This window comes from Castor canadensis, chromosome 12 (assembly GCF_047511655.1).
Source record: "Castor canadensis chromosome 12, mCasCan1.hap1v2, whole genome shotgun sequence".
Taxonomy (NCBI): domain Eukaryota; kingdom Metazoa; phylum Chordata; class Mammalia; order Rodentia; family Castoridae; genus Castor; species Castor canadensis.
This window is the reverse complement of record NC_133397.1, coordinates 22,701,358-22,804,724: the sequence shown is the minus strand read 5'-3', so window position 1 is coordinate 22,804,724 and position 103,367 is coordinate 22,701,358. Positions and strand designations below refer to the sequence as shown.

General features: G+C 44.4%; 1 protein-coding gene across 1 annotated transcript; it reads right to left on the bottom strand.

The window, feature by feature from the left end:
* Window positions 1-12,045: 12,045 nt before the first annotated feature.
* Dpysl5 (dihydropyrimidinase like 5) lies at window positions 12,046-94,933 on the bottom strand. The gene is made up of 13 exons (XM_074049344.1): window positions 94,774-94,933; window positions 62,367-62,631; window positions 35,453-35,611; window positions 33,243-33,422; window positions 32,367-32,435; window positions 30,955-30,999; window positions 29,117-29,192; window positions 27,800-27,956; window positions 22,970-23,111; window positions 20,816-20,958; window positions 20,182-20,389; window positions 16,845-17,013; window positions 12,046-14,943 (listed from the first exon to the last, which is right to left on the bottom strand). Exons 2-13 carry the CDS (start codon window positions 62,625-62,627, stop codon window positions 14,858-14,860), a joined length of 1,695 nt encoding a protein of 564 aa, XP_073905445.1. The 5' UTR covers window positions 62,628-62,631; window positions 94,774-94,933; the 3' UTR covers window positions 12,046-14,857.
* Window positions 94,934-103,367: the final 8,434 nt, after the last annotated feature.

Below are 103,367 nucleotides of genomic sequence, written 5' to 3'. Positions count from 1 at the left end.
CCATGGCAGAAAGGAAGGGAAGCACCAGTGAATAAGCAAAGGAGTCAAATAAGATTGAGGGACTGGGAGGCAGACATTTTGGAGGAAGACGGGTCTAAGACAGTTCATTCCCAAAGCTGTCGCTCCCTCTCTTTCTCAGGAACCTCAACTGACAGTCACCTAATGCCTTGTTCCGGGAATGGAAGAATGTGTCTCAAGGCCAGGGAGGTTTGCAATCTAAAAAATGACAGCAAAGGGCAGCTTGCTACTCAGTGAGGGCCCTAGGCTGGCTGAGATTTTTTAATGTCCTGGATGTAGCCGGAGGCTGTGGAGAGAGGGTGTGACGACTGCTCTGGGGGAGTCCACAAGCTATTCCTATATATACACGCTGAAAAACCTGCTTGGGTGGTTAAGGGTTGGGGGGCTTTATCCTTGCTCCAGTAAAACCCTGTGGTCCCTTCCTCTGCATTAGTGGACACACTCTCTCTGGACATCTTTTGTCAGAGAACTCCATTCTGGAGGCTCAGTGACACACAATTTAAGATGACAATAAGTGGTACAAAAACAATGCCATGAACTGGCCAGTGGGAGTTGTTTGCTTACCACAGTGGTTCTCAAAGTTTCGTTCTCGTTCACTTGGGAACTTGTAAGAGATGTAAATGGTTTAGCCCCACGCCAAACCTATTGAGACAGAAATTCTGGGGGTGCGGCCCAGTAAACAAGTCTTCCAGGTGATTCTGATGCCTGCTCAAGTCTTAGAGAAAACATGAGTGTGGTCACCACATTGAAGCCTGCAATAGTGTACCAACACTGGAAGAGCTGTAATACACATAAGATTTCTGTGTGGCTCCAGAGAGAGGAGTTAGGATGAATGGGCACAATTTGCAGAGAGACAAAATCCCATTTCAATGAAAGAAGTGACGCTGATAAACAGAGCTTTGGGGGATTGGGGCAGTATGCCTGGTCAAATAGTAACAGGGACTGGAGGCTGTTTTGCTAAAAACACTGACTCTTCACTTCAGCCTGCAGATGTCCAATGGGCAACTAAAATCAGGATAAAGGCTTGGCATCTCTTCCTTCAGTTCACATCTGTCTCCTTTGCTACCTTAATCATTTAAGAAGTGTTCCTCTGATCTTCCACCTTCAAGTCTGAAGGCACCAAGCCAGTCATTGCTTTACACCTGAATGAAGGAGGACTCAGCCATTATCTTAACTCACTCTGTCTTTCCTTTCTGACTTGTTCATTCTCTGAGCCATTCCCTTCTGCAGTCACCTTGGATTCTAGAAACATCTTGTGACACAAATCTAAAGTACCTCCAGGCAGCAGCAACTTTCTTATCAAGGACAAGGGTCCTCCATGGCCCATCAGGAAATAATCATCTCCTAGAACAGTTTGACTTTTTACTCATTTTTATCCCTTCCCTAAATAATCCTGAAGCTCTTGTCAGTTTCTCAAAGATAGCCCTAGTTCTTGTCTTCCCAGTGTGGTCACACTGCATTCGCCAAAACTTGTCTCCTGTTTGATTTGGGTGTGTCTGAGCCTGGTCTGTTGGGAGCCCCAGAGTCAGGTCCTCCCACTCCCAGTCTAGGACTCAGATAACAAAGGCACTTCTCTGCCACTGGGTTAAACGTCCTGTATCTTAGGCTAGATGATCTGTCAGGGGTGTGGTAGAAGTTTCTGCAGAGGTTAAATCAGATTTGTGTAATAAATTTCAAACTCAGAAACGCCATAGTCTATTATTTCTTTAGTTCTTTAGGGCAATGCTTTCTGGTTCCTCTGCCATTTCTGAGACAAATGAGCAAATATTAAGACCAAGATGGGTTGCTGTTCTAGCTTCCTAGTCAGGACTTTTTTTGGCATCACTGGGATTTGAACTCAGGGTTTTGTACTTACTAGTCAAGTGCTCTATCCCTTGAACCACATCCTATCACTTTTTCTTTTAGTTTTTTTCATTCGCTAATTTTTCAGATGGGGTCTTGCACTTCTGCCCAGGCTATCCTTAGTCAAAGATCCTCTTACCTCTGCCTCTTGAGTAGCTGAGATTACAGGCATGTACCACCATGCCTGGCCTTTCAGGTCAGGACTTTCTGAGAACCACTCTACTCTGGACTAGTTGTCCTGTAAGCAGCTGCACAGTTTTCTTCCAGAGGTTTCCCTCTGCACCACTCAGAAACTTTGCTTATCCTCTCTCACCTATTATGGCTATGCAAATATCCTCCCATTCTGTAGGTTCTTTTCACTTTCTTCAGGGTCTCTTTGAATTACAAAACATTTTAATTTTTTTCAGATTTTTTTTCTTATGTTGTTTACGCTTTCGGTGTTGTATCTATGAATCTATTGCCAAACCAAGGCCATGAAGATTTACTTCTATGCTTTCTTCTAAGAGTTTTATAATTTTAGCTCTCAGATTTAAATATTTGGTCCATTTTGAGTCATTTCTGCATATGGTGTGAGGCAAAGTACCAATTTCATTCTTTTGCATGTGGATATCCAGTTGATCAAGCATCATTTATTGAAAAATACTACTTTTCCCATTACATTATCTTGGTGTCTGCTATAGTTTAGATGTGATTTGAGTGTGTCCTCTGAAGGATTATGTGCTGGAAGCTTGGTCCCTAGAGTGATGGTGTTGAGGTAGTGAAACCAACAGGTGGGGGCCAAGTGGAAGGTAATTAGGGTCATTGAGGGCTCCAATCTTGTGAATGGATTAGTGATGGTCTCTAGGAATGGGTTGTTCTTGAGGAGTGGGTCTCAAGGAGTGAGTTCCTACAAGGATGGGTTGTTATAAAAAGAGCAAGCCTGCACCAGGTATGGTGGTATACGTCTGTAATCCCAGCACTGAGGATACTGAAGCAGGAGGACTATGAGTTTGAGACCAGCTTGGGTTATATAGCAAGACCCCATTTAGGAAAAAAAAAAAAAAAAGAGCGAACCTGGACCTTTCCCAGTTTCTTGTTTTCTATTTTAAAATATCTTCCTGTCACCTGCACTTCTACCATGATGCCATCCATGTTGTGATGTAGTCAGAAGTCCCAAGTCCCTCACTGAAGCTCAGCAGATACTGGTATCATGCTGCTGGAGTTCCAGAACTGAACTGTGAGATAAATGAACCTCTTTTCTTTAAAAGTACCCAGCTTCAGGTATTTTGGTATAGTAACACAAAATGGACTTAGATAGGATCTTGCTCAAAAATCAGTTGATGGATATTTTTTCCTTGAACTCTGAATTCTATTCAGTTGATTTATGTGGTTTTCCCTATGCCAATACACACTGTCTTGATTACTGTTACTTTGAAGCCACTTTCAAAATTGGATAATGTGAGCCCCACAACTTTATCCTATTTTTTAAAAGATTTTCCTTTTTTAAACTTCTGGGACTCTTGCAATTCCAATTTTAGAATCAGGTTGCCCATTTTTACAGAGAAGCCAGCAGGGATTCTGATAGGATTATATTGAATCTATATGTCAATTTGAGGAGTGTTGCCATATTAATGACATTGTCTGCTTCATGAACATGGGACTTTTTTGTTTATTTAGAGCTTTAACATTTTCAGCAGTTTTGTAGTTTTCAGCATAAGAAGTGTTATATTTGCTTATTGCTAAACACTATTCTTTTTGATGCCATTATAAATGATTTTTTTTCTTAATATCACTTTTGAATTGTTCCTTGCTAGTTGGGTAGAAATACAATTGAATGTTGTATATCATATTGTGTCCTACAACCTTGCTGAATTGTTTATTAATTCAAATAGGTTTTTAGCGGATTTCTTATGATTTTCTAGACATACGATCATGTTACCTACAAATAGTTTTATTTCTTCCTTTCTAGTTTGGTGTCTTTATTTCTTTTTCTTGCCTAATTGCTCTGGCTAGCACCTCTAGTGCAATGTTGAGTAGTAGCAGCAAGAGTGAACATCTTTGTCTTATTCCTGATCTTAGGGCGTAAGCATCTAGCCTTTTACCACCAAGTATGATATTAACTGTGAGTTTTTAATTGGTGCCCTTTATCAGACTCCACTCTATTCCTGGTGTGTTGAGTTTTTTCTTATATACCACTACAGCAAGATTTTTTTTTTAATGGTACTGAGGTTTTGAACTCAGAGGCTCATACTTGCTAGGAAGCGTTCTGCTGCTTGAGCCACTCCACCAACCCAAGTTCTTTATTTTTTTAATCATGGAGTGGTAGTGGATTTTTTTCAAATATTTTTCTATATTTGTTGAGATGCTGCCCTTTTTTATTCTATCAAGGTGGTACATTGTTTGATTTTCAAGTGTTCAACTAACCTTGGATTCCTGGGATAAGTCTCACTTGGTTATGATGTATAATTCTCTTTTTATATTGCTAGATTCAGTTTGCTAGTATCTTGTTCATAGTTTTCTTTCTTAATTCTTTATTTTCATAAGGTTAATCGTAATGTCCCCTATTTCATTTCTTATTCTAGTAATTTTGGTCTTTTTTTTTTCTTGGTCAATCTAGCTAGTTTTGTGAATTCTGTTTACTTTTTAAGGAGCCAGCATTTGGTTTGACTGATATTTTTCTGTTGGGTTTCTATTCTTTATTTCATTAATTTTTTTTGTAATCTTTGTTATTTCCCTTTTGTACTTGCTTTAGGTTTAATTTACTCTTCAGTTTTTCAACTGACTTAGGATAGAAAATTGGTTATTAATTTGAGATCTTTTGTCTTTTTAACATAAATATTTACAACTATAATTTTTTTTCTGAGCATTGCTTTAGCTGCATCCTGTAACTTTTGTTGGGTTGCATCTTAATTTTAATTAACCCACACATATTTCCTAATTTCCATCTTGATTTCATCTTTCACCCTTTGCTCTTTGGGAGCATACTCATTGATTTCCACATATTTGTTAATTTCCCACATTTTATCTGTTATTTCTTTCTAATTGTATTCCATGGTACTTGAGAATATATTTTATATTATTTCTAAATCCCTTTGGATTTATTGATTTTTTTAGTAGCCTAGCATATTTTATACTACATTAAGTTTATTTATTTATTTGATTTTTTTATGGTACTGGGGTTTGAACCCAGGGTCCCAAGTTTACTGGGTAGGTGTTCTATCGCTTGAGCTGTGCTCCTAGTACTCTTTGCTTTAGCTATTTTTTTGAACTTTTTTTTCCCAGGCTGGCTTGGACCATGATTCTCCTGTTTATGCCTTCTGCATAGCTAGAATGATAGGCACACCACCACACCCACATTACTGGTTGAGATGGAGTCTAACTTTTTGCCTGGATTGGCCTTGAACTGCAACCCTCCCAATCTCTGCCTCCTCAGTGACTGGGATTACAGTTGTGAGCCACCATGCCCTGACCATTATTTATTTGATTTTTGGGACAGGGTCTCACTATGTAGCTCAAGCTAGCCTTGACTGGCTTTAACTTCACTATCTTCCTGCCTCTGCCTCCCAAATGCTGGGATTATAGGTGCATGCTACCATTCTGGAAATTTATATTTTTAAAACTAAAATCTGTCTCCTATAGATAGCATATAGCTGGACATTTAAAAAAATTCAGACTAACAAGTTTTTTTTTTCAGTACCAGGTTTTGAACTCAGGGCCTATACCTTGAGTCACTCCACCAGTCCTTTTGTGTGTATGTGTGTGTGTGTGTGTGTGTGTGTGTGTGTGTGTGTGTGTGTGTGTGTGTGTTAGGTATTTTTGAGATAGGATCTCACAAACTATTTGCCCAGGCTGGCCTTGAACCATGATCCTCCTGATCACTGCCTCCTGAGTAACTAGGATTACAGGCATGAGCTACCAGAACCTGGCTGGCCTAACAATTTCTGCCTTTTGATTAGATTGTTTAATCCATTCATACTTAATGTTATCATTCATATAGTTGGTTGTACATTTGCCATTTTTTGTTTATGTGTCTTATGTCTTTTGTTTCTCTATTTGTCCTTTATTATTTTGCAATAATGGGTATTTTAATGTAGTAGTTCAATTACTTTAATGATTTTTTTCACTATATTTTTGAGTTATTTCATCAGTGATTGTTCTAGAATTTATTATATTATATATACCTTAACAGAATAAGTTTCAGGTTTATCCTAACTTATTTGCACTGAAATATAGAATGTTTCTCCTATATACGTCTTTCCTTTTCCTTCCCTTTTGTGCAGTAGTTATACACATTATATCTATAAATGCATCAAACCTTCCGTTGTTATAACAATCATTTTATATTAGCTTATGTCTTTAAGAGAAGAAAGGAGAGCAAGTATATCTGCATAGATTTCGTTATACTCATCAATTCTGGTTCTTTTCCTGTTCCTGGAGTTGAGGTGCCATCTGGAGTCATTTCCTTAGCCCCATGCCACTTTGTTCCCTGAGCACCTTTGTGTTGTTCTTAGCAAATGTGTTCCATTCCTATATATTATTGTCCCAACAATATGTTATGTACATAATGCTTTTATACATTGCCATTTAGGCTCTTTTTTTTTTAGTGGGTACTGGGGTTTGAACTCAGGGCCTTGCACTTGTTAGGCAGGTGCTCTACCACTGGAGCCACATCCCCAGTCCAAACATTGCCATTTAAGTCAGGTAAGAGATGAAATAGACAACTATAGTGTGCGTATGCATGTGTGTGTGTGTGTGTGTGTGTGTGTGTGTCTGTGTGTGGTTGCTTGTTTTAAGTTTCTTGTTTTTTTGTTCTTGTTGTTTGTTTTGTATTTTTGAGACACTATGTAGCTCAGGCTGTCCTTTGACTTGAGATCCTCCACCTCTAAAGTGCTCAGATGTGCAGGTGTGAGCCATCACATCCAGCTCTTCTTCAGTATTTCTCGTAAGGGAAGTCTGTTAGCGAAAGTTCTCTGTTTTTATGTGGGAATGTCTTTATTTTGTCTTTGCTTTTTAATTTACATACTCATTTTAGTACTAACTTATGAATTTTCACAAAAATATTGCTAGAGTTTTGGTTGGGATTGGAGTGAATCTATATATCAATTTTTGCATTTTTGTTAAATTCCTAAATAATCTGTTTATATTTAAAGTATTATATTTAAGGTATAATATTTAGATTTTTCCCTTATCTTCTAATTCACTAATTCTTTTTAATAGGATGTAGAATTTATGGTTTCTATGATGTTAAAAATTTCATTTCTGTGATTTTTAATTGGTTCTTTTCCATATTCATTTCTTCATCCCTCAGTTTTAAAAGATTATAACTATTTAAAAACAGATTTTGTTTACATTATTGAGAATATTACAAACCTATTTTTAAAAAATCTTTTTCTTGATCACTGTTACTTCCTTTTCTTCAAGAATGAATTCTTCAAGAATGTTGTGGTTCCTTGGTCTCCTTCTCAGCATTAATTTTATGACTGAACTCTTACATTGAATTTATCTTGGGAAGCTCATTTTGTTTTGTTTTGTGTTTAACAGTTGTCTCTACTCAGCTTCCAAATGTCCATGGTTCAGGTCTAGTTCTTATATTGATGGTTTGAGTGCTCAACCTTTGGAGATATTTCACATTCTATTTCTGAGCCAGCTTTGCCCCATTTCTTTTTCCCAAGTTGCTTTTATCCATTCTCACTTTTCTAGGTCACAATCAGCCACAACCCAGGCAAGAGCCCAATTTAGCAGTGAGTATGAGTGGAGGAACCCAGACATTGCCACCTTTATTCTGGCTAGAGTCTGGCTTTGGTCCCCTTCCACACATGAAGTGCTGTTGGTCCCTACTGCCCAAGTGTATGATAACTCTCCCCAAAGCTATTTTTGTTGTTGTTCAAAGACCAGAAAACCTGTGGCCTGTGGGACTTCTACTCTGTTTCATTCTTTGTCGACTGCTGCTCCTTGGACTTTGCCTCTTGAATATTTTGCAAACATGCTCTGTATCTGTTGTGTGTCTAGAGTTGGGAAATAGGGAATTTCCATTCGAACACACTCTGCTATCTAGATTGGAAGACTTTCTTTACTCCTATGTAAAGATAATGGTTAAGGTGTTTGAATTGCACACGTCTCCCTCTACATCAATGGGAAAAGTGCTTGCACGTGTCCTTCACACATACATATGTATACATGCCTTTACTTTATACTTAAGTTTAGATGCATGCATATATTGATGACAAAGTCAGCCCTCCATCCTAAACAATGCACATAAGTAGAGAAGAAAAGCTAGACAAGGAGTATGTTCTTTATATTTTACAAACTTTATGTTGAGCAAAAAAGCCAGAACAGAGAGTATGTATTGTATGATTCTTTTTACACAGAGTTCAAAACTAGGCAACACTAATATATGATATCAAAAATCAGAAAAGCAGTTATCCATGTATGGATTATCATGAAAAAGGGGTCACAAAGTGGGCTTCTTGGGTGCCAGTCATGTTTTGTTTCCATCTGAATATTCACTTTATACAAATTTGTCAAGCTGTATACTTAAATCTTGGAACTTTCTTATATACCTGTTATACTTTAAAAAACATTTGAATTGAGAAAAAAGACTCTTCGTATTTTACTAAACACTGTGACCTACTCCAGATGTTACTCCCTCAAACACCTTTTTGACTGCTGCTTTTAGCCTCATGTGCAACTTTCTTTCAACTCAGTATCACCAGTTCTTTCCCTTTCTTCAATTTTCAATTTTCTCCTGGCCACAAGGCAATTCTTGGCAAGGGTCTTAATTTATATCCACATATAAATGAAAGTTTGTCCTTCGGATGGTTACAGAACTGTAATGCAACATCAGCAAGCTACCACTTGTCAGAGTGTTTAGCCTCCTTCCTTGCATGCAGAGTCTCAATGAGATTCTGCATTTGTGGTCTTCTGTCATTTGCAGCATTGCAAAGTGGCAGGCTCAACATGGTCCCTGATCATGGTGGTCTGGGTGTGTGTGGTGGGGGGCAGATTGCCAGATGAGGCCCTGGGGATTTTTTCTTACCTCCCCTCTGCTTCCTGGGATGCTGTGGTTCAGCTCCATCCTTGGGGTGTTTTAGTTCATGGATAACACCATTAGCTTAGCTACCTTTCCCACCTCTTCAATTTTTCCTCTATGATTTTCTAAAATGACTGTGTCATTTCATCCTTTAGCTATCCTGGGGTTCCCCTAGCTCACTGGTGTACATCTTGGGTTGGATAATTCTTTATGGAGGTGGTCCTGTGCACTGTGACCCTTACCCACTCGATTCCAGTACTCCTCCCCTCTAAGTTGGGACACCCCCATGTCTTCTGAACAAAATTACCCCTAGTTGGGAACTACTAAGCTGGATGGGCTTATGGGTAATAACAGCCCAAGGGTCTAGAAGGGACTCCCACCCTGCTCGTGTTAAGCCATTATGATCTCCAATGCCCTGAATTTGTTAAAGAATGGAACTGAGATAGCAGGGATGTCTAAAATTACTTCATCTTGATCGTTCCCCTGACCAGGATGCCAGATGAGTGTGGAATCTGAAGCAGTGAGAATTACAAATGAAAGGCAAAATCCTTTCACTGCTTCCCACACCCATACCCAGAAGTTACAAAGCCATACTGCAGACATCAAGTAGGAATTATAAAGCACTCCCGAGGGTCAAGCTCAAATCCCCACAACTTAGAAAAGATACGGCCACGGGCCACACTGGGAACAATTCACCCAGGAAGACTTGGGCAGTTGGAAAACTGAATGTCCAAACCAACCTCAGCAGCTCCCACGTGTGGCAACTCCTCCAAAGACATGCCTGATGGAGCCCACAGTTCCTCGTCAGTGGACACCAGGAATTGTCAGATAACCGCCAGCAGGAGTGGACCATCGAAGCACGGCTACGGGAGTCTCCTCTCCTGCAGGGTTCAAACGCCATGCTCCTCCCCAATGAAGTTGTTTTTTGTGGCTTCTGCACTCTCAGCAATGAAAATCAAAGACTATCCTGAAAAGCCTACTACTGAAATTAACACCTCCAAGGGCCTTGAAACATAGTCTCATGGTGTTGCTGAGAACTGATCAAAAGGGAGTAAATCCCTTCTAGGTACCCTGCACTGCCAACCTTCAGAGGCCACTTTACAATCAAGAATTCCAATAAAGCAAAAGACAATGAGTAAATGATGAAACTGAACCAGGCAGAGGGGTGTGCAACATTTTCAGTGTGAGGTAATCTTTGAGTTTCTCCAAATACAGATTCCGCTAAACAACTGAGCCTTATTTTAAAGTCTGAACCCTGTGGTCTTTTATTTTTCAACAACATAGAAAGGTATCCATCCAGTCTTCCCGAGTGCCTTTTCTCTGTAGACTGTCAGATACTTTGCTCACGACCTGTCAAGTGTATGGCCATACTATTTTTCACCCAAACACTTAAAACTATGAATTTGGCAGTTAATCAAATTCTAGAGTCCCAAATGTAGTGTGTATATTTTCTCCACTACCTAAAATTTCCTTATTTTTTGTCTCTGGGGGATAAAAAGTATAAGTGACTCCAGAGAACTAGTAGCAACAATTTCACTCAGTCTGCTTGTTTTTTGAGACAAGGTCTTTCTGTATAGCCCAGGCTGGCCTCAAAGTCGTGATCCTCCTGCTTCAGCCTCGCAAGTGCTGGGACTACAGGTGTGCACTTCACTCTCTTTGGCGTGAGTTCAGATAATCCATCCCCACATCCAGCTGGGATCTAAAGACAAGGTAGAGGAGTGTTGATACAACAGAAGGGGTCGGTGGAGGGTACAAAAGTCAACCACAAAGGTGGGTTTCTGGGAAGCTAGAGAGCAGCCAGAGGCCGTTTAAGACACACTGGCTTGGGGATAGCCCTTTGTCATGTGATTTTATGAGGCCATAGGTTCTCTGCCAAGGTTCTGCTCTGTGGGCTTCTAGAATGGTAGGCAAGAGAACTGGTGTCAAAGGGCAAGTGGGAGGACCCTAGTTTTTCCCCCTTTTCCTTTTAATTATTTCCCCTAGTTGTTACTGTTTCAGATAACATATCAACTTTGTCCACGAAATCTGGCACCAAAAACCTTGGTTTTGTTCTCATCTGGAATTCTGTGCTTGCCAGATGCAGTGGAATACTCCTGTAATCCTAACTACACAGGAGACAGAGATCAGGAGGATTGTGGTTTAAGGCCAGCCTGGCAAAAATGTCAATGAGGCCCCATCTGGTAATGGGGGCTTAACAGATGCTTTTGTTGAGGAGCACTGACTCCTTACTTGGGCCCAGGAATTAACTAAAGAAAGAAAATGGTTAGATAGTTACAATGCCTCTTCCATAGAGATGGAAGGAATAAATCGACAGTGGGGAAATGTAACCGGGACCACAAAAGGGAAGAACTTTTTGTATAGCCAGCTTGCCTGCTGGCCAGTTTGCTGTTTGTTGATTAAACTGACATTCTTTTCCTTTCTGTCTACACGCTGGGGAATCCAAGCTTAACTCCCTTTGCTCTGCAAATAAACCATGCAGCTCTCTACCTCTTATCTCCCTCTGACCACCAGAGCAGTAAACCTGCCAGCAGCCATGTTGAACATGCATCTATCTGGTAAGCAGTCAAGCTGAGCCCCTGAATTCACCTTTAAAAGGTGGACATTTTCTCTCAGAAGTGGAATGACAGTGTTTTGAGAGGTTGACTCTCCCTGTCCTTCTCTTCACCTGACGAATTATAAATCGTATTTCCTTTTCCTCAAAACCTGTTCTCATTATTCGTAAATGGTAAGTTGACATTGAGGCCAGGGAACTGGGTTTCCGGTAACAATCTCAACCAATAAAAAGCTGAGTGTGGTGATGAGTGCCTTTCATCCCAGTTATGGGAAGCATAAATAGGATTTCGGTACAGGTTGGCCTGGCCATAAACATGAGGCCCTATTTGAAAAATAACAAAAGCAAAAATGGCTGGGGACATGGCTCAAGTGGTAGAGTTTGCCCAGCAAGTGCAAGGCCCTGAGTTTTTGCCAAAAAAAAAAAAAAAAAAAAAGAAGAAGAAAGAAAGAAAAAAGAAATCTAGTCTCTCAAAAATACTTTTGTTATCTTTAATCTTCAGATGCTGCTCAGGCCACCGGAAGGAGTGACAGATCAAAGCTGTTTGCAACTGAAGCCTCACCAGCCACTGTAGAAGAGGCCCTCTGCCAGACTCCCTCTTGGAATAAACACACTGGAGACCACGTGAGAAGTAGCTACAGTTTAATACAAACCTGCACCAGAACACAATGTGTCGGGCTGTTTTGTTTTTGCCTCAAATGGTGGCCAGAGCACAGGACCATGTGTCACCTTGGGGTTGACACAATCTTAGCACCATGACATTTACAGAGGAGTAAGGAAGTCACTTGGGTGCTGGGGTGCTGGAGGCTCCATCCTGACCCCAGGCTGTGCCTGCCGCCTCAGCAGCTGGATGGGGTTTGGCTTCCGCGTGGTTCTGTGGTTTCTGGGTCAGTATGGGAAAAGCCCTCATCACGGCATTGGCTTGACAGAGACCTACTGTGGACTCCTAGCACTACACACACGCACACACACGCACACACAGTAGCACAATTTTCTGGTAACTTAACCCCACAAACCTAGAGAGCAGCTAAGGCAAGAACAACAGTATTTATTCAGCAAGTACAAGACCAGTTTGAGAGCTGCATTCGGGGCAACCAGAGACCTCTTTTGTTCCAGCCAGGAGCCGTCGGGGCTTGTGATGGAGCTGGCTGGAGCTCTGCACGGGGCAAGAAGTGGGTGGTGGGTGGCTCCTTGGCAAGCACAGGGTGTATGTAAGGGTGGGGGTGGATGAAGTGGAAGCCCTACAGTATGACTCCCAACACCCTGGGTCATGCATCTCTGGGGTGGAGGCACTCAGAAAGGTAAAGCTTTCCTAGACCAAGCAGGGTGCCCTGCCCAGCTGACCCACCACCACCTGGCTCTTTGGCATCTGCCTAAGGCCCATGACCCAGCAAGGGCTGAAAGGGAAAAAGGTGATGTGCATGGTATGGGGGTCAGTGTCACCGTTTCTGTTACTCATGGAGACTTTTCTCAGGGTCTCTACCTATCATCCCCACAGCTGCCTCTGCTCCTGGGTTACCATCACTGTCCTCTCAGCCCCTATGCGGGGACAGTGGGGGCAGAGGAAGGCTATGGATGCAGCTCAAATCACATAGTGAGCCCTCAACATTTTTCTAGTTGTGGCTCAAACTGAGAATATGCATTAGTTTGTTTACAACAAAGATGAGGAAAATCCATCTACTTGTGCAAAACAAAGCAGGATGCCTACTGGGGAGTAAGTGTTCTAGATGGTTAAATACCTGATGGGATTGACAACAGACATCACCCCACACCTCTTCTCCACAGCTAGGCTAGACAGCCAAGGTCATAAGGGCAGTCAGGGACACTTCTGGGGCTAGAGGACCTAATTTTTCTGGGCTTCAGTTCCCTCATCTGTAAAGTGGGGAGAGTAAAAGGTGCTCCGTGGTAGAGAGGCCTTGTATATGGAAGTATTTTGATACACAAAAAGCACTACAGAAATGTACAGTGTCTGACCATTAACCAAGATTCCAGGGGCCTCCTGCAAGCTTGGGATGCTCAAAGCAAAGGAAGGATATGAGATCACTTCCCCGAGGGGAGGCAGGTGACTGGGTCACTCCCCAGATCACACAGCCACCCAGGGGATCTTCTGCAGAGCATCTGAGGCAGGGAGGGCCCACCTGGACATGGGAGATGAGGCTGTCAACCAGTAGTGCTGACCACAGGACACCATAGCACCTGTGCAGTGAGGCGGGCTCCACCGCCAGGCCCTGTGGGCGGGAGTCTTTCTCCCTAGCATCTGGCCAGCCCCTCTCCCACTCTCCCTCTCTCAGCAGCATGTGGCCTCTTGCCAGTCACACAGGAGGAGTGGCCAGGCCTCTGTCCAGCAGGAAGAAATGACAGGGAGCTGTGTGGGAGTGGGGGGTGTGAGTGTGGATGTGAGGTTAGTGCTGAGAGTGACCGGGGCAAAGACAGGATGGGCCACTCTGCTCTCTGAAGGTCTCAGGGCCAGCATCCAAGTTCCCTCTCAGGATGAAGGAAATCAGACTAGGAGGGGAAGAAGGCCTGGCCAAGGGCCTGTGGCAGCTGGAGAACCCCATGTGGAGGAAGACAGGTCCACGAGGCCAGCCCCTACCTCTGCCCTGTGCTGTCTGGTTGGTGGTGAGTGCAGCGTCTCCTAAGGACCATATCTACTCCTGTTTCTATGCTATGCTAGTGACACGAAGCACCGTTATTTTCCACAGGATGCACAAACAAGTCAAACCAAACCACTGCGCAAACCAAACGTGCAAAACAAAACCATTTACACGTGCCTGGCACCAGCCCTGCACTGGCCCAGCTACCCTTCTGGGTGTGGGAATTCCAGAAGGTGTGAGTGGGAAGTGCAAAAAGAGGCTGGCAAAGGGCATAGGGTGTCCCAACCACACCCACGCCCAGGGTGTCCTGACTGCACCCACACAGGGCCAGAGGTGAGTCAGGACAGCTGGGATGTCCTGGGAATGGTTGGGAAGCTGACACCTGTCTAACTTGGGAAATGTCACCATGGGGCCAAAGGGGTGTGGAGGGAGGCCTTTACTTATAAAATACATATGCTAAAGTGCTCTAGACACCTGGGCAGGCAGCCAGGGCAGGGCACTAAAGCCTGGGCCTTCCCAGAGCCAACACAGGAGGCAGCAGTGGGAGGAGGGGCTGGACCAGGCACTATGCATGAGCTGTGTGCATAGTGTGGGCTTCTGGGGCCAGAGAAGCCCCAGCCGAGGGAGGAAGGAGAACAGCAGGAGGGACAGCTCAAAGTGCCTGTTAGGGGTGGCTCAAAGCCCAGGAAATCAGGTTCTGATGTGGGGAGGGTCCCCTGGGTCCTGGGGCCCCTGCAGGTGGTGTGCTGCCCAACCCAGCCTCTCCCACCCCCTGCAGCTGCGGCCGGAAGGTATGTGGGCAGGTGGTGGTGGTGCATCCTCACTGGGGGCTGGTCAGTGCCTTTACCAGATGCCACTCGATCTGCCTCCAGGGGGTGCGAGGATCCGAGCCGAGGCCCGCTTTGGAACATGGTCATCAATCTGAGAACCTGAAGGAAGGAAGCACAGAGGGTCAACCAGGCTGCCCCGGCATAGGTAGCAGGTCACAGCCACCACCGATGAGAGGCTCATGACCCACAGGGGCTGAGTGAAGCCCTCCATGGGTATTATCTCACTTAATTGCCATGACTCCATTCCATTTTATGGGTGAGGAAACTGAGGCTCAAGGATATAACCTAACTTGCCCAGGTTGTAAGTGCGTAATGGGTACGGCCTGGATTTGAACTCGGGTTTTCCTGACTCACAGCCTACTTTATTAGCCGACTCTCCTCAGTCTGCCAGTCTTGCTGCTCCCAAACTGAGGCACGTGGTGTGTGCAGCCCACTGGTCAACTTGTTAACATGCTGACCTTTGTATACACACCTCAGTGAGCAAGTAACAGAAAGAAATGGGAGAGCACACCACCATTTTGGAAAATGAAAGAACTATACCCCAAAGACCACACATCTTGAAATCCCAAGACTTATTCAGAAAGAGAGAGACTAGTGTCCTGGAGAGCACAATGGGTGGGGCATTCTTCTGCCTGTTTCTAGAACTTGGCCTGGAGAGGAGGTTGCAGGCTGTGTTTGATGGGAGCTCTGCAGTCATGGCTATTGGTTAGGGGCCCCACCTGCCCTGGTGTCTTGTCACTTCTCATGGGGTCAGCTGTGGTGGCCTTGGGAATCCATATCTTCAGGACTGACTGGCAAGGCATGAGTGTGCATGACAAATACTCCAGACACACCTCTGTCTCTGACTCCTGGCGTTTGTGTCTCATCATTGGGGAAAATGATAGTGGCTCTAAAGGTGTGTGTGTGGAAGGTCCGTTCCCCATAGGCTACCGGCCCTCCAGTGGGAACCATATCTTAGCCATAGCTGCGTTCAGAACAAAGTTGGCATGAGGGGCCTCAGCAAGTAGGTTCCCTAACAGCCCTCTGGCCTGGCCTTGGCCTGCCTCTCCTAACCAGATGGTTTGTCTACAGTGCTCACTCCCCTGACCCCCAGTGAACTCCATGCTCTGGGTGCAAGGACCTGGGCCTTGCTCCTCTCACTATCCCTGCCCCAGCACAGCCCTTCCAGAGCAGATTCTCTGGCTAGTCCTGAGGGCTGATCAGCTGTGGTCAGGGAGATTTGGACCCCTACCCTTTCAAGCTGTGGTGACAGTTTCCGCCTAAGCCACCTGAGGGATCCAAGCATCTTACAGCTTGTTTGTTCCCCATGGAGGGTACAATTGAAGCAATGACCCTGCCCAAGTACCATGGAGCACCTGAGATATGTGATTATAGTAAGTCCCTGTGCACAGACGGCCATAGCCTGGAGATTCTGGCATTAAGAAGGAGAGAGGATATATTCAACAAACCCAGAGATTCTACAGACAGACTGGGGCCTGGAAAGAAGGAAAGAAACTGGGAGCTGGAGGCCAAAGGAGAGAAATATTTTATTTAAAGTTACTGAAATGTATTTAATAAGATTGCTGGTTAAGGAAAAAAGGGGAAAGAGGCAAAAGTGAGAATGGCATGACAAGGCTGGAGCAAGGAAAGAGAATAGCAGGAGTTGGGTAGCAGCCTTTCCAGATGCTGCTGGAGGGGACAAGGGCTGCAGTTCCATGAATTACAGAGAGAGCTGATTCTTCCAAGCCCAGGTCATCTCTGGGTACCCCGTATGCAGGGCTCTCAAATATTTCAAGGGACAAAAAGATCTGAACTTGGAAACCACAGGGATGGCCCCAGGTAGGTCATGGTCTTTTGGAGCAGCTGATGAGCTCTTCTATTCTTCCTACATACCCTAATATTTGTGTGTTTTTAATAGTAGACTCCACAATTGTCACCCCACATGGGTGGGGAGGGAGCAGGATGATCTGAGGAAATGCAGGCCAAAGCCTTGATCCAGTTTGCCCTACCCTTGCTCTTACCAGAGAGGCTGAAACTGGATTCATGAAGGTCCCGCATGCCCCCGTGTCTGGTGACCGGCCTCGTGGGAGTGTCTGCCAGCGGGGTTCCCATCTCTTTTTTCCCAGGATGCACCACAACAGCGACATCCCCCAGGTAGGGAGTGCGGTCCACTCCTCTCACCTTCAAGGTCTGGTGATGAAGGGAAAAGACAGCAACATCAGCACCAAAGGAACTGCTGTAGCCTCTTCCACGGCTGTTGGGACGTGAGACACTGCCACTCTGTTTGGGCCCCAAGTCACACAGTTGACAGGCTTCTTGAGCCCAGGGGCTGAGAATTCTCTTCTTGTTGCTTCCAAATAGTGCATGCGTGCACGCACATGCATATGTAAGCAGGTGCACATGTGCAGAGACAGCCTCACTGCCTGCGCTCAACATGGTGGATGAAACACTCCGCCTTGGAGCACCCTAGACTCCCAAGAGGCCAGCCTTTTACTGTGGTCTGATACTTTGTAGTAACTGAGGCTAAACATAGCTGATGTGGACATGAGAGGCCTCGGGTAGCAAGAGCAGTTAACTCTGTACCCATGAAGCCACAGGGTTAAGAGCCATATTCAGTAACCAGGCAGAGAGAGAGAGAAGGAAAGAAACTGGAAGTCAGAGGTCAAAGGAGAGAAATATTTTACTTAAAGTGAATGAAATATATTTAATATGAGTTTCATTTTGAACTGCTACTTCTAAGCTGTGTGACCCTGTACAAATTACTTAATCTCTCTCTGCCTGTTTCTTTATTTGTGAAATTAGGATGATAACTGTTCCTACATCAGAGTTGTTTTGAGATCCAATGAATTAACACATGTAAAGCTCTTAGAACCACTCTGGCCCAGGTCAATTACAGCACTTACTTCACTATATTAAAAAGCACTCCTGTAGAGGCTGATGGAGTGGCTCAAGTGATAGAGCACCTGCCTAGCAAGTGTGAGGCCCTGAGATCAAACCCCAGTACTGCCAAACAAAAAAAAGAAGAAAAAGAAGAAAAGAAAAAGGGACAGATTCTACTGTCCTGCGGAAAGTTAAAAAGCGCTTCTGTGAGGAGGAAGAAGTGTGTTGGAGTGTGCACGTCTGGTCTGAGGGAGCAGCAGAGACATCTATGCCTGGCACCACTCAGAGGGATGTGACCCCATTAACATGGTAGCTTGATACTTGCTGGCAATCTTACTGAGAGAAAGAACAGACACAGGGAATTTCCTGAAGGCCCCTCCTTCATTGTCTATGCTTTCCTTCATGTTCTCTGACAACAGATCTGTGGTTTGGCTCCGCCTTCAAAATGCCAAACCTGGTCTGAACTGTGTGGGCCTCTAGTTGGCTGCCCTTTGACCTCCCAGCATCTCAGGCTGTTGTCCTGGTCCATGGCAGGAGACAGCTTCTGACTTTAGACCCTGAGGTCCTGAGCCAGGCTGTTCTCTTCCCCAGGTCCTCACTTCAGGAGTTGCTGAGCTATACCTTTTGGCAAGTGTTGGCTTTTTTATTTTGTTTTGTTTTTTTTTTTTAGGTGTTACTGGGGTTTGAACTTAGGGTCTTGTGCTTGCTAGGCAGGTGCTCTACCACTTGAGCTGTGGTGTGTCCAGCCTTTTTGCTTAGCTTGTTTTTGATGCAGTCTGTGTGCCACCACACCAAACCAGCAAAAATGAGGTTTTCTTCTTTTCTTTTTTTTTTTGGTGTTTCTTTTTGGTGGAACTGGGGTTTGAACTTAGGACCCTGCACTTGCTAGGAGCTGCTCTATGACTTGAATCACACCCAAAGCTCTTTTTGTTTTGGTTATTTTTGAGATACAATCTTGCATTTATGCCTAGGATGACCTGGACCACGATCCTCTTTATTTATACTTCCCCGTCCATTTTGCTGTGGTTATTTTGGAGATGGAGCCTTGTGAACTATTTGCCTGGGTTGGCCTTGCACTGTGATCCTCCTGCTCTCAGCCTCCCAAGTAGCCAAGTAGCTAGGATTATATGCATGAGCCATGGGAGCCTGGCAAAATTCACTATTTTGAAGTATATGATCCACTGGGTTTTAGTATATTCAAGGGCTGTGCCATCATTGCCACTGTCTGATCCCCAAATTTTCACTACCCACAAAGGGAACCTCACATCCATTAGCAATCATTCCTTTCTCCCTTCACCCCCTCCCTAATAACCACTAATCTACTTTCTGTCTATGGATTTTCTTCTTCCAGACATTTTGTTTAATTGAAATCATACAATAGGTCATCTTTTGTGTCTTGCTTCTTTCATTTAGAGTAACAGTTTCAAGATCTGTTCACATTACATATAGTTATATATAGTGTTTATCAGAATTACTTTTTTATGGCTGAATGATATTTCACCAAATGGATATACCATAAGGAATTTATCCATTCCACAGCTGCTGAACGTTTGGGTTGTTTCTACCTCTTAGTCTTTATGAGTGGGTTTGTTTCCAGTTCTCTTGGGTATATACCTGGCAGTGGAATTACCAGGTCAAATACTAATTCTGCATTTAAATTTTGGGGAAACTGCCCAACCGTCTTCCATAGTAGTTGCAACATTTTACATTCCTTCCAGCAGGGAGTAAGGGCTCCAGCCTCTCACATCTTTACCCACACTGGTCATTTTCTATGTGTTTTGATTACAGCCTCCCTTTGTCAGATAATCTTGTGTGTGAATGAATTGGTCTCCCAGCATTTTCTAGCACCTTCTCCTGAGGGATGGCTGAGGCCTCTTGGCCACTGTCCACGTCTGAGGAGCCTGTTGGAGACGGGGGGGGGGGGGGGGGGGTCATTCACCTGCTTCCCCATAGCAGGCCTGGCTGTGGGTTCCCTGGCTTGGTGGTCTCTGGAGAGAAGGGCCTCAGTGACTCTGAAAGTGTGGGGTCCTCACAGGTGGCGAGCTTCCTGCAGTTTGATCTTTGGTGTTAACAGTTTGCTTGCTCGCAGGCTTGATGATGGCTTCCAATACTAGTTCTTTGCCACCTGAGTTCTAGCAAGAGTGGGAAGGAACCAAGCAATGGCAGCCACTAAAGGGCCCCTGAGCTTGCCTATCAGGAGGAACTCATGGGTCACAGACACACTCAAGTTTCCTTCTAGGGCCTCTAGGAACTCAGGTCTCCCCATTTAAAATTCTATCTGGTAATCAAAGATGGGGAATGGAAACCAATTCCCTTCACTGTCACACTCTGATCTCAGTGCTGTATGGATGGCAGTAGGATTCAGGGGGGAGAACAGAGTGGGAATAGCTTTGAGATTTAAAGGGGAAAGGGAAGAAATCCCACCAACAGGGGCTTCAACTTCTTCCCACACACCTCCCTCTCCTCCCCACCACTCACCTTCTCTCTCTGCACCAGCTTCTTGTAGACAGTGTCCGGGAAGGACCGCAGGGGACAGAACTTTCCGGTGCCCTCGGCGCACATGAAGACGCCATTCTCATACACAACGCGCCCCCGGCTGATGGTGACCAGTGGCACCCCGTGACAGCGCATGTTCTCATAGAGGTTGAAGTCTCCTCCCTGCACCTGAGTGCTGGCTGAGATGGTCCTGGTGAGGAGGGAGGGCGGGAGAGAAAGCTGAGCAGAGGAAAAGACAGCTCAGTGGAAAGGGTTGATGTCCAGTGGGGAGATGACCCCCAAAGGCTGAGTTCCATCCCCTCAAAATTCCTACATTGAAGTCCTAATCCCAGTACCTCAGATCATGTCCACACTTGGACAAAGGGTCTAATAGGGTAAAATAAGGTCATATGGGTACCCTATCCCAATCAGACAGGTGTCCTTATAAGAAAAGGGAACTGAGACACCAGAGGAGAGACCATGTGAGGACAGGGAGAGAAGACAGCCATCAGCAATCTAGGCCACAGTTCTCTATGTTCAAAATGGTACAAAGATTATATGCTGTTACAGTTCTGTGACGCGAGTTCTTAAGAATCCCAAGTCCCTCTAAGCCCTGGAGACGTGCAGCAAATTTTACTTTGTGGCTTCTGGGTCCCACACCACGACGTCAGCATCAGCCCCAGGGACGATACGGCCTTTGCGGGGATATAGGTTGAGAATCTTGGCAGCATTGGAACTGGTAACGGCCACAAAACGGTTCTCATCCATCTTTCCTCCAACCTGAAACATTGCAAGTGTCAAGTCAACGAGGCTGGGTATGTACCTCTCACCTCTGGTACCTCTGACTCTGGCCTGTGTCCTGTTAGCTCAGTTAGTCAGAACTATGATCCTGAAGAGGGCAAGGCTGTGGGCACTGTCTCAGATGAGCCAAACTGCTGGGCTTGGCCTCATGACTCCACTTGCTCCTTTCTCCTTCATCCAGCCACATGGGTGAAGGGCTCTTGTTTCAAGAGGCTTCCTACCTGGTATAAATGCACCTCCCGCTTATAAAACCAGCTCAGCTCTACTTATGAGTCAGGCCTCCCTTCATCTGCAAAAGGTTATATCCCCCCCACTTATCTTTGCGGGATACATTCTAAGACCCCCAGTAGATCCCTGAAACCTTAGATGGTACTGAATCCTATATATACTATCTTTTGTTTTTCCTTACACATGGATAACTATGGTGATGTTTAATTTCTAAATTAGGCACAATAGAAGATTAACCATAACTAATAAAATAGAACAATTTTAACAATATACCATAATAAGAGTTACTTAAAACTTATGACTTGCTTATTTCTGGAATTTTCCACTTCATATTTTTGTTCTCATTATTTATTTATTTGGTGGCACTGGTGTTTGAACTCAGGACCTCATGCCTGCTAACCAGGAGCTCTTACTGCTTAAGCCACACAGCTAGCCCTTTTTTATGACAAGTTTTTGAGATAGGGTCTCATGAGCTATTTGCCTGGGGCGTCTATGAACCGTAATCCTCTGGATCTGTGTCTCCTGAGTAGCTAGGATTACAGGCGTGAGCCACTGGTGCTGGCACCACTTAATATTTTTGGACTGTGGATTGAAATCACATTAAGTAAAACTGGGGTGTGGGGCTGCTGTAGGCTCTTTATGCTGGAAAATCATTGTACCACCCCACCCACCCTCCGAGAGCTGAGTGGCCTCTCTTTGAGGGTCATTTCCTGAGCTATCTTGTGGTCCTTTCCTGAACAGGTGGCTTAGCCTTAAGGACTTCAAATCTTTTTGGGCTCATACTCTGTGTGAATCTAATCCGTGATAGATCAAGACCAAAAATACTTATTTTTCATGGGCAGAACAGGTGGTATTCAAATGAAGTCCCAGTCCCTATCTTTCTGGAAATGCAATTAGACAAAATATACCAAGAGCCTTAAAAATGTTCATATTTCTTAGCCCAGAAATCTGCTTCTAGGAATCTGTCCTAAGGAACTAGTAAGAAATGCTGACATATACACACAAACAGATTCTGTACAACATTATCTGTAAGTAAAAGCCTGAAATAGTTAAAAGTTTCAAAGGAAGGATTAAATAAAGTACAGTACTTGGAGGGAATATTACCCAGCCATCAAAAAGATGTTTTGGGGGCTGGTGGAGTGGCTTAAGTGGTAGAGTGTCTGCCTAGCAAGAGTGAGGCCATGAGTTCAAACCCCAGTACTGCCAATAATAATAAAAAAAGATGTTTTGGAGTTGGGAATGTAGCTCAGTAGTAGAGTGGTTGCTTAGCATGTGTGAGGATAGACTCCAACTCTAGTACCAAAAACAAAACATATGTTCTAAAGACTTTTCAATGATCAAAAAACACTCAAGATGTACCATACTATGAAGAAAAAAAGATGAATCCAGTTATTAAAACAATGTATGGTACATGCACCAAACTTGAGATATACCAAAATATTAATAGCTTAATTTGTAGGCATAGAGTTAAGGAATTTTTTAAAATACTTTTCTGTATTTTCCAAATTTCTATAATAGGTCTTATCACCTTTCTAAGGGGTGGGGGTCTTGTCTTTTCTTCTTGGTGCTAGGGATGCAGTCCAGGGTCTTGTGCCTGCTAAGCACAATCTCTCCCAATGAGCCACACCCCAGTGTTTGTCTTGTTTTTGAGTGACACAGGAGCTGTGGTTGAGCCACCCCTCCTAGGAAGGATTCTCGGCAAAATCCTCAGCATGAAAACTCGTCCTGGGACCCAAGCAGAAAGGGCCCCGAGGACACCTACCACTCCTCTCTCCCAAACGACACTCATGCGGTCCTGCACACCGCTCACTCCATGTGGGATCTTCGTGAAGTCTTCCTTGCCCATAGCTTTCTGCTTCGTGGTGAACGGCCGGTGATCTGATGCCACAATGTTCAGAGTGTCACTGAGGAAAGAGAAGGAAGTGAGCAGAGAAGGGAGGGGGTCAGAGGGTGGGGACAGGTTAAGGAAGAAAGCCAGGGCTTGGGAAACTGGAAAAGCTCATTCCAATCTTGGCTCTGCCAAGCCCATGTGGCTGCAGTCTCACAAGTTACTTCATCTAAGTGGACCTCAGTTTATTCATCCACAAAACAGGAATATGCACAGGGTATGGCAGAGACACCACTGAGAGCATTTGGGATGGCAGTTTTTAAGAGAGTGAAGTCCTAGGCACCAGTGGTTATGCCTGTAATCCTAGCTATTCAGGAGGCTGAGATCAGGAGCATAGGGCTTCTTCAGAAGCAGCCTGGGCACATAGTTTGCAAGATCTTATCTCGAAAAACCCCATCATAAAAAAGAGGGCTGGTGGAATGGGTCAAGGTTTAGACCCCGAGTTCAAGATCCAGTACCTCGGGTGTGGGGTGGGGTAGGAGACAGCACACAGAGAGCAAGTAAACTTAGGGTTTAGCTGAAGTGAGATGGGGAGGTGGTCTTACTGTCATAGACACACACACTGACTCCTTCTCTTCACCTTCCCAACCCCCACTGTCTCTGCTGGCCATCAGCAGGTACTTAGTAAAGCCTTCTCAAGTTCAATGCTAAGCCTTGCTAATATAATTTGGAGCCAAAGCTGCAGAAGGGATGGAGACAAGTCTGACTTAATAAAAAAACATGGGCTGTAAGTGGACAGATTCATCACCAATGGCACCTTTGACCAAGTCCTCAGATAGTTGCTAAGGCTGTGGGTGGCTGAAGACACTGCTGGGCCTTCAAGGCAGGTCCAGGGAGAGAGACCATGGTGGCCTACCCTATTCCAAAGAGGGGTGCAGGCAACCTGCCTACATTCGGAGATCTCTGTGGGTCAAGAGCTCACAAGGAGGGCTAGAGGAGAGAACACTCATGTCACCAGATCAGGGCAACCTCAGGAAGGAATGCCCTGGGAGGGCAGGGAGAGACCCGGCTGGAGCAGGAGGATCATGGGGAGCCAGGGACAACTTCAGGGGGCACCCAGTGGGGACCCTGAGGGTCAGCTGCAGGAGTCTCATTTTGCCTTATAGGTGAGCACATGAGGGCCACTACGCTGCCTACTCAGAAGGGGATCAGGAGCAGAAGGAGCTCTCTGTCGTGATCACAGGCACCTTCTCGAGGCTCTCAGATTCCCAGACAGACTATAGCGAGGGCCATCTTCACTGAGACCTGGCAGGCTCATCAGTCACAGCTCTTGCCAAAGGACTAATGTTCTGGTCAAGTCCACAGTAAGATGACTTAGCTCTCCCTGTGGCAAGGGCTGACACTGCCCTGGGCTGCAGAGGCTGCAAAGGTGGAGACTCTCCCACAGGGCGGGTGTGTTCTAGAACCCCTGTGGCTCCCCATGCTCTCCCCACCTGTCCAATCCACCACAGACAATGGGATCTCTAACAGTCTCTGCTGGGAACTCCGGACACCTGAACAGTGCTTAGAGCAGGAGCAGTTCCCATCACAGGGTCATGGGACTGCAGGTCACGGGCCCCGCAGCTTGGCTCAACTCCCATCTTTAATTTCCTCAGAAGGCCCTCATACAAGCAGGTGCTGCTAAGCAGGTGTAAAGGACTATGATCCCTTTCTAGAGAGTTCTGAGGTCTCTCAGTGCTGCCCTGCATCAGAGGACTGATACAACTCATATTCACTGCTGATGGAAATGTAAATTAGTGCAGTCACTATGAAAGTCAGTATAGAGGTTCCCCAAAACTCTAAAAATAGAACTCCCATACGATTCACCCATTCCTCTTCTGAGTATTTATCCCAAAGAATCAAAGCAATACCTGCACACCCATGTTTGTCGCAGCACCATTCACAATAGCCAGGTTATGGAATCAGCCTAGGTACCCATCAATGGACAAACAGATGAAGAAAATGTGTGGCTGGCAGAGTGGCTCAAGTGGTAGAGCTCCTGCCTATTTAGTGTGAGGCCCAGAGTTCAAACCCCAGTACCACATACACACACACACACACAAAAGAAAAACAGAAAAAGAAAAGAAAATGTGGTATATGTATGTATATGTTTTACTCAGCCATTAAGAAGAATGAAATTATGTTGCTTGCTAGAAAGTGGCTGGAAATGGAGATTATGTTAAATGAAATAAGCTGACTGCCAAAAACAAGTATCTCATGTTTTCTCTCATTTGTGGAAGTTAGGGGAAAATAAAAACAGGGTCATGAAAACAGAGAGGGGACTACTAGGGAGGTGAAAGGGAAAAGGGGAGAGGAGAAAAGGGAGTAAGAGAGAGCAGTGGAAGGGTGAATATAGTCAAATTACATCATATGTATGTATGTAATCATCATAATGACACTTCTTAGTATGTACACTTAATACACACCAATAAAAAGATGAATCACCCATTCAAATGCTTTATAATTTAAAAAATGGCTTTGTCAAGTATGAGACATTTTATACATTCAAAGGAAAAGATTTCCAGTCACTTTAAAAGTCAGATTTTTAACAGAAAGGACAAGTGTATAGATTGTATTTTTTATTCCTGTTTAACTTAAGAAATCACATCCTAGAGTAGATAATGATGGAGCAGCTCATACTTTCTTACAGGAGTGATCACCTGGTGTCTGGGTTTTCTACTCAGGATTTTGAATCATAAAAAATATCTCAACAATACGTTATAAAAGCAAAATTATAGTATTATAGATTTCTCTTAAGTATTAAAATGTTAAAGTTATATTCTAAATCCTATAAAAGAGCACATATTTATAATATATACTGATTAAAAGGAGATCCAAACTATTCTTCTAACAAATGAAATCACAGTTCTACTTAAATGAATAAAATTTATTTAAATAACTAAAGTGGGACAAAATAAGCTAGATTAAAAACTTAAAGCTATTCAATTAATAACACTTTCTTTCCCTGTCTATTTGAATTTGTGTGGGTTTCACCCTATAATTTGAGTGGATTGGGGTATTTATTTATTTTTGTCCTTTCAGTAAATTTGCTGGTAGCAAATGGCAGTGTTTTGAAAGACTCTCTGACCTTTGAACCCAGACTAAACTATTATAGCCAGTTCTTGGTAATTGTTTGGTTTTATTTGGTGCTGATAATGATGAAAAAGAGGTTAATTTTTCTCAGAGAAAAACATTTTTACAAAGAGTGGACCTAGCATTTTCTCCCTTTGTCTTTACCCTCTGAATTTGTCTAAATCTATAAAAGCTTAGTATCACACTCAAACTATGGGATAGAATATAGGTTCTGCCACTTGACCATGGCATACACTGTGCCTCCACTGAGACAATGTCACTGCATTCCACCCACATGGAAAGTCCTTTCCCACCCCTCTCTTGAGGGTGCTGACATAATAGCAACCCTATTGACTTGGAATATTTCAGTTGTTGGTAATCAGGACTGGAAACCAAGGATAAGGATGAAATAAGTGTCCTGTTTTCTAAAGAGAGCCACCTTTGGTTGGGGCCATTCATTGCCCTCAACTCGCCCCACATGACACTACAAGAGGCACGTCTCTGCCCCCAGATGACAGTGCTGGAGACTCAGTGTCAGTAGAACACAGAGTACTAACACCCTGCCTCACCTCCTTTTCCAGAGGCTGAGTGGCGTTTCTGTACCCTATCCCCACCAGTCCACCCAAAGTTAAGGAGGGGCATTTCAGGAGAACAGAGGTGACAGCAGTGGGCATCTGGTAGGCAGTGGACTGAAAGTCCTGCCTTCGAGTTCTAGGAAAGGCAGTGGCAGGGGAGGAGAAGGGATAGACTGCTCTCCCACCTCAGGGACAGCTAAATCCTGTGAACTTCCTCTGGGACAGGGCACTGTAGAAGGTGGCCATGGCCAGGTCCTTGTTAGTGCTGAAAGCTGGCGAAGATACATGCCTGCCTATGGAGAAGCACCAGTGTTTTTCCTCCTCTGCCTACGCCAAGCAGAGCAGAGCTGGGATGGAGGGGAAGAGACTGACTTTTAAGCTGAATAGGACTTTAATAGTCAATGTCTTCTCTCCAAAATATCCCGGGTGGGGGGTGTGTGGCTGCAGGGAGGTCGGGGATGGGAAGGTGGGGAAGGAAGCTGCAAGCAGCTACTGGAACAAAACCAAGCCTTTTACTGATTGTGCCCTACTGAATTTGGACTATTCCTCAAATCATTTTCTTTTGGTTGGGGTTGAATGAGGAAAAGCAGTGTTAGCCAGAGAGCAACAGGAGAAAAGGAGGTCTGGAGGGAGGGTGTGAAGGGAAAGGGGGAAGAGGGAAAATGGGAAGGGCAAGAAAGAGGGGAGGAAGTCATATTAGGCAATGAGAAGAGGGACAGGTGAAGGAGAGAGAAAAATGATCACATAAGACTGGAGAATGCCAGGCCATATCTGTCTAACTCCCAACTGGGCATCAGAGTGAGGTGCCAGTATCCTCTGAAATGCTGATTTAACCACTGCTCACAGCTTGGAGTGCTCTTTCTCTTACACACCAGAGGCTCTCAACTCCAGAGAAGCCCAATAAGATGGTGATGCTGTGATGGGCTCTGGAGGAGGCAAACTCATCCTATGGGTACAACCATGCCAAACCTCAGTCAGAGTAGATCCCTAGGTCTCCAGGACATCATCTGAAAGACCTACAAAGGCCCTGCATAGTGTGTACCATGCGCCAATGGCTGTGCAGAAACACCCGCCTTACTTGGCCAGCAGGCTCATGAGGTAGGTGGAGGTGTTGGTGTCCAGTCTCAGGGGAGGCACTGTGACGTAAGCAGCTGCATGGGACCAATCCTGGTGGTAGTAGTGTAAGCCTGTCAGCGTGGCATGTGCAGTGGTGGTCTCGGCCAACACTACCTTCCCTGGAAGAAGAAGAAGGGTCAAAACTATAACTAGGAAGCCACAGGCCCCAGGAGATCGTTGGCCTGAGCCTCTCACAGCACAGGTGAAGAAGAGGAAGGTGAGATAGGAAGGGACCCACCTAAGTTCTCTCAGACATTTGAAGGCATGGTTGGGTTCAAGTCCAAGGACAGCCTTGTTCTCCTGCAGACTCTAGGCAGGAGAACAGTGGGCATGGGCTCTGAGGCTGGCAGCACTGAGTGGTGCTGTGGGGAATTTATGTTGGCTGGGCCTGGGTGTGCAGTGTGCTGTGGGGAGCAAAGGTTGGTGGTGGGTGGGTAGGCATGCAGAGTGCAAGTGCCAGGCTCTGGAGCTGTCTGACTGTTTTCTGAGCAGGCAGGTCCTGTGAGCAGCTCCAAGGGAACGGCTGGGGTGAGATCTGGAGCAAGGCTAGAGGGAAGGGAGCCAGGAGGGGGTTCATCCAGCAGACTGGGACAGCAGTCTAGCTGGGTCCCTATAAGGGGCTTCAGTTAGAGGAGAAGCAGTGGGTAGTTCAGGGGGCAATATGGGGTGGAGGCTGGGGTGCCTTTGCTTCTGACTTAGACTCCCTGGATAGTGACTGTGACTTTGTTTCTCCTGTTACCAGGCCCTCACCAGCACCCCATGCTGGGCTGGGGAACCACAAAGCCTTTAGGTATTGTCATATAAGTGCCCCTCAGGGCTCAGATACAGTATTCCAAGAAGACTGAAAGGGAAGTTGACCCCACACACTGTTACTCTCCAGGGACTTGCACATCCCCTGTAAATGCCCACTGGAACTGGCCCATAGTTTTATGTGAGTTGCCAAGGCAACCATTAGTGAAACCTAAACAGACCAAAAAGACACCAATTAATAAATCAATTTAAAGCTTAGATAATTTTACCAGACCCAGACAAGGTGACAGACATCTCTGTAAAGCTGTTAGACATCCAAATACATGGAGGAAAACCTTCCAATTATAAGGGACTAAGACCAGCCTAGGACCAGGGTGCTTAAGGCAGACAGAAAGCAGAGAAAAGAGACAGGTAGGCTCAGGTCTTGGCCTCAGGAACCAGGCTTACAGAGTGTGCTGAGCTGGTGGACCCCATCCTTCTCTGATCCCACCACACAACGTGCGCCATCCATCTGAGCCTAAGGACTCACCTTGCATCTTAGCAGCTGCAATGACATCACCAGCCGAGATGCTGGACACATTGACCAGGTAGATGGGACAGTGAGTCTAAACATGAGAGAGAGCAGGAAGAGCATCAACCCATAAACCTAACAGCTACCCAAAGAGACCTGCACCAGCACCTCCCCCATATTGTTCGACCCCACCCCCCAGGTGACAGTCTTATGCTGTGAATGCAGAGCTGGTGACCCAAGCATAGTTAGGGTGAGGAACCACATGGAGCAAGGAGGTGGCAGACAGCAGCCAGCACCAGAGCCTGCCAACCTGGGAGGCAAACTTGGGTCAAGACCATCAACTCTGAACCTCATGTTTTTTTCCCACTGATGACCACGACTGCAATTAGAAGGGAGAGACTACTTTTCCTATTTTAATTTCCTGTTCATAAACATGATGACCTAGAAACTTTGTGTATTATATCCTATACCTAAAGTTCTGATGCCTGAGGTCTAAAGATTGCCTTATCAGTAGACAGAATGTATTGTGGAGAAGAGCGGAGTTCAGAGTCTAGGCTAGACACCTGGTTTGTCTCATGGGTTAGCTTTTCCTCTACTAAGCTGTGCAAACGTGGTCCGTGGCTTAACCTCTCTGGCCACATGTTTGAGCTAAAAGCCAAGGAGCTGCCTTCTGGTTGTTTACATTTTTTTCTTATCATAGGGTAAGTTTCCTTTAGGAAGTAATTGGTAAAATAACTATTGCTGTGACAACGGAACAAAGTCCTTATCCGGCTACCAGACCAGTAAAAAGCTCATGGCAAATTGTTTCTCCAGATGTTATTCTGATGTCTTCTCTGTTTGTCAGTTAGGAGGACCTTAACTGGCCTAAGGCTTGATGCACCTGGCACAAGTTGACCAATTAATTCTGGGGCTGGCTAATCTGTGAGTTCTCTGACCCACTGTCATTCCTAAGACTACTTTTCTACATCCTCTGGGGTAGCCGAGACCACTGCAGAGGGTCCCAAGTATAAGCCCCCATCAGAATCACTGGGCAGGGGGAGGCCTGTTAGTATAGACTGCTGGGCATCACCCCCAGTTTCTGACTTGGTTGGTCTCCCTGGGGCCTGAGAATTTGCACTTGTTAAGTCCCCGGTTCGTAGTGCTAATACTGCCAGTCCAGGGACCACACTTTGAAAATCACTGTTCTAAAGCTGGTAGTTCCGATTATCTGGGCAAATCAAACGCTTCAGTGATGGTTTAGGAGAAATGATCTCCCCACTGTGTATAAGTGTTTTTCCTTCTTTAGTGCCTTTGATCCTTAACCATTCTGTGAAAAGTAAGTGATGCTAAATTTGTAATGTCCTAACTTCAAAACAAGATAGCAGATCAGAGTGGTGGAGTGACGAGCATATGGTTGAAAGCTTGTATTAAATAAAAGGCCAAAGCTATAACTTCTGGTGTCACCTCTTGCCTGCTTTCATCACTACACTCTACCAGGGCTTGTTGGGGGTTTTACCCTGAGCCACACCAACAGAAAAAGCTTGAAAACAAAGGCCAAGCAATACAGGTTTAAATTATGGTCCTCTAAGCCACGCTTCTACCTATACTTCCAAAAAATGGATTCCAGTTGCAAAGAGGCCCAGTTCCCGAGCCTCTTGGGAGGCATTTATACTTGAGCGATGGATCTGAGCTTTGGCAGCTTCAGCTAGCTCAAAGGAGTTGGACAGAGGGCTGGGGGCCAGCAGGCTGCATGCCAGAACTCTAGGACATGTCCACTCAGCACACAGGGCTGGGGTCCTGAGAGCCACACATGGCACGCCCCCTCCCCCAGCAGAATGAGACCACAAAATGATCTCAGTGTGGATCCAGCTACTTACCCTGTTTGCAATGGTGATAACACGGTGAGTGGCTTCAGCTTCCAGCTGTTAGAAACAAAGGACAGGAAGGAGCCAAGCTTCATCATCTCCTTCAAGCCAGCTGCACCTGCCTGAGAGCCCTCCACATAAAAAGTGCTGGAGGACCTGACACAGAGCAGGAGGGGCTGGCTGCACCCACAGGGGATGGCAGGGGTGGAGGGAGGGGGCAAAGCCTGGGCAGGGTACAAGGCTCCAACCACCTTGGCTCTTTCATAGGGAGAGTCCTAGGACTCAGGACACTGGACACATCTTTGCTGAGCACAACTCCGGGCTTATTAAAAGGCAACAAAACAAAGTTAAACAAAGACCCAGAGTCTCATCTTCCCCTGTGTCTTCTGGTGCATTCTTTCCACAGTCACCTCAGAAATGCAGTAAAAGACCAACAGGGACGGATGTCAAGCTGGAGATGAGCCCAGATGGGTTTCTGTGTCTTGGCATTCCTGACATTTAGAATGGGATAAGTCTCTGTGGTTGGTGTGGTCTGCACATTGTAGGACATTTGGCAGCCTCTGTCCCCTCTATCCCCTGGATGAATTCCACCCCCTCCCAGTTGGGACAACCAAGAATCTCTCTAGCCTCAGGCCCTTCCTTAAAGCAGAAGATGCTGATGGTGACTTATCATTATTATTATTGTCACCAACCCTCAGTCAATGTCTTGCTCTTTCCTCCTGTTGCCTGACAAAGAAAACCAAGTTTCTCAAGTGCTGGGATTATAGGTGTGACCCACCATACCCTGCATTGGAGGCTTTGGAAAAAGCAAAGATATGTTTCTTCCACAAATGGTAGAGAATGTCTCAGCGGGTCGTAGGGTGAGAAGACATTCTGTATCTAATATAGTTCCTCCAGAGCAGAATTACTTAGAGGAGACCAGGGATATTTGTGTCAATGCCCTGCAAAACTTCATGGGATGATAAAAGCAAAGGACGGTAGGTGTTTTAGTCCATCTCAGTGAGTAATCGGGGGTAAAGAGCATGGACAGGTGTATGCCTCTTGTTTCTGGTGGGAAGAGTCCAAGGTATTCCTCAGATGGGGATCTCATCCCCAAAATGCTGCATTTATAGTCTGAAATTTCTTCTGACATCTGAAGGCTCTTTCAGTCTCTTTAGTCTTCTGATTCAATTTTGGGCAAAGTAAGCCCTGGAGTGCTGACATTGTCTCTCTCAGAGCCTCAACTCAGAATCAAACTGAGTTGGGGGTATGGTTCTCCCCAACTGTCTCTTCCAAGGAAGCTCAAAGGTCAAGTTGGTCTTAGCATGATGGAAGCTTCCATATGGGAATTTCGCCCACAGAGAAAATGATATAACTTCTATCCTAAAAGACACTATGAGTCTACGAGGAAGAAGCTGACAACAAACACAGGACATTTTCCTCACCTCCTCTGGACGGCTGATCTCGATTCCTTCTGGGCCCGTGATACCCAAATCTAGCGCCTCCTTAGCACCCTGAATAATGGCAAGAGAAAGAAAACTGATTCATAGAGATATAAGAAAATGCTAAACCCAAGAGGCATCTGCTGGACCTAGCCCATCCCAATAGGCCTGCCATGTGTCTTCCTTCTGTGATATTTATCTTTTAAAGGATAAACCTAAGACCCTACACAGAAAGACTGTCTTGATTCTTACTTCTTAATGACTAGACATATTTTTTTCCCTTGAAAATACAGTTCAATAATTAGCCAACAGGCCTATTAAGACAAGCACTTGTTAATTGCTTTGAAAGTCAGAGTTTCCTCAGTGGAAATCCAGACAAATCTCTAGCTTCAGCAATTCCTAGACTACCCCTTACCCCAAGACCTAGGAGAACCAAGAGGTCTGTCCTTCTTGGTACCAGAGAATAGATCTCTATAATATACCAACTCCTCTGAAGAAGTACAGGAAGGTGGACAGCGGTTTCTTGCTTACTCTGTAGATTGTATCTCATTAAAAGTATTTCTAAGAGATGCTCCAAATTATTTTGCTATAATGGAATTTTGCTATCATGACATTTGAACTAAAACATCGTCATCTAAGACTTGGAAACCTTTTTGGACTATAAAGAGAGATTTGTTTTTTATGTATGGTAGAAAAGTTTGGACTTGTGACCAAGATTTGGCATGAGAGGTACTACCACCTCACGCCTGTTTGCACAACTTGTTTTGCCTGAAACTTATAGGATCAGTGACTGACAGGGGGGCGGGGGGTGGTCAGATTCCCTTGCAAACTGTCTCCATTGGTGCCACCCTCATCCAACAACCTCTACTGCAGACTTGCCTCGGCCACGAGTTCCCCATTTTCAGCATGGACCCGAGCGATCGCCCCAATGTCTTTGCAAGCATACAACACTTGATATAGTTCACTGTCTCGAAGCATATACAAGTCCTTGTAGGTCATGAACATCTGGAATGAGTTGACACCCTTTTCCCTCACCAGTGTCTCCATTTCTGCTTTCACCTAGAAAGTAAAATGCAAAGGCAATGCCAGGTGAGTACTGATACCCCAGAGGCTAACTGGCAGGTGCCAGCCCAGCAAGGAGGACAAGTGGGACTCATCTTAACTCAGTGGGTTGAGGCACTGTATCGCCCCTGCAACCTCCAGCATCTCACTCTCCCACCCCTTCCAGGCTGCTGTGAGGTCACCTAAGCGAATGGATACAGAGTAGTCTGAAGACTGTCAAACACAACATGACCACAGGAATGATATTCTTAGATCACAGGCACAGTTTTCCTATCACATTGACTTGTCCTGAGTTTTTGCCTCCACACCAGCTTAATTGGTAAACACAGGAATAACAACTGTTGTTGCTGTGGCCTGCTCCTCCAGCCCTCACAGCGGGAGTGGTGTTACAAAGAAGGCATACTTATGCTAGAAATACAGAACCCGGGAAAATCAAATTAAGAGCAAAGCAACACATGAACAAAGTTGTGCAACTAAGGATATTCACGACATTATTTATTTAGGGAAAAAATGGAAGCAACATTGGTCTAACAGTAGGAAAACAACTTGAGGTTGATCTACTTATCAGAGCCTTAGGTGGCCATTATATTAAATGTTGTGAAGATTGTGCAGCCAAACAGAGGTTGCTCACACTCGGGCCAAAGGTTACAATGTACAAAGCATGCAGAAAAGCCTGGAGAGATGAATGAAACAACAGGGATGGAGTATGTGCTTCCTGTTTTTAAATTCTGTAATTAGAAAACCATATTTGTTATGGAAAGGAATTGTAAATTCTAGATGCATCAAAGTTTTCACAACTTCTGGTGCTTAGAGATGGCTGGCCTGGCCTCAGAGGTGCTGGGAAGCTGGGTGGATTATTTATTCCAGGCCAACTCCAGGGAGGATACAGAGAGGTCAGGGTAAGGGTCCCCACCTAGAAGGGTGTCTGGAAAGGAGACGCTCATCTAAGACAAGGGATGGATGGCATTCAGCATGGCCTGCACTGTTAGCCTGGTGCCAGGAGGAGGGACCTCCAGGCTGTGAGGGTTTCAGGGTTCCAAAGCCTTCCATAAGTACCAGATTGGAAATGGAAGAGCCTGGGTAAGCCCTCAGTTCCAGGCTAAGACCAGAGGGCTGAAGGAGAGTGAGGCTCTGAGTTATCATCTCAGAAGGGAGTCAGGCCCTTTAAGACCAGGGTCCACATCTGCACAACTCTGTAAGACTTTTTAATGTGTGCTATTTTTATGATTCTGCGGCAGACACCAAATTACTAGCATATGAACTTAATAAATAATTGATGAAAAATGAATGTCAGGGTGCTTCCTTGGATAATAAGCAGGAAAACTCCACCAATGAAGCCAAATCGAAATGCCTGTACTGTACACCTGTTTTCAGGAAGACCAAGGAAGTAGAAATCTGGGAGAGGAGACTGGGCTTCTGGACCTGGGGCCAGGCGGAGGGGGCAGTGGGGAGAGCAGGAGAGCCAGAGGCCAAGGGCACGGACACAGTGTGGGCTCAGTAGACGCCAGCCTCAGCCATAGCCCAGGACAGCTTCAGGGCGTCTCCCAGTGGGAGCTCTGCTTCAGTGGAAAAGAAACATCTGCAGGTACCAGGTGGTGTTGAGTCAGAACATGACAGGCCCTCAGTTCAGAGAAGTCAGCTCAGTGCTGTCAGCTCCCAGTACAAACAAGACATACCACGGTGCCTCAGCCCTCTCAGCCCACCACTCAGCAATGTTTCCCACATGTGCACATCAGCATTTGCTAAGAGCCTGAGGTCAGAGCAAGGAGTCAGTGCTCCTGAGGCCTGTCCTCTGGCTTTGGACTCTTGCAGCTTGGGGCTCTCTGTGTCTGCTGAAGGTCAAGCAGGGCAGGCCCAACCACTGCCCTTATGGAATTGTAAGTGCTTTTCTTCTCGACACGTGGGGGAGTTGGGCTGGTGGTGGGAGGGTACCCACATGTGCAGGAGAGCACCAGGCTCCAGCTGGCTCAACCCACAGAGCCTCTGTCCACATGTGCCTTCTTTGGAGAATCCTCTAGTACTGTTACCTTGGGTGCCCACCAGGTGATTCCCACATGGAGAGCATAGTCACAGCAGACCTTGGGGTCGGCCAGACTCCGGCATTTCTCATAGGCATCCACAAGCGAGGTCTCCTTGTCAGGCAGGACATGGCCAATGATCATGGTGGTGCCTCCAACAAGTGCCGCCTGAAGGAGAGGGAAAAGGCAGTTTTGTTTCAGCTCTATCAGCACCCAAGTCACTGAGGTGGTGAGACACTCAGGGTGTACTCAGGACAACCACAGAGCCTCACGAGAGGCTGTGAGGACCGAATGCAGTGAGGTTTGTAAAACTATGAGGGGTGGTACAGAGGCACAGGGGTTCGTGTGGGATTCTTTATTACTGTGGGTCCAGAACCCAAACCTGCCTCATCCTCATCTGGGGCTTTAGCTTTGAACTTTGGAAAAACCACTTAGCGCATTACCAAGCTTAAGGCTACCCCTTACGTTCCCAAGATAGCCCCCAAAGTGATTTTTCACCAACTTGGATGTATAGATGACATAATCAAATGCCCAAGTATAATTTAGTGATGTGAAGCAAAGTGAAAGGTCCACTAATGTTAACTTAGTTACACACATATATTTAAACCACAATGGATAAAATGTTACTTTGGATATATTGTTTTTATTCTCACATTTCATGAAGTCACTTTTTCCTTCCTTAATGGATTTCATTATGACATCTACATACATGTACTTAATGTACTTCGATAATATTCACACACACACCTCACTGCTGGATCTTTTTTTTTTTTTGGATAGGTTCTTGCAAACTATTTGCCTGGGATGGCTTCAAACAGTGATTCCCCTGATCTCTGCTTCCTGAGTAGCTAGGATTACAGGCGTGGTGTCTTGTCTTCCATTTCCCCAAGCACATGAGCTTCACTTCTATCTTCTCTGAGATAGAGCACTTTTTTTTAGATGCGTGTCAGATTTATAAGTGAAAAATGATCCAATTTGCAATCTCTACATGAGCCTACTATAAAAAGAAATCTTTGTGAAGTCTTACTCGAAGTCACAAAGCACACCCCCAGGATAATCACTAAACCTGTATTAAATTCCAACTTGAAAAAAAAAAAAAACAGGCTGGCAGAGTGACTCAAGTCATAGAAGACCTCTAACATGCATGAGGCCCTGAGTTCAAACCCCAGTACCACCAAAGAAAAACCCAAAACTAATTTGGCCAGGTGCTTTTTCATGAATTTCTAAAACTAGTATTACCCAAAGGCTGCCTCAGGTTCATGTGTTGTTCCCAAACAAAACTTTGTTAGTAAAACTAAAATCACAGAGAGGGCGAGCCCTGTAATATGACAATCTTTGTAGAGTCTAAAGAATGGTGACTCTTTTTATTTTTTTAATGAATAAAAGTTTGGTGAAACCTGTCCTTCGAAATTTGGAATCGGGGTTCTGGGTTCAAGTTCCTGCTCTGCTGCTTCCTATGTTCTTTACCCGTACACTGGGATAACTTCCTGGTCAGACAGTTAGTTGTATGTCAAGTAAACATCACTTATGGAATGGATTTGGTAAAGTGTTGTCCTGATGTGTGTTTATTCAAATTAGGTTCTGTTTTCCATAGAGGTGTAAAAGCACAATGAAATTGTTTTCATGCTTCTCTATTTTATTAAATTATTTGTCATAATTCAGAAATATTGCTGGGAAATAAGGCACTGAAATGGCCTGGTTCAGTGGCCATACAACAAGTAAGATGAAAAATCTCAGAGCCTTGGTTTCCCATGTTGACGAGGCTGGGGCAGTGAGACTATTGCATACTTTAAAGCAGCCAACAGAGGGCAGTAGTTCTGTGACATGTGTAGGAACAGGATGGGAGCCTCAGAGACAGAGATTGTAGCTTACTAGCTGCCTTCTATTTTGGATCCTGCTGGATCCTGCCAGGCTGATTCATCCTCATAGCAGGTGGTTGTACTCTGTTTTGTCCTGCAATGCATTTCTCGCTTTTACACGTGCATATGGGGGTGTTTGATATGCTGGGATTTTACACACTAAATTGTTTTATTTTTCTGTGGTGCTAGATTGCTTTCACTATAACTGCAGTCTTGAATAGGAAAAAGGGAACCTGCAAACAGCACATTCCCCTAAGAACCAGGCCTGTCCTTAATATCTGAGGATCCCAAGGCAAGAGTGGAAAAGGAGGTTCATGTACCAAATCTCTAAATATTTAAAAGTACAGAGCAAGCGAATGAACTGTTACACTGAATATATTCTGTCCTGCTACTGACAAATATATCCTCTTATGGTGACCAAAAGGGCCAAGCTTGAATTTAGAATTCGGGGGTCTTTGAAATTCTGAGCTACATTACAGAGAAAGTTGGCCTCAGCCTCTGTGCCTGCCCCAGCTCACACCTCCCACCCTGGATTCATGCTGCAGCCATACATCTAAGCTCTGCTTACTCCTTGCAAAATGCAGCCCTGGGGTCTACTGTGCACAGGAGGACAGAATCAAAGGAGGGCTCAGGGCCTTTTGTCAGGGAATTCCAGGGACCCAGAGTAGTCTAAGAGTGTGCTGGGGGTTCCAGGAAGATACAGCCTCTGTGCCCCATGGGGGAAGGGGGATAAGTTGTCAGAAGGCCATGGGGGAAGGGGGATAAGTTGTCAGAAGGTTCAGGAAATGTCCTCTACATTCCAGCACCCAGGGCAGAGGTCCCTCTTGCCTAGGTCTAAGGATAGGAACTGAAAAGTGTTCTGGAAGGAGTCTGGAGAATTGGGCTGTGATCCTGACTTCCCCACTGGCTGTAATCCAAGAGCTCCATGTGCTCCCTTTGCACCTCAGTTTCCAGGGACGTGAGAGAGGTCAGGGGGCAATGACTGTGAGATCATCTGGAAGGGGCACACAGGCATCTGGAAGAATTACTACTGTTATTACTGCTGTTACCTCAGACCTCTAAACAAGAGTTCACAGGCTTAGCAAACTCCCCCGGTGCAGGCTTGGGAGCCCACCGGGCACTGGATGTGCAAGCACTCGCTTCCTCTCAGGCAAGACACAAATGGAGGTGGTTCTGACCCCAGGGTGAATGCTGCAGCAGCTCAGCATTCAGAGGAACATGATATCATAGATGTGACAGACCCTGCTGGCCTCATCACACAGAACAGCCTCCTGAAGCTCACTGACAGCATGGCCCAGGCCTGTTCCTGTCACATTCAGGATTGCACTTAAGAATATATGACTGTGAAAATGTACAAGAGGCACTCAAGAAATTTCAAGACACCAAAAATAAAGAATACGAGAAGACACAGAAACAAATAAATGAACTCAGAGGAGCCCTAAAAAAACACCAAAGTGAAACAGAAAACACTATAGAGAGATAAATGAATTAAAGACAAAAACTGACAATATTAAAGAGGAAGTGACCCATGATATGGAAAACCTCAGAAAAAAGAATGAAACAGAAATACAAAACACAATGGAAAGCCACTCCAGCAAACTAGAGCAAGCAGAAGACAGAAACTCAGAACTTGAAGATAAGATGGAAATTAAAAGAAAAACTGAAGAACTATTAGTCAAACAACTCAAGTCCTGCGAAAGGAATATGCAAGAACTCACTGATTCCATCAAAAAACCAAACCTGAGAATCAAGGGCAATGAAGAAGAGGTGCAAACAAAAGGGATTCGTAATATAGTCAACAAAATAATAACAGAAAATTTCCCAAATCTAGAGAAAGCTATGCCCATTCAGATACAAGAAGCCTCCAGGACACCAAACAGACTTGACCAAAATAGAACTACCCCATGACATATTATCATTAAAACAAAAAGCACAGAGAATAGAGAAAGAATATTGAAGACTGTAAGAGAGAAAAAACAAATAACGTACAAAGGTAAATCCATCAAAATCACAGCAGAAACCTTAAAAGCAAGAAGGGCATAGAGTGAGGTATTCCAGGCACTGAATGAAAATAACTTCAACCCTAGGATACTCTGCCCAGCAAAACTATCATTCAAAGTAGATGGAGCAATAAGTCTTCCACGATAAGCAGAAACTAAAACAATATGTGACCACCAAGCCACCACTACAAAAGATTCTTCAAGGAATTCTGCCCACAGATAATGAAAGCAAACAAAATCACGAGAGAACAGGCAGCACCAAACCACAGGAGAAGAAAAGACAAGGAATCAGAGAGTAACATTGATTCAGCTGCACACAATCAAACCCTTAAAAACAAAAACAACTAAATGACAGGAATCACCACATACCTATCAATACTAACACTGGATGTTAACGGACTTAACGTCCCCATCAAAAGACACCATTTGGCAAACTGCATTAAAAAGGAAGATCCAACAATCTGTTGTCTATAGGAGAACCATCTCAGTGACAGAAACAAGCACTGGCTTACGGTGAAAGGCTGGAAAAAGATTTACCAAGCCAATGGCCCCAGAAAACAGGCAGGAGTAGCAATACTTATCTTGGACAAAGTAGACCTCAAACTTACATTGATCAAACGAGATAAAGAAGGACATTCCATACTTATAAAAGGAGAAATACACCAAAAGGAAATAACAATTATCAACCTATATGCACCAAACGTCAATGCATCCAATTTCATCAAACATACTCTGAAGGACCTACAAGCATATATTAACTCCAACGCAGTGGTAGTGGGAGACTTTAATACCCTCCTATCACCAGTAGATAGTTCATCCAAACAAAAAATCAATAAAGAAATCTAGAACTAAATCATACCATAAATCAAATGGACCTAGCTGATGTCTACAGAATATTTTATCCAACTTCCACACAATATACATTCTTCTCTGCAGCCCATGGAACCTTCTCCAAAACTGATCATATCTTAGGGCACAAAGCAAGCCTCAGCAAATATAAGAAAACAGAAATAATCCCATCCATTCTATCTGATCACAATGCATTAAAACTAGAACAACAAAAACAACAGCAAAAAATATGCAAACAATTGTAAGTTGAATAACACATTGTTCAATGATCAGTGAGTCACTGATGAAATAAAAGCAGAAATTAAAAGGTTCCTGGAAGTTAATGAAAATGAAAACACGACTACCGGAACCTATGGGACACAGCAAAGGCAGTCCTAAGAGGAAAGTTTATAGCCATGAGTACATACATTATAAGGACAGAAAGATCTCAAATCAATGATCTAATGCTACATCTCAAACTCCTAGAAAAACAAAGAACAAGCAAAACCCAAAACAAGCAGAAAGAGAGAAATAATAAAAATAAGGGCTGAAATTAATGAAATAAAAACAAACAAACAAAAAGTACAAAAAAAAATCAATGAAACAAAAAGCTGGTTCTTGGAAAAAATAAACAAGATTGACAGACCCCTGGCAAACCTGACTAAAATGAGGAGAGAAAAAACCCAAATCAGTATAATCAGAAATGCAAAAGGGGAGATAACAACAAACACCACAGAAATTCAGGGAATCACCAGAGACTACTTTGAGAGCCTAAATTCCAATAAATTTGAAAATCTTGAAGAAATGGACAAACTTCTAGATACCTATGACCATCCAAAATTGAACCAAAAGGATATTAATCACCTGAATAGATCTATAACACAACATGAAATTGAAGCAGGAATAAACAGTCTCCCAAAAAAGAGAAGTCCAAGATCTGATGGATTCTCAGCTGAATTCTATCAGACCTTTGAAGAAGAACTAATACCAACCTTCCTTAAACTGTTCCATGAAATAGAAAGGGAAGGAACACTGCCTAACTCATTTTATGAAGCCAGTATTATACTCATTCCAAAACCAGGCAAAGACAGCTCCAAAAAGGAGAACTATAAGCCACTCTCCTTAAAGAACATTGATGCAAAAATCCTCAACCAAATAATGGCAAACCAAATCCAACAACATATCAGAAAGATCATTCACCATGACCAAGTAGGCTTCATCCCAGGAATGCAGGGGTGGTTCAACATACACAAATCTATAAATGTAATACAGCACATTAATAGAAGCACAGACAAAAAACACTTGATCATTTCAATAGATGCAGAAAAAGCCTTTGATAAGATCCAACATCACTTCATGATAAAAGCTCTAAGAAAACTAGGAATAGAAGGAATGTACCTCAACATTGTAAAGGCTATATATGACAAACCTATAGCCAACATCATACTTTATGGAGAAAAACTGAAACCATTTCCCCTAAAATCAGGAGTGAGACAAGAGTGCCAACTATCCCCACTCCTATTCAACATAGTCCTGGAATTCCTAGCTAGAGGAATTAGGTAAGAAGAATAAATAAAAGGAATAAAAATAAGTAAAGAAACTGTCAAAATATCCCTATTTGCAGACGACATGATCTTACATCTTAAAGACCCAAAAACTCTACCCAAAAACTCCTAGACACCATGAACAGCTACAGCAAGGTGGCAGGATACAAAATCAACTTACAAAAATCATTAGCTTTTCTATATACGAATAATGAACAAATTGAGAAAGAATATATGGAAACAATTCCATTTACTATAGCCTAAAAAAAAAGTCAAATACCTAGAAGTAAACTTAACAAAGGACGTGAACGACCTCTACAAGGAGAACTACAAACCCCTGAAGAGATCAAGGAAGACTACAGAAGGTGGAAAGATCTCCTGTGCTCATGGACTGGTAGAATCAACATAGTGAAAACGGTATACTACCAAAAGTAATCTACATGTTTAATGCAATTCCCATGAAAATCCCAATGACATTCATCACAGAGATTGAAAAATCTACCCTAAAGTTCATTTGGAAACACAAGAGACTGTGAATAGCCAAGGCAATACTCAGCAAAAAGAGCAATGCTGGAGGTATCACAATACCTGACTTCAAACTATACTACAGAGCCATAGCAATAAAACCAGCATGGTACTGGCACAAAAACAGACATGACAACCAGTGGAACAGAATAGAGGACTCAGATATGAATCCACACAGCTATGCCCACCTTATTTTTGACAAAGGCACCAAAAACATACGATGGAGAAAAGACAGCCTCTTCAACAAATGCTGCTGGGAAAATTGGTTATCTGCCTGCAGAAAACTGAAACTAGATCCATGTTTACCACCCTGTACTAGTGTCAACTCAAAATGGATCAAGGACCTTAAAATCAGACTCGAAATTCTGAAGTGAGTTAGGAAAGAGCAGAAACACTCTGGAAGAAATAGGTATAGGCAAGGACTTTTTCAATAGAACTTCAACAGCTCAGCAACTAAGAGAAAGGATGGACAAACGGGACTTCATAAAATTAAAATCTTCTGCACAACAAAAGAAATGGTCTCTAAACTGGAGAGACCACCCACAAAGTAGGAGAAAATATTTGCCAGCTATACATCAGACAAAGGACTGATAACCAGAATATACAGGGAGCTCAAAAACTAAACTCTCCCCAAATCAATGAACCAATAAGAAAATGGGCAACTGAACTAAACAGAACTTTCTCAAAAGAAGAAATTCAAATGGCCAAAAAACACATGAAAAAATGTTCACCATCTCTGGCCATAAAGGAAATGCAAATCAAAACCACACTAAGATTCCACCTCACCCCTATACGAATAGCTATCATCGAAAACACCACCACCAACAGGTGTTGGCGAGGATGTGGGGAAAAAGGAACCCTCTTACACTGTTGGTGGGAATGCAAGCTAGTGCACCCACTCTGGAAAAAAATACGGAGGCTTCTTAAAAATCTAAACATAGATCTGCCTTATGATCCAGCAATCCCGCTCCTGGGGATATACCCAAAGGAATGTGACACAGGTTACTCCAGAGGCAACCTGCGCACCCATGTTTATTGCAGTGCTATTCACAATAGCCAAGTTATGGAAACAGCCAAGATGCCCCACTACTGACAAATGGATCAAGAAAATGTGGTACTTATACACAACAGAGTTTTACTCAGCCATGAAGAAGAATAAAATCTTATTATTTGCAAGTAAATTGATGGAACTGGAGAACATCATCCTGAGCAAGATTAGCCAGGCTCAGAAGACCAAAAATCATTTGTTCTCTCTCATATGTGGACTTTAGATCTAGGGCAAAGGCAGTAATGTTGTTGGACTTGGGTCACACACTAAGGGGAGAACACATACAGGAGGAAGGGGAAAAGGTAAGAAGCCCAAAACTTGATTCATGCCACTGAATGAATCTATTTTCATATAGAATGAAAATACCCAAAACTTGAAAGTGTCTGATGTCCCCACTGCAGAGAAGCTAATACAATAACCTTAAAATGACAGAGGTCAATATGGGAAGGTGACCAGGAAGTAGTGAAGAGGTCTGGTAGAGATGAACCAGTGTGGGTTATGTGGAAGCAATGCTAGGAATCTGTTTAGCTATTCTTATTTCAACTAGCAAAAACACTATGTCTTTCTTATTATTGCTTGTGTCTTCTCTTCAACAAAATGGGAGAAAATGGCAGAACAGGTTCTGCCTGGAAGTGAGGGGGGGAGAAGAAGGGGATGGGGAGCAGGGGGAAAAATGGCCTAAACAATGTATGCACATATGAGTAAGTGAATAAAGAAGAAAAAAAAGAATATATGACTGTGTGGCTGTCAAGTGTGCAAGACCGTGTTAATGCAAAAATGGTGGTGCTTAGGTGAGCTACAGAAAATCTTAAATGAAGTCAGTAAGACGGTGTTCACAGAGGCTAACTCATCACATGGCCATAATGAATGGAGAAGGCAGAATTCACCATGAGTCCACAAGATGCTCAGAACTATACTTAAAAACACAACGCACACAAGGGAAAAAACAGGAGGAAGTATATCAAAACATTAACAATGCCTGTTTTGGGATGATGAGTAGTTTATTTTTGCCTCTTTTCCAAAATTTATTTAATAGTATATATTACTTTAATAATATTCACTAAAAGCAATGTGACTTTTATGGTATATACTATACAAATGAACTTGGAGGAAGCTAAAACTATTTATAATTTAGTTAACCATGCTTATGATGTAGTTCAGATGTGCCTCCCAAGAGCTCATGTGCTGAAATTTAATCCCCACTGTGAGATATTAATGCTATATTCAGTGGCATGATCAGACTTTAAGGCAAGTAGTGTTTAAAATACTTTATAATTACAAAATACTTCAGATATAGAACGAAAATACAAAAATAATAAAATACCTACTCATGTAACCCACTACTCAATTTTTGCTTTACTTGCTTCAGATACTTTTAATGTACCTTTAGATTTTTTAAAATTATTTTATTTTTTGTGGGACTAGGGTTTGAAGTCAGGGCTTCACACTTGCTAGGCAGATACTCTACTGCTTGAGCCATGCCTCCAGCCCTTTTCACTCTAGTTATTTTGGAGACAGGGTATTGCTTTTTGCCCAGGCCAGCCTGGAGCTTGATCCTTCTATTTTTGCTGTCCGCTGTATACTGGCCCTGGGAAGCCAGCTCTCAGCACCGCAGTGCCTTGAAGAGAAGCAACCTCATGCATGGTCCATTGTGAACACCGTTCCCATCCCGAAACACAGCCCACCAGCCAGGACCAGCTTCATACGTGGGAGCCTTACGCAGCTGTACTTAGACGGGCTCTGTGCTTGCTTTAATATTTTGTTGTTACTATGTGGAAACTCTTGATCATTTTTTTTTCTTTTTAAAAAGAAGTTCACATTTTCCTTTGGCATGGGGTCCTACAAATTATTCAGCCATTCTTTCAGCAGTTTGTTATGCATACCAGTTGATAAAGAGCAACCAGGTTCTCAGCAGCCTCTACGTTGCACTTCTCTGCTGCCTGCTTGCACCTTGGGCTTAGAACCCTTGGGCACTGAGTGGGGCCCACAGTCTTTACCACATCTTCTAGGGCACAGTCACGCTTCCTGATCTGATACTCTCCTTTAAGTATTCCCATATCTAAAACTCACATTTCACTCGTCCAACTTTCTTCAGGGCAATACACTTTAGGAAAATACTTTGCCACACTTAATGTGTCTGACATTTAAAGCACATTATTGCTGTATTCAGAGGCGAAACAGTACAGTGACATGAATCAGACTTTAAGACAGGTAGATCTAGGTTGAAATCCCAGCTCTGTCACTTATTAGTTGTAAGGAATGTAAAGAGAGGGCTCTGGCCACATTCCCTTTCCTAGACATCTACAGCCCAGAAAGGGAGTCTGTCAGGAGAGCTGGGAAACTTCTCGTTGACCTTGGCTATAACATGTACAGCCACAGCAGGCTTCGGGTGGCAGAGGAAGAACATGGAATCGGACTTAGGAACTTTGCTCTGGCAATATGTAAGCTCATGGCAGTGCTGGGATTAGGGATCTCAATTCGGGGGCAGGGAGGAGGTATAGATACAAAAGGAGATATCGCAGGTCACCCAGGAGAAGCAAGAGAGCACAAACTTCCTAGCAAAATAGGAAATGAAGCCAAATTCCCAGAGAGAAGGTTTTGGGGGAAATCAGGAGTATTGGTCTGAACCCAGATGAGATTTAGGAAAACCAGATGGAAAATGTACCTCCAAGTCAACAAGAGCAGCAGTGATGGGGCTTGGCTGAAGCCAAGAAGCCATGCTGTGAGCGAGGAGCTGGGGCTAAGATGTCCAGGGTGGGACATCTGGGGGCATGGGAGCCACGGGTCAGGGACAGCTGATAAAGCCGCCCAGGCAGAAGCCCAGCATAGCCATAAAATGGGGAGGGGCTCTAGGGCAGGCCAAGTTTGGTTGGGGCTAAGGGTGACACTTACATTCTTGCGTTTGTAGAAATGTAGTTAGAATCTCTGATAGTGCTTGAGGACAGGGGGCAATCATGGAGACGCCAGGACTTTGGAGGCTGGTGGACCTGGACTGGACTTCGGCCATATCACTGAGACATCCTCTGGCTTGGGTGAGGAAGCCCTGTCACGTGTCAATGGGGCAGCATTCCCTGAAGGAGGTGTCCCTGGAAAAGGAGCAGCTGTGGTAGAGGTGAGGATCCAGGGGGGGCCTTGGGTTTGAGGCACAAAAATGCTAGGCTGTAGCTAAACATGAGAGTCATGGGTCACAGATGTTCTGGGAAGAGAGGGTGACTAAGAGAAGAAAGTCTGGTGGTGAGCCCTTAAGAGGCAGCCACACAGGCAGGATCAAGATTAGGATAAGACTGGGAGGGAGATGAGGAAGCTCTCTCCAAGAAGAAGCCCACACTCGCTTGGCAGTAAAGAGGCCAAGCCACCCTCTTGCAAAGGCCTGGTCACTTCCAGAAGCTTACAGGTCTTCCCATAGGCAAGCAGAACAGGGACTCTTCTGCATCTCAGGACAGTGAGCCCTGGATCCTGCTCAGCAGGGGGCCCCAGGTACTCACCAAACCACCTGCAGCATTGTCCCTGCTAAGGAGCAAGAAAAATAGCTGGTATTCCCTGTGAAATCCCCCTTCCTCCCTGCAGCCTTGTCAATAAGGAGCCAGCTGGATGGCCTGATGGCTTGATCAGTAGGCTGGTCAGTAGACTTCTACCATCCTTCCCTTTGCCACAAATTCCTACACACAAAGGGAGCTGGCTCTCACCAGAACCATGGGCAGCGGACTGGAAAGGCCCACTGCAGAGCACCACCCCGTGGGGAAAGATGATTCTAAAGTCTGGGGTTTTCACTCTGGGAGGGCTCTGAGGCAACAAGTAGATGCTCTCCATAGAGGCTTTTGGATGAAATTAGATAGACCCAGAGAGAGTCTCGGGTCTCACAAATGAGCCCCAGGCCCGGTCCCTTTCTGCTGTGCACATGGAGTGTTCCAGGTTGGCGGCATAACCAAGTTCTTCCCTCTTTAATCGCTGTAGCCACCATGTGCAGCAGGCATGGCCATCATCCTAGATTTTTTTAGAGACGGGCCATGGCTGCCATCCAGGTATTTGTACTCCCAATCCCACACTCTCCTGTGATAGCACAGATGTAGTGCTGTTCAGTCAGTCACTAAGCACATAGCCTCTAGCCTGGGACTGCCCCACCCCAGCTTCAGGGGTTCCCTGTGGGTGTGCTTAAAATAAACCCCTGACAAGGAAGTGTACACAACAGCCCTGACAGTTTTTTTTTCATTTTGGAACTAGGAATACATGAATATCAATTGCTGGGTGGGATGTAAAAGCACGTATAGTTGTTATGGCAAGACAGGATTCACATTTACATGGTTACGACATTTCCTTTAAACCCTAGAATAAATTCATTTCCAGACATGGCAGGTCAGAAACCCTGGGGGTACAGAAGTGGCCTGCTTGCACAGAGTGACATCCCCCTCACTGAAGTCATCAGACCACTGAGGCAGTACCTCCTGGTTTAACTACAGGAAAGAAATTAATACTGATTAGTGGCCTACCATGTGCAGTGTTTTTAATATTAATTATCTTATTTGATCCTCAAAATGCCTTTGGAGGTAAAAGCAGGCACTTGAACACTTGTGTTCATAGCCTTCATGATACCTGAAAGGTGGAAGCAATCCAAGTATCCATCGTGAAGAAGGGATAAACAAAATGTGGTCCACACATACAATGAGTATTGTTCAGCCTGAAGAAGGAAGGAAATCCTGACACCTGCTACAACATGGATGAACCTTGAAGACATTATGCTAAGTGAAAAGGACAAATACTGCATAGTCAGACTCAGAGACAGAATGTGGAATGGTGGTTGCTAGGAGGGAAGAGGGAATGGAGGGTTAGTACTAAGTGTGTAAGGAGTCTCAGCTGAAGAAAATGACAAGCTCTGGAGATAAATGGCAGGGATGGCTGTGCAACAATGTGAATGCACTTAATACCATACAACTGCATAATTAGACAAAGTTAAAATGGGAAATTTTACGCTATGTAAATGTTTACCAACATAAACATTTTTTTTAAATGATGCCAGGTGTGGTGACTCATGTCTATAATCACAGCTATGTGGGAAGTGGAGACTGGGAGGATTATGGCTTGAGGCCAACCCTGGCAAAAAATTAGTGAGACCCATCATTTCTTTTTTTTTTTTTCATTTTTCTTTTATTATTCATATGTGCATACAAGGCTTGGTTCATTTCTCCCCCCTGCCCCCACCCCCTCCCTTACCACCCACTCCACCCCCTCCCGCTCCCCCCCTCAATACCCAGCAGAAACTATTTTGCCCTTATCTCTAATTTTGTTGTAGAGAGAGTATAAGCAATAATAGGAAGGAACAAGGGGTTTTGCTGGTTGAGATAAGGATAGCTATACAGGGCATTGACTCACATTGATTTCCTGTGCGTGGCTGTTACCTTCTAGGTTAATTCTTTTTGATCTAACCTTTTCTCTAGTTCCTGGTCCCCTTTTCCTATTGGCCTCAGTTGCTTTAAGGTATCTGCTTTAGTTTCTCTGCATTAAGGGCAACAAATGCTAGCTAGTTTTTTAGGTGAGACCCATCATTTCAATCAACAAACCTGGCATAGTGGTGTGCACCTGTGTCAGCTACATGGAGGCTGTATGCAGAACAATGGCGGTTCAGGCTGGCCCAGGCAAAAACTGTATCTAAAAAATAACCTAAAAGCAAAAAGGCTCAAGAGGCAGAGCGCTTGCCTAGCAAACACAAGGCCCAGTTCAAACTCTAGTACCACAAAAAATAAAATAAAAAAGAAGTAGGGAGGAGGCTACCCTTCTCATTTTAACAGATAAGAAAACAGGAGGCTCAGAGGACATCCCACAGCCAGGCTGAATGAGGGTCCATCTGACTGGAGCCCAGGTTCCTTTACATTAGGCGGCCCTTCCTGAGCTTGGTGAAGGAGCCTGGCCTGACTGAAGGGCTCCCCCATTCTGAGATTCCTCAAAGACAGAGAAGAGTCCAAGTGAATCAGGACCCAAATGCTGCTTAGCCACAGAGGAGTGGGTGTGGCTGAAGCTGGAATTAAAGGACTAACCCTGAGAATTGTGCCAACATTTAAAATTATGAAATGAGGAGCCTAGCCTCTCTCTGATCTAGCGTGATTGTCTTCACAGCCGAGAATCCAATTTAAATTCATTGTGTTTAATACAAAGCCCCAGCACCCGCAGACTGTCTCCCGACATGCAGTTACCATGGAGACTGAGATGATCCTCAAAGAGAGCTGTGTGACAGAGGGAACCGGGCTGCCAGCATCTGCAAAGCCAAGGGGACTGTGCAAACCGTTTTAAACTAGAACTGTACAGAGAGATCCTTTGTCACTCCCTCCTTAGCAAAGCCCCTTCTAGTCCCAAAGTGGGCAAGTTTATGGGCCAGTAGATGCCATAATGAAACACATGTAACCCCACTTGCTCTCCGTCCCTCATCTGTTTCAATGTTGTCAAGGCCCTCCATTTAGTCCCACAGCCAAGTGATGATGGTGCCGTGAAGCTGCTCAGGGAGGCTGCCAGGAGGCCGACAGATCTGTCCCACACTTTAGCCTGGCAGGTTATTTTTGAGACTCTGCTTCCCACCTGTGAAGGAAGACTCATCAGGCCTGCCTGAGTGGGTTGCAAAGACCAAAACAGGTATGTAATGGATTGGTCAGTGGGCCTGACGTCCAGGCCTGACAGCTTAGGTGTACCCCTACAGCAGCAGCAGGCAGCAGGGGTACAGACGGAAAGCTTCAGGTACTGTGGGGAGCCACACATTGCCAGGTGCCACCAGGAGCCTGGATATCTGAGTCTATGAGAGGCTGATCATGCCCTATTCTGAACATTGTATTTCCCACATGGAAGGCAAAATAGACTCTCTGATAGCCACTGAGTCAGAGCTGGCATGCTCAGAGATTCAGAGCCAGCATGCTCTCCCAAACAAAAGTCCTAGTACATAGTAAGCTTGGCAAAGTGAGGGTCAAAGCGAGGATCTTTTCAGTAAACCTGAAAAGAGAATCCAGCTCAGGCCTGCTGGGAAGAAAGGATACTGAAATGACTGGAATACTGACAGAGGGGAGGAAGGGAGAGGGTGGAATGGCTGTGGTTAGAATTTCAGTCCAGGGAAAGTTTTATCCCAAACTAGTCTGTTGAGGACTGTCCAACCTACCCCCCTACTCTAAACCAACTCTAAACGCAAGGCAAAGAAGGTAGAGAATGAATTTTCCCCCCATCATACCGCCACACTTCCTCACTTTAGTTTAAATTAGGTTATCAGGTTCGATGAGGACCCTTCATTTATGTCAGTAACTACAAAAGAGAAACAGGCGCACATATATACGGTCAACTGACTTTTGACAAGGGAAAATCCTTTCAACAAATGGTGCTGGAACAACTGGATATCTACATGTAAGAAAACGGAACATTGAGCCAGATGCTGGTGGCTCACGCCAGTAATCCTAGCTACTTAGGAGGCAGAGACCAGGAGGATTGCAGCTCAAAGTCAGTCCAGGCAAAGAGTTCACAAGACTCTATCTTGAAAAAAATCCATCACGTAAAAGAGCTGGTGGAGTGGCTCAAGGTGTAGGCCCTGAGTTCAAACCCCAGTAACATAAAAAAAAAAACAAAAAAAGAAAAGAAAATTGAACATCAACACTTACCACATGTCGTATATAAAAATTAACTTCAAAATGCATCACAGACCTAATTGCAATAGCTGAAATTGTAAAACTTCCAGGAGAAAACTGTAATGCTTTGAATGTGTCCCTCAAATAGCTAAGGTGTTGTCTGAGTGTGGTGGTACACACCTACAATCTCAACACCTGGGAGGCAAAGCCAAGAGGATTGCAAGTTTGAGGCCAGCATGGGCTACATAACAAGACCCTGTCTCAAAAACAAACAAAAAAGTTCATGTGTTGGAAATTTAATCCCTAAATTTAGATATTGATGGTTTTGGAGGTGGGTCCTCTGGGAAATAACTAAAATTAATGAAATCATGAGGGTGGGGCCACCAGGATGACACCAGTGGCTCTATAAGAAGAGTAAGAAAGAGTGGAGCTAGCACAATTGCTGACTTGCCATGCAATGTCCTTTCCCATGTTAGGATGCAGCAAGAAGTCCCTCACCCAATCCTGGCATCATGCTCTTGGACTTCCAAACCTCCAGAACCGTAAGCTAAAGAAATCTCTATTCTTTACAAATTACCCAGCTTGTGGTATTTAGTTCTCACAACAGAAAATGGACTAAGTCAGAAAATATGTGACCTTGGATTTTGTAAACATTTATTTTATACCACAAAAACCATGAAAGGAAAAGAATTAATAACTTGAACTTCAAAACCAAAAACTTCTGCACTTCCAAGTCACTGTTAAGGGCTAGAGGAATGGCTCAAGTGGTAGAACAACTGCCTAGTAAGCACGAAGTCCTGAGTTCAAATCCCATACTGCCAAAAAAAAAAAAGTCTGTGTTAAGAAGAAAATACTTGCAAAACATATATCCAGCAAAGGACTTGTAATTAGACTACACAAATAATTCTTACAATTTGTAAAGCCCAGGCCAACAACTCAATTAAAATATGGGCAAAAGATGTGAAGAGACACTTCACCAAAGAAACACAGAGGCAAACAAGCATGTAAAAGTTCCAATAGTAGTCACTAAGGGAATGCAAATTAAGAGCCCAGTGAAATACCATTACACTTCAAAATGGCTACAATTGAAGGGACTGAGCACAACCAGTGAGAGCAAAGATGCAGAGCACCTGCTGGCAGGAATACAGACTGCTGCAATCACTGTGGAAACCAATTTGGCAATTTCTTAAGAAGCTAAGCATAAATCTGAGTGGCAGTGGCTCACGCCTGTAATATTACTTGGAAGGCTGAGATTGGGAGGATCATGGATGGAGGCCAGCCCAGGCAAAAAAAGTTAGCAAGACTCCATCTCAAAAAATAGCTGGGCATAGTGGCAAGGTACTTGGGAAGCTGAGATTGGGAAGATAGCGATTCCAAATCAGCCTGGGCAAAAGTTGTGAGATCTCAACGGAAAAAAGCTGGACACAGTGGTATGCACCTGTTAGTTCAGTGATAAGAAGAGTATAAACAGGAGGACTGTGGTCCAGACCAGCCTGGGCAAAAAAATGAAATCGTATCTCCAAACAACCAGAGCAAAAAGGGCTGGAGGCATGGCTCAAGTGGTAGAGCACCTGCCTAGCAAGGGGGAAGCTCTGAGTTCAAACCCCAGTACCGCAAAAAAAAAAAAAAAGGCTAAACTATACCCACTATAGGATTGGGGCATTTATTTCTAGGTAATTGTCCAAGAGAAATGACAGCTTATGTCCACACAAATGCATGTACACAACTGTCCACAGTAGCTTTGTCTGTAATAGCCACAAATTTAATGCTGAGGAAAAAAAAAACAGACCAAAGAAGGACCACATGATATTGCATCATCATCTTCTTTTTTTTCTTTTTTTTTTTTTTGCTGTCCTGGGGCTTGAACTCAGGACCTACACTTTAAGCCACTCCACCAGCCCTTTTTTCGAGATAAGGTCTCACAAACTATCTGCCCAGGCTGGCTTTGAACTTTGATCCTCCTGATCTCTGCCTCCTGAGTTGCTAGGATTACAGGTGTGAGCCACTGGTGATCAGCTTGCATCATCTTATTTATTTGAAAATACTAGAAAATGCAAATCATAGTGACAGAAAACAGATCAGTGGTTACGTGGGTTGGGGGGGGTGTTAGGAGAAACATAAACTTTGGGAAGATGATATGCTTATTATATTAATTGTGATGGTTTCATGGAATTTACATATGCCAAAATGAATCATATGTACACTTTAAAATGCAGCTTATTGTAAATCAATGATATCGTGATCAAGTTTTTTTTAAAGAGTGGCTTCCCAGGTTATTAATCATGACCTTTTATTTTCTCTACATACCAAAAATAGAGTTCACCAACATATAGCAAGTTGATTTTTAAGTACTATTTGAGAATTCTGTAGAGAGTTTAAATCTAAACAGAAGTTACTTCTGGAGTAGAGGTTGCATTCACTCACCTCTGTGTACTTCTAGCTCTACTGTTGCCGGTGTGGGTGAGAGCGTGAGGATGTCTAAGAGCGTGACATGAATGCAGAATGACAGGCAAGCATTGGTTAGTGAGAATGTCCTTACAATAGCTGGCCCACAGTTTTAACTTCAAATAGTCACTAGCTATGCATCCTTATAGCTTTTAATAAGAAACAAACAGGAATCAGAAGAGGAAAACATAGTTGGCTGCAGTGATAACACAAAGGAACAAAGAGAACATCTATACACTTGTCCCCCTGTTAACAACCATGTAAGACATGCACTTCTTGTTCCACACGGGAATGGGACAACTTCAGATGAAACCCCAGCAAGATTTGGGAGAACAGATCACTTTCAACAGATTTTTTTTGAAGACTTTCATAAGGCTATATTAAAATATTTTTCAAAATACGTAAAACATGCATGCTTAAAGAAAGGAAAAACAAAGAAAAACGCATCACTCACATGCAATATGTATCACTGATGCACATACAGAATATGATATATTTATATGTGAATATATGTATGTGTACATATATATTTTTGGGGGGGGTGGGACTAGGGTTTGAACTCAGGACTTGAAAACCAGGCACCTTACAACTTGAGCCATACCTCCAGTCCATTTTACTATGGCTATTTTAAAGATGGGATCTCATGAACTATTTGCCTGAGCTGGCCTCAAATCTCGATCCTCCTGATCTCAACCCTCTCCCCCAAGTAGCTAGGATTACAGGCGTGAGTCACGGGTGCCCAGCTTACATGATATGCTTTCTTGTTCCTTTTTTCTTTTTGCATCATTAGGGATTGAACTCAGGGCCTTGTGCTTACTAGGTAAGAGTTCTACCACTTAAGCCACACCCCCAATCCTTTAGTTTGTTCTTCAGATAGGTTTTCACTAACTTGCCCATGCTGGTTTCAGACTGTAATCCTCCTACCTCCAACTCCTGAGTGGCTGGATTACAGGAGTATACACCATCACACCTGGTCCTTTCTTCTTTAAACTTCCTGAATCCAAGAATTCAAAATGCAACGATCTCTCTTTGTGGATAAATTCTTTACAAGTAGTCTTTATTGTAGGAATTCAAGAGGGTGTCACCATAGGAGGTTATTTCCAATACTAGATGTAAAAATTTCTAAGAAGCCATAGCTCTCTCTTACATTTGTTCTATGAAGGATCACTGGCCTACATTTTGGACTGCCAATTAATGTAGAGGTAGAATGAAAGTTGCCAGAAAGGTTTTGTTAAGCAAGATAACTGGTTTGAGGCAGGACAGCTTTAAATAGATCCGGATGCCTGTAGAGTATATAACCGACTATGCTTTTCAGAGAAAAAGAGAACATTACCTAGACTTTATCATCATCACTATTTACTATTAGATTCCATTTGAAATCCAAAAACACATAATCAATCCTAACAGTAGAAATGGAATCCAGTGTTTTTTAGCTCCTATCTGATGCTTAATATGAGGGAACTGCTCAAATAGGTTTCCAAGGACCTGTCTTCCACTAGTATGATCTACTTATATATTTAACAAATACTTATAATTGTGCTTAATGAGCACTAAGTACTATTTTTAAGTTCTTTACAAATAGTAACTCAATGAATGCACATAAAGTGCCATTATCCAGTGACAGGGAGACATTAACTTGTCCAAATCCACAGCTAGTGAAGGTGGAGGTGAAGTTCAAACTTGGGCAGCCTACCCCCTCTGCTCATAAGTACTACCTGAGCCGACAGTCAGCTATCAGGAATGTCTACTGTATGTTCAAAGCTATGGAATCCATGGGCAGTCACAAGTTAAAAAAAAGTCATGGTCTCCACCCCTCAGAGTCTTCAACCTGGCTGAGACAAATTTAACATGGGAAACAATCTGAAAGCCCTGGGATGACAAATGACTTCAGTTAATGAGAAAAAGTGGGAGCCTAGAGCTGAATTCCCTGGAGGAAGAATGACAGGAGTGGCTGGGCATTAGAGGAAGGGTTCTTGACTGGGTGAGGAGGATGGAAGCAGCTGGCTCTGAGAGGAAGACAGTGAGGACATGGTCAGATCAGGAGCTGTCCAGAGTCAAGATCCAGAAATCCAAACTTGATATCTTAGGCCACAGGGAGCCAATGCAGGTGGTAAATAGGACATGGATGAGACAGAGAGAGCTGTTAGCGAAGATGGCAAAGGTGACTGTGGTTTAAAAAGGTAGATATATAGACTCTGAAACAGGTTTGAGTAGTTAAAGCAAAATTGGTGACTGGAGACATACCAGGACAAAATGTCTACAGGATGGCCATGTTTGTGCATGCAACCTGTGTGACAGGATGAATTCAAAGAGGTGATAACACCCTTGTTTGATCCCCTTCTGCTGAGTGGGGAGGGATGTGGTGAATAAGTTAGGAAACCTTACTGGTGACTAGGTCATGTTCTGTGACATAGCAACTTCCAGAAAGGGAGCTAACCCTCAGTGAGCCTCAGCTAATCAGGTGAGCTCACCCAGGGATAGGACTCTTCCTGTTGAGAGAGATTCCAGCCAGATATTTGACACAGGAGAGGGATCTGGGGAGAGAGCCCTGTTGCTGGCTTTGAAGACAGCAGGGTGTGAGGCGCAGGGTGTGAGGCACAGTGTGCTGGCAGCCTCTAGGAGCTGAGATATGCTCTCAATTGAGAGCCAGGAAGGATTTGGGACCAAAGACTTTGAAGTACAAGAAACTGAATTCTATCACTATCACATAAGTTTGGCAGGAGACTCTGAACTCCAGATGAGAACAAAACTAGGGGACACTCTGATGGTAGTGAGAGAGACTTTGGGTCAGGAGGACCTGGTCTCTCCATACCCACTTTCAACCTATGGAACTGTGAGCTAATAAATAGATGTTTTAAATTGCCAAGACTGAAGTAACTGGTTACCCAGAAGAGTACTAATACACTCCCTGAAAATGGATGTTTTCCAGCAGGCTAGGGAGAGGAAGTTGTGTCATGAAGCACTCATTGTGCTCCACTGTGTGACTGTGGGTGACCTAGGAAACAAAACGGAGAGAGGGGGCCCAGCTATGCTGATCCCAACCAACACAGCCAGGACAGGGCAAGGCAGGTGTGATTACAGCTGAACCAGGAAAACAAGCTGGGAGGTGACGGGAGAGAAAGCAAGCTAGGGTGCCAGGATGGCAGAGCCAGGCAGCATGAGCACAGGCAGTAGAGTATTCCATTGTGAAGCCAAAGCAGGTGGACCTTTTGTCAAGGAACCCAAAAGGCTAGAAGACCAATCTGGGGTGAAAGAAGGCAGACCCCATTGGGGGGCTAACGTTTATTGTCTATACTCTGTACCAAGCACTGTGTGAAGTACTTGTTGTGCACCACCTAACTACTCTCACAAGAAGCATTTCTTTTATATTTTTTTGAGGGGCAGTACTGGGGTTTGAACTCAGGGCTTATGCTTGCTGCACAGGCACTCTTACACTAAGAAACATTTCTAATGTCAAGCCCTAAGGTGCTGACAACCATGTTAACCCTGCAGGGGGAGTGGTGCTTCAAAAAGCCACCATCTTGGTGGAGAGCTCATCAGCTTCTGCCCACTGTATGCCAGTTCCATGAAGCCCTCATTTGCTCCAGGTAAGCTTATAGCCACAGAATACCAAGGAAAGTATTTATGTGCAGCTAACCAGGAGGTCACAGACTGAAGGGGTGACAAACAGTCCAGGGGTTTAAGGAGAATTTGAGTGGGCTTATGAACAAAGTGTCAGACTGAGAAACTTTCATTCCGGTCCAACAGGCGCTGGGACTGAGGCGAGTCACTCATCCTTTCTGGGTCTCCTATCAACAGGAGGACAGAATCACATGATTTCAAAGATCCCTTCCAGCTTTTAGCAGGAATGAAGAAAAACCTGAACTTGGAAACATCAGTTACTAAGCAAGACTATCTGGGTCTGGACCCTGTAAGCAGAAGTGTATTGAAGCACTTAAAGACTGGAAAGATTATTTTGGCCAGGTTTAGAGAGGTGGACAGATGGGGTAAAAGAAAAAGGAGGAAAGAAGTGAGCAGCATTTAAAAGTTTAATTCAAAGAGAGCAAATTTCAGAGGCAAAAACACTGTCCAGTGGGAAATGAGATCCTTGCTAAGGACACTGTGTGTTATCCCGACGCGTCTCGCGATCCTGTCAGATAGGGTCCTCTGCGTTGGGAGATGGGGTGGAGCATGACAGGCCAGCCTAGCTATGCCACTGAACGTCCTCTTAGGCTGATCCCACGCCGGACCACTCTTCTGGTTAGGATATGGCTCCCTTACAGGTTGACTGTAAGATCTTCTGTTGATGCTGATTTTGAGTTCATGGGGGGCTGTCTCTGTGACTAGGCCCTTCAAGCAGTGGGTCAGCCCAGCCTACTTGTGTTTGATGACAGCTCTATTACTTCCCACTTCTCTCTCTGTAATGATTTATTTATGGAGAAGCAGGGCAGAAGTTGTGACAGGGACACCTGGCAAGGACAGGGACTGCAGGCCTCAGGGTGGGGTTTGGAAGCCCAAGTGTAAGAACTTGGAATGTGAATGGAAAGAGAGAAGCAACTAAGACTGACAAGAGCAAGGTGAGGCAGACCTACACTTCCAAAGAAGACTCAGATGTCAGCCCTGGAACACAGGCAAGAGTCAGACAGGCACTGTAGTATATAGCCAGCACCCTGGGCCATTCCAAATAGCCAAGAAAGTTCCTGAATAATTTTCCTGCCAGTGGTGGAAATCACCAGGGATGACTTAAAAAGAAAATACGGAGGAGGAGAAGGGGAACTAGAGAAAATGATTTCATTGGCCCAGGCCAGGGCCTGACACTAGCATCTGTTAAAAATTCCCCAAATGGTTCCCATGTAATTTGCTTCCAAGGGTTGAAAACCATTGGCCTAGACTGTGATTCTTAAAGTATTTTTGGAAGAGAGGGAGGCAGAAAACGCAGAGGAAAATATTTTCAGTTGTTCATGCCTGCTCCCTCTATCAGCATTTCAGTGAATGGCTGGTGCCAATAGTTCTGATATTTTCACCTGGCCACAAGAATCATTGGTTGAGGGTGGTCGAGAGTCCATCTGGACATCTTTGTGATGCAATCTGAGATATGTACAAAAGAATAAATGAAACGTCTATGTATGTTAAGCAGAATACTGACATGAAGCCCCAAAATGGCACTGAAATCCCACATCTTTACCCACACAGCTAGGTCACTGGATCTCTTCCTTACCCCTCCTCCAACTCTCCACAGGGGAGAGTTTCCTTCTACTAGAATGGGGTCTGTGTTATCAGGAAGAAGGTGGTCCCGCTTATGGCCTTGGACGGCAGGTCCGAGGGTGTGGGGGAGGTGGTGCTTGGGGCAGGGAGGATGATCAAGTGATCAAGTGACCAGGCTGTGGCAGGGGAGCCAGGCAGAGCCTGCCGCAGCCTTTGAAAGAGGCAAAGGCCACTAGGCATTTGCTTAAGTACTGGAGAGAAATCCCTTCAGACCCAGCACAATGGGGACCCACATGCTCCCAGCAAAGCCAGGCTTTCAACTGTTTTGTTTTGCTAGCCTCAACGGCCACTGCCAAATCAAAAAGCACACAAAAGCTGGGGGAGGGGTGGTGTGGAGTGCAGGGTTCAAGACCCAGTGGATCTGCCTGATGAGCACCAAGAGATGCAACTTGATCCCCCGTCTCTCTTGGCTAATTACTCAGTGAAGTCTTCCCCCAGATTATTATTCTGTTATAAACCCAGATGCTTAAAGTGAATCAGCCTTTCTTGGTGTAAGCTAAGTAGGCAGTGTCAGTCTATCAGGGTGCACAGCCTCTGCATGACAGCCAAGGTGGTGTGAATAATTAAACCTACACATCCCCATCAGCCAGCATCTCAACAGGACAGCATTTTCTATCCTGAAGGTATTTTCAGGAACTACAGGAAGCCAAAGTATTCTCTGTAGGGCAACAATATGTAGGGGGAATGCCAGAATGGAGGCAGGGGGCCAGGGAACAGGCAGGAAGTCCCTTCTGGCGAGGCCGGAGGCAGGACTGTGAGCAAGGTCTACCGAAGGGTCCAGGGAGGGCTGAGTTAGGGGATATGATACCTAAATAGAGGGCAAAAGGAAGGCTGGGGCACCAGGAGCAAGTTATAATTTTGCTTAGGAGATGGATATAACAAAGGGTCTGTTTAGGTTACACCAGCAACCAGGGTGGCTTAGAGGTGCCCAAGGTAGCTCAAACCTGCAGAAACTGAGATCTGGCATCATTAATCCCACAGGAACCTTCAGATGCTTTCTGGAGGTAGCTGCCACCCTGGATAAGGGGACTGGAAAAGATCAAGAGTTACCTACCACCTTGTACAAAGATATGCATGCACAGTGCATCATCCGCTTTACAGAGCTGAAAGCTCTAAGGGGAAAACCTGTCACTCCTGGCTAATGAGGCCTCAGCAGATGACAATGTAGAAAGTAAGACAGAAAAGGCCAGCCTGCACTCTGAGAGGCTGGTAGACAGCACAGTGACAGCGTGACATCCAGCCCTGGGCTAAAGGTCTCCCACAAGCTGGGACAGCAACAGGCAAGCCATAATTTTTGGTAGAAGGTCTGAGCATACTATAGAATGGACCCCAGGACAGACCATTGTAGTTGTCAGAGTCACATTGATATTAAACACTGTGGCCTATCTTATGCTACTGGTGGAAGGATAAATTCTCACAAACAGGTTGGAAAACTACTTGGTAATATCTGCTAAAGCTGAATATATGTATACCATACTATGACCCGGCAATAACACCCAGAAATATGATATCTCAACTAAATGTGTACATATGTCTTTGTTAAAAGACATGTACAAAAACATTCATGGCAATGATGTCAGCTATAACCTCAAATCGGCAAGGACCCAAATACCCATTGACAGAATTCTACATGGCTTAGCACACAGTCTAAGGCAGAAAGAATGAGAGAGAGTAAACTACAACAACATGTAACAATGGGGATGAATTTTTGAGCAAAAGAAGTCAACCTCGGGCACATACTGCTTGATTTCACTTGCATAAAGTAATAAACAGGAAAAGCCAATCTATTGTAAATATTCTAAAAACCATTGACTCATACACTTCAGGTTAACTGTACAGTATGTGAATTATATCTCAAGCTATTATATAAAAATAACTATAGTATTAGAAGTCAGGAGAGTGGTTATCCTTGGTGGGGATCAGTGATGGGGAGGAGTGACAAGGAGCTGGTTACAAGGGTGTGTTAAGTTGTGACGACTCTGTATGCTTATTATTTGTGCACTTCTCTATGTATGTTATACTTCAATAAAAAGGACAATGACAATAGCCATGAGCAATAGAGTCCTGGGTTGGCTTGGTGCATGGGATGGTGAGCTGGATGTGCTAACTTGCTTCAGAAAGGTCCCACCTGCTACCAGAGTACCCTGCAAGGGGACCACAGGTGTATGGGGGTTCCCCATTTCATTAGCAAAACATAACCTGCAGGGTCCAGACGAGTTCTCAGAGGAGAAAGTTGGAAAGTCAGCCTGCCTTCTCTTCCCTGGGTTCAGCTAGAGTAGGCAGGTGGGGCCCTAGAGGCCAGGGAGCTCCCTTAGCTCAGCTCAGCCTGGGGCTGGCTATTGTGAACCTTCACAGCCCAGCCTCCCAAGGGTCTATGCTTCAGCCTCTGGATTGGGAGAGGGTGTGTCCTTGCCTCAGGGAGACTTTCAGGCTATCTGCTTCAGGTGGGCGGGCTCAAAGGGCTGTGTCCCCAGGGCCAACCTCTCCTGCTCCTGCAGCCCCAGCCCAGCCAGGCTCCTTAAGGTGGTCTTGGGGGTCCTTCTCAGTCGCTATTTAACAGAAGGAACACCTGAGCCTCCAGGAAATGAATACCAGGGGTAGAGCCCTGAGCACAGGGAAGGGTTCCCTGAGAACCCCAGACAGAATGGAGGTGGGACAGGTTTTCAGCCATGGGGCCAGGAGCTGGTGAATCCTTTTCACCTGGGGAGCATTAAAAGTGAGTCCTAAATCAGGCAGTACAAGGGGCTGCTATCAGTCGAATTTGTGCCCCTTGAAATTCTGATTCAACTCTGTATTTTAAAACACATTCATAGTGAATCTGATACCCATAGAGACCCACATGCATCAGTGACATTCACACATTCATTCACTAAATACTTGTGGGGCCTCTGCCCAAGCTCCCAGTGCTGTAAGTTCTAGGAAAACAGAGGGATATAGGTAGGCCTTGCCCTCCGCCAGCCCATGGTCTGACATCTGAGCAAAGGCTGGCATATGACAGGCCAATGATCACAACAATGGCAGAGGTTTCTGGAGCACAGAAGGGTGACAGGACCCATTTGTGGCTCTTTTTGCAAAATCCAGTTTCTTCTGATTTGTGTTTTTCATTGATCTGAATTGTGTTTTGCATTCAGGAACATATAGTACCTTGGGTCCAGCTCAGTAAATGTTAAATATTATCCATGATAACTCTCACTGAAAAGAGAACCTACTGGCCCTCCTCAAATTGTTTTTAAAAATAATGACTAAACTAGGAAAAATAATAAAAGATAGCTACGTCTCTTTTAAAATTTCTGCCATTAAATCAACTAGAGAGGTGACTTTACAATTTGTTATAGACTTTGGGAACTTAATTTAGCTTACCTTGTATAAACATGTCCACAAAACCTCCCTCCCCCCACCAATAATAAAAGACCTGTTCCTCTAGGTCTGTATTACATAACATTAAAATATAAAAATAAAATCAACCTGGGATCATGGGTAAATGATGCAGTCAGCCAAACAGGCTTAAATGCCTCCTTTTAAACTGCCTATGATGGGGACTGAGAATAGAATGGATGGGGTAAATTTATTCAAGGTATACTGCACACATGTATGGAATTAGCACAATGAAATCCCTCATCCTATTAATGTATGACAAATCAAAAATAAAATTTAAATTTTTTTAAAAACTATGATATTTAGTTAGAAGTCCCTATGCTAGTTGCCACAGTAGCCTCCAGAGATACCCTTCTTCTGGTAGCAATACAGTAGCAGCACCCATTCCCACGGTCTCATCTGGAGCAGCCCAGAAGCAGAATAAAGAAGCAAAGATGAAGCCACTGTTGGCACACAGGAGCATTACCTTGGTCCCGTGGTAGAAGTCATCCACACACGTGGCATTCATGAAGGTCTGGTGGAAGTGGGTACTGGTGTCGATGCCTCCAGGGATCACCAGTTTCCCAGTGGCGTCAATCACCTTGGCCCCTCCAGGGATCATGAGCTCACGGCCGACCTGCTGGATGATGCCATTCTCAATGTAGACATCAGCCTCGTGGGTGCAGTCATCATTCACCACCTTGCCTCCCTTGATGAGGATACGTACGCTGGCTGAATTGGCAAGCATGTTCCTACAGGAAGGGAGAGGGGAACCGGTCATTGTCAAAGTCCCTTTCACAGACACTAAGGCCCACTCCTTGTGATCAGAATCAAACTCCGTGGTCAGGGTGAGCAGGGATGGGAAGTTACTCTGCAGCTTGAGAAAACGTCCTAAAGCCAACTGAAGTTACAAGCCTCCCACTGACATCATAGAGGGACTTACTGAAAATCACGAGGGTTGGAGGAGCGGCTCGAGTGATAGAGCACTTGCCTAGCAAGTGTGAGGCCCTGAGTTCAAACCTCAAGAAAAATAAAATAAAATAAAAAAGGAGAATCATGACACAGTGGCAGTAAAGCGGGAGCCGGGGCCCACAGAAACATCACCTTTCACCTTCCTGAAATGCTGTATGAGTTTGACGCATCCTCCTATATATTATCTCATTTTATTCCTAAAATAACCTGAGGAGTCACATCTTACAGAGGAGAAAAACGATTGCTAAGGAATTTGTGTCTACTAAGTAGACAAACCAACCAACATGTCTTATTTGACCAGTGTCCCTCCTATACCCCATGATGTCCTGCAGAAACCAGAGGCTCCTGGGGCATGTCTTGGAAAACCACATTCCTAAAGCTCACAGCTGTCTAGTTGGTGACATTCTTCACATGGATCCTGCTTCGTTCAGGCTCCTATGTTGGCCTATACACACCTATCACCAACTAACACAGCTGGTTGGCTGCATAGTAAGCTCAGAGGAGCTGTTGAAAAACACCAATGGTTGAGCCCCACCCCCAGAAATATGGGGAGTCAAATGAGGCTCCCACTTATCTTCTTCAGGATTCAATTCAATGGTCCCTTCTTCTAAGCAGTTCTCCCAACTTTGCCTGTGTCTTCATGCGATCAAATGCTTCCACAGCACTTCTGTTCTACCTATGGGCTGAGGCCCTCAAAGCAGAATTCCATCAGTCATCTTTGTCCCCACCCCTCCTCTTCCCCACTATTCAGTAGAGGATGCTCTAAACTGCTGAGTAAATGGATAATCTCATCTCCTTGCTGCACTCCAACACAACCAAAACAAGCTAAGACACGAGTAGCAGACCAGGTCCACACATCTCTGGGATATCTGGCAGCTCTATGACCAGGAGAATGCTCAACTTTTCTAGCAGCAAATTACTGTGAACAGAGGGAATGAAGCAGCATGTTTTCTCTTGTTCTCATTTCATTTTGCTTACCACCAGGCAAGCTTCTGGAAGGCCATGTCCCAGGATGAATGGGCCTCTGAATATCTTGAAGGAAGATATGTCAGGTGTCTAGAGAGCTTGGCCTGCTCTCCTGAATGCAGTTGGTTTACACAGTGGGCTTGGCTTTTTGTTTTGTTTGTTTTGCCCAAGATGGTCAGGCTGGCAAGCATGGAATCTCAATGCCAAGAGAGCTTTCAGTACCCTCTGAGCCTAACCTCCAGGTGTTACTGCTGCTGTTAGGAAAGGTTGGCCCTCAGAGACTGCTGCTCAGGGGAGTGCTGGAAAACAAGACAGGCGGCTGGGAGTGACACTGTACTCCGTGAACATCTGCTCCCTGAAAGGCATCATTCTAACCTGCTCTGTAGTGTGGGAGGTACTGGCAGAAAAGCTGTGGGAAGAGCTGAGCTGGAGAGACTGGGAAAGATGGGGACAGTCATAGCCATAGTCACAAGCCTACTGTCTAAGGCCAGACATATTTCAGTTTTCCACAATCTGAAAAGTGGAGTCTTAATTTCCTAAGCAATAGTTCGGAATGGGTTCAGTTCTCAGGTGATAGAAACAGCTACTCTGGTGACAAGAGGGGAGGGATGATGGTGGCGGGGGTTACCCTGCACTAATGTATAATCCTCACCTTTTCAAGCAGCTTTAAGGTAAGAGGACTATCACATAGTCATTATGGCCATGTTGTAAGTGACACTGGTGCTTTGGTGCTCATAGCATATACCTGTGCCTACATGGTGGAGGACCCAGAAGGATGGTACAGGAATGACTTACAGGGGATTCTGTGCTGAGCTTTGCTGCTGGGATCAAAAGCCAAGGGCATTGCCTTTAACAGAAATAAGAGCAATGGCTCTTAGGAAATCAAAACTGGGTGTCCTGAACTTTATATGCATTTTATCCACACCAAGTGGGAAGAAGGGGGCGGGGGGACTGTTAGCCCCATTTGAGCAGGAGGAAACAGAAGTTTTGAAAGCAGCAGTAGGAACCCACTAAGGGTCACACACTCCAGGGGGAGGGACAGGGTTCAGAGCCCTGTCCATCTGGCTGAAAGGGAAGGTTAGTAGAGCAGACTCTAGGCAGAAGAGGTACAGGTGATTGTTATGTTCTTCATATGTTCCTGTATTTTGAAAATGGGTATACAATAAACTTGTGTTGGTTTTTATAACTTGAACATTTAAGTCAAAGCTTTTTTTTTTTTAAAGCTAAAAAGATGCCAAAAAGAATCCAACGTGACCTTCATTCAGGTCCACCTGGCACAGTTCCACCACTGCCATTGTTTCTGGGAGGCGAGCTGCTCCCACCTGTTCTAGCGCTTACTCCCCTTTTCTTAAGAACTGGTGGGTTGCCACCACCTCTCAACCTGTTCTTTTGCACTTCCCTGTTGGAAATCCCTGAAGGCTAACTTGGTCCTGAAGGTGCTTGGCTCCCCAAAAGAATAGCGGGAAATCCTGGAATCTCCCTGATCTGAGACTCCCATTTCACAAGCCTGGACTACTTCTGGAAATCCTGGCTGGACACACTGTTAGGGCCACATAGGGAAATCATTCCCAAACTGAGAGGACCCTATGAATAATGAATGCCTACTATACATGGGAGGGCAATGCATTATGTTATTAATCCTTACAATGCCCCAGACAGGTACCACAGCTGACTCCATCTTTACCAAGAGGAAGCTGAGACTTAGAAAAATTAAGGAAACTTCCTCAAGGTCATAGAGCTAGTTTCTAAGAATAAAGTGTGAAGCCTTGGAGTGGGTGGATTAAAAGTTTGTCTCCCACCCTTGAGTTCATATGCCAAAGCTTAACCCCCAGTGCAGCTGGCTACATTTGGAGATGCAGGCTTTAAGGAAGTTTTTAAGGTTAAACAAGCTCATAAGGGTGGGGCCCTGATCTGATGGAGTTAGTGCCCTTGTAAGAGGAGACATCAGACCTCACTTTCTTTTTCCTTCTCCGTGAATGTGGGAGAACATGAATAGAAAAAAGACCATGTGAGGAGACACAAAAAACAGACACAACTGACCTTCAGATTTTCAGCCTCAGAATTATGAGAAAATAAATTGCTGTTGTTTAAGTCACTCCGCCTGTGATGTTTTGTTATGACAGCCATGCAGATGAATGCAAGGGCCTACACTCAGCCTTGAGCCATGCTGCCAATCTGGAAGTGTGGTGATCCAGCCACCGATCTGCAGCTGCCCAGTGGAGCTTCTTCACAAAAATCAGAGTCCAGTCTTGAGGCCTGATTAGACCCTGTGCCATGAGTGCCATCCTGGCCTCCTGACCTCCTTTCATCTGTTGGGCCCAGCCTTTCAGAGTAAGCCTCAGAACATTCTAGGCCTGTACTGGTACAGATAATATCACAGCAAGCTGCTTAACACACTCTTGGCCATGTGCACTGGGAGACTGTTCTCTTTTTTTTTTTTCAGTGCTCATGGTTGAACTCAGAGCTTTGTGCCTATTTGGCAGGCACTCTACCACTTAATCCATACCTCCAGCTCCTCTTTCCTCCTTTAGTTATTTTTCAGGTAGGGTTTTGTATTTTTGCCTGGGGCTGGCCTCAGACCACAACACTGCTACCTATGCCTCCTGCCTTCAATGGGACCACGTGGATGCACCACCACACCTGGCTTGTTTGTTGATATGGGGTCTTGTTAACTTCTTGCCCAGGCTGGCCTCAAACTGAGATCCTCCTGACCTCTGTTCACAAGGGAACATTGTGTAATAGTCTGTAGGGACTAAAGCAGCTGCTTCACTTGAGAACTGAAGTGTGAAGCGGACCCTTTCTGCTTAAAGACCTAAACACTGTTTTGACAGGTATCTTTTTTGACAGATGTCTCTCCCTGTGTACTGAAACCAGAGCTGGCATGGGTGAGACCAGCTGTTCAGTAATGGTAGGAAGGCTTTGTGACATCAATATCCTCCCACGTATTTCTACATTTTCAAGTTGTATAAGTCACCAAGCTGCCTAACCCCTTCTACTCTCCCTTAGTGTTGACTGTTGACATTCACTGTGCTTCTCACCTCCCCAATAACGGCATTAGCACCTGTTCCTACAGCTTTCTCAGCTAGTCTATGCTAACCTAAACAAAGGAGGCATGTTCCTGGCGTCTCCCCACAGCCTGCCTGCTGTCTGTGTGTAGGGCTGCAGGAACAGAATGGAGTTGGGGTGGGTGAGTGACGTAGATACTCCAAACCTCTCAGGAGAGTCCCCGAAAGGGGAAGATTTGAGGACAATTGCAATACAGGCTCTTCAGTATGGTAAATACCCCTGCTATGTCTGTCTGTCCCTCTGCACTGGTGGAGGTAGGGGATCCAGAGAGCCTTCTCCTCAGAGGTTGTGATCAAGAAGAAACAGAGGCTCTATGGAAGGTCAGTATCAAGTTTTAACAGTCTATGGTGCTTCGAGTCACCTAGTTTATTCCAAAATCACCGGTTTACTATGTGCTATGGACTGCATGCTTGTGTCCCCACCCCCAAACCCCCGCCCTGCTACCCCATACATTAAAACCTGAATCCCCAGTACGATAGTACTTGGAGATGGGGCCTGTGGGAGGTGATTAGGTCACGAGGGTGGAAGCCTTCATGGGTAGGATTAGTGCCCTTATTTGATGAGACAGGAGAGGGAAATCAATCTCTCTCTCTCTCTCTCTCTCTCTCTCTCTCTCTCTCTCTCTCTGTCATGTAAAGATCCAGCAAGAAGTCACTGCCCACAAGCCAGGAAGAAAGCCTCATTAGGAACCAAATCTGCGGGTACCTTGGTCTTAGAACTCCCAGGCTTCAGAACTGTGAGGAACAAATTCCTGTTGTTTGTTACCCAGTCTGCTATTTTTGTTAAAGCAGCCCAAACTAAGGCATTGCATTAGACAGAATTGAACACTATAATCAAATCATCACTAAGGCACAACTGGGCTTTAAATGTTGCCTCCTTTAAAGACTTCTGTCTGTACACATGCCCACATGCTTCACAAGAAACTTTAATCACCCAGCTATTTTGGCTATGCCAGAGAAAGAATTCAGAGCACATGACTGTCCTTTCAGGCAGAAATGATAAAAATGCCAGATAGCTAAAGCTATTGGGAAGAATAAATCAGAAGAATGGAATTCTAGAGCTGCACAGATTCATCCAGTCTATCCTAACTTCCCCTCCAGTCTCTGGATTTTATCGACAGTGACCTTGAACTGAAGGGAACTAGTCCGGGACTAAGAGGGTTGGTGTTCCATTGCAAATATAGAGATCTCAAGAATTTTACAATTTATTCAGGGAAGCAACGATGCCTTCCACAGCAAGATGGTGATATCTTTGCTCTGCCAAGACTTCTCCAACTGCTTATATCCCCCCATTTCCTGATACTGTGGCACAGAGCCAGTTGTGCGAGATGACATGCAACGCTGGGAGCAGGGACTTCTGGATGGGGGAGGGAGTGAGGTCTTCCAGGAAGGAGCCTCTTAAGAGTTTAAAACAGCAACAACTGCTGCTATCCAGCAACAGACTTGCTGAATAATAGGACCTTGCCTTAACAAAAAAAAAAAACTGTTTTGAGCTGTTCTGATGCAGAACCACACAGGGAACATATTGCTGAGCGGACAGTCAAGCTTACAGCAGCCATGGCTGCTCGTCCATGAAATGCACACGTGATACGCTCCTAGAAGGCACAAGTGTTATTTCTGCCAAGGAAATGCCAACCCAACCCAGCGATTTGGAATTGTCTGCTTCTGTCATCGCCTTCCCCAGTTCCCTGTAAGTGCAGGGAGGCAAGGGGAGCCTGCACAGTCTGTCCCTCACAGCTGCCCCTGCCAGCAGCTCAGCTGGAGGCTGCACAGACACCCAGGGCCAGAAAGGTGCAAAAAGACCCTTCTTGCATAATGATGTTAAAACAAAGGTAAGAGGCAATGGTTTAAGACGTGGATTTCCCCTTTTTTTTAACAGGCACTGGTTGACTCACATCTCCTCTTTTGATAGAATCCACAGAAAAATGTGCGATTTTCCATATAACCTGTCACCCATGAAGTTAAAGAACAGTCAAAAGGGGAGCCACACAACTGTCTGGTGACATGAAGGACCTGTGGCATTTAATCTAACCATCATTGGCAACCTGGGTGGCAATTCAAGAGACAGGTGAAGCCAGCACAGGTCGCAGAGGACACAGACTGGCTGGCTTTTTCTTGGTCCCAATCAGTAACCACTTGCTAAAGGATCAAAAGGAACACATGGCAGTTGTTTGGGAAGAAAACTAAAAGGAAAACCTGCAGCTATTTTTCTTCTGATCAGCACAAAGGACAGAGAAAGAGAAACAGTGAGATGGAATTAAGCAGCCTTCTCCATGGGAGAGCTATCCCTGCAGCCAGGTGGGGATGCTCAGGGGGTAGCTCAGTGATAGAGCACTTGCCTAGCAAATGTGAGGCCTTGGGTTTGATTCCTAGCACTGACAAAAAAAGGGGAGGGGAGAGGAGAGGAGAAGGAGAGCTGATACAGCACCAGCATGGAATTCTCTTTGAGTTGAAATGTGATAACAAAGCAAAGGTTCAAAAGATTTCAAAAATCAAAGGGGAAGCGATTTGCAGTGAGTGGGAAATACTGAAGGTTTAAATGAATAAATTCAAGTTTTAAAAATAGTATATTGCTTTCTAAATTTAGAAAGTACTAAACAATACTTAACCAATTCAAAGCACAGTATAATTTTATAATTAATTCCTAACTGTTTTGATCAACAGTTGATTTTAAATCAACTGTTTTGATTTAAAATAATATTTATAGGGCTGGAGGTGTGACTCGGTAGTAGAGAGAGTGTTTAGTATGCATGAGGCCCTGTGTTCAATTTCCAGCACCAAAAATAAATAGAATAAAATAATAGTTATGACATACAAGCAAAGCATGCAGGATAATGACATAAAGACTTGTGGATTCAGCCCCGTCACCATCCAAGTCCCTGTACCTTATTCATCTAATTCCACATCCTCCTCAGAGGTAACCACTTCCCCAGTACATTTATATGAACTCATAACTGGTAACTCATGACCATGATCAGTTAAGGAAAAAAATGATCACAGAGGTTTCCATCTACAGGATCTAGGAGGGCCTCTCCTGAGGTCTCACAATCAGACTTTACCTGTCCTGGGACTGAGTTCTTCACCACACAAAGCAGGAATATGAACACCTACCTGTCCTATGCTAATGAAGAAGTGGGGCATAGTACTATTATGCAAATGCTCACTGGACCATGCTTCTGGGATGTCCCACAGGCAGCAGGGACTCAACCTATCCAAAACCAACTCCACTATCCCCACTTACTGACCCCCAGAAACCTGGGACTCCTCCTAGAGTCAATCCAATGCCCAGGTCTGAGTGATGGGATTCATTTTGGTCACCTGGGACTTTGTGCAAAATGTTGAAGGATTCTGGAAGTAGAACTTCACGCTGAGGGGGGTATAAAATGGCAGCTCCTCCCTCTTTCATCTGTGGTTCAGGCATCTCCAAAGACTACTTGGGGACCTGAATACAAGGGATGTGGACAGGAAGGACCAACAGATGGAAGAATAGCACATGGACAGAGGCTAGAGAGAGAGAGGTTGGGGCCAATGTTACACCCACCATGTGACACCCTGTGTCCTTTACAGCCACAAACTTATTTCTACACTAAATTGGCCAGTAAGAAGGCCTCTTAATGTCCCACCAGGCCCTTGTTTATTAACTGGGATGCTGGAGAGCGTCAGGCCTATGGGTGGCATGTATCATTTTGGGGAGGACTGGCCCAGGGTGTTTGTAATTGGGGACCATCTGTGCCAGATCAAGAAGCATCTGCATCTGAAATACTACTCCCACCTTTGTCACTGTACTGCAGAGAAGGCAGGAGAGGACCAAGTTGGCTCCAGGAAGCTGGACTACAGGTTAGATCCAACACCAAGAACAGTCTCTTCAGAACAGTTCGAGGAAAGGGAAGGGAAACACAGTCCCACACATGTCCATGTGCTGGCTGTGATATGGTGAACAAGGGCTTGTACCTGAGAAAGCTTAAAAATAGCTCAGGACAAAGGAGCTGGAATGAACCAAGTACAGAGATGCTGCCTCTGGGGCCAGGCCAGGCAGGAGCTGAAGGGGAAAAATAGCTCTGGGAAAGTTTATATGAATCCAAGAGGCTGAGTCCTTAACAGGCTAATATCTAGTAAGAGGTTTTAATTGCATGGGTTCATCTGGATTGACCTGGCTCAACATGGCTGAACTTAATGAACAAGTGCCACCAGTGTACAGAGGACAAAAGCTAAGTTCTCATTAACTGTGAGAGGGTGGAAAGAAATGGAGCCACAGAGAACTTGTTCAACAAGATTAGAAATGGACATCTGTCAGAAGCTGAGAGCTCTTGGAGAGTGTGTTGGGACCGGGGTGGGGCACAGCTCCACTGTGCGTCGATGCACATGTGCACCTGTGTGGGCATCCCAGCCCAAAGGTGGGCAGCCCAGCCTCAGGCACTTGGGCAGAAACCTGGCTCACCTCTGCATCAGGTTAGGAGGCTTCATTTGAGGCTCTGCAGGCCAAAAAAAAACAGGAAATGTAGCATGAATAAAGCCCACATCTACAAACCTAGTCCCCTGTGCCTGGAGGAGGGCAGGTACAGTTGTGCACACATGGGAGCCAAGAACTCAACTCCGGGCTGAGACTTCAACCAGAGAACACCTGGCACTGGTAATAAGTAGTGTCACCAGCATCCTGGAACCCTCACATCCCCGCCTTCCTTCCCCCAACTCTCTGCCAGATTCCTCAGCCCTGCTGAGTTTTCCAGGCTCCCACTAGCTGTCCCCAAGCCCCAGCAAGAATTCCATCAGTTCCTTTGGAAGCAGGCAGCTGCAGCTCAATGGCCTCTAGCAGCCCAGAGTGACTGCTTCCCAGAATGCTAGCCAAAGGGTGGCTGGGGTGGGTGCCCCACTGCCAGGAAGGGCAGGCAAAGGACTCTGCTCTTTGAGCCCTATGTTCTCAGACTGGAGAGGAGGGTGTCACAAGCAGGAGAAAACAAAAACAAAAACAAAAAAACCCCCACTTTTCCTAACTATAAAAGTACCACAAACCTGGACTACCTGATATAGTCCAAATCTGAGTTGAAATGGAACATGAAACATACTTCCTTTTTTTTTCTCTTTTAAACTAGAAATGAGTATGAACTAACTACAGCCATATGCAACATCTCACAAACAATAATGGAAGTAAAGAAGCAAACACAAAATAGTAAATATGGTATGATTCCATTCACAGAATGATTGAAATCAGGCAAAAGTGAATTAAAGAGTTTAGGCATTTGGTGGTAAAACCATGAAGCAAAACTGAGATCATAATGACCAGAGAAGTCAGGACAGAGGTTCTGTCTGGTGGGGAGAGAGGGTCCGTAGTGGTGGGACTCCTTGAGGGTTGCAAGTGCTGCCTGGGTGGGAGTGACACAGGTGTCTTTAAACAGCATGTGTTATTTTCTGTACTCTTCTGTACATAATTCATCAAGCATTTAAAATAAATTTTAAAAATTACAGGATGGGGCCCTGTCTTAGAGAAAAACAAATGAGAGGGAGTGAGAATGCAAAAGATGCAGAAGGGGTGTGAGGAGGAACTGGACTGGGTAGAACCAGGAGCACTGAACTTGATTTTGCCATCTGAGCATGCGACTGTAGCTGTCCATCAACACCATCATCACCACATCATCACTCCTTAAGCTCTTTTGTGTGTCAGGCTCACATGCACTTTCATATCAATCTTACCTCTGAGGCAAACATCATTATCCCCGTTATGGCTGAGGAAAGTGGTCAGGGTGGAGTCCACTGAGCAGAGCCTGTGCTTTACATCATCCTCCTAAGCACTCAGCATGTGGAAAGATTCACTAAATGCTGGCTGAAGGAATGCACACACCTGTGTGAGGGTGCTCTGCACCTGCAAAGGATTTGCCACAGGAGTGACTAACAGTGATGGGCAGGAAGTCTTCTCTAAGAGCTCTCTGTGCAGGTAGTGGGGGTCTGATCAAGGACTGGCATCAGAACAGCAGGCACGTTATTACCTCACTTGAAGTAAGTAAGTATGGGGTGGGGATGGCGTGCAGTTTCACTGCTGTGGGAATAAGAGGTTGGACTGGAATGAGGAAGATGATTGGAGGAGAGGGGCAGGATAAAGTCAAGGGTACAGAGCCAGCAACAGAGGCTCTTAAAGATGAGGCTCACAGACGTCCGCGGCAACTGGAGCAGCAGCCAAGTGTGCTCCAGATGAAAACATGACTTGGGAGCAGGTCTCTGACTTCCTTATTTACCTGGCCCAGGCTGCCTGGAGGCAAGAGGAGGGCTGCATAGCCAGGCCTGAGGATGCACTGGGTTAATTAGGCAGTGCCCACAGAATAGGAGAGGAAAGAGAGAGCTGAGACCAAATGTTGTGATGTCCCTGGAAGAAAAAGGAGAATAGACTAGGGACCATAGTTGAAGTGTCAGCAGGGGTGAACAGAGCAGTACGAATAGGTGAGGATTGGCTCGCCAAGTCACATCTGTGGTTTGTGGAAACCCAATAATAAAAGCTGATTTCAGTAGGGTGTGGTAGTACATCCCTATAATTTCAGCATTCAGAAGGCAGAGGCAGGAGGATCAAGAGCTCGAGCTACATAAGACTGTGTCTCAAAAAAATAAATGTTAAAAAGCAGGGGTGGGCTGGGGTGTGGCTCAAGTGGTAGAATGCCTGCCCAGCAAGCCCAAGACCCTGAATTCAATACCTAATATGCCTCTTCTCCAAAAATAGATGATTTCACCTTCTCTTTCTAGGAATTCCTTCATTAGTCAAGAGATGGCTGTGAACCCAATCACTAAATGTAGGGGGGTCTGGGCGAGACCAAAGGACTACCCTGAGTACCACCATATGCCAGGGCTGGAGGATTCTTAACCCTCAGCACTTCAGGGAAACCACCTCACAATTGGCCTTGGAGTGGGTCTGCTAAGAATATTTGACAAATGATGACGTGGAGATAATAACTCGGTAAGGTCTCACAGCTTCATGGAGGGGAGGAGGAGTAGAGGGATTTCTACCCTTTTTTTTTTTTTTTTGCAGTACTGGGGCTTGAACTCAGGTCCTTGTGCTTGCTAAGCAGGTGCTCTACCACTTGAGCCACTCTGCCAGAAAGATTTCAGAGTCTTTTCTTTGGGGAGGAGGCAACACTGGGGTTTGAACTCAGGGCCTCATGCTTGCTAGGCAGGTCCTCTTACCACTTGAGTCACTCCGCCAGCCCAAGTAACTTTTTTTTTTTTTTTTTTTTTGTGGTACTGGCACTTGAATTCAGGGCCTCATGCTTGCTAGGCAGGCACTTTACCAGTTCAGTCATTCTGGCAGCCCAAGTATGGGTAATTCTAAACATCAAATAATGCAAGATTCAAAAGTCTGAACTGTGCCAACGGGCTAAATCATTGATCGTCTGGTGTGGAACATCAAGGAGTCATCTCAAAGCAAGGGCTGTACTCAAGCACTTTTGATTCATTTGAATCTATTAAATCTTTTCTCATCATCCCACTGTCTTCAAGGCTACGACGTGAGTTCAGGCCCTTATTACTACCTGAAGTATGACATCACTATTGCATGGATATTCTAATTGGCCTGTGACCCTCCGCACTGTTATCATATTGAGTTTGCTAAGTTGCAAGTCAGATGACAGAGGCAGGATTAGACCTACTACACAGCACTGTACTAGATGCCAGAAAATGAATCAACTCTTAAGGATTCAGAAGTTCACAGTGGAAAGAAAGGCACAATCAGACGTCTCTATATGAGGTAAAGAGCTGGAAGGGGTGTCAGCACCAGGAAATGTGGGGACGCACGTAACACTGACTGGAGTAGAGGACTACTTCTCCAAAGTGCCTCTGAGGTGAGGCTTGATGGTTTCCTAAGAGCTCAAGCCAGGGCTTTCCGGACAGGAACTACATGGGACCACCGAGCTTAGAGCACTGAGCACGCTGGTCTATGTGATGATCTGAAGGCCAGGGCCCGGATCCTCAAGGCCGGAGATAAGCCATGCAAGCGTGCAGCCAAGATGCTGAGTGCAGCAGGGAGCTTGCTGCTCTCTCAAGAAAACAGGTGACATCATTAGCTTTGCATTTTACATTTAAAAAAGTATAAAGAACTAGAAGAAAACATAGAAGGGTATGCTTATAAACTTGTGGGCTGGGCTTTTCATGGCATAATCCAAAGCCACAAACCATAAAAAATAAGATTGATTTAGATAAGACTATGTCACAGTGGAAAACTGCAAAATATAGCACAAATTACTCTTAGTCAAGACAAATAAAAACTGTTTATGATATGTTCACAACATATAGCCAAGGATATCTTGCAATATGTAAGAGTGCTTACAAACCTTAAGAGAAAGACAAATATTCCAACAGAAAAAATAGGCAAAGGATATGAACAGGCAACCAATTGTCGGGGGGGCGGGGGGAGATAATATAGAGCTAATAGGCAAATGAAAAGATCTTTATTAATAATCAAAGAAATGCAAATCAAAATGAGATAACATTTTTCACCCCTCGTAATGGCACAGATGAATGAGAACAATGTCTGAGTGAGTGAGAAAAGCACACACTCCATGCACTGTGGGCAGCAGTTCAAATTGTTACCATCTTGCCAGAGAGAAATCTGAACACCTACATGAAAACTTACAATATGTATTTCGTATCTAAGAGTTTCTCCTAAGGAAATAATTGGGCCTATCTCATTGCACTGTTTATAACGGCAAATATTTTAAGAACAAGCTTGAGGCCTAGGAATACGGAGGCTGTTTAGATAAATGATGGCACATTCACATAGCAGACGGTTATCCACCATTGGGATGGATTATGCAGGTCTCTACTGACATGGGATGAGATCTCCGACAGTACTAAGTGAAGAAAGCAGGTTACAGAACAGAATCCATGGTATGTGTATCTACCTGTGTATTTATATAAGTGCCATTTCCAATATATGTGAATATGAAATCTCATTTATATAAGTGAATCTTTTGCATAAAGCACTGAGAAGGTTATATGTCAATCCATTAACAGTATTGTTCCAGGGAAAGGGAATGGAGTGGGAATAAGTTGCACTATACTATTTGATTTTTAAAACATTTTTGTAAAAAAGTGGCTGTGAACTCAGTAATATCCCTAGCAAGAGAGCAGTAGCACTGGAGGACAGACTGAAGAAGTGTGTACGGGTCAGGCAAATTCACTAGGAAGCTAACACCTCCTGCACATTTAACAACCACTAATCTGTATGTTGAACAGCCTATTGGATCTCTGTACTTTGATACCTCACTGACTCACACCTAAAACTAAGCTCTGTTTCCACCTGGCTCCCATTCTGATGTCCCTTGTCTCAGTGAAAGACACCCAACCTCACCTGGCCCTGGGACCACGCCAGCAGCCAGGACACCATCTTTGATGAAGACAGCAAATGACAGGGCCACCTCTGTGAGCAATAGCAAATGGCCCCCTTCCTCCATTCTGTTTACCAAGTTCTGGACTTGGTGACATCTTCTCAAATGGTTGCAAAACAGGAGCCGACCACCCTCTGAGCTGGCCTACCTGGCTGTTACCTTGCTGGAATGAGTGGGTGAGGAGATAAACCAACAGATTGCTTGGAGCTCCAAGGCTTCTCTTAGTGGTTAAGTCTGAAAAGAGGCAGATACCCTCCTTCACTTCAACAAAAAAGGTACTGACTGAGCTTTCCCTTCAGGCCCTGCTGTGAGACACCTGCTGAACACCCAAGAGATGCATGCAGCTGCATCCTAAAAGCCAGTAAGTGGGAGGAATGGAATTCTCCATCCTGAACACCAGTACTTCCTCTTGATTACCTGTTCCTGCTAGGAGAGAGGCAGAGTTGGACCTGATGACAGACACCCAGATTCTTTCTTATAAATACTTTCAATCTCCCAGAAGAGCTAGGCTGATTCCCTTGGTTCCCAATCCCTTCCTGCCTCCAGGCCACCCCTGGCCCAAGTCAAGGACTGGTTCCTTGAGGACAAGTTTAGAGTTCAACATGCTGAGACTCAGGTTGGGATATCTGGTGGCGGACAAGTCGTGACTGTCTGCTCCAATTCTGCTGTTGTTGAGGGTCAGACCCCAGACTTCCCTGTGCCCAGCCCTGTCTCATCCCCATAAGCTGGCACGCCCCTCTTGGTTGTTACCCACTGCCTCTTCCAGGGAGCCAAGGCCTGCCTGTCTGTGTTGATGGGCTCCACCTGTTGGCACACTCTCCTGACACCAGCTGGTTGCATCGCTCACTACCTGTGTGCCCCCAACCCCATCCCACTCCCACCACTGTGCCCTACCCACCTGATTTCATGACAATTTCCGGCCTGGGTTACCCCCACCTGTTCCCTGCCATCACAGGTATTCTGCCCAGTGGAATGAAACTACTCCAGTGTCTGTGGACCAGTCTTCCCTTCACCCTACTTCAGCCATTCCAGGCGTAGCCCTTCCCAATCTGCTTAATTCTGTCATGGGTAATCAACTGGTTTCCTGAGAACTGGAAGAATGAGGCAAGTTTCAATAACAAAACAAATTCATCTCACTTAAATAGCATCAAAAACCAGAATGAACTTAATGAAATACACATAAAAGGTGCTGAGAGAAATTCGAGAAGAACTAAATAAATGAAATACAGCACGTTCATGGGTTAAAGATCCAATATCAAGGTGTCAATTCTCTCCAATTAGATCCCTACATTCAACCCCACCTCAAGTAAAGTCCTAATAGGCCACTTGTAGATACTGATAAACTGATTCCAAATGTATATTAAAAATACATAGAACCTACAATAGGTAAACCAATTTTGAAAAAGAACAAAATTGGAAGATAAACTACCTGATTTCAAGAGTTAGCATAAAACTACCACATCAAGACAGTGTGCTATTGATGTAAGAACAGACAAAACTATGAATGGTACAGAATAGAGTCCAGAAATTGACCAACAGGTATATATATGATCAACTGATTTTTGACAAGGGTGCTAAGGTAACTGCATTGTTAATCACATTAACAAGTGATGTCAAACAAATGGATATCCATGTAGGAAAAAAAATAAACTCAAGTAGATCAGAGACCTAATGATAGTGCTAAAATATAAGCTAGAAGAGAACACAGGAGAAAGTTCTAGGACCTTGGTTAGACCAACAACAAAAAAACATGATAAAATTGATACATGAAATGTTATCAAAGTTTAAACTATTGTTCTTCAGTACATACTAAGGCAAGGCGCATTTGCAAATCATGTATCTGATAAAGGACTTAAAACTAGAATATAAGGAGAACTCTTACAACCCAGAAAGACAAACAATGCAATAAAAAAAAAAAAATAAGGAGACTTCATGAAGAGGATTCAAATGGCAAATTAGGAATGGCTGATTATCAGGGAGAGGCAAGTTAAAACCAAAATGCAACACCACTAAAGTGCCCATTGGAATATTAATTTTTCTGTGTCAACCTAAGTGTGCTAAGGGATGCTGGTAAAATATTATTTCCAGGTACATCTGAGAGGGTGTTTCCAGAAGAGACTGACGTTTGAATTAGTAGACAAAGTAAAGAAGATTCACCCTCACCAATTTGGGCTGGCATCATTCGATCTACTAGGGCTGAAACTGAACATCTGTCATGAAGCATTATCTTTTGTTTGACTTTTTCAACTATTTAAACATATGAAAACCATTTGTAGCTTGTGGACTGAAAAAAAAAAAAACAGGCAACTAGGCTGGATTTGGTCCACAAGCCATCATCATTTGCTTATCTCAAACTATATCTACTCCAGGTCTTTTCCATCTTGGTACCACTGAAATGTTTTGCCAGTTAATTCTTTGCTGTGTGAACCATTCTGTGCATTACAGGACATTTAGCAGCTTTCTTGGCCTCTCTCTACGTGATGCCAGTCATACTTGCCCAGGTGTGACATCTAAAACTGTCTCCTGATGTTGTCATATGTCCACAGGGTACAAAATTGCCCTGGGTGAAAACACTGATCTATAAGGACGCCATGATTTCCTGGAGTGCAAAGGTGGAGAGGAAGGGGGATTGACCCCAAAGAGGCACAAGGAAACTTGGGAGTAACAGAGATATTCCTTATCTTGATTGTGATATGTATTATGGAGTTATGTAAATACATCAAATGTACTTCAAATACATACACACTGATAATGGTTATATGTATTGTATAAAAATTATAGCTAAACAAAGTTGATTTAAGAAAAAAACATAAAAGAGGATGCTGAAGGGAAATAAAAAAAGAATAAATTGGAGAAGTAGGAGGAGAAAAAGGAGGAGGAGAGGAAGAAGAGGAGGAGGAAAGGGTTTAGAGGGGGAACCCTCCTTATAGTCAGATAAAAGGGAGACTGGCTCAAGTGGTAGAGTGCCTGCCTGCCTAGCAACACTGAGGAAAAAAAGGAGGCTCTTGTTCACTCTTCAAAAACCTCAAAAGAAGCTTTGCCAGAAAAAACAAGTATGTATATATATATATACATATATATACATGTATTTGGTGAACTGGGGTTTAAACTCAGGGCTTGTAAGCAGGTGCTCTACACTTGAGCCATACCTCTCTGCTTTTTTTTTTTTTGCAGGGTAGGGGGGGGTGTCTTGTGAAATATTTGCCTGGGTTGGCCTTGAACTGTGATCCCCCTGATCTCAGCCCCCCAGGTAGTAAGGATTACAGGCATGAGCCACTGGCACCTAGCTCAGTCAGAATATTTTAAACAAAGCAAGTCTGCTCTGCAGGTAGACAGTAATGCTAGAAGGAAATTTATTGGATTTCTCTTTAAGGAAAATGGACATACATATGGCTGTAGTTTTGCAAAATGTGCAGCAATATTTTCCCAATGGCCATTTTAACTACACAGTGAAGATCAGTAGAAGCTGAGTAAATACCAGACAACAGCTCTGTGCAGAGTCAAACTGACACGGTTCAATTACGTATTTATACTATGTGCTCTATCAACCAAGAGAATTCGGATATGTTCTTTAACAGGCACTGATAATGGTCATGGTCAAGGTAACGGCAGGGGCCTCCCCTAGGTAGGTTGCCCCAACCTCAGCTATCATCGAAGCCAGTCTCAGGTTCCCCACTCTCCTCTTCCCCTAGCCCAGTGTGCCAAGTTGAGAAACACATATATAGATGGTTTCAGGAGGCACATGTGCCAGAATTTAAGTGAGACTGAATCCTGAGTGAGGAGGCCAGTTCTCTTTCTACAGCTCTGGTTACACCAAGGTAAATATCTCACTGATGGGTGTGCATCTCTTCAGACCTGGCACCTGCTGATCTCTCCATCTAGCAACGGGGAAATCAAGGCCTAGTTTGTAGTTGCAACTTAACAATATCAATTGGCTTTCACTGACTTTACTCTCAAACTATCTGTTTACGACCAACAGTCCCATTTATGGTGTTAATAAAATGTTTTCTTTTAAAAATTTAAGTAAAGGGCTTGGGATATAGCTGAGAGGTAAAGAGTTTGCCTAGTGTGAGCAAGGTCCTGGGTTTGATCCTTCAGCACCACAAAAAATTAAGTATAAAAGTAAATCTATTTAAAGAAAAATATTAATGAAACAGTCATATTGATGGATATGATGAAAATGGGAAGGAGAAATATGCAAATGACTCAAGTTGGAAGACAAATGTTCTAGACCAGGGGTCACCAAACTTTGATCGAGAGTAAATGTTTTCAGGTTTTTGTGGGCCACATTTAGGCTCTGTTACATATTCTTTTCTCTGTTAAGTGGTTAAAATTGTAACCACCACTTTTAGCACACAAGGTTGCATGAGAATCCATCGACCATGGTGTGCTGCCTCCTGCTCCAGGAACTTTATCCACATGTGACAACTGGACACTTGAAATGTGGCTAGGATGGCTGAGAAACTGAGTTTTATATTTTACTTAACTTTAATTAATTGAATTCTAAATAACTACAGTAGCTGGTGGTTAAGGCACTGTACAGCACAGCTGTGACAATGAAGGAACCACTACATCCCAGACTTTAAGCACTGAGTAGAAAGGTAATGCCTTCTCTGCCTCGTTTAACTGCCTGCCTCACCTTGTTCTCAAGAAATGACAGTTTATAGAATCAGTATGAACTTAACATCAAAGCCCAGTAATGACAGTATTAAAATAGTAAGCACTTGGACAAATCTCATGACCACAGATAAAAAATTCATAAAATACAGTGCTACCAAACAGAATGCAGCAGTGCATCAAAAGGATGACACAGTTTGACACTGCTAAGGTTTACTCCATAAAACAAGGACAATTCATAATCATGGAACTTAGCAACGCAATTCTTTACTTTTTTTACATGAACAAATCAACAGAGAAAAGCCAAGCCATCAAAAATAAACAAATGTTGAGAAGGTATTTGATGAAATGCTATTCTCAATAAAAATCTTAACAACAATAAAAATAAAAATAAAACAGAACAAAACTGTTCAAATGTGATAACAGGTCACAAAAAACAAATCTTGGGAGTGGGGGAATGCAAATATAATGGAGGAGCCAAACTTGCTCAAGATACACTGTACGCAGGCATGGAATTATCACAATGAAATCTCGTATTATTAATGTCTGATCATTGAAAAATAAAATAAAACAATCTAAAAAATTAAATAGTGGTGATAGTTGAGCAACTCTGTGATAAACTAAAACTCACTAAATTTTACATTTTAAAAATTATTTTTATGATACATTAATTATACCTCAAAGGTTTTTTTTAAGCAAATAAAAAATAATTTTAATGAGTAAAATACTAAACTTGTAGTCATTATAATTAGGAATAAAGCAGGGATGACTCCTCTGACCTCTATTATTAAATAATGCTTGCAAGTTACTAGAAAATGCAGCAAAGATTAGAAAACTAAATCATCTAGATAAATATGAAAAGAGATGTAAAGACTGTATACCCAGAAAAATCTAAGAAAATTGGTAAGATAATATGACAAATATAATGAAGTCGGTATTTTTTCTAGCAAATAGAAAGAAACAGGAATGTTCTTCACTATAAGAACATTTAAAAACACTTAAGCATAAAGAATAAGACACTAGGAATGGTCCAACTACATAAAGAGTACTTTTCCTATTTTGATCTACTTTGATTAGGGGTTGCCTGGGGCTAGGAATAGGAACGGGAAATGAGAGCAAATGGGCTCAAAGCCTCTTTTTGGAGTGACGAAATTTTTCTATAATTAGATTGTATGATAGCTACATAATTCTGTAAATATCTGATCATCAATGAATGGTGCAGTAAGATGAGGGAATGTTATGGACTTCCTTGATAAAAATTAAAATATACTGTATGAAGTCACTGTCATTAGAACTGTCTAATCAGTATATGATTAGACAAAGAGGTGAATGAGGCAGGGGAGATGCTTGGGAGCAGATTTCAATTAAATCCAACAAAAGTGGTATTTCAATTCAGTGGGGAAAAATGACTTATGAAATAAATGATGCTGGTACAGCTAGCTATTTATCAGGAAGAAAATTAAATCCTCTACCTAAATTTGCAGCATACACCAAAGTCTGTAATTCATCTGGAATTTATTTAAATGTAAAACAAAAAAAGCTATAAAAATACTAGATAATGAACCAGGAAGCCACAAGCACAACCAAGGAGTAGGGAGACTTTTTAACTTGGTCTGGAGACCCAGAAGCCATAAAAGAAAAGACACACTTTTGATATTTTTAAAAAAATAATTTGGTAAAGTAGAAGATGCCATAGAAATAAAATCAACTGCTAATCAATAGCCTGAGAAAAATCAATAGCTAGTCAATGGCCTGAGAAAACGTGCAGTTCCTATGATGGCTATGAGCTCTGACATACAAGCAAACAAGAGAAAGTGATACACAGCAGAGCAAACCCAAACGACCAGCAGCATATGAGATGTTCCAGGGCGTGTAGTTGTCAAAGACATGCAAATGAAAATAACAAGGTATCACTTTACATCCCTCACCAGATGGCAAAAATTCAAGAGTGGTTCCTTATGTTGGCAGGACTTGGGGGTGTGGCTAGGAATGATTGTGAGGACAGTCTGACACTGCTGATGGAAACATAAAATATTACACCCTTTTGGGTGTGGGACTCCACTGCTAGGACTCTATGCATGGAAATAAAAGCAATAGAACATAAGGAGATGGCTATAAAGATAGTAGCAGAGCACTATGGGTGCAGTCAAACACAAACAACTGGAAACAGACTGAATGCCCATCAGTGGGCAGTAGTAGAATGAACTGCAGTGGGATCATTGCCTTGGGATGTCATGCATTTAAAAAAGTCAAATATCTACCAACTGAAAGGCAGCCTGCAAGGACAGATACCACCAATATGGAAGTCCAATACATGTATCTGTGACGCCACATACAGACACAAACTCAGACTCAACAAGATCCCAAGGACAAAAAATATCTACCTATGTACATATATGCATACACACTGACATGTATATGGAGGGACAGAGACACCCCAGTTTACATTGGTTACTTGAAGGTGATGAGGTGGTATCTTAAAAAACCAGGCAAAACCATCAACAAGTAAAACCAGAATGTTTGTGTACCTGCAGGATAAGATGCACGAAACACTAATGGTGGCTTCCATCATTAGGATGGAAGAACTGCAGGTTCATTTTCTTTCTTATACATTTTCTTATAGTATGTCTAAATTTTTCACACTGAATATGTATTGTTAATAAAGTCAGAGGAAGAAAAGTAATAAAATCATTTGCACAGAGGCAAAAACTATCTCCTCATCCTTTAAGGCCCGTGGAATTTGCTAAGCACTATTAAACACTGTGGGCTAGATATTTTATACACAGTGCTTCTGTATCAATGGGGCAGTGTTGAGGACCTTCTCCCCCATCACCCCCCAAGATATCAAAATCTGCAGATGCTCAAGTCCCTTATATAAAGTGGTGTGATATTTGCCTCGAGTCTACACACATCCTTCTTTATACTTTAAATTACCTCTAGATTACTTACAGTACTTTAACACTGTGCATAACCACACAGGCTCATTTAGGGAATAATGAGGAAAACATCTGTATGTGTTCAGTGCAGGTGCCATTTTTCTCAAATACCTTGCAATCCACAGTTGGTTGAATCTGAGGATGTTGAACCTGTGGGTGTGGAGAGCTGACTGAACAAGGCATGAGGGTTGAGAAAGGTTGGATAACCTGCCTGGTGTCATGGATTACATCAACTATATCCAGGCAAGGTCTAGTTCAGGTTTGACTCCTAGACACTTCTCCCTGCCTTTGTGCTGCTTTCTCATGTCAGGGGCTATGCTGTATGAGGGCTTTTATTTTTCATCTGGCTTGGCCCATCATGCACACAGACACCCACAGGGTGCCCCTCATTGTCCTTGATGGTGGCTTCAAAATGAGTTCATGGGAAGGATCCCTGCCTTCAAGAATCTCATGACTGTTACCATTGCAGGCTGTGGTCCTGGAGGGGCAAAGGCTGTGTAGGACAGATATCTCAGTGATAACGTGGGAGTTAATTCTTGGCACAAGTCTCTATAAACATTCAATTCATTCACTACCATTGAGTTTAAAACAGAAAATTCTGGGCTCTTAACTCTCTTTACACATAGGATTGTTCTCATAGGCTACACGCATAGTAGAATTTGTACACAATAAAATACTCTGATTACTCTACATTCACCTTCACCATAAAAACAAACATGACACTCTATGTCCACATCATAACAGGGAACAGGATCCTACATCAGATACCATTTTTTTCTGTGCTGTTTGTTGGCTATCTGGAGCTTGCACAAGGAGGTTCCCACAAGGAGGAGGAACAAGAGATGTTATTTTAAAACAAGCTCAAAGGAGGAAAAAGAAATGTAGCACAAGACTATCTAAAATCACTAAAATAAACAATTTTCAAATTTGTCATTGTATTGTCATTGATTTTAATTCACACAAAAATTGTGGAGGGCACTGTGGAGGCTGAAGACAAAGAGCGGGTTGTGCAAATTCATGTGGATGAAGCCAGGGTCTGTTCACTTCCCACCCTCTGGGGCTCTCTCCTCGGGCACAACAGCTTTGTACTCCTTGATGCACACAGACTTCAGTGAGGAAGAGCCAGGAAGAGCTCAGCTGCCCCCAACTACCCTGGCGTCTGTCCTCCTCTCTGCTGGCTAAGTCTCCCTCTCTGACATGTCAACCAAGCTTATCCAACCAGGTCCTTGAACCTGTCCTGCACTTCACACCCATCCCTCTGCCTAGTGACCTCTCTACCAAATCCCACCCTAATACCTGGTTAGTGAAGTCCTTGGCTGGATCCCAGCAGCTGAGATGGTTTTCACCTGTGGGCTTGCCCCACTATGGCCCTACTCCATGTTATACTCTGTTGCTTCACTGCTGGCTGCAGAGGGAGGCTGGGCCTTCTTTGCTGTGCCTCCATCCATCTTGTTATGGTATGGACATACCCATAAAGGCTAACCTGTTGAAGGCTTGGTCCCAATGCTGTGTTTGGTGGTGGGGCACTTGAGAAGGCACCAGATCATAAGGGCTCTAACTTCATCACTGGATTAATCGATTGATGGATTCCTAATCTGATGGCATTATTGGTAGGTGGAAGAAACTAGGAGGTGGGGCTTATTGGAGGAAGCAGGTCACTGGGGTGTGCCTTTGGAGGATATATCTCGTCCCTGCCCCCTTCTCCACTCTCTGTCTCTCTGTCTCCTGACTGCCTCAAGGTGAGCAGCCTCCTCTGCCACACACTCCTATCACCATGATGTTCTGCCTCACCATGGGCCCAAAGCAATGGAGCCAGTCCACCATGGACGGAAATCTTGAAAGCTGTGGGCCAAAATAAATCTTCCTCCTTTAGGATGTTTTCTCAGGGATAATGAGTGTGATCAGAATTGGTGATCAGAGTCTGTCATCACAAGTAATCAAAACCCAAGACAAAATGGAACAAACACCTTAAATGGATCCTTCTATGGAACATCCATCCTCCTCCCTCATCATCCCAGACCAAAGAAGAGGGCTGGAGGTGTGGCTCTAGTGGTAGAATGCCTGCCCAGTAAGCACAAAGTCAAGAGTTCAAACCCCAGTGCCACCAAAAAACCAAAACAACAAAGCAAAACAAAACAAACCCAAAAGATAAAACACAACCAAAGAGGGTGAAACTCTCCCCCTATTCTCTCTGCACTGATAAGGCTCACTGGGAAGGATGGCACCCTGGAGGGCCCTCCCCTGTGGACCAACACTACATGGAAAGATCTTTTCAGTCACATATCTTATGCTGACACCTGGACCACTGTAAGCGTTTAATAAGCACCCGTTGTGGGCAGGCAGGTGTGTGGGTGTGGAGGGGGAGGGTAGTAAGCACACATTACTGTGGAACGGCTCATGATGTCCAGGCAGTGTTTCTCATCTTCTGTGTCCTAAGATTTAAACCAAAAATTTCCCTGAATACAAAACCCAAAGGGAAATCACTGGAGATAAGTCATCTCTACTTCCTGGTGTCAGAGCATTTCTTTCTTCCTTGCTTTTTTTGAGACAGTATCTTGCTATGTAGCCCAGGCTGGCCTCAACCACAATCCTCCTGTCCCTGCCTCCCAAGTGCTGGAATTACCGACCAAGCACCATCATGCCTGACCATCTTTAGACCCAAACACTGCTCTGCAGGCTGCTGTGTTGTTTAAGAGGCCAGCATCTGGAGGCCATTTGAGAGCCAAATTATTATTACTGTTTAGACAGGTTGAATTTTCCCAACCACAGGTCGGTCTCTGTATATTTAAGCAGATAGGTTTATATTTTGTATCCCATAATGTATTGCAGAAAGAATAGCATGCATTAAATACTATTCTACACTTGGATATAACCTAAAAGTTCACCCATAATTAAGTATCTAAATAGAATATAGTACATTCCAATGGAATGGGAAACAGCCTATTTAAAAGCTTACATTTGGGCCAGGCACTGTGGCTCACACCTGTGATCCCGGCTACTCAGGAGATAGAGATTGGGAGGACTATGGTTCAAGGCCAGCCCAGGCAAAAGAGTGATCAAGACTCCATTTCAACAAACAAGCTGGGAATAGGCTTAGATGTACATGTCTGTATTATCAGTTACTCAAGAGGATCTTGGTGGAATGCCAGTCCCAGTGCAAAACTGTGAGACCCTATCTGAAAAATAACTAAAGCAAAAGAAAGCTGGGGATGGGACTCGAGTGGCAGGACACCTGCCTAGTAAGAGAGGCCCTGAGTTCAAACCCCAGTACTGCCAAAATAATAGCAATAGTAGTAATGGTGGTGGTAGCTATAAAAGCTTACATTTGTAAATTGAGTGAGAATGGAAAAGCATTTTCTACTGTCAAATAAAAGAAAAGAATATAAAATAGAATCAATGCTATGGTTACAAGTCTATAAAAATTATGAAAACACATGACAAAGAACTTGAATGGAACAAGCAAAACTTATATTAGCTGGATTGGCAAAATGGTTAATTGATGGCTTACTGGGATATTAGATTTTTGCTTATAGACTGAGGTAGGAGGATAGCCAAGTTTGATGCCAGTCTGGGCTATATAGCAAGACACTGTCTCACAAACAGCAACACCAAAAATCATTAGTTTAAAAGTGCTCATCTCAATCAACCAAGCAATTGCTTTATGGGCACTGATCTAAGATTTCTTTTCATTAGTAGGTGACTGGAGTCAAACCCACAGCTTAAAGTACTACTTTTTGCTGAAGGATGAGTTTGAAGGCAGCTTCCAATCAAGTTACATTGTATCCAACTTTATGATTTCCAAAAACAATTTAATCAGTAGACCTTGGATGTCTTGTTTTTAAACTCACCATTTATCTTACTATTTCCCACAATCTACTAAAACAGTACATACGCACACCCTTGAGCCAGCAATCCCACTCCTCCGTAGATACCCAAGAGAAACACATGTTCTCAAACATACGTCTTAAAGACACATACTAGAATGTTCATAGCAGAAGTGTTCATAATAGCCCCAAACTAGAAACTACTCAAATATCTATAATGGAAAAATCTACAGGATGCTTTACACAATGGAATGTTATATAGCAATGAACAGAAGTAAATTACATGCAACGATAGGCAATTTCATAAATACAACACTGAGCAAAAAGAAGCCACTCAGAAAGAGCACCTACTATGAGATTCCATTTGTACATACAAGTTCAGAAACAGGCAAAGCTGATCTGCACGGTGAGAAGTCAGGATAGTGGCTCGTTCCCTTGGAGGAAATGCTAGTAACTAGGAGAGGACACAAGGAGGTCGTTTGGGTACTGGTAATCTTGTGTTCCTTGATTTGATGTTGACTACATGGGCATGTTTAGTGCACAAAAACTCATCAGGCTATACACTTATGTTTGCGTGCTTTTCTGCATATGCGTTATGCTTCACTAAAAGTTTGTGTGAGTGTGTGTGTGTGTATTGGGGACTGGGGATGTAGCTCAGTATGTGTGTGTGTGTGTGTGTGTATGTGTATATATATTTAATACATCCTCAGCCAATCTACCTTCTTAAAAGTCACTATTTTCTATTTAAATATAGATATATTGCCACTTGGCAACTTGACAAACTTAAAACAATCCAAGTAACTTCATGAAGACTGAAAAGATTTCAGATACATTGGAAAAAGAGCAAAAGGACTAACTTTTAAAATCAGGGGTGGTGTTCTGGTTTTATAACAGAATAAACACGTCCGAAATCTGAAGTGGTAGGAGCTCCTGCAGCAGTAGTGGATCTTGCTCTGCAGAAGGACAAAGGGAAGGACAGGGCCAGACAAAAGAAGGGAGAATAAAGACCCCAGGCATGAGAAATTTGAGCTGGGCCCAGGGGCAGCCTGGGAATGGACATCCAGTGACACAAAGATGGTGTGATTGAGTGCTGTGTGCTGCTAATGTGTGGGAGACACACATTCATATGCCGCCCAGGCAGTGACAGACCCAAAACACTTTGCCAAGCCAATGAAAATGGACAGATGTCAGGGGGCGGGGAGGGACAACACTCAATTCAGAAGCAGAAATGTTCCTTTTTTTTTTTTTCAAGAAACCTAGCCATTCATAAAACCTCAACTTTACTTGGGCTAACGGATTTTACATTTCAATGGGGATCCAGAAGCCTCAGTGGCTTGAAAATCACAGAAAACATCCTTGAAATTGTTCATTCATTGTTTTTTTTTTTTCAATATTCTCTACTGAATGCTTACTCTGAGCAACATTGTGTGTTAGAGGTTACATGGATGAGAAAAGAGGAACAAATTCCATTTAAATACAGCAAAAGTGCATGCACCATTTATAATTTGCTACTAAATTCTTTAGTTTACTGTGAACCTTATACCTGCCTACTAAGGTTCTCAGCATGGATGGTGTGAAGGCTGATTTCTGTGTCTACTTGGCTAGGCAGTGGTGCCCAGTTATCAAAGACTCACCTAAATGTTGCCCTGAAGGTATTTTAGGATATGTTTGGCAGCTACAATCAGTAGAGGTTAGTCTCAGTTCTGTGAGAACACAATCAGTAGTGTAAGAGAAAAACTGAGATGTCCCTGGTCCTTAAGAAGAAACTCTAGCTTAAGACTGGGAGCCCCATCCATTCCTGCAGCTGGCCCCCTAAATAGCACAAACTAGTCCTATTGGCTATTTTTTCTGGGGAACATGGATTGACACAGACCTTAAGCAGATTCCTGGTGTTTGAGCTCTGGCTCTACCTCAGTACCTCTACTACCTCGTCTGTAAAATGGGATTTTGATGTTATTTTTCATTTACCCACACATGGGAATTAGAACCACTCTAGTAGAGAAAATACTTTGAAAGTGTTTGTGAACTAAATAATTCTATGGTGCCAGGTTGTAAGATCTATATTTCTTAACTGGAAAACTAGACATATTTTATTCCCAACAATTTTCCATCAACCAAACATGCTCACTTTTCCCCCTTCTGAGAACAAAAAGCCTGGGACAACAGCCCTTACCAGTTGCTCCTGACTGAGTGTTCCTCTGGATGGTGTAGGGGCAGGATGAGACACCAAACTAAACCCACATGTAGGGACTATTCAGCAAAGCCAGGTCAGAGCACTTTCAGAACATTTTTTTTTTTTCTTTTTGTGGGACTGGAGTTTGAACTCAGGGCTTGACTCTGTGCTTGCTAAACAGGTGCTCTTCTGCTTGAGCCACACCTCCAGTCCATTTTGTTCTAGTAAAATTATTTTGGAGATAGTGCCTTGAGAGCTATTTGTCCAGGCAGGCATTGAACAGCAATCCTCCTGATCCAAATAGCTAGAATTATAGGTGTGAGTAGAATTATAGAGTGAGCCACCAGTGCTTGTCCTGGAACATTCCTAACTCTCCAGGTTCTCAGCTGCTCAGAGCAGCTGTGCCTAAAGAAGTCCCTGGGGTGTGTGTGGGTACTGAGGGGAACCAAGCATACAGCTATTCCTACTATTTGTAAGGGTGGAGCTTCTGGGTCCCCACTGTTGATACCCTATAGCAGCAACCTGTCCTGGTCCCTGGGGATGAAACACTAAATGGGGAATCAAAAGTTTCTAGGGGAGAGTATGATGACAATGGTGATGGTGGTTATAATACATGTATTAAGCGCTCATTAGGTGACACACACTGCTCTCCAGGCTAAGCGCATATTATTCAATCATATAATCTTCCAGATAAGCTACCACACCCATCACTACGCTCGAGATCCAGAGGAACAAATTGAGGTCCTGAGAGACAAATGACACACTAAGGTCAGACAGATAGGAAGTGGCAGAGGTGGCTCAGGGTCCAGTTCTCCCTCCAGTGCACAGTGTCTTTGAGCCTGGATTACAGGAGGAGGCCCACTTGGGAGGAGACAAGGGAACAAGTACAAAACTGGGCTGTGATTGATGGTTGCCCATGACAGGTTCAGGGGATGCTAAAGTCAAGCCAATTTACTTTAAATGAAACAAGTTTCAAAGACTGAAACAGAACAGATCATAAACAATGCTCCTTCATGAATTTCTCTTGTGAAGTATATAATTTGTGCTCACATTTATACATAAATATCAAATATAAAAAATTTATACCATAGCATCTCCACCTTTTGTTGTCATAGGAAAAACTTAAAGCAAAGTGACCTTGAAGTTGTTCCTCCTTTTTTCACCAGCAGTGCAATAAAATCAAGCATCTGGTTTCTTGAAAAATAATGAAGTATACTTAGTCATATTTGCTCTCCTCTTACATCAATTTCTTCCTACGTGATTTCACACTGATAAAAACACTCTATATCACTGTTTTCCTACAAGATCTTGTGAATAAACTCTTCCAAGACTTTTCTGGAATATGCTTTATAGCTTAGAAAAACAAAAAGAATAGACAGGATCAGATTCTATCAGGCAGTGGTAAATTTTTACTCCAGAAAAACAGACTGGATCTCAGATACTCTTGTTTAACAATCCTGGCTTGTCTGGCTCTCAATATTTTTCTAAGCCCTAACTTGAAAGAAATTTTGCCCCAGACACTTGCCCACAGTCATGGTGTCCTCTGGCCTATAGTTCTGAGGAACTAATGCTGGATCAAGTTAAATCATGAATCAGAGGAGCGACTAAGGGAACATTCTCAGATATTCACAGCAGGAGAATGGAGAGGGACAGGTGGAGGTAATGTAAATGAAAGCTACTCCAAGTCCCCAACCCTAATTTTGGCCAACTTGCCTAGCTGTGTAACTGTTTGCAGAGATAGAAGCTCAAAAACCATCATGACTACCCCAGCTCATGTCTGCATCTCAGAGAGACTAAGCTGAAAATGGCCAGGGCAACATGGTCCATGAACATCTTTGCATCCCTAACCATGGTCCCCAGACTCAGGAGATGAGAGTTAAGATAGATCTACAATTCTGGGGATACAAAGTCCTGCTCTGAGGCCACCTGTCTCTCCTCTTTCTGGATTCTGTGTTCTGGGGGTTTTCATAGGAGCAGCCTTCCAGAAGTTTGGGGGTGGGGAAATGGGGTGCCACTTTCTCTCCTTCTTCCCTAGAGAGGTGAGTTGGGTACACTGGCATTTCTCATCTATGGAATGCTCTCCATGAGGAATGGATTGAGCTGGGTGTCCATAGAGCATTTACGTAGGATTAAGCCCTCTTAAAAATCTGTAGAATTATTACAAAAAGAATAAACCCACAAAACAGTCCCTCTTGAAACTTTCCCCTTTAGGTGTGACATGAAAACATTTCATTCACAAGAAAAGAAAACCAATATGTTGTCAGATTTCTGATTTTCCAGTATTGAGAATCTTGGTTTTTACATACCTAGATATGTGTGTGTATACATTTAAGATCTACTTAAAATATAGTTAATAAAACCAATGAGCAACATTGCAGACTGGTCCTTCCTGTAAATTCTGAGGCACCTCATCAAAACACCATCTTTTAAAATCAGCAAGATCTAGCTGACTGCTGATTTCCTGTGCCCAGTCAGGACCCTGGACAAGAGACCCTCAAGTGAGTAACTACTGTCTGTGCTGGGCAAGAGCCAAGAGCCACATCACAGTCCCTCATTTCATGCACCAACCTGGTTAAAAATGTAAATTTTGAGGTGTCAAGGCTGGGGTAGGAGAGCCAAATGGCTCATCAGTTAACTGAATGGCAAACATAAGTGACATCGATTAGTTAGTTCTATGATGCTTTGTTATTTAGCCAAGTTTCTTCCACTTTTGGAGCAAAAATACATCTTTTTTTATGGAATGAAAATTTAACTTTACACTGAAGATTCACCTTTAACTTATCAGTTAAACAATTATTACAGAAAACTGATCCAACCCAATTTTATCTTTGGGCTGTCATTTCACATGTCAAACGTTGTTGCAGGACACATTTAAGGCGCTCAGACGGTGGCAGGACTGTGAGTGCGCCGCAAAAGCTCTGCTAATAATCCCTGCTCTGTGTTTCCACTCTGCTCATCTGTTTTCCCATGGCAAGCAGCTACCACGTATCTCAGAGCCATCCCACTCTTAGGTCAGCAGACAATACCATGAAAGTCTGCAAAAGACGCACTGGCTTGGGTGTGGTCGCGGGCAAAGGGAAGCATTGCTCCCCAGCTGCAGGCTCTAAAACCAAGGGCCCCACCCTTGGCGGGGAATCCCCACCACCACTTCTACCCAATTTTATGGCAATTGTCTCGCCCTTAGGAAACACAGCAGCCCCTAGACCTGGGCGGTCTCGGCAGACAAAGCATGCTGCTCGCGGGAGCCCTACACGGCGGCGACCTCAGGCTTCTGGGACTTGAGTCATCCCGTGCCGCTGCGCGCCGCTAACCACCGCACGTCTCGGCTGCTGATCAACGGCGTGGGGCAGGCGGCGGCGTCGCAGCCAGAAGACACCACAAGCCGCGGGCGGCGGCTGTCCCCGGACCCACAAAACGCGCCACTCACGCTCAGAATTCCCGCGAGGCCGGGTGCCCCAGCGCAAACCCCAAAAAAGACAGCACGTGCCCTGAGGTTCCTCCGCCGGCATTTTCTGCAGCAGAACACCGCACGCTTCTGGAGGACTTGTTTGAACATCGGGCGGATAGCAATGTAGCCTATTGTTCTCCGGGTCTCCGGGGCGGGGGCGCCCCCCATTCTGCTTCTCTAGCAGCATCTGCCACTAGGCAAAGCCTTTCAGTGCCTCCAGAACAGGGTGTGCCGGGGGCGCTGCAGATTATCACAAAATCCCAAACGAGTCCCTAGGGGTTCGTTCCAAGCTGGGAAACAAAGCACCTCGCAGGGCCAGCCTAGCCTGTCCGGGATCCGCCATCCGAGGTCCCTTGACTGGGTCGGAGGACCACGCCCAGCCAGGCACTAGGGCCAACAGGCTAGAGCTGAAGGTCTTCGGGCCCCAGACTCGCCTCTCAGCTGCCTGCCCCTCCTGGGAAGGAAAATCCCCCTTTCCCCAGACAGACCCCTCCCCCACACGGAATGGGTCTCCTCCCCCTCTCCGATCTACCCTTCCTCAAACCCAGGCGGTCTCCTCCCCTCCTCATTCTTCATCAGACCAGCCTCGCCTCGCACCACCTGCTCCGAGCTCCCCAGACCGGTCCCCCGCCCCCCCCGCCCCCTTCTCAAACCCTGGTCCCCAAGGCCCCCTCCACCAGACTTGGTCACCTGTCCCCACCCAGCTCCCCAGCCTTCCTCATCTTTGCTCAAATCGAGGCTTCTGCCTCTCCCCTTCCGGGCTTCTCTCCAGCTCAGACTCCATCCAGCCCCCTCCCCAGGCCCGGGGCGTCGACGTCCCTCGCCCGCCAAGATCGATGCTTCGGAGCGGGTTCCTGCGCAGGGCTCGAGCAAAGGGACCCAGCTTGGCGCCAGATAGGGGCCGGGCAGCTGCAGGAGGCCTTTGTGGTTCTGGCAGGTGCCTCGAAGGCGGCGGGAGCCCTCCGAAGGCCTTCGCTCCGCTAGCTGGACCTTCGGAACGGACCACCGGGGTCTAGTCCAGGTTGAACAGATCCCAACCAAGAGGAGAGATGGAGCGAGGGTGTGTGTCTAGGTAGGTGGTGGGTGGGAACCGGGGACATGGCAGATCCAGGGTTACAGCAGGACGGCCCTGCGACCAGAGAAGTCATCCCCATTCCAGCCTTCCAACCATTCACTGCACGTCGACGAGCGAGGGTAGGGCGCCTACTGTGTGCTAGGCGTTAACTCCTTCAACCCAGCCGCCTCCTCACCCCAGTTATTTGCAAATCCCACAGGCACAAATTAAACGCCAAGGCGTCGCGAGGACACCGCACAGAGAGCGTACAAAGAGGACCTGACTAGCGCCTCAGTTCAGTCCCGACGGTCGCTCCCAGTGCCAAACCACATCTCCCGCCGCGTCCCCCTGCAAGCGGGCTCCTACGCACCCCAATTCCCTCCCTTTTGTGCGCTTCAGGGAGAAACAGATAGGGAGCGCAATGGATGTCCCAGCCCCGGGAAGATGAGCCTACAACCCCCCCGTGCCATCACCCACTCCTCCTGGATGCTGCGGCTGCTAGGATCCGTCGGTCGGTCCGTCTTCCAGTCTTGCGCGGCGGCGGGAGCTGCGGGTGCACAGGGCGGCGGCGGCTGCAAGCGCGCTCGCTCCGTGGCCGCCTAGCACGCCTCGAGCTGGAGTCCGAATTGGCGAGCGGGGGAGGGGACATAGGTGGGGGCTGGGAGAGGCCTCAGCCAATCACCAATCCGGTGGCTCCTCCCCGGCGCTCCCCACCTCGCGCTAGCAGGTTAGGGGGAGGCGGGGATAGGCGGTGTCCCGCATCCTCCGCGCGGCTGCCTCCTTGGGACCACAACTCCCGACAAGCTCTGCGGCAGGTCCGGGTTCGAGAGGGGACAGAGGGCGCGGCCCCAGGACCTCTACCATCACCCCTCCCCCCGCTCCTTGCGTTTTCCTCCGCGTTCCTTTGGGGTTCCATGGTGACTGGAGACACTTCACAAAGCCCGGGCGCTGAGACGTGCTGATGCACGGGTCCCCTGGGAGAGTACGGGGCGAATCCGAGGACACACCGCATCCCCTCCCCCTACTGGACCCCGCCGGAGGGGCTGAAACAATGCCACGGCCTCTCCCGGGCTGCTGCCAGGCTGCCCTTCGCTGCGGGGCCACACCGAGGCTGTTAGGTTCGCGCCAAAACCCGGCCCGACCCCGGCGGGATTGCAGGCTGTAGAGGGCAATGGTCATCGTTACAGGAAAACTATTCTCGTGGACAAAGTGGACGGCCACTCTGGGCCGCCTCTGTTCGTACCTGCCCCCTTTGAGGCCTCCAACCTCCCAGAGTTCATTTTCTGGATTGCAACGTTTTTACTCGGCAGTGGGCTTCTGCATCCACAGCGCTCAGGCCCAACGTGTCTGTCCTATTTTCTTGCGTCTTTGAAGGGATGTCTTGTAACCCAATTTACACTAGCTTCACCTTTTTCCCTTCGAGTTTTAAATGCACACAAGTTTTAACCAAAACAGCAAATCCATAAAAGAAACGCTTTGTTCCCCGTCCCCCCGCCCCCCCCCGTCAAACCTTTGCTGTAGATCTGCGTTATTTTCTGTATTTGTGATGATAATTTGGATATGGTTTAGTAATTTGTGTCTTTTTACTTAATGTCACCCCCAAAGCGTTGCAAAGCCATGTTAAAATGCAGCATCAAGTCCTCACCTCCAACCTCACCCTGGGTTCCTCCCACCCCCCGCCGTCCCCCTCCCATCTCTAACTGCTCCTAAAGAAACCCCTCCCGTCCCGGGCTCCCCCAGGACTCCCGTTGGAGGTGAGTCCTCTGGCTGCGTTCATCACAGCCATGGTCCCGTGACTTGGTTCTCTCTGCAAGACATTTTCAAAGAAAAACATACTTTACAATACCAAGGGACAGAGTCCTCTCTCCTAGTTGCAACGCAATCTACACCATTGCGCGGCCCGCAGAGCCAAAGCGGGGTCCCCTTAGGCCACTTTCTCTGCAGTCCTTTCTAAATGCATATACAGTCTGGATCACTCTATTGGGTGTCCACTTTTGAGAGGAAGGTGGGCTTCTCCACCTTTCCTCTGTCCCCTCCGCGCAGCGAGCTTGTACAAGGGTCCCCAGACGAGCTTAGGGCGAACCACAATGTGGTTGTGAAAACTGCTCCAGCAAAGGCACTGCCTATGGTTTCTCCAGACTGACCAGGTTTTGCCCAGACCAGGGGTTGAGGCAAAATGGATTGAGTCTCTGGGATGTGCAGTGGGGGGCACCCAGCTGGTGCTGAACTGCGGGTCCGCCACCTACCAGGCACTTACCACGCTGCACTTTTTGCCTAAGGCGGAGGGAGCCCTCTAGTGGCCGCAAAAGTTTTCTGCAGGGTTAGTCGACCTCAAATTCGAATTTTTGTTTGCTTGCCTGGTCAGAGAAGGAGTTGCTTGGAAGATCAACGGTTGGCCTGGGACACTGATAAAGGTTGTACCCAAATCTGAAGCTTCGTATGTCCTCAGTATTTCATTTTAGCTTTTTTTCTTTTCTTCTTTTTTTATCTAGGCGCTCGACTGGGAAGTAGAAAAATCGCAGAATTTAAGAGTCGCCTGTCTCTGGATTAGAATCAAGTTCTCCATCTAACTTTCTGGCTGTTTGACCCTAGGAAAATGGCCGGTTCTATCTGTGCTTTAGCTTCACGGCCATCCTCAGAATATGGGAGTCATTATACCTTTTAACCTTGCAGTGCTAATTTCATGAGGAAAAGCCTGGCATATATAGTGTACACTCACAAGTGTAGCTATCTTTATTATTAATTTATTCAACAAAAAAAAATGGTTACTGAACAGTGTGATGTAAGAATATATGACACTCCCCACAAAAATGGCCACAAAAGTCAGTATATTGCAACTTATAAAAGTTATACAAGGTTGGATAAAATAAAATAGGAATTCAGACGAGAGAGAAATTAGTTCTGGACAGATTGTTAGGGAATGAAGGAACCAGATTTGAATTTCACCTGCATATTGATTGGGTGAGCAGTTCTAAGCAGAGGTCTGAGATTCTAGGAGGAAGGGGTAAAAGCTGAGGATGGGGAGCTCTAGAGGTGTTTGTAAGACCACTGAGAAAGTCACCATAGCTTGGAAGGCAAGACCAATGGAGGCAAGGGAAGAGAAAAGGGAGAACAAGGGAGGCAGGTTTAGGGGGCAGACCCCACAAAGTCCAGGGCTACTGGGTTGTATAAGTCAGTATGGTCTGGGTTCTTAACAACAAACTGCAGAGTAAGTGACAGGTTAAGAGCTGTTATAAAAGGAGGGAGGAGAGTCACACTTTCGTAGCTCCTACTATGAGCAGGGCCCATTAGGTGTTTTACAATGCATCACTTAATCCTTACAACTCTTGCCTAGTGGGTAGCATTACTTCTTATAAATGAGGAGTTAGTAACTCACCCAGAAAGTCACTGCTCTGAGTAGCCAAACTAAGCATCTGCCTGCTCCAAAGCTGAAGTCTTCTGCTCCAGCTTGCTCTCTGTCAGAAGCTTCTTACTGCAGAACCTGACTCTGCTGCAGAGAGACTGTCCTGACTGTGAGTGACTCCAGGAGAACCTATTGGCAAGCCATCAGATGTTTCAACCTGTTCCTCCTCCAGGTGCCTTCTGGGAAGGGGGTTCTCTGATTTTCTCAGAGGCTCTATATTAAATTTCTTCAGCTTTCTCTTTTCACCTTTTTGACCCCTCGTATTTCTCAGTGACAACCCTACTGTGGAGAACACATTGTAAAGTCTACTTAACCATTAAAATTATTGTGAGCCAACAGGTGAACCTCTATATCCAGGTCAGTGTCACAGAGCAGGGGACAAAAGAGGGACAGGATGACAGTCAAATGGATATTGAGAGAAGGAGACAGAACACAGAGGAAGCATGAAGAAGGCCCTAACAGAGATGGGACTGGGGGTGTGATTCAATGGTAGAGCCTTGCCCAGCACGTGCAAAGCTCTGTGCTCATCCCCAGTGCCAAAAGCAAACAAACAACCCCCCCTACACACACACACACACACACACACACACACACACACTCGCAATCAGATACCCAAATACAGTGAAAAATGGGACTCAGATAGATTGTTCCAGACCCCACCCACAGCTTTGGCCACCCAGCTGACACAGGAGTCATAGGGAGGGAGCGTAGGAGGCTGGAGGCAGGTGCTCAGCTGAAAACATCCAAAGTCAATTCCAGCAGCTCATCCCTCACAGCCCTCGAAATGCAGCTGAGCACGCTAATACTTTAAATCATTCCCTCTTGCCTATGAGAATTCCTTGTTTTCTGCTTTTAATTTTAAATATCAAAGTTTAATTTTGAAATAAGTTTGTCTTCTCTTTAATGGCCACAAAAGGAAGTGCCATGGGATGATTCAGCTGCCCTAGCCCCGTAACCAAAAGCTACAATTTTAAATTTGCATTTATTTCACATGCATGTAGAGATTCTTTACGCCAAAGGGAACCTAGAAATCATAGCCAGTGTTACATAGAAGAGGATAATAAGGCTTTGTTTTATGCACTTTTCTCCCTTAGCAAAAGTCATTTAACTATTAGCAAGAATAATGAGGGCAAGAAACACAAGTCTTATAAACAATCACCTTCAGAGAACAAAAGAGTTAAGAGCCAGATCTTCAATTATCTTTTTGTTCCCCACCTGTCACACTCCAAACCACAATGCTTGATTAAACCCCTACCGGTGAGAGGAGCTGAGGACATTGGAAAGAAGCCCCTCACCCTTACTTCCCAAGTTGGGTTGTTTTTAAAATGAATCCCAAAATTAAAAGAGTGAGAAATATCACTATTACCTTGACATGATTCTTTTCTGATACTCTTTTATGAGGCTAGTCCTTTCATTGAGATTTCTTTTGCTCTTTAATTGCATTAATCAGAATTTATCTCAAGTTGGTTTGTAGTCCCAGCTACTAGGGAGACTGAGTGAGGAAATCGCTTGAGCCCAGGAATTCCAGATTGCCAGTTCTCCAGTTTAAAAAAAAAAAAAAAAAAAAAAAAAAAGGACGGAAATTCCTCAAATGAGCTTTGAGTTTTGTCCTGTGTGTTCCGAATCCAAACACAGGCTCTCACTTGCCTCCCTCTCCCATCCCCCTCTGGCATGGACACCATGTGCTGAGATCTGTTGCTCAGGGTGCCCCACTCCCTGAAAAGGACCAGGTCACCCCAGTAATATGCTCCAAGCATCTTGAGGGCTAGAAGCAGAAGGGAACCAGCACATCATTCAGCATTTTTTCTCTTGGGAAGAGAGACTGTGCTCAAGTTACAATTTAGGTCTTCTTTGAGACCTGTCCGCAAGTGTTTGTGCTAGGACTTGGGCTCACCAGAGACCAGGCACAGTGCCTGATGACATATGATTAAATGGAGCAATGTTTAGGAAATAGTCCAGCTCTTTGCTGAATTGAATATAAAGCATTCTGTTGATACCAGTTAGCACTGTCACCATGATTTGGTCTGAAACCTAAAGAATCATCAGATTTTGCTCCCTTTTTGTGTGTGGGGAGCTGGTCAGCAGGAGCTAGTCTTGGAATTCCACACCACATGGCTTGGTAGAAATGTGACCCATGTGGTTTGTAAAGTCTGTCATTCCCCTGGGCTCAAGTAAGACAAGATAAGTAAGTTAAACAATCAAGAAGTTCCAGACAAATAGTGGTATGACTTTCTCTAGAAATACTACTTTAAATTTTAAACTGCTTTTAGATAGAGAAGGAGGTCCATTACTTGTTTGGAAATCCTTCCTTTTGAATCTGTAGGGAACAAAATGTCGAGTAATTGGAGGGAAAGTCAGAATTCTGGGGTTCAATGTCCTGAGAAACCCTAAGAAGGAATCAGTTGCTCTGTTCCATAGTCCTCAAGAATAGCTGGAGGGGTTGGGTGGCAGAGTTTGGTCATAAATTATATGTGCAATTTAGTAGTTGTGGGTCAGAGTGCCATCTTTTTGCATTAACTCATTTTAGAGGTGGATGTTCACATCTCTGCCTTTTATCCTCTCAAAAGTTCTCATGAGCTTGCAGACCAAGATGGCGGAAATTTCCAACATCTAGTGCTAATCCTTAGGTATAGTTTTCATAGTAAATGAGAAAAATCAAATTAGAATTTATCATAATATGAAGAAACAGCTCTAAAGACAAGACTTAATCTTGTGTGTGGAACCCTTTGCTCATCTAACAGATCTGTGTATTATTCAACTTTTTAGGTTGATTTCTGCTGAAGAAAGGCCCTGCCGCTCAAAAGCCAGCATAGACAGATGGCATCCACACTGTAAAATACCCATCAGTGTTTGCTCTTCTGAGGAATGCATTTGCATGTACAGTCACCCTGCAGGACAGCCCACATGCTGGGTCTTGGGTCCTTCAGCCTTGTCCCTGAAGTGTGATGACTAGGAGGTACCAGCCATGCAGCCCTCAAAGGTAAATTTAGGTTTTCTTTGTTCTTGGTCTTGTTTTGTTTAAGTCTCCAATCCATCTCTATTAGGTGTGGACTTTTTAAAATAAGTTCCTCATTATATGTACATTTTCTTAATCATTCTGAAATTTCTGCAAATATAGATGTAATATGGAAAATATTCTTCTTCATTCTGTTCAATCAAATAAATATTCATTGAAGTCCTACTGTGTTCCAAGAGTTATATTAAGAACCATATGAAAACTAAAAATTTATTAAGATGTTGTTCACGACTTTGGGGAACTTACTGCCTAGACAGAGATAATTATTAGAAGAGACAGCCTAATAGTTAGGGAACATAATATAGATATAGGCCAGGTGCCAGTGGCTCATGCCTGTAATCCTAGCTACTCAGGAGGCAGAGATCAAGAGGATCATGGTTCAAGGGCAGCCCAGGCAAATAGTTTGTAAGTCCCCATCTGAAAAATATCCAACACAAAATGGGGCTGGCAGATTGGCTTAAGTGATAGAACACCTGCCTAGTGAGTATGAGGCCCTGAATTCAAACCTCAGCACCAACATAATTAAAGGAAATGCTATTGGTAAAAGGCTACACAAAGGAAAAAGTTGGACAGAAATGTAGCAAATTGTAAATATCAGTTGTTTGGTCATGAAGTTTTTTCTTGTGTTTTTGTGATTCTTCTAAGTTAAAAAAAACCCATATGTATTCCTTTTCAAAGAATTAATAATTATTTTCAGAACAGTTTCAGATTTATAGAAAAGTTAAGCAGATGGCACAGAGATCCTATGTACACACGTGCACAGTTTTCCCTATTCTTTACAATTTACTGTGACACATTTATTACAGTTATTGGACAAATCTTAATATATTTATATGACTCAAGTCCATAGTTTATATTAGGATTTATTCTTTATGTTGTACAGTTCTGTGGGTTTTGGCAAATTCACACTGTCATGTACCCATCATTAAAATATTATATGGAATAGTTTCACTGCCCTAAAAATTCCCTATGCTTGGGCTGGGGTGTAACTCAGTGGTACACTTACTTATTATGCATGAAACCCTGGGTTTGATCCACAGCATCAAAAAAAAAAAAAATCCCTGCTTTACCTATTCATTCTTTCCCTCCTGCCTCCCCTGCCCTGCCCCACAATGTCTGGCAACCACTAATCTTTTTACCATGTCTATACTTTTGCCTTTTCCAAAGCATCATATAGTTGGAACCCTGTAGGATGTGTAGCCTCTTCAGACTTGCTCCTTTCACTGAGTAGTGAGTGTACTTTCAAGGTTCCTTCATGTCCTTTTGTGGCTTGATAATCCTATTTTTTTAAGCACTGAATACTATTTCCTTGTATGGGTATAACTCAGTTTGTAAAGCCATTACAAACATCCCTGTGCTGGCTTTTGTACAGATGTAAGTCTTTTTACTTGCTTCATTGAGAAAATGCCTAAGAGTACAATGACTGTCAAACTGCCTTCCAAACTGACCCTGTCATTTTGCACTTCAACAGCACTGAATGAGAGGAGTTCCTGTTGCTTCACAGCCTCGCCAGTATTTGGTGATGTCTGTTCTTTGTGTTAGTCATTCTTATAGGCATGTGCTGATGCCTGACTGATCTAATGTGTAACTCTCTAGTGAAATATAATGTTGGACATCTTTTCATATGATTGTTCATCTGTGTATCTTCTTGGCTGAGGGTATATTCAGGTCTTTCACCCATTTTTAAATTGGGCTCTTTGCTTTCCTTGTTGAGTTTTAAGACTTTTTTGTATTTTTAAATGCAAATTCTTTATCAGGTATATTTCAAAAATATTTTCTCCATGTCTGTGGCTTGTTTTTTTCCTTCTTTTCAAGTATAACATACAGAGGAGATATTAATTTTATGAAAATCTAAATTGTCAATTCTTCCTTCATAGATTATGAGTTTAATGTTATATCTAAAAACTCAGTGTTAATCCCAAAGTCACCTAGATTTTCTTCTTTGTAAGCTTTTTGTTTTATAGCTTTGCACTTATATTTGTACCTCTATTTTGTTTGTTTGTTTGGTTTTTTGCTAGTTGATATAAGGATTTTTTTTCCTTTTTCTTTTATTATTCATATGTGCATACAAGGCTTGGTTCATTTCTCCCCCCGCCCCCACCCCCTCCCTTACCACCCACTCCGCCCCCTCCCTCTCCCCCACCAATACCCAGAAGAAACTATTTTGCCCTTATTTCTAATTTTGTTGTAGACAGAGTATAAGCAATAATAGGAAGGAACAAGGGTTTTTGCTGGTTGAGATAAGGATAGCTATACAGGGCATTGACTCACATTGATTTCCCGTGCATGTGTGTTACCGTCTAGGTTAATTCTTTTTGATCTAACCTTTTCTCTAGTACCTGTTCCCCTTTTCCTATTGGCCTCAGTTGCTTTTAAGGTATCTGCTTTAGTTTCTCTGCATTGAGGGCAACAAATGCTAGCTAATTTTTTAGGTGTCTTACCTATCCTCACCCCTCCCTTGTGTGCTCTTGCTTTTATCATGTGCTCATAGTCCAATCCCCTTGTTGTGTTTGCCCTTGATCTAATGTCCGCATATGAGGGAGAACATACGATTTTTGGTCTTTTGGGCCAGGCTAACCTCACTCAGAATGATGTTCTCCAATTCCATCCATTTACCAGCGAATGATAACATTTCGTTCTTCTTCATGGCTG

What these genes read in the sequence shown, in the direction of transcription:
- Dpysl5 (XM_074049344.1), bottom strand. Translation starts at nt 62,627, where the DNA reads ATGCTTGCCAATTCAGCCAGCGTACGTATCCTCATCAAGGGAGGCAAG. An exon ending in CTCATGAGCCTGCTGGCCAA is followed by an intron (nt 23,112 to 27,799) that starts GTAAGGCGGGTG and finishes CTCTTTCCTCAG; the next exon opens with TGACACTCTGAACATTGTGG. An exon ending in TGGGACCCAGAAGCCACAAA is followed by an intron (nt 20,390 to 20,815) that starts GTAAAATTTGCT and finishes CCTCCTCACCAG; the next exon opens with GACCATCTCAGCCAGCACTC.